The 144,179-nt window shown below is 44.0% G+C and overlaps 5 protein-coding genes across 6 annotated transcripts; all 5 read left to right on the top strand.

Moving 5' to 3' along the window:
* The first annotated feature begins 38,225 nt into the window (after nucleotides 1–38,225).
* LOC143487661 (sialoadhesin-like) lies at nucleotides 38,226–41,177 on the top strand. The gene is made up of 8 exons (XM_076986715.1): nucleotides 38,226–38,400; nucleotides 38,544–38,900; nucleotides 38,990–39,208; nucleotides 39,352–39,705; nucleotides 39,791–40,006; nucleotides 40,318–40,587; nucleotides 40,671–40,910; nucleotides 41,068–41,177. Exons 1-8 carry the CDS (start codon nucleotides 38,226–38,228, stop codon nucleotides 41,151–41,153), a joined length of 1,917 nt encoding a protein of 638 aa, XP_076842830.1. The 3' UTR covers nucleotides 41,154–41,177.
* A 41,985-nt stretch (nucleotides 41,178–83,162) lies between these two features.
* Nucleotides 83,163–96,882, top strand: LOC143487660 (sialoadhesin-like). The gene is made up of 13 exons (XM_076986714.1): nucleotides 83,163–83,702; nucleotides 83,788–84,006; nucleotides 84,150–84,506; nucleotides 84,591–84,806; nucleotides 85,257–85,526; nucleotides 88,930–89,217; nucleotides 89,283–89,522; nucleotides 89,700–89,781; nucleotides 89,905–89,963; nucleotides 90,554–90,662; nucleotides 95,106–95,213; nucleotides 95,640–95,730; nucleotides 96,862–96,882. Exons 1-13 carry the CDS (start codon nucleotides 83,165–83,167, stop codon nucleotides 96,880–96,882), a joined length of 2,598 nt encoding a protein of 865 aa, XP_076842829.1. The 5' UTR covers nucleotides 83,163–83,164.
* A 6,631-nt stretch (nucleotides 96,883–103,513) lies between these two features.
* LOC143487659 (uncharacterized) lies at nucleotides 103,514–106,217 on the top strand. The gene is made up of 7 exons (XM_076986713.1): nucleotides 103,514–103,532; nucleotides 103,929–104,273; nucleotides 104,358–104,576; nucleotides 104,726–105,082; nucleotides 105,168–105,383; nucleotides 105,564–105,833; nucleotides 105,917–106,217. Exons 1-7 carry the CDS (start codon nucleotides 103,514–103,516, stop codon nucleotides 106,192–106,194), a joined length of 1,704 nt encoding a protein of 567 aa, XP_076842828.1. The 3' UTR covers nucleotides 106,195–106,217.
* A 12,617-nt stretch (nucleotides 106,218–118,834) lies between these two features.
* LOC143487658 (B-cell receptor CD22-like) lies at nucleotides 118,835–138,761 on the top strand. The gene is given in 10 exon segments (XM_076986712.1): nucleotides 118,835–118,990; nucleotides 130,447–130,710; nucleotides 135,377–135,457; nucleotides 135,543–135,761; nucleotides 135,905–136,261; nucleotides 136,346–136,561; nucleotides 137,070–137,339; nucleotides 137,423–137,662; nucleotides 138,289–138,405; nucleotides 138,601–138,761. Coding segments are annotated over 10 exon segments (1,983 nt in total). The 5' UTR covers nucleotides 118,835–118,932.
* Nucleotides 130,780–133,538, top strand: LOC143487644 (uncharacterized). Of its 2 annotated transcripts, none has more exons than XM_076986702.1 (2): nucleotides 130,780–131,376; nucleotides 131,467–133,538. In XM_076986702.1, exons 1-2 carry the CDS (start codon nucleotides 131,019–131,021, stop codon nucleotides 131,877–131,879), a joined length of 771 nt encoding a protein of 256 aa, XP_076842817.1. In that variant the 5' UTR covers nucleotides 130,780–131,018; the 3' UTR covers nucleotides 131,880–133,538. The 2 variants fall into 2 exon arrangements, with proteins under 2 accessions (XP_076842817.1, XP_076842816.1); XM_076986701.1 differs by having other exon boundaries at nucleotides 130,780–131,632; nucleotides 131,717–133,538.
* Nucleotides 138,762–144,179: the final 5,418 nt, after the last annotated feature.

The following is a 144,179-nucleotide window of genomic DNA, read 5'->3' as shown; positions in this document are numbered from 1 at the left end:
TCAAGTAGGTGTCCACAAAGTATCTGCTGACAAAACTCAGCGCAAGTTGCCCAGTTGTTATCGCTGCAAAGGCCAGCACATGGCCGCTGACTGCAAGTTTGCTACTGAGCTGTGTCATAACTGTGGCAAGCGAGGGCACATTAAGAAAGCTTGTAGATCGAAGGCGGGAAATTCACATGTGCAGAAGGCAAGGTTCAAAGGGCAGAAAGGTGAAAGCAGAGGCCCAGGAAAGGAACAGCGAGCGAAGCAACTTAGAGGGGAGGGAGGAAGTGATACAGAGGACATGAGTTTTCATACAATTTATAGCATGTCAGAAGAACTGACCAAGGTAGCGCCCATCACACGCATCTTGGATGTCAATGGAATGAAAGTAACATTCGAAGTTGATACTGGTTGTGGAGTAACCATATTAAGCAAACAGCAATACACACAACTGTGGAAGAAAACAGACACCGCAGAATAAAAACCCTGCTCACTAAAATTAAAAACCTACACAGGAGAGAAGTTAGGAGTGTTGGGAATGGCACAAGTGAAGGTGCAGCATGAAAATAAAGAAAATAACTTACCTGTAGTAGTAGTTGAAGGTGGAGGACCAAACCTTCTAGGGCGAAGTTGGCTAAAAGAGCTGGCCATGATGGATCAGTTAGTGAACAAGGTGAAATCGCAGCCCAAGTTGCAGCTGGAGGGGATCCCCGAAAGACACGCTGAGGTGTTCAAAGAAGGGTTAGGACAGCTCAAGAGTGTCACGGCGAAGATTAATGTGGACCGGGAGGCCCAACCACGATTCTGTAAACCCCGACCGGTACCCTATGCGGTCAAGCCACTGGTTGAAAGCGAGCTACAGAGGCTCCTGGATGACAAGATAATCGAGCCAGTGCAGGTTGCAGAGTGGGCGGCGCCCATAGTTCCAGTGCGAAAACCGGATGGCTCCATTAGAATATGTGGAGATTACAAACTCACTGTCAATAGAGCATCGCGAGTTGATCAGTATCCAATTCCCAAAGTGGAGGACCTTTTCGCACAGCTAAACGGGGGGCAGCATTTCATGAAATTAGACTTGAGTCATGCATACCAACAGGTAGTCTTAGAAGAAGAATCCAGGAAGTATGTAACCATCAATACACACAAAGGCTTGTTTACATATACACGCTTACCATTTGGAGTAACTTCCAGTCCTGCTATATTCCAGAGAACAATGGAGGGCATCTTGGGTGGAATTCCGGATGTTGCCATTTATTTGGATGACATACTTTGTACAGGACCGAATGAACAGGTACACCTGAAAACACTGGAGGAAGTACTTCAACGGTTGGAGAAAAGTGGCCTGAGGTTGAAAAGAAGCAAGTGTGAGTTCATGGGAAAAGAGGTGAAGTTCCTAGGCCACAAGATCAATGCCAGTGGTCTACACCCTCTGACAGAGAAAGTGGAAGCCATAGCAGAAGCACCTGAACCACAAAATGTTAGCAAGTTAAAAGCTTACTTGGGCTTGTTGAACTACTACCATAGGTTCCTTCCGAAGCTCTCCACACTGCTAGCACCACTGCATACCCTGCTAAAGAAAAAAGAGAAATGGTCATGGGGGGTCCAGCAGCAGAAAGCATTTGAAGAGTCCAAAGTGCTACTTCAGTCCTGTAGTGTGTTAGTACACTACGACTCAAACAAACCACTCATCTTAGCGTGTGACGCATCACCCTATGGTGTGGGAGCCGTGCTCTCCCATCGTATAGCGGATGGCTCAGAGAGACCTATAGGATTCGTCTCAAGGACTCTCGGTGCGGCTGAGAAGAACTACTCCCAGTTGGACAAGGAAGGCCTTGCAGTAGTTTTCGGAGTAAAAAAGTTCCATAAATACCTGTATGGGCGACAGTTCACAATAGTGACTGATCACAAGCCACTGATTTCACTGTTCAGTGAAATGAGAGCCATACCTCAGATGACATCTCCTAGAATTCAGAGATGGGCAGTCACGTTAGCAGCTTATGAGTACACCATCATCTACAAAGCTGGCCGGGACCATACGAATGCAGACGCGTTGAGTAGGCTACCCTTGGATGGAGAAAGAGAGAGCACGCCTGAGGGGGAGGAGAGAGTGCTGCTGTTTGAGAATGTTGGCGTGTCACTGGTGAACGCACAGCAAATTAAGAAATGGACGGACAAAGACCCTTTGCTAGCAAGAGTGCGTGAATACATCTTGCGAGGCTGGCCAAAGGTGAACAGTCCTGAGTTCATTCCATATGCCCGACGCCAGGATGAGCTCAGTACCCATGAAGGTTGTATTCTGTGGGGAGGACGTGTTGTTGTTCCACCACCGGGACGCAATGCCTTACTGAAACAACTACACCAGGCACACCCCGGCATCACCCGAATGAAAGGGTTGGCGAGAAGTTACATGTGGTGGCCAAACATCGATGCAGAGGTGGAGGCGCTTGTGAAGGCGTGTGCGACATGCCAGGAAAATAGGAACAGTCCTCCAGTGGCCCCATTACATCCCTGGGAAGTTCCTAATAAACCATGAAAGAGAATCCATATCGATTATGCTGGTCCATGGATGGGAAGAAATGTTCCTGATCATAGTGGATGCGTACTCAAAGTGGATCGATGCATATTCTGTGAGTAGCCCTACATCTGTAGTTACCATTGAATGTCTTAGAAAGAGTTTCAGTCAACATGGCATACCTGAAATCATAGTGTCAGATAACGGTACCTGTTTTACAAGTGAACAGTTCCAAGAGTTTGCTGGAAATAATGGCATACGTCATACGATGACTGCGCCATACCATCCTGCTTCTAATGGCTTAGCCGGGCTGTGCAGACGTTCAAGTCACTCATGAAGAAGATGGCAGGAGACTCCATTGAAACTAAAATGTCCCGAGCCCTGTTCAGCTATCGCATAACACCCCAATCTACAACTGGCAAGTCACCAGCTGAGTTGTTGTGTGGTAGGAAGTTGAGGTCAACTCTTGACTTAATACATCCAGACTTTACAAACAGAGTACACGACAAACAGAAGAAACAAAAATGTTATCATGACATGCATGCGCGAGTGAGGACACTTGGAGAGGGAGACTTAGTCTACACACGCAACTTTGGCTCAGGACCAACCTGGGTACCAGGAGTGGTAACAGAGAAGACAGGCCCTGTGTCATTCCAAGTGACCTTAGGTAATGGACAAGTTGTGAGACGACACATCGACCAAGTACGTGGTAGAAGCTCCACCCCACCGGCGGACACCAGAGGTGTTACCTGACTCCTCGCTTGAGGATGACGTAGTTGAACCACCATTCCAGGTAGTTCCTGTGATAGCCATCTCCACAGATTCTACGGACAGCGCCGCAACAGAAGCAACTGGGGAGCAGCCTGAGTCTTCACCCACAGTTGACTCACCAGCTGTGAGAAGATCTCAGCGAACCAGAAAAGCTCCAGATTACTTGAAGGATTATACTTAGTAGTGAGTTCCCCAGCCACAGGACAAGAATGCATCCTGGAACCCCACTGGGATGCGGTAGTCAACCCAAATCCCTAGTTAGAAATGTTAGGTGTGTTATACATATAGATGTGAAAAAAAAAATGTATGGCACATAAGTTGGCAGAAGTTATATAAAAAAAATTAAAATAAACTGTCATATTAAGGGGTTAATGGGGAGTTCCAGGATGTCTAGTGTAAATGGTGTTAAAAGAGTAATTTAAGGTTGTTAAATCTAGAGGGGAGGGATGTGGTAGACTGAATAACTATTTAGAATAATTATAATAATTGCCTCTAGAGGGAGCTACTTTCTCAGTCTAGCGATACGCTTATTGGAGATGCAGACAGAACAAGAGAGTTTTAGCGCGGTCGAACATGTCAACAGTTGTGAAGTATTGGCGAATAAAAGGCTTGAAGACCAGAAAAACCATCTCCAGTGTGATTGTTGCTACACGCCACCGTAGGATATTACAAACAGATTAACACACATGTATATCCTATAAGAGTCAAACAGGAGCTGTTCAGCTAACTGGTACTAACAGAGGAACCCAGTGGAGTTTCTCACACCATCAGTGAGTCGTGTGGTTTCAGATATTTTCAGCATGTCCATCACACATCAGTCAAACACACAGACGTTTAACTCACCAAATAGCCTGCAGAACTGTCCATTAATGTTTCATTTACACAACAGGACAATATTTATATATAGTTATATATAGTATATATAGTTGTTGTCATGGTGAGTTGTTGTCATGGTGACCGGTGTCGGCCAGAGGAAGATGGGTTCCCCCCCTGAGTCTTGGTTCCTCTCAAGGTTTCTTCCTCATGGGAGTTTTTCCTTGCCACTGTCGCCCTTGGCTTGCTCACTGGGGGCTAGGACTCGGCACTTGTATAGCTGCTTTGTGACAACAACTGTTGTAAAAAGCGCTATATAAATAAAATTTGATTTATTGATTGATTGATATTTAACATGCAGATGTCACAGCGATAAGAATCTCACACCAGCGTGTTAGTCTGTTATAGGCCGTACGTTTGTGTTAGTCTGTTATAGACTGTGCGTGTGTGTTAGTCTGTTATAGATTGTACGTGTGTGTTAGTCTGTTATAGGCCGTACGTTTGTGTCAGTCTGTTATAGGCCGTACGTTTGTGTCAGTCTGTTAAAGACTGTACGTGTGTTAGTCTGTTTATCTAACTGCTAACTGCTCAGACTAGTTTATCTAGTTTGAGTCGTGTGGTTTCAAATGTTTTCAACATGTCTATCACACTTCTTGTCTTGTTACAGTCAGGCCATTTAACTTGAAGTTGCAAAACTCTTTATTAGTGATTAATTTGGACATCAGGCCAATATTAACATGCAAATGTGACTCTTTTATGATTTAAATTCACGGTAAATAAATAGAACCCCCAGAACCCTAAACACAGACCAAAGGAACTGTCACCCAGTTACTGCACACTGACACGTTTCTCATCAACGGATTATTGGTGACATCTGTTGCTCATTTCCTCTATCTGTTTAAACCTGCCTTATTGTCACTGAGATGTGTTTCTACTGTTCACTGTGTACTGAACACTTTGTTGTTTGTTATTCTGACTTTTCTGAATCACTGACCATGTGTACCAAGAACACTATCACCTGAGTATGAAGAGTTCACACCTGCTGCTACCTAGAACCTACATACAGAGATCCTCCTGTTCTCACTCACACTGTACTCACATTTACTGGGATGTCTTCAGTGGGAATATTGTTTATTGGGCTTTCTTCAGTGGGAGTATTGTTTACTGGGCTTTCCTCAGTTGGATTACATCATTTGGACTAGAGTGGAGGTGTGTGGGTGGTGGTGTGTGGGTGGAGGTTTGTGGGTGGAGGTGTGGGCGGAGGAGTGTGAATGGAGGTGTGTGAGTGGAGGTGTGTGGGTGGTGGTGTGAGCAGAGGAGTGTGAATGGAGGTGTGTGAGTGCTGTTGTGGGGATGATGGTGTGTGAGTGGAGGTGTGTAGGTGGAGGTGTGTGAGTGGGTGGTGGTGTGTGGGTGGTGGTCTGTGGGTGGAGGTGTGTGGGTGATGGTGTGATGAGTTGGGCTTGTTTTGCAATCACAGGATGTTTGAAACTTGCAGTCATTGAGACAACAATGAACTCCAGAAAATTAGTGAGAGAAATAAAACTTGTCCAGCAGGACAATCATAAAAAAATCTAGAGGTGTCAATTCCAGGTTCAGAGATTAAAAGTCCTCACCAGGATTTTGCTCAGGCTTCCTGGATTGTGTTGATTCCAATAATTTTACCTGGATTGCTAATTAGAAAATCTAGCAAGCTTGAGCAAAATCCTGGTGAGGACTTTTAATCTATAAACCTGGAATTGACACCTCTAAAAAAATCATAAATGTAATTTAGTCGTGTCAGTATGTGATATTTGCATGTTAAATATTGGTCTGTTGTGTAAATTAAACATTATTGAAGAGTTCTACAGCGTCAGGCTAATTAGTGAGTTAAACGTCTGTGTGTTTGACTGATATGTGATAGACATGCTGAAAATATCTGAAACCACACGACTCATTGATGGTGTGAGAAACTCCACTGGGTTCCTCTGTTAGTAGCAGTTAGCTGAACAGCTCCTGTTTGACTCTTATAGGATGTACAACATGTGTGTTAGTCTGTTATAGGCTGTACATGTGTGTTAGTCTGTTATAGGCTGTACGTGTTACTCTGTTATAGGATGTACATGTGTGTTAGTCTGTTATAGTTGTGGCTCAATCTTTGATATTTTACATGAAACTAAGTGAGTGAGTGTTGAGGTTGTTCAGGTATCAGCTGTGTGTGTGAGGGGGGGGGTCACAATGTCTCCCAGAACATCAGGAAGTATTTCAGTCCTGCTGTTACTGACAGGTAAGTTTTTACATTACATTTTCTACAAACACAGTAGATACTGTTGTGAATGACCCCTGACAGGAGCCATTTGACCAAGAGAAACAAGAAAATAGAAGATATTGACATCAGAATCATATTAGGGTTCATTGGCCAAATATGCTGACACACACACATGGAATTGTGTTCTGTGAGGAACTCTAGTAGAGGAGTGAAGTGAGTGTGTATTATACAGTGAGTGACTGCAGATGTTTGATGAGGGTCTGAGGGGAGAAACTGCTCCTGTATCTGGTAGTTTTGGTCTACAGTGTTCAGTGATACAGGAGGAGAGGAGTTAAACACAGTCGTGTCCAGGGGGTGAGGGGTCTGTAATTATTTTACCTGCCTGCTTCTTGGAGGGAGGGCAGAGGAGCACTGATGATCTTCTGTGCTGTTCTGACTGTTCACTGATGAATTTCTTGCTCTATAGTCAATAGCTGCATTCTAAATTGGATATTTAAGTTCTCTGTGTCCTGTCCTGTGTCCTTATGTTTGTTTCCTGATATTTGTATTTATTTTAATAATAAATACCTAACACGGGGCGTGTGCCCCCTCTCTCCCGGGGAGCTAGAGGACCGGGACGCGTCTGAGTTTAGAAAGACGGAGGTGGTACTAAGCTCGAAGAAATTGAATGAGTTCCTGGTTGGCATGTTCGGCCTGACCGTTTGCTTGTGAGTGATACCCTAATGTAAGGCTTACTGTCATGTTGAGCTTGCTTAAGAATTCCCTCAACCCCCTCATAGATGTGGATGAGGTTGTAGGCACCGCGTAGATCAAGTTTGGTGAAGTACCGGGCCTCCCTCAGCTGCTCTAGTGCGGCTGGCATGAATGACAGTGGGTAGGTGTGTTTCACCAAGAGGGAACTGAGCCCTTGGTAATCTACTCAAGGCCTTTAACAAAGAAGACACTAGCAGATCTGGCGAGATGGAAGGAGAATGTAACCTTGAGCTAGAAACTCCATGATGTCCTGCTCCATTACCTGATCCTCCTCTTGTGACAACGGGAAGTCAAGTCAAGAGGTTTTATTGTCATTTCAACTACATACGGAGTACACAGTGAAACGAAACAACGTTCCTCTATATTGCAACGTTCCTCTGTATTGCAACCTGCCTACCGGGACAATTATAATCTTCTCTGGTGTCTATAGTGTTCAGTACAGTCTGTTCTTGTTCCTGGTTAATGGCTCTGATCCAGAATGTGATAGATGTTTACAGGACAGGTTCAATGACTGAGAACTGACATGAAATATTAAAATAAATACAATATTAAAACAGTAAATAAGAATGTACTAATGTAATGTGAATATAATATACAGAATAATCATGTACTGAACATGGAAATCAGTACTGATGAAAGGAGAGAGTGGGTCACCCTGTACTGTATTCTGGTGTACAGGATGTATATGTAAATAACTCACAACTTTGTGTTTGGTTCTGGTGATGTATTTTGTAACCAATCAAGTTATGTATTCTTGTGTAATCTGATGTTATCTAGACCAATCATATTACATGAGAGTGTCAGGTGAAAAGAGGGAACACAAACCATATTTGGTCAGGAGATGCAAATCTTAGAGAGGCACAACCAGAAAATTGTATAAAGAATCTTCATTTTCACCTGTAGATTCACAGAGAACGTGTTGCACACATGAGAAGAGTTGTTTCTTCACCAGACACATAATTGTAATTTTGTGCCTCACATTTGTGTGTGTGTTCCAGGTGTGCTGGGTGAAGACATGTGGGATGTAACTTACACTCATGAACGTGTGTGTGCTCTCAAAGGATCATCTGTTCAGCTCTCCTGCTCCTACAAATATCCTGCAGGACGCAAAGTGACAAAGTCATTCTGGCACATTAACTGGCTTGATACTTACCCTGTGGATGTGAGACAGGAAGAGGGGTATTATGGGAGAGTGCAGTATGAACAGAACACCTGTAGTATGACACTCACTCACCTGAGAGAGAGTGACGCTCGCGCATATATGTTCAGATTCTACACTGATCCTAATGGTAAATTCTCTGGTGTACCTGGAGTCATTCTGTCTGTCACAGGTAATTATAACATAAACCATTTTAGTTCATCATCAAAATGTTTTATGAAATAATGCTAAACATTGTTAATGAAATCACTCACAGGTCTAACAGTTACAGTGTCAGACGGACGTGGTGTAAAGAACCTGACCTGTAGCTCCACCTGTGATCTGTCCAACAACCCCACCTACATCTGGTTTAGGAACAAACAGCGAATGTCTGACTGCACATCCGTCTCCTGCTCTGTACCTGCAGACAGATGTGCAGACGGATACAGCTGTGGTGTTGAAGGACATGAGAACATCACCTCTCCTGCACTGTGTGAGTGCAGTTTACAACACACACAACCCACACGCAACCCACACACAAACCACACAACCAACACGCAATCCTCACACAACCCTCACGCAACCCACTCATAATTATCAACCACTAGTGTTATTTGTGTGCTGTAACTAAAGCACCTCATTAATAACAATAACATGGAAAACTGTATTAATCTCCCAAACAGATTCCCCTAGAGGTTTGGATTCGTGTTTATTTTTAAAGTTAACACAGTGTTTGTGTTCAGATCCCCCTAGAAACACCAGCACAGTGGTGGTTCCCTCTGGAGAGAGAGTGGAGGGAGGTTCAGTGACTCTGACCTGCAGCAGTGATGCAAACCCTCCTGTTCTCAACTACTCCTGGTTTAAGCAGAGAGCAGCTGCAGACACACTGCTGGGAACAGGCCAGAACTACAGCATCATCAACATCAGCTCCCAGCACAGTGGACTCTACTACTGCACCGCTCACAACCAGCTAGGACAGCACACCTCCACCGCCGCCCTGCTGGACGTGTTATGTAGGTGCAGTTTGCTGTGTGAGATCCTCTTGTGTTGGGAGTGTAATATGTTCAGTGACATGTTGAGTTTCTCTGCTCTTCAGACCCTCCCAGAGTCCCGTCTGTTACTGACCGTGTGTCTGGGGACTTGATCACCCTGCTGTGCTACAGTGACTCCAATCCCAACAGCACTTACACCTGGTACAGGAAGACAGGAAGTGATGTCATACCTATTGGAAATGGCACCAGTTTAAGTTTAAATGCAAGTACAGTTGGACCTTTCTACTGTGAGGCGAAGAATCGCTTTGGATCAACCAATTTAACAGAATGGACCTTCACATCAGGTACGGTGTGGGCTGGGCGGAGTTCCTACGCTGATTAAAGACACTCAGCATGCAGACTGAGGTGGTCTTGATCTCTCTTCTCTGGTTCTGTTGCATTTGAGTTCCCTGAGTTCTGTGACTGATCGCGTGTGTGTGTAAAGTCTTACACGTTTGGGTAAAGTCTTCTCACTGTTGCAGATAACACAGTTTTGATGTATACAGCTGCTGGAGTCACTGTGGGTTTGTTTCTGGTACTTGTTGCTGCCCTCCTGTGGATGAGGTGAGAAGTGCAAGACACATTTACCCCTCTCAAGTTTCTTCATAAGATTTATCATTTTTATTTTGGTCCACTACGTGGGTCTGATGTTTCTGCTGATGTTTCTGTGTTGTTCTTGTAGAAGTCAAGCTGCAGCTCCCAGGAGCAGACGTGAGGAGAACAGTGTGAACGTGAGTTTTAGTGAGAAACTCAGGACAGACGTGAGGCTTCATAATGACCCAAATGGTTTATTTACTGGGTCTGAGGTTCTACTGGGCTGTACAGGCAGTGACAGACTTTACAGTGGTAGGTTTTACAGTGGTATGTTTTACAGTGGTAGGTTTCTCTTTCTCTCTCATCATGACTCTACTCCTGTGTATGGAAACATCTCTGCACTGGCCATGACCTCTGACCCCACACACTCACAATTCTCAACTGACCAGGATGATGTTCAGTATGGCACTGTATATTTCACACGAAACCACACACAGGCAGTGTCTCCATCGGCAACCACAAGACATATACCTGGCCCACCAGAGGAAGAGGATGTTCAATATGCTTCTGTGAACTTCAAGAGACACTCTGCTGCCACCCTGTGAGTATATCATGCCATTACACCTACTAGAATTTTAAAATGTTTACTCTGTGGCTGATTCTGATAAATGGTGCATAAATTCATTCCACAGGTCTGAAGGAGCTGATGACCCATCTCAGATCTACAGTCAGGTCCATAAACCCAAACCCCAAACATAAGCAGCGTAACACCCTCACCGTGAGCTCAGAGCTCTGGTCTCTAACAGCAGAACATGCAGCAGCTCTGGATCCTGGAGAAACGCTGACAGGTTGAATTTCAGTTTTCCAACAATCACCGTTCAGCCAGACAGGAGGGAGTCTGGTGACGTTGGACCACTTAACTACCGTAAAAGGGATTTGGTTGTTCCTCTCTGAACACAGGAGGCTGATACCAGTGTTAGTACTGGACTAGTGTTCATGCACTGAACATGCTTGAATTGTGCTTAGTTGTTAGATGTTACATATGTATCCTCAATGTTAGTTATGTCTGGACATTCTGTTAGTTTGTTTTAACCGTAATGTGTAATCAGTACACAGTATAATGACTTTCGTCTGGTGTTGTAGTAAACTCTGATCTTAGTTGGTTTGGGCTATTGTAAAGAACATTGTCATAGTACCGATTGCTAAGATAGTACAAGTATGAAAATATAGTGTGCATATTGAATCTTAATTTTTTGTGCTAAGTAGTAATTCAGTAGTTAGTGTTTTGTCTACATATAAAGTATAAGAAGCATTTCTATATCTTATTTTATATTTTACTTGCAGTGTGACTTGTGATTTCTATAATTTGAACTTTCAAAAATGAAAGTAACATTGTCACTTTTCAACATTACTGATTATTTCTTATAGTAATTTTGACTCTGGCTGGTTTTGCTTGATTGTATTTTTGTGGTTTGACCTGGACTGTTTTTTTGATCACACTGAATTCCACTATTGGCTGGTGGTAGACGCCATGCAGAGGGTTATTGTCCTATCATGGTTCCTGATTCTCCTCGTTACCATCCTCGGGTGTGAGGTTCTCACTTCAGTGTGTTTGGATCTTGGTTGATTCATCCTGGATATTCATCCATATTCCCCCTTCACTAGTGCACAGTCTGCATGGTGGATTTGGGATGAAACCACCTGTCACTCACATCAGTGTTTTATTCTTTATTCTGTTTTTGTTTCCCATGTGTTTCTCCTGCCACTCCCATGACATTTGTAACTCCGCCCCCTGATTATCATTCCCACCTGCTTCTAGTTGTTTCTCTTGTTAGTCCAGTGTGTGTAAACCCTCTTCTTTGTCTTGTTTGGTGCTGGTTATTGAATGTATTTGTTTTTTTTTTTGGTATCTGACTGCTAGTAAGTATTGAGATCTTTCTGATTATTGTTTGTCTGTATTGTAATCTGTGTGTTATTTCCAGTTTATGTTGTAAAGTGCACACTAGTGATCACTAGGGGGGTGTGGTACCCTGGCCCAGTGTCAGTGTAGCAGTTGGGTTTAAGTGCCTTGCTCAAGGGCACTTAAGTCATGGCCTTGGGAATCGAACCCACAACCCTCTGGTCATAAGACCAGTTCCCTAACCACCAGACTGCCCCATTTTTATTCATTTATCTGTTCTTGATGATCTCTGTTGCCATGTTTGTCCATCTGTTTCCTTCTTTTAATTAAAACACCTTCACTCATGATTCACTCACACTTCTGACTCGACCCCAGTGTGTTAGACGCACTTTTTAACACACAATATATACTTAACACACAACAAGCACCACGTGTAACATATTAGACTAACGAGATGGGTGAACACATGCACAAACAGCCACGCCCACAGGAAGTACCACACATGTGAACAAGTCACTAAGTTGCAAGTAACAAGTAAGGCTGTGTTCGAAATAGACTACTACATACTGGATACTGCATACTGGACTCAGTATATACTGGATACTGCATACTGGTCCTCGTAGTAGTATGCAGTACAGTTTCCAGTATGCGACAAAAGCAAAGCATACTACAGGGTCACGTGAACGTAGCGTTGCATGATAGCTCTGTTCGCGTACTGGAATATTTTGCGGAAGTAGTAGGTCATCCGGGTATGTTTCACGTACTGGAAATTTTCATTTTGGTCACATACTGCATATGGCATACTGATTTGGGGCTCGATCAGTACGCCAGTAGTATGTAGTAGACTATTTCGAACACAAGTCTTCACAACCAAGTCTCGAGTCAAGTCCCAAGTCAATACAACCAAGTCTCGAGTCAAGTCCCAAGTCAATACAATCAAGTCTCGAGTCAAGTCCCAAGTCTTAAACTTCCAGTCCTAGTCAAGTCACCAGATGTAATTTCAATATTTAACACAATTGATGCAGTTGATTAGTAGTATATTAAGTTAGTCAGACTAACTAACGTTAGGCGTTTGAGTGTTTCGTTTCGCTTGAGTGAGATGTCGTCGTCACCTACCACCCCCTCGCCTCAATGACTTTCTTCCGTCCGTCCTTCCCCCCCGATCCCCGCTTTCGAATTATCGTTGGTGCGGACAGCTGACACAAGTCAAGTTGCTCATGTGGACCCTTGTAAAAGTTAATTTTTGACCCCTGAGTTATCACATCCCAGCTAGCTAGCTAACCGTTATATCATTATGTTAAATATACAGAGACTTGCTTTAGTTTGTGCAGCCTCAAATGTCGAACAAAGTTTGAAGTGGTTGTATCTCCATCTCTTATCCTGACTCCACATGTCTTGCATGTCGCAGTTTTTATTTTATTCACAACAGCATAATCTTTATAATTGAACAGGATAATTTTTGGGAGCATGTTGCTTGTCATCTCCGCACAAATTCAACGCTGCTGCCCCCCCCCCCCTCCCCCTCCCCCGATCGGCTGCAGAACTTCACCTGTAGGTTACAGATAAACTGAGCTGAGCAGTTCACATTTTACAGCACCATTTAATACACAATGATCCAGTTATGTGATTCTATATTACTTATTTATTATGTTAAAATAAGGATTTCAAGTCTTTTCAAGTTTTAAAGCTCAAGTCCGATTCCAAGTCCAAGTCAGTAAAGGAAAAGTCTAAGTCAAGTCGCAAGTCTTCAGTGATGTTGTCGAGTCAAGTCACAAGTCATCAGATTAGTGACTCGAGTCGGACTCGAGTCCAAGTCATGTGACTCGAGTCCTCACGTCTGGGAAGTACATAAATAGACACTACACATACATATACCGACAGCCACTCCCACAGGAAGTACATATATAGACACAGACTACATCTACACATGCCTGAAGGGGTCTGGGCCAGCAACATGACAGGTTTAAATCTGCACTAAGTACTAAGAGCAATCGAAGGATGAGTTTTAGATTATATATTATATGGATTATATAAACAGATGCTAGAGATTAATGCTGTGGAGATTTGGGTGGGGATCTCTACACCTTAATGTATAAATGATACATGTGGTGAAACAAATATGATTAAATCATTATACTTTCTTAGAACAGCCATTCATACATAGAAAAAAAAACATTTCTACAATACATATAATTATACCAACAACAGACATACTGTACAATGCACTCATGTTTTGAATATACAGTCTTCTGAACTCCCAGCACTCTGCAGTGTTCAAAACCAGACAAAACCAGTTTACTCCAGACACTTCAAATGAGTCACTACAACACACATTACAACTAAAATACTACCAACATAATGTCCAGTCATGGATCACACAAGTCTGGCTACATGCTTGCATAATGAATATTACTGACACATTTCTTTTTTTTGTGATTAACAGTTTTTATTTTTCATTTTTATTATACAACAGTAATGAAAACCCACCCCGCCAACCCCCACCCCCAAACAAACACCACCTTCTGTGCTGATCCTTTTCTGGTTATCAACATTACCCCCATGCTCCATCATGTTCAACTATTACAAACAAAATAAAATACATACAAAGATAAGATGAAGCACAGTATATATTTATACACAATTAACTGAAGAACTTGCGTCTCTCCACTATAAACACACTTTCAGAGGCCTCTTATAAAGGTTAAGTATTTGCCCCACTTTGCTTCATATAAATCCAGTCTACCCATGCGTTTGAATGAGATTTTTTCAAATGCTGCAACTCGTGCCATCTCCACAGTCCATTCCTGCAGAGAGGGCATCCCCTCCGTCTTCCATCCCCTAAGAAGTATTTGCCTGCCTATCATAATACTGGTTTGGACGAAACTTATAATATGTTTATCCTGTCCTGTCATAACTGAATGATCACTCAAAACAAACAATCTAGGACTAAATGGAATTTGCATCTCTGTAATTTCACTAATATGATCATAAATTTTGGTCCAGAATTGTTGGACTTTGTGACATGACCACAAAACATGAATTAAAGTTCCTTCCTCCGACTTGCATCGCCAACAATTTGACGTGGATAATAATCCTAATCTAAATAATCTGGACGGAGTCCAGTAAAAACGATGTATAATTTTGAATTGAATAAGTCGTACTTTTGCATCCCGTGAAACTACTTTAATATTTTTACAAATTCTGTTCCAAACCTCATCACTAAATGTTAAGTTCAGATCCCTTTCCCATGTCTTCTGCAGAGCTGCAATGGGTCCATTGCCAAGAGTCTGAATCAACATAGAATAATAGACAGCTGCCTCGTGTCCTTTTCCATATCTCTCTAAAATTTTATCTAGGAACTCTGCGTTGTGGGGAACCGATGCAGCGGACCTATAAACTTCTCCCAACATATGTCGAAGTTGCAGGTATCTAAAAAAATGGGATGTAGGAATGCTGAACTGTCGCATCAATTCCCCAAAAGATTTTAAAGAACCATCACAATACAAATCCCCCAATGTGAGCACTCCATTCTCATGCCAACTCTTCCAATAAATGGGGAATTTACCAATTCTTAATTTAGGATTTAACCAAATACTTGAAGACATATTAAGATAGGGATCAAATCTGAATATTCGAGCAACCCTTGTCCAGATCAATTTAAGGTGAGCGATTATTGGATGTGTTTTTGCTTCCTTACTTAATTTAATAGACAAGGCCTGCCTGGGTGACAGAGGGGTCGTTACAGCCTTTTCCATGCAGTACCACGGCGGGGCTCTTTCAGGAGGGAGAAACCAGTGGGCCAGGTGCCTTAAATTAAAAGCATAATAGTAAAATAACATATTTGGTAGCCCTAGGCCTCCTTTATCAGCTGGTCTTTGTAACTTGCTGTGGCTCAGGCGGGGACGTTTACCATTCCAAATGAATCTCTTGGATATTCTGTCAAACCTTTTAAAATAACAGTGGGGAATTTCTAAAGGGAGGGATTGGATAAGATAATTAAGTTTGGGAACACAGTTCATCTTCAGAACGTTAACTTTACCTGCCATGGACAGATTAAGAGTTGCCCATCTTTCAACATCACAAGAAATTTTCTGTAATAATGGGTCAACATTTACTTTGACCAAATCTTTTAGGTCTCTAGGAAAACGGATACCCAAATACACGATGCCTTGTTGAGGCCATTGAAATGTGCTTGTATGGAAGTCAGTGGAGGGGCAATAAGCTGTTAAGGGGAGCGCCTCAGACTTGGACCAGTTCACCCTGTAGCCGGAGAATTTTGAAAATAAGTCTATAATTCCGAGAAGACATGGTACAGATCTACCAGGGTCGGATACCAGTAATAAGATGTCATCAGCGTAAAGCATCAGTTTATGTACCCTCCCACCCGCCGTGACCCCTGGAAAATCAGTCGCCCCACGTATAGCTGCTGCCAAAGGCTCAATGGCTAGGCAAAATAGCAAAGGGGATAGAGGTGATCCCTGCCTAGTACCTCTCCCCAACATAAAATAATCTGAAACAAGCCCATTGGTCTGCACTGCTGCTTCTGGGAACTTATATAATACATGAATCCATCTTATAAAGGTATTGCCAAATCCAAACTCCTCTAAAATTTTAAATAAATATCTCCATTCGACCATATCAAACGCCTTTTCGGCGTCTAAAGAGATTGCAGCAACCGGGGATTGGGCATCAGCCACCGACCACATGACATCAATAAGACGTCTAATATTATCTGAGGAACTACGACCGCGAATGAATCCCACTTGGTCAGTGTGAATCAGTGATGTAATAACACTGTCTAATCGGTTCGCTAAAATTTTTGAAATGATCTTAACATCTATTTGCATTAATGAAATAGGACGATAATTCTTACATTCCTCCAAATCTTTACCTCTCTTAGGAACTAGACTAATAAGGGCCTGTCTCAGAGTTGGTGGCAACACCCCCCCCTCTAGCGCCTCCTTATACACCTCTAGCAAAGGTGGGGCCAGCTCCGTTACGAAGCTCCTAAAGAATTCCCCAGTAAAACCATCAGGCCCAGGTGCTTTACTTGATGGTAAAGCCTGTATCACCTCTTTAATCTCTTCTATAGTAATATCGCGGTCCAGAAAATCCCTCTGTTCATCTGTCAATTTTGGGAGTCCAAGTGGTTCTATAAACTTATAATTTTCTTCTTCAGTCGAGGTAGATGTCGAACTATAGAGATTACTATAAAATTCTTTAAAGGCCTGATTAATATCTACGGTCGCAGTAAGCAGGTCTCCAGCTGGTGACCTCACAGCAGGAATAGTGGAGGCCATCTCCCTCTGCTTTATATAACTGGCAAGCAACTTCCCTGCTTTGTCTCCTGACTCAAAATATGTTTGTCTAGCCCTAAATAGAACAAATTCAACCTTCTGTGATAATATATTATTATACTGATATTTTAACTTTACCAATTTTCTCATACCGTCCTGTGTCATTTGATGCTTTAACTCTGTTTCAGCCTGTTTAATTACCCTTTCCAATTCTAGCAGCTCCTGTGTTTTAATTTTCTTATGGTATGAGGTACGTTGGATGATACGTCCTCTGATCACAGCCTTTAGGGCCTCCCACGCGACACCCGCCGTTGCTACAGATTGCCAATTAATCTCCAAGTAATTCTTTAGTTCTGTCCTTAGCCACTCAACATTTACTGGGTCCTGCAGAAGGGATGAGTTTAACCGCCATCTGTAAGATTTTCTTCTTTCGCTCTGGGGTAATAGGTCCAAGCTTACCCAAGCATGGTCAGAAATAAGAATATTCCCTATTTCGCAACCCCTAACAGAAGAAGTGAGTGTTTTGGATATTAGAAAATAATGTATTCGGCTATAGATCTTGTGTACTGGTGAAAGAAACGTGTAATCCCTACCAGAGGGGTTCATGATCCTCCAAATATCTATTAATCCTAAAGATTTGCAAATTCTCTGTAATGTTATAGCAGCTCTCGGCACTTTACGCAGCACTTTCCCACTGTGGTCGAGAGCTGGATCCATTAAAGAATTAAAATCCCCTCCCAAAACAACAGCGTGATTCCCAGCCGCTCGCAATTTCCTTTCAAGATCAGTGAAAAACATTGGATCATCCAGGTTAGGTGCATATATGTTAGCCAAGATCAGCTTTTGAGACTGTATTTCAGCCAGTACAATAATCATCCTACCCGAATTATCCTTAATTTGCTTGAGACATTTAAACTGCAAATGTTTGTTTACCAGAATTATAACACCCTTACTCTTGCTCGAGCCTATACTGTAAAAAACATGTCCAACCCATCCTGCACAAAGCTTCTCACACTCCTCTTTTGACATGTGTGTTTCTTGAAGAAACACCACATCATAGTTTTTGTTCTTGAGCATCGTCATAACTTTTTTCTTCTTAACAGGGTTCCCCAACCCATTTACATTCCAGGTGGAGAGACGCATTAAACCTATATGTGAGGACATAACTGCCCACATATTAATAACATGCAACCATTCATCAATAGCAATACCATTACACAGTGGTGGAAACTACCCCCAGTCCCCTTGAAATTAAAAAGAAAAAAAAAATGTGCAACTGAAGCTGAACTTTGCACATTTCAACCCCCAAAAAAAAGCCCCTCTATCGAAGGACTGACGGTCCGTGCCTGATCCGCGAAACTCCACTCGCCGTGATCCCTCACACATCGCTGCCATGATCATGGGTCCACACCAGTCTCTTTAATTGAACATTTGGGTGCGTAGAATGAGAACAGAAACAAATCCGTCATCAGTACTTACTGCATAGCGTCTATGAAAGCTCTAGCTTTCCGGGGACAGTCAAACGCCCTGTCACCGTTACAGGTCTCGATTATAAGCTTGGCCGGGAACAGCATCCTAAAGCGCACCTCACGTTCATGCAGCTTCTTCTTACATTCCTTGAACTTGTCGCGCTTCATCTGGGTGGCTCTGGAGTAGTCGGGGAAAAGCATAATAGTGGTGTTTTCCCAGCTCAGCTTGCCTTTGTTCCTAGCTGCCCGCAACACCGCATCCCGGTCCGACGATCTCAAAAACCTGGCCAGTATTGGTCTGGGTCTGTCGCCTGGTGTGTATCGCTGGCTAGCAATCCGATGAGCCCGTTCAATCTCTCGTTTCCCTTCTATGTTTAGCAAGTTTGGCAACAGCTCCTCCAAAAATTTCACCACGTCACCCCTCTCTTTGCCCTCCGGAAAGCCGACGAAGCGAACATTATTGCGTCGCTGGCGGTTCTCCATGTCTTCCACTTTGTCCCATATCTGCCCGATATCTGTCTTACTAGCTGGCGGGTTAGCTTGCCACTCCTGCTCGGTCATTTCCAAGGACTCCACTCGCTTCTCCATGTCATCCATTCTCGTGATTAGGGATGAGAGTTTAGCCTCGACCGACGCGGTGGTGCGGCGTATTTCTGCCAGTCCCCCCAGATCTCCAGATATTTTTGTCAATGCTGAATAAATGTTGCTGATATCGTGAGCTATATCGTTAGCTTGTTGCCAGTCAGGCTCGTTAGCTCCATCTTGGCCTTGCATCATGGCGTCCGTCCCGTGCGATTGTAAATGTCTTTTAATATCTCCACAAACCGAAGTTTTAGCAGGTTTCGACATTTTCTGCACCCCCTTCAATTAATAGCAATTATACTAGATGTAACTATGTCTGGTGTAAATGTTTTAAAGGATAAAGGCAGCGATGCCGTGCGGAGCTCCCTACTCCGTGGCGTCTTCTCGCATCGCGTCACGTGACTCCCTACTGACACATTTCTAACATACACACTGTTGTTAGAGAGAAACAACCAAAGCCCTTTTACGGTAGTAAAGTGGTCCAACGTCACCAGACTCCCTCCTGTCTGGCTGAACGGTGATTGTTGGAAAACTGAAATTCAACTTCTCAGCGTTTCTCCAGGATCCAGAGCTGCTGCATGTTCTGCTGTTAGAGACCAGAGCTCTAAGCTCACGGTGAGGGTGTTACGCTGCTTATGTGTGGGGTTTGGGTTTATGGACCTGGCTGTAGGTCTAAGACAGGTCATCAGCTCCTTCGGACCTGTGGAACACACAGAGAGGATTGTGTCACTAGCAGAGTGGAAAAGATTTATGTGTAATTTCTTTGGGAAATGTAATCAGCTGCAGCATTGTAAACATTTAAAATTATAGTAGGTGTAATGACATGATATGCTCACTGGGTGGCAGCAGTGTGACTGCCAAAGTTAATCTAACCACATACTGAAGCGCTAATACGTCTGGAGGACAGAGACACTTCCTGTGTAGGGGTGCAGGTGAAATAAACGATGGTGTAAATGTCATCCTGGTCGTCTATGAAAGCCACCTGCATGAGGTCAGAGGTCATGGTCAGAGCTGAGATGTCAGATATGTGTCATGCAGAGACAGAAATACTCAGGACAGAATGGGACATGAGATTTCAGATGTTGTCTATGTGTAGTGATGTAAAGCCTACCACTGTAAAACCTGCCACTGTAAAACCTACCACTGTAAAATCTGCCACTGTAAAGTCTGCCAGTGTTTCTCACTGTAACTCCTCACGTTCACACTGTTCTCACATCTGTCCTGAGTTTCTCACTAAAACTCACGTTCACACTGTTCTCCTCACGTCTGCTCCTGGGAGCTGCAGCTCGACTTCTGTAAGAACAACACAGAAACATCAGCAGAAACATCTGACCCACATAGTGGACCAGAGTTTATGAATATGATAAATCTTATGAAGAAACCCCAGAGGGATAAATGTGTCTTGCACCTCTCACCTCATCCACAGGAGGGCAGCAACGAGTACCAGAAACAAACCCACAGTGACTCCAGCAGCTGTATACATAGCTGTGTTATCTGCAACAGTGAGAAGTCTTTACACACGTGTGAACAGTCACAGAACTCAGTGAACTCAAATGCAACAGAACCAGAGAAGAGAGATCAAGACCACCTCAGTCTACATGCTGAGTGTCTCTAACCAGCGTAGGAACTCCGCCCAGCCCACACCGTACCTGATGTGAAGGTCCATTCTGTTGAATTGGTTGATCCAAAGCGATTCTTCACCTCACAGTAGAAAGGTCCAACTGTACTTGCATTTAAAGTTAAACTGGTGCCATTTCCAAATGGTATGACATCACTTCCTGTCTTCCTGTACCAGGTGTAAGTGCTGTTGGGGTTGGAGTCACTGTAGCACAGCAGGCTGATCAAGTCCCCAGACACACGGTCAGTAACAGACGGGACTCTGGGAGGGTCTGAAGAGCAGAGAAACTCAACATGTCACTGAACATATTACACTCCCAACACAAGAGGATCTCACACAGCAAACTGCACCTACATAACACGTCCAGCAGGGCGGCGGTGGAGTTGTGCTGTCCTAGCTGGTTGTGAGCGGTGCAGTAGTAGAGTCCACTGTGCTGGGAGCTGATGGTGGTGATGCTGTAGTTCTGGCCTGTTCCCAGCAGTGTGTCTGCAGCTGCTCTCTGCTTAAACCAGGAGTATTTGAGAACAGGAGGGTTTGCATCACTGCTGCAGGTCAGAGTCACTGAACCTCCCTCCACTCTCTCTCCAGAGGGAACCACCACTGCACTGGTGTTTCTAGGGGAATCTGTTTTGGAGATTAATATAGTTTTCCATGTTATTGTTGTTAATTTGGTGCTTTAGTTAAAGCTAACAAATAACACTAGTGTTGATAATTATGAGTGGGTTGCGTGTGGGTTGCGTGTGGGTTGTGTGTGGGTTGCGTGTGGGTTGAGTGTTGTGTGTGAGTTGCGTGTTGGTTGCGTGTAGGTTGTGTTGGTTGCGTGTTGGTTGCGTGTAGGTTGTGTTGGTTGCGTGTGGGTTGTGTGTGGATTGTGTTGGTTGCGTGTTGGTTGCGTGTAGGTTGTGTGTGGGTTGTGTGTGGGTTGTGTGTGGGTTGTGTGTGGATTGTGTTGGTTGTGTGTGGGTTGTGTGTGGGTTGTGTGTTGCGTGTGGGTTGTGTTGGTTGCGTGTGGGTTGTGTGTGGGCTGTGTGTGTGTAAACTGCACTCACACACTGCAGGAGAGGTGATGTTCTCATGTCCTTCAACACCACAGCTGTATCTGTCTGCACATCTGTCTGCAGATACAGAGCAGGAGACGGATGTGCAGTCAGACATTCGCTGTCCGTTCCTGAACCAGATGTAGGTGGGGTTGTTGGACAGAGCGCAGGTGGAGTTACACATCAGGTTCTTTACACCATGTCTGTCTGACACTGTAACCGTTAGACCTGTGAGTGATTTTATTAACAATGTTTAGTATTATTTCATAAAACATTTTGATGATGAACTAAAATGTTTTATGGTATAATTACCTGTGACAGACAGAATGACTCCAGGTTCACCAGTGTATTTACCTGTAGGATTATCAGTGTAGAATCTGAACTTATATGTGTGAGCGTCACTCTCTCTCAGGTGAGTGAGTGTCATACTACAGGTGTTCTGGGAGTTCTGTCTATACTGCACTCTCCCAGAATACCCCTCTTCCTGTCTCACATTCACAGGGTCAGTACCAGACCAGTTAATGTGCCAGAATGACTTTGTCACTTTGCGTCCTGCAGGATATTTGTAGGAGCAGGAGAGCTGAACAGATGATCCTTTGAGAACACACACACGTTCATGAGTGTAAGTTACACCCCACATGTCTTCACCCAGCACACCTGGAACATACACAAAAATGTCAGGCACAAAATTACAATTATGTGTCTGGTGAAGAAACAACTCTTCTCATGTGTGTAACACGTTCTCTGTGAATCTACAGGTGAAAATGAAGATTCTTTATACAATTTTCTGGTTGTGCCTCTCTAAGATTTGCATCTCCTGACCAAATATGGTTTGTGTTCCCTCTTTTCACCTGACACTTTCATGTAATATGATTGGTCTAGATAACATCAGATTACACAAGAATACATAACTTGATTGGTTACAAAATACATCACCAGAACCAAACACAAAGTTGTGAGTTACATACATATACATCCTGTACACCAGAATACAGTACAGGGTGACCCACTCTCTCCTTTCATCAGTACTGATTTCCATGTTCAGTACATGATTATTCTGTATATTATATTCACATTACTATACTGCATTCTTATTTACTGTTTTAATATTGTATTTATTTTAATATACTGCTCAAAAAAATAAAGGGAACACTAAAATAACACATCCTAGATCTCAATTAATAAAAATCTTTGAAATCAGTTGAAAATCTCTCATTTCTACCCGTTGTCTGTTTCATTTGCACAAAAGCAGTTGAAATTGATTCACAATCAGTGTTGCTTCCAATCTGAACACGAAGTGTGAGTTACATTGTGTTGTTTAAGTGTTCCCTTTATTTTTTTATTCTTTCCTTTTTGCAGCGAAAAATAAGCTGAGTCACAATTCTTGTTCATCCCCCACTGCCCCGCCCACCGCCACACCGCCACACCGCCCCGCCCACTTCCCCGTACAAGTGCACAAATCTGTTTTGCAACACGTACACTGAGATATGTGTTGCAAAAGTCGAGCAGAGCAGATTTGAAGTTGTGCGGTGTAATTTTTTAACATTCACGCTCAGATTTTTATTCTACAAGTTCTCACATCCAAACTACAAGTGCAACATTTGGTTTACAGGTTGTCAAATTAAAAATACAAGTGCAACTTTTAGTTTACAGGTTCTCAAATTAAAAATACACATACAACTTTTAGTTTACAGGTTCTCGCATCAAAAATACAAGTGCAAATTTTAATTTACAAGTTTTACAAGTGCTCAAATCAGGTCATTCACGCTCTCAAGTTTTGCTACAGATTTATCTCCATAACAGTGTTCTTTCCGGACAGCCACACTGCAATCAATATAGCTCTGTAATCCAGGAATGGAAGCTGAATGAGGGAAATTTAACCTGCATTACCACGGACAACGCTGCGAATATAAAGTCAGCCGTGAGAGACGAACTTGGATGGCAATGGTTAAATTGCTTTTGACAGTGCACGGAACGAGCGGGTATCTGCCGATCAATCGTTAGTACCTTTAAAATGCTTTACACGTTTTTTCCAAGTTCGTAATTTGACGTTCATAATTCATTGTTATAAATAAAATAAAATATTAGCAACATGCCTGATGTCTGTAGTTCCTGTAGTCGTGAGTGCAAAAATGCTATAACGGCTGAAAGTTAAATGAGAACAAATGAGAATATTTGTGTATGAATTGATCTGTACTGTTAAAATACATGAATTCTTTTTACTAGAGTAATATACATGTAACAGGAAAAGATGTTACTAATAATATTTCTTCTTCTTTAACACAACTATTCCAGAATTAAGTTTCGCTGTTCTCATTCTCCCTAACTGTTCCACTGAGATGCAGAAGATCACTAACACAGGCGGAAATAATATGATAATGTAACTGATGCATGAAAGGCCCTCTAATGCTCACGTGGGGTGCTGCGTCAATTCATTTTTGACGCGATAATATCGTTTATCGGGATAATTCTGGAGACGATAATCGTTTGTCTAAATATGCATTATCGCCCAAGTCTACTTTGTGGCGTTTGACAGCTAGCCAGCTACTTCCCCTGGTGTCCTTTATTTCTCTTTGGTTTTTTGTTTCTTCTTCACGCGTTGAGTATTTCCACGATTGTTTTCTGTTCTCCCCCGTTATACGCGTTGAGTACTTCCGCGATTACTTTTAGTTCTCCCTCGGCGTCGGCACTGAAATACAGCACGACGTGGCTTTGTTTTCTCGCCCGTGTATGATTGTTCAGTGCACGGACAAGGCGCTTGGGTCTGCCACCTTACGAAATCCATGGGGGATTCCGTCTCCTACATCTCCCGCTCTGACACTTTATACAATTTTCAGGTTGTGCCTCTTTTTTTTGGTGTTGAGTCTTTTCACCCGACACCCTCATGTAATATGATTGGTCTAGATAACATGAGTCTACACAATAATACATAACCTGATTGGTTACAAAATACATCATCAGACCCAAACACAAAGTTGTGAGTTATTTATTAACTCATTCATATATCTTGTTGTAATGCCTGTAGCATCAAGGAGCGATAGAACGGAGACGTACTTGAACACAAAGAACAAACAAGCACAAACCATAATACAACACTGAAGCGCAAACACGATTGTACACATGGCTGAACGAACAAACACCTCAAACATTAGCAACAACAATGACCAGCACAGACAAGACAAAACAAGAGGTTTAAATACACAAGACCAAAGGAGCAACACATGATTACACTAACGAGGGGGCCGGGCTACAAAATACGAGGAGGGACAAAGAATGACTGAACATGCACATGGCTACATGAACAAAACATACATGATTGACAGCTGGGGGAGGAGCTAACCATGACACTTCATCACCAGACTACAGGACAGGGTGACCCACCCTGACAGAACTGACTTTCCATGTTCAGTACATGATTATTCTGTATATTATATTCACATTACATTATTACTGCATTCTTATTTACTGTTTTAATATTGAATTTATTTTAATATTTTATGTCAGTTCTCAGTAATTGAAGCTGTCCTGTGCACATCTATCACATTCTGGATCAGAACAGACTGCACTGAACACTAAAAACACTGGAATAATAATAATAATAATAATAATAATAATAATAATAATAATAATAATAATGACTCATCTGTATTTCTGCAATACTTTTCATACATGCATGAAATTCAAAGTGCTTAACAGATTATAGACAATGTATTTAACGGTAGGAAGACAACTCAACACAGAGGGATCCGGGTGCAGAGAGATGTATTTATTGACACTAGTCAGAGCAGGACAGTTGGAGTTAGCTGATAATGGGAAAGAACAGTACAGGGTGCTGGAGTGTTAACCGAGAGATGAAGGCAGGCAGAAGTTAATCCTGGAGGGCTCAGGATCCATGAGGGGGACAGACTGGACGTGTAGTGTAGGGGTGAAGAACAGGTCCATACACACGTAGACCACACAGAGGAAGAAACACTCGGTACACAACATGGTTGTCAATACATCGCAAAGAGAAGTTCAGGCTTAGGACTTAAATATGGGAGGGGTGACGGTAATGAGGAACAGGTGTGTCTAGTATTCCGGCGACAGGGACCCCTCACCCCCTGGACACGACTGTGTTTAACTCCTCTCCTCCTGTATCACTGAACACTGTGGACCAAAACTACCAGATACAGGAGCAGTTTCTCCCCTCAGACCCTCATCAAACTACTACAGTCACTCACTGTATAATACACACTCACTTCACTCCTCGACTAGAGTTCCTCACAGAACAAAATTCCATGTGTATATTTGGCCAATGAACCCTAATATGATTCTGTGTATTCTACTGTGTTTGTAGAAAATGTAATGTAAAAACTTACCTGTCAGTAACAGCAGGACTGTAATATTTCCTGATGTTCTGGGAGACATTGTGACCCCCCCTCACACACACAGCTGATACCTGAAGCTGATACCTCAATACTCACTCACTTAGTTTCATGTAAACTGGCTCAAAGAATGAGCCACAACTATAACAGACTAACACACGTCGCACAGCCTATAACAGACTAACACACACGTCGCACAGCCTATAACAGACTAACACACAGGTTGTACAGCCTATAACAGACTAACACACACGTTGTCCATCCTATAAGAGTCAAACCCAGTGGAGTTTCACACCATCAGTGAGTCATGTGGTTTCAGATATTTTCAGCATGTCTATCACATATCAAACGCACAGACGTTTAACTCACGAATTAGCCTGATTAACTCATCTAACTAAGCCTGACCAATTATGTGTGACAGGGGACCCTGTCACACATACTAGCAGGGTGTCAAAGAGCTCTGGCCCAGGGGAGATACGGGTGGAGGCATGACCAGGTGCTCCGTGTGATCGCTGACATCCTGGAGCAGGCCAGGAGAAGACCACAACCACCCAAACCACAGGTACCAACTGTACAGTTCATCAGGGCAGGAGAGCAGACGACCTCTGTGAAGAGAGCGAGGACCAACATCCTCCAGGGGGCACAAGGATGGGAGATGTCAGCTGACCTGGGTAGGAAGCTCACTTTCCCCCTTGTTGTCCAGACCACCTTGAGGCCTGACATAGTTATCTGGTCTGAGCAGGCTAAGGAGATCATCCTGGTGGAATTAACAGTGCCATGGGAGGAAGGCTGTGATGAGGCCCATGAGAGGAAGAGCCTGAAGTATCAAGTCCTCATCATGGAGTGCAGAGAAAAAGGCTGGCAAGCGTGGTTATTTCCAGTGGAGGTGGGGTGTTTCCGGCACAGTCTGTATGGTCGGTGCTCACGACACTCTGCATTGCAGGCAGAGATCACAAGGCAGCTGTGCGCAGGACTGGGGAGGCAGCAGAACGGGCCTCTTGTTGGCTGTGGTTTAAAAGGGAGGAGGAGGGGTGGAGGCCTGGAGCTGATGGGCAGTGACCTGGCCACCACTGCTAACCCGCCAACTGGAGGGTGTAGCGGTTAAGGGTCAAAACACCCAGAGAAGGTTGGGCACCGTCTGATGACACTGGCTCCTGGCCAAAAGCCACAGTCATTTAAAGAGCGGCTGTATGTACGGCATCATCTGATGTATGGAACAAGACGCTGTAGAACTCATTAATGTTTAATTTACACAACAGACCAATATTTAACATGCAGATATCACATACTGACACGACTAAATGACCTTTATGATTTTTTATGATTGTCCTCCTGGACAAGGTTTATTTATCTCAGTAATATTCTGGAGTTCATTGTTGTCTCAGTGACAGCAAGTTTCAAACATCTTGTGATTGCAATACAAGCCCAACATAACACACCTCCACCTCCAAACCACCACTCACACACCACCACTCACACACCACCACCCACACACCTTGTAACGATTTGACCAGGCAGACAAGGATCCAAATGCGGAAAGTAGTCGCTTTTATTAATAACGTAAATACAGAGCACTTGAACTGACGAATTGACGTTGAGCGTGTGAGGTGTGTGGGTGCTGTAGTCGAGGTCAGGACGGTCCAGGGTCACGCCGGTCAGACAGAAGAAAGAAAGTACAGTGGGACTAGACAAAGAACGAGGTCTAGAAGGAGAACAGAGGTCAGAACACAGGGAAAGCAATCGCTAGGAAAGAACGCTTGGTATGTGGCATAGCAACAATACTTCACAACCCGGAAATGAGAGGGGGAAGCTTAAGTTGTGAAAGGGGTGGAGTAACGAGCAGCAGGTTAACAGAATCTTTCAGGAATGATCATGTGCTGTTCCTAACACACCTCCACCACTCACACACCTGCACTCACACACCTCCACTCACACACCTACCAGTAAACAATCCTCCCACTGAAAAAAATAACCCAGTAAATGTGAGTAGCCTACAGCGTGAGTGAGAACAGGATGATCTCTGTATGTTGGTTCTAGGTAGGAGCAGGTGTGAACTCTTCATATTCAGGTGATGTTGTTTTTGTTACACATGGTCGGTGATTCAGAGAAGTCAGAATAACAAACAGACAACAAAGTGTTCAGGACACAGTGAACAGTAGAAACACATCTCAGTGACAATAAGGTTTAAACAGATAGAGGGAATGAGCAACAGATGTCACCAATAATCCAGAGATGAGAAACGTGTCAGTGTGCAGTAACTGGGTGACAGTTCCTTTGGTCTGTGTTTGGGGTTCTGGTCAAGGTGATTATTGGGAATAGTTTATTTACCGTGAATTGAAATCATAAGAGTCACATTTGCATGTTAAATATTGGCCTGATGTCCAAATTAATCACTAATAAAGAGTTTTGCAGCTTCAAGTTAAATGGCATGACTGTAACAAGACAAGATGTGTGATAGATGTGTTGAAAACATTTGAAACCACACGACTCACTGGTGTGAGATTCTCATTGGTGTGAGATAAACTAGTCTGAGTTCCTCTTTTAGGAGCAGTTAGCAGTTAGATGAACAGACACACACAGTCTATAACAGACTAACACACACGTACATCTTATAACAGACTAACACACACGTACAGTCTATAACAGACTAACACACACATACGCCCTATAACAGACTAACACACACGTACATCCTATAACAGACTAACACACACGTACATCCTATAACAGACTGACACACACGTACATCCTATAACAGACTAACACACTGGTGTGAGATTCTCACCGCTGTGACATCTGCAAGTTAAAAATTGTCCTGTTGTGTAAATTAAACATTAATGAAGAGTTCTGTAGTGTCAGGCTAATTAGTGAGTTAAACGTCTGTGTGTTTGATATGTGATAGACATGTTGAAAATATCTGAAACCACACAACTCACTGATGGTGTGAGAAGCTCCACTGGGTTCCTCTATTAGTAGCAGTTAGCTGTACAGCTCCTGTTTGACTCTTATAGGATGTACAACATGTGTGTTAGTCTGTTATAGGCTGTACGTGTGTGTTAGTCTGTTATAGCTGTGGCTCATTCTTTGATATTTTACATGAAACTAAGTGAGTGAGTGTTGAGGCTGTTCAGGTATCAGCTGTGTGTGTGTTTGGGGGGGTCACAATGTCTCCCAGAACATCAGGAAATATTTCAGTCTTGCTGTTACTGACAGGTACGTTTTTACATTACATTTTCTACAAACAGAACATAGAAGATATTGACATCAGAATCATATTTGGGTTCATTGGCCAAATATGCTGCATACACATTGTAACGTGGCTTGCGCCACGGAGCGAGGAGACGGACACAATCACTGAGATGAGCGAGATTTAATACGGGGAATACCAAAAGCAGAGTTGATAACACAGGCAGGGGTCATAACAGGCAGGCTATCCGAACAGGAACAAAAAACAGGCATGACAAACAGAAACCAGGAGGACTCACGAACTAGGGATCAAACAGGCAGACAAAACGACGTACGAACCGACAAGGCACAGAGTAGACGACCAAACAGCATGAACAAAGCAAACCGACAGAGTAGACAAAATCACGGATGACACGACTGGGCAAATACTAGGACTTTATACATAGAGACTAACTAGGGACAGGTGATGGCAATGACACTGGGCGTGGCAACAAACAAGGAATAAACGCAACAAACGAGCAGGGCGGGACAAACAGGCAGGGAACACGGACATGAGGGAACCCAGAGTGACAGCTACGAGAGGGGGGCATGGTCATACGTGACACACATGGAATATTGTTCTGTCAGGAACGGGAGTGAAGTGAGTGTTCATTATACAGTGACTGACTGTAGTTGTTTGATGAGGGTCTGAGGGGAGAAACTGCTCCTGTATCTGGTAGTTTTGGTCTACAGTATTCAGTGATACAGGAGGAGAGGAGTTAAACACAGTCGTGTCCAGGGGGTGAGGGGTCTGTAATTATTTTCAATCAATCAATCAAAGTTTATTTGTATAGCGCTTTTAACAACTCAAGTTGTCGCAAAGCGCTTTACAGGGTTTACAAGGTTAACAATACTATGGGTCCAGAACCCTAATGAGCAAGCCAAAGGCGACAGTGGCGAGGAAATCTCCCTATGATGGTGGGGAATAGGAAGAAACCTCGGGAGAACCAAGACTCAAAAGGGAACCCATCCTCCATTGGGCGGCCCGTTAACACACAAATACACAAGTCACACATAATTCACACAATCAGACTAGGTAAAAGGTAGAATTGAAAGTTCTGGGTTTTGATATTGTCACTGTAAATGTCTGTTGATGAATGCCAGGCTTTCATTCCGTGTCGGAGCAGTGATGCTGGTATTGTAGGCTCCGACTGCAGTGTTACTCCCCAGGTGAACCCCGGTATCAGCACATCCACCGGCAGCCAGACCATCCCCCAGGTGCCTGTATCCAATCGTCTTGGGTAGAGCCATGCAAGAAGATAGATAATACAGACTGAGTGGACATGAATTTAAACCACCGTTGATTTAAATGTACGTAGCTCACGTGCCAGTGATCAGCATGTGGCTCCGGCAGACTAATCTATAGCAGCATAACTAAAGGGAGAGGTTCAGAGGTGACCACAGGCATGAGGGCTCACTGAGACATTGCTTTCCAGTCAAGTCATAGTCACAAAATAGAGTGATGCCAAGACACAGCTGGATGACAGCATCAACATCTCAGATCACCAGAAATCTCAACGTCTGGGGGCCCCCAAGCCCCTACACCTTACAAGGGGAATTTTAGCTGAAGGCTTGACTAAACAGGTGAGTCTTAAGTCTAGATTTAAAGATTGGAACTGTGTCAGAGTCTCGGATTGGAGCTGGAAGGCTATTCCATAATTGAGGGAATAATTTTACCTGCCTGCTTCCTGGAGGGAGGGCAGAGGACCACTGATGATCTTCTGTGCTGTTCTGACTGTTCACTGATGAATTTCTTGCTCTATAGTCAATGGTATTCCAAATTGGGTATTTAAGTTATCTGTGTCCTGTCCTGTGTCCTTATGTTTGTTTCCTGATATTTGTATTTATTTTAATAATAAATACCTAACACGGGGCGTGTGACCCCTCTCTCTCCCGGGGAGGACCGGGACGCGTCTGAGTTTAGAAAGACGGAGGTGGTACTAAGCCTGAAGGAATTGGATGAGTTCCTGGTTGGCATGTTCAGCCTGACCGTTGGCTTGTGGGTGATACCCTGATGTAAGGCTTACTGTCATGTTGTATGGAGTGATTTTTGTTTCAATAGTTCCACAAAAGCAAAAGTAAATCCAAGAGCAGAAAGTATATGTTATGAATGCAAAACAGAAAAAAATATATCAAAAGTATATATTTTTTATATAATTGGTTATTTGAAACTTATTTTCGTTTGCATTTTGACAAGTTTTTGGTTCCATTGTTTTTGTTTTTTTGGATTTTCCCAGTAAGGTCTTTTGCTTCTGGAATCTCTCTTTGCTTCTGCTTCGTTTTTTGCTTCTGACTTTTGGAACACATTTCACGTGTGGGAGGGTCTTAGATGAAGGCGTTCCTCTGCAATCTCCATTGGTCACTGATTCCGGACTGACACAGCGCTCTGAGACCGCCTCTGGGACCAAGCCACGCCCACCCCACCAGCTTCCCAGCGTTTTCAAACATGGCGGAACGCGGTGGTTCTGTTTCACAGTAGCATGTAAACTAAGTTTTACCATAAAAGTTTATACAAAGGTTATAATTAATTGCTAAATGGTCTGTAGATATTGCAAATGTACACTGTATAATAACTACATTAAGCATGGCAGTTAATATTTAGCACACTTCACCAGCGCGAACTTTTTAAAATTTTAGTGAACTGGATGCAGGCATGAAAATCTGTCACCTTGCGGCGAAATTCGCCGTTTTGAAGTTTTCATATTTTGCGGTAAAACAAACTCTTATGAAAAATAGGTAGATAGTAAAATAAGAAACAAGATTTTTTTGTAGTTCTAAATGATGAACCCTGGTATTTTTTACACTCATTTTTGCCGCTGATGTTATTTATTGGTTCATTAAGATGTAATGGTTTTGACTGAGCCATCTGGAATGGCGAAAGCGGATTCTCGCGTTTACAGATCTGGCTCCATATATTGACAAGACAGGTCAATATTTTTCAGCGCGACATTACCGTGAGAGAAGTCAACAGGGAAGAGCGTGTTTAAAGCTAGCCTTTAAATTATTTTTTATTTAATCGCTGCTGTAGCTTCTGTCACCGTTTTGCCACATTCACAATAGTAGCGACTAGTTACTCGCTCCTCCAGTAACGTTCGCTAGCGTCCCCGCGGGTCTAAAGTGAGAAGGAAACTAATCCGCACTCTGCGTTTCAATGGACTACTCTTCTTACTCGCACCCCTCCAAGTTAAAATCTTTTTGTTTTTATTTCTGAGTCGGACAGTGTCTGAATGTCATGTCTGACATGTATTATGTTTAGTATCTCTATGTTCAATGGTTCAATGAATATTGTTCACTTCTTAATAAAATATGGAGAGCACAAGATGCATGTGATGTGTGTTTGTGTGTGGTACCTGCAGAACACTGAAAAACAGTGTGAGTGAACAAAGCTGGTTGTATATAGGGTGGCCACTTTCCAGTATTGCTTTAATTTTGGTATTTTTTACTATTATGTATTTTACTATATTTGGCATCACCTCTCGTACACCAGCTGCCCCCCACCCCCCGTCCGTCGCCGTATCCCCGTGCCGTCACCTGTCGCCATACCAGATATTGCAAATACTCATATTTCTTCCACACATCAATGTTCTCTCCATCCAGTTCACTAAAATTTTAAAAAGCTCGTGCTGGTGAGCATGCTTAATGTAGTTATTATACAGTGTACATTTGCAATATCTACAGACCATTTAGCAATTAATTATAACCTTTGTATAAACTTTTATGGTAAAACTCAGTTTACATGCTACTGTGAAACAGAACCACCGCGTTCCGCCATGTTTGAAAACGCTGGGAAGCTGGTGGGGTGGGCGTGGCTTGGTCCCAGAGGCGGTCTCAGAGCGCTGTGTCAGTCCGGAATCAGTGACCAATGGAGATTGCAGAGGAACGCCTTCATCTAAGACCCTCCCACACGTGAAATGTGTTCCAAAAGTCAGAAGCAAAAAACGAAGCAGTGTAACGTCAGGAAGAGACAGAGAGGGATCCTTATGCAAAAGCACAGTGCTCTTTATTTGGCAGATAGATACAACCAGAGAATGCGAGATGTTAATGCATAAACGGAGTTGATCTAATGCCGTTTGTTGAGAGTGGTCTATCCGGTCCGGGGTCGTAACGGGAAGGCAGAGTCCGTACGGTACCTGAGGGCTAGGCAGAAGACGGGGTCGAGGGAACAGGCAGAGGTCGGTACACAGGAGAAACAGCAGGGTATGATAACGCTCGGTATGCAACATGGTTGGCAATACTTCGCGACGAGGTGTTGTGATGACGGTGTATATGAATGCCTGGAATGTGGGCGTGGTGATGAGGAACAGCTGAGTCCTTAATGGCTATCAGGTGACATTCCTGACATTACCCCCCCTCAACGGAGCGTCTCCTGACGCTCCACGACGCAAAGGCGGACGGCCACGGCCCCGGGGGGCAGGAAAATGTGGATGGGCAGCGTGGAAGTCGGCGATGAGCGAGGGACAGAGTACGTCCCGCGCGGCCACCCAGGTCCTCTCCTCAGAACCGAAGCCCCTAATGAAACGACGGCAGAAGTTCGCGAATCCCAGGAACCGTTGCAGTTCTTTCGTCGAACGAGGTACCGGCCAGTTAGTCACTGCATCCACCTTATCCGCATCCATGTGCATTTGGCCCGGCGAGAGGGTACATCCTAGGAACGAGACGGTAGAAACGTGGAACTCGCACTTCTCAGCTTTCACATACAGTTTATTCTCTCGGAGACGTTGCAGGACAGCGGAGACATGTCGGACGTGTTCGGTGATTGAAGGAGAATAAATTAGGATGTCGTCAATGTAAACAAAGACAAAACGATCTATCATCTCACGGAAGATATCGTCCATAAAGGCTTGGAATACTGACGGACTGTTTGACAGCCCATAGGGCATCACCAGGTATTCATAGTGACCTCGAGCAGTAACGAAGGCAGTTTTCCACTCATCCCCCTCCCGTATGCGTATCAGATTGTAAGCGCTCCTCAGGTCCAGTTTCGTGAATACAGTCGCTCCCATCAAACGCTCTTGCGAAGCAGAGATAAAAGGAAGGGGGTAAGCGAACTTCGAGGTGACAGCATTAAGCGCACGATAATCAATACAGGGACGTAGTCCACCCCCCTTCTTCTCCACGAAGAAGAACCCGGCTGCTACTGGGGACGTCGATGGGCGGATGAACCCCTTCTGCAGTGCTTCACTGATGTAAGATTCCATCGCGGCATCTTCGGGACGGGAGAGAGGGTATGGCTTGGATCTCTTGGGCAAAGACGACCCGGGGAGAAAGTCGATGGCGCAATCGCTAGGTCTGTGAGGGGGTAATAGACTGGCCTGAGTCTTGTTAAAGACGTCCTTATACTCCTGGTACTGTTCAGGTACGACTCCAGAGAGGGGCGTGTCGGGACTCTCCACCGTAGTGGAACGGAGAGGTAGGTGTATACAGGATTCTAAACACTGTGGTCGCCACTTGGTGAGTTCTCCAGTCCTCCATGAAATTTCTGGATCATGTGTCTTTAGCCAAGGAAAACCGAGTATAACTGGATCTCGGGGAGAGGACACCAGGTAGAACTGTCTCAGCTCTGTGTGGAACATACCAACTCGGAGAACGACAGGCTTGGTACGTACGGTCACCATGCCGTCACCGATAGGTTGACCATTGACAGCATTTATGTGTAGCGGGGGTTTCACTGGTTCGGTGGGAATGTTTAGCGATTTGGCTAAGTCCGTGTCTAGGAAATCACCTCCGGCACCAGAGTCCACTAAAGCCGAATAGTGATTGGTGATACCACCGCAGGTGAGTAGTATGGGAAGGCTAAGCTGGGACCTACCACTAATGAAAAACAACGGTGTTTTTATTCTTTCTTGCGAGGGCGATCTGTCTCTGGAGTGGATTGGACGTGTAGGACAGCCAACCCGGAAGTGACCTTCCTCACCGCAGTAAACACACAGGCCCTCGCGGACACGACGAGCCCGTTCCTTCGGCGTGAGGGGAGATCTGCTCAATCGTACGGGGTCTGGGAAGGCATGGGGTGTCTCGCCGAGGGGTTTGGGAAACTGAACACGGGGAGTTAACACAGGAGATCTCTCACGGTTGGGACGGTGAGAGGCTAATATTTTATCCACGTTTACAGCAGCTTGCATGTACTCTGTAAGGGACAGGTCGTCACTCTGACAGGCTAATTCCACCTGGAGGTCGATGCTAAGGCCGCGTCGGAACACGGTCTTCAGTTCTGAGTCCCCCCAGCCACTCCCTGCAGCCACCGTGCGGAACTCCCGGGCGTAATCGGCTGCGCTGCGTCCTCCTTGTTGCATTTCACACAGCCGTGTGCCGATGTCCAGCCCTGCTGCGGGATGATCGAAGACCAACCGAATGAGGGCTGTGAACTGATCTTCCGACTCCAGAACAGGATCTTCACAGTTCCACAGGGCTGTTCCCCAGGCACCTGCCTCTCCAGTAAGGAAGGAGACGATGAAATGAACCTTTTGGCGTTCGGTCTGGAACTGGGTAGGATGGTACATGAAGTACAACGCACATTGCATCAGGAAGTGTCTACAGCGTTCAGGGGATCCATCGTATCGCTCCGGAACAGCGACAGGAATACCGGAGGGTAACACGGAGGCTATTACGGGACTAGGAGTACCAAGGTTCTGAGCGGTGGTGGCTTGATGGAGGGTCTCCGAGAGAGCCAGGATGGTAATCCCTTGGTTACGAGTCGTCTCGGTAAGTAGTGTGATTTCCTCCTTCAACGCCGCGATGCTGGCTGCTATGCACTCCGGATAGGTTTGAGCTTCTGCAGGATCCATGTTAGTGGCGAAGTATTTTGTAACGTCAGGAAGAGACAGAGAGGGATCCTTATGCAAAAGCACAGTGCTCTTTATTTGGCAGATAGATACAACCAGAGAATGTGAGATGTTAATGCATAAACGGAGTTGATCTAATGCCGTTTGTTGAGAGTGGTCTATCCGGTCCGGGGTCGTAACGGGAAGGCAGAGTCCGTACGGTACCTGAGGGCTAGGCAAAAGACGGGGTCGAGGGAACAGGCAGAGGTCGGTACACAGGAGAAACAGCAGGGTATGATAACGCTCGGTATGCAACATGGTTGGCAATACTTCGCGACGAGGTGTTGTGATGACGGTGTATATGAATGCCTGGAATGTGGGCGTGGTGATGAGGAACAGCTGAGTCCTTAATGGCTATCAGGTGACATTCCTGACAGAGAGATTCCAGAAGCAAAAGACCTTACTGGGAAAATCCAAAAAAACAAAAACAATGGAACCAAAAACTTGTCAAAATGCAAACGAAAATAAGTTTCAAATAACCAATTATATAAAAAATATATACTTTTGATATATTTTTTTCTGTTTTGCATTCATAACATATACTTTCTGCTCTTGGATTTACTTTTGCTTTTGTGGAACTATTGAAACAAAAATGACACCATAATGTTGAGCTTGCTTAAGAATTCCCTCAACCCCCTCATAGACGTGGATGAGGTTGTAGGCACCGCGTAGATCAAGTTTGGTGAAGTACTGGGCCTCTCTCAGCTGCTCTAGTACGGCTGGCATTAATGACAGTGGGTAGGGGTGTTTCACCAAGAGGGAATTGAGCCATTGGGAATCTATACAAGGTCTTTAACAAAGAAAACACTGGTAGATCTGGTGAGGTGGAAGGAGGATGTAACCCTGAGCTAGAACCTCCATGATGTCCTGCTCCATTTCCTGCTCCTCCTCTTGTGACAACGGGAAGTCAAGTCAAGAGGTTTTAATGTCATTTCAACTACATACGGAGTACACAGTGAAACGAAACAACGTTCCACTATATTGCAACGTTCCCCTGTATTGCAACCTGCCTACCGGGACAATTATAATCTTTTCTGCTGTCTTTAGTGTTCAGTGCAGTCTGTTCTTGTTCCTGGTTAATGGCTGCTCTGATCCAGAATGTGATAGATGTTTACAGGACAGGTTCAATGACTGAGAACTGACATGAAATATTAAAATAAATACAATATTAAAACAGTAAATAAAAATGCACTAATGTAATGTGAATATAATATACAGAATAATCATGTACTGAACATGGAAGTCAGTACTGATGAAAGGAGAGAGTGGGTCACCCTGTACTGTAGTCTGGTGTACCGCATGTATATGTATGTAACTCACAACTTTGTGTTTGGTTCTGGTGATGTATTTTGTAACCAATCAAGTTATGTATTCTTGTGTAATCTGATGTTATCTAGACCAATCATATTACATGAGAGTGTCAGGTGAAAAGAGGGAACACCAATGTTATTTGGTCAGGAGATGCATATTTTAGAGAGCCATACCGTGTATCAAGATTCTTCATTTTCACCTGTAGATTCACAGAGAACGTGTTACACACATGAGAAGAGTCTCTGGTTTCTTCACCAATTAGACACCAATTTTTTTCAGTCATGTTTCAATGTTGCCATCATAATTGTAATTTTGTGCTGACTGAGACTGTGTGTGTTCCAGGTGTGCTGGGTGAAGACATGTGGGGTGTGACTTACACTCATGAACGTGTGTGTGCTCTCAAAGGATCGTCTGTTCAGCTCTCCTGCTCCTACAAATACCCTGCAGGACTCACAGTGAGAAAGTCATTCTGGTTCATTAACTGGTCTGGTGGTAAACCTGTTAATGTGAAACAGGAAGAGGGGTATTATGGGAGAGTGCAGTATAGACAGAACTCCCAGAACAACTGTAGTATGACACTCACTCACCTGAGAGAGAGTGACGCTCACACATTTAAGTTCAGATTCTACACTGATAATTCTACGGGTAAATACTCTGGTGAACCTGGAGTCACTCTGTCTGTCACAGGTAATTGTTCATAACATAAAACATTTTAGTTCATCATCAAAATGTTTTATGAAATAATACTAAACATTGTTAATAAAATCACTCACAGGTCTAACGGTTACAGTGTCAGACGGACGTGGTGTAAAGAACCTGATGTGTAACTCCACCTGTCCTCTGTCCAACAACCCCACCTACATCTGGTTCAGGAACGGACAGCCTGTATTCAACCACAACACACGTGACCTGCGTGTGTATGACAGTAGTGATGGTGCAGGCAGCTACTCCTGTGCTATAAGAGGACATGAGAAACTCCGTTCTCCTTCTGTCTGTGAGACGCCCACTTTAAACTGATTCTGGTTCTTTATAGTAAACATGTTCAGAGACACTTTGCTGAGTGGTGCTGATGTCAGAGTTGTGGTTTAATATTCTTGGTGTTTGTGGTTTTGTTTTCATTTACTTTCTCTGTTTCAGGTGTTTCTAAAGATTCAGATCAGAACTGCTGGAGTGTGACTTATTCTGTCTCAACTATCTGTGCTCTGATTGGCTCATCACTGGATTTACAGAGTTACTTCACTTTCCCTAATAATAAGAAGGTGACAAAGTCATTCTGGCACATTAACTGGTCTCCTGGTTCTGAACCTGTGGATGTGAGACAGGAAGAGGGGTATTATGGGAGAGTGCAGTATAGAAATTACTCCCAGAACACCAGTAGTATGACACTCACTCACCTGAGAGAGAGTGACACTCACACATATAAGTTCAGATTCCTTACTGATGATCCTACAGGTAAATACACTGGTGAACCTGGAGTCACTCTGTCTGTCACAGGTAATTGTTCATAACATAAAACATTTTAGTTCATCATCAAAATGTTTTATGAAATAATACCTAAACATTGTTAATAAAATCACTCACAGGTCTAACGGTTACAGTGTCTGACGGACGTGTTGTGAAGAACCTGATGTGTAGCTCTACCTGTGATCTGTCCAACAACCCCACCTACATCTGGTTCAGGAACGGACAGCCTGTATCCAACCACAACACACGTGACCTGCGTGTGTATGACAGTAGTGATGATGCAGGCAGCTACTCCTGTGCTATAAGAGGACATGAGGAGCTCCGTTCTCCTGCTGTCTGTGAGACGCCCACTTTAAACTGATTCTGGTTATTTATAGTAAACGTGTTCAGAGACACTTTGCTGAGTGGTGCTGATGTCAGAGTTGTGGTTTAATATTCTTGATGTTTCTGGTTTTATTTCAATTTACTTTCTCTGTTTCAGGTGTTTCTAAAGATTCAGATCAGAACTGCTGGAGTGTGACTTATTCTGTCTCAACTATCTGTGGTCTGATTGGCTCATCACTGAATTTACACAGTTACTTCACTTTCCCTAATAATATCACAGTGACAAACTCATCCTGGTTCATTAACTGTTCTGGTACTGACCCTGTGGATGTGAGACAGGAAGAGGGGTATTCTGGGAGAGTGCAGTATAGACAGAACTCCCAGAACACCTGTAGTATGACACTCACTCACCTGAGAGAGAGTGACACTCACACATATAAGTTCAGATTCCTTACTGATGATCCTACAGGTAAATACACTGGTGAACCTGGAGTCACTCTGACTGTCACAGGTAATTATAACATAAAACATTTTTGTTCATCATCAAAATGTTTTATAAAGTAATACCTAAACATTGTTAATAAAATCACTCACAGGTCTAACAGTTACAGTGTTAGATGGACATGGTGTAAAGAACCTGATGTGTAGCTCCACCTGTCCTCTGTCCAACAACCCCACCTACATCTGGTTCAGGAATGGACAGAGAATGTCTGACTGCACATCCGTCTCCTGCTCTGTACCTGCAGACAGATGTGCAGACAGATACAGCTGTGCTGTTGAAGGACATGAGAACATCACCTCAACTGCAGTGTGTGAGTGCAGTTTACAACACAACCCACACACAACCTACACACAACCCATACACAACCCACACACAACCCACATGCAACCCACACACAACCCACATGCAACCCTCACGCAACCCACACAACCCACACACAACCCACATGCAACCAACACGCAACCCACACGCAACCCACACGCAACCCTCATGCAACCCACACAACAACCCACACACAACCCAGTGTTTATTTTTAAAGTTAACACCGTGTTTGTGTTCAGATTCCCCTAGAGGTTTAGAGGTTGTGTTTATTTTTAAAGTTAACACCGTGTTTGTGTTCAGATTCCCCTAGAAACACCAGCTCAGTGGTGGTTCCCTCTGGAGAGAGAGTGGAGGGAGGTTCAGTGACTCTGACCTGCAGCAGTGATGCAAACCCTCCTGTTCTCAACTACTCCTGGTTTAAGCAGAGAGCAGCTGCAGACACACTGCTGGGAACAGGCCAGAACTACAGCATCACCAACATCAGCTCCCAGCACAGTGGACTCTACTACTGCACCGCTCACAACCAGCTAGGACAGCACAACTCCACCGCCGCCCTGCTGGACGTGTTATGTAGGTGCAGTTTGCTGTGTGAGATCCTCTTGTGTTGGGAGTGTAATATGTTCAGTGACGTGTTGAGTTTCTCTGCTCTTCAGACTCTCCCAGAGTCCCATCTGTTACTGACCGTGTGTCTGGGGACTTGATCAGCCTGCTGTGCTACAGTGACTCCAACCCCATCAGCACTTACACCTGGTACAGGAAGACAGGAAGTGATGTCATACCTATTGGAAATGGCACCAGTTTAACTTTAAATGCAAGTACAGTTGGACCTTTCTACTGTGAGGTGAAGAATCGCTTTGGATCAACCAATTCAACAGAATGGCCCTTCACATCAGGTACGGTGTGGGCTGGGCGGAGTTCCTACACTGGTTAGAGACACTCAGCATGCAGACTGAGGTGGTCTTGATCTCTCTTCTCTGGTTCTGTTGCATTTGAGTTCACTGAGTTCTATGACTGTTCACACGTGTGTGTAAAGACTTCTCACTGTTGCAGATAACACAGCTATGATGTATACAGCTGCTGGAGTCACTGTGGGTTTGTTTCTGGTACTTGTTGCTGCCCTCCTGTGGATGAGGTGAGAAATGCAAGACACATTTATCCCTCTGGGGTTTCTTCATAAGATTTATCATATTCATAAACTCTGGTCCACTATGTGGGTCAGATGTTTCTTCTGATGTTTCTGTGTTGTTCTTGTAGAAGTCGAGCTGCAGCTCCCAGGAGCAGACGTGAGGAGAACAGTGTGAACGTGAGTTTTAGTGAGAAACTCAGGACAGACGTGAGGCTTCATAATGACCCAAATGGTTTCTTTACTGGGTCTGAGGTTTTACTGGGCTGTACAGGCAGTGACAGACTTTACAGTGGCAAGTTTTACTGTGGTATGTTTTACAGTGGCAGGTTTTACAGTGGTAGGTTTCTCTTTCTCTCTCAGCATGACTCTACTCCTGTGTATGGAAACATCTCTGCCCTGGCCATGACCTCTGACCCCACACACTCACAATACTCAACTAACCAGGATGATGTTCAGTATGGCACTGTATATTTCACACGAAACCAGACACAGGAAGTGTCTCCATCGGCAACCACAAGACATATACCTGGCCCACCAGAGGAAGAGGATGTTCAATATGCTTCTGTGAACTTCAAGAGACACTCTGCTGCCACCCTGTGAGCATATCATGCCATTACACCTACTAGTATTATAAAATGTTTACTCTCTGGCTGATTCTGATAAATGGTGCTTAAATTCATTCCACAGGTCTGCAGGAGCTGATGACCCGTCTCAGATCTACAGCCAGGTCCATAAACCCAAACCCCACACATAAGCAGCGCAACACCCTCACCGTGAGCTCAGAGCTCTGGTCTCTAACAGCAGAACATGCAGCAGCTCTGGATCCTGGAGAAACGCTGAGAAGTTGAATTTCAGTTTTCCAACAATCACCGTTCAGCCAGACAGGAGGGAGTCTGGTGACGTTGGACCACTTTACTACCGTAAAAGGGCTTTGGTTGTTTCTCTCTGAACACAGGAGGCTGATACCAGTGTTAGTACTGGACTAGTGTTCATGCACTGAACATGCTTGAATTGTGCTTAGTTGTTAGATGTTACATATGTATCCGCAATGTTAGTTATGTCTGGACATTCTGTTAGTTTGTTTTAACTGTAATGTGTAATCAGTACACAGTATAATGACTTTCGTCTGGTGTTGTAGTAAACTCTGATCTTAGTTGGTTTGGGCTATTGTAAAGAACATTGTCATATTACTGATTGCTAAGATAATACAAGTATGAAAATATAGTGTGCATATTGAATCTTAATTTTTTGTGCTAAGTAGTAATTCAGTAGTTAGTGTTTTGTCTACATATAAAGTATAAGAAGCATTTCTATATCTTATTTTATATTTTACTTGCAGTGTGACTTGTGATTTCTATAATTTGAACTTTCAAAATGAAAGTAACATTGTCACTTTTCAACATCACTGATTATTTCTTATAGTAATTCTGATTCTGGCTGGTTTTGCTTGGATTGTATTTTTGTGGTTTGACCTGGACTGTTTTTTTGACCACACTGAATTCCACTATTGGCTGGTGGTAGACGCCATGCAGAGGGTTATTGTCCCATCATGGTTCCTGATCCTCCTCGTTACCATCCTCGGGTGTGAAGTTCTCACTTCAGTGTGTTTGGATCTTGGTTGATTCATCCTGGATAGTCACCCATATTCCCCCTTCACTAGTGCACAGTCTGCATGCTGGATTTGGGATGAAACCACCTGTCACTCACATCAGTGTTTTATTCTTTATTCTGTTTTGTTTCCCATGTGTTTCTCCTGCCACGCCCATGTCATTTGTAACTCCGCCCCCTGATTATCATTCCCACCTGCTTCTAGTTGTTTCTCTTGTTAGTCCAGTGTATTTAAACCCTCTTCTTTGTCTTGCTTGGTGCTGGTTATTGAATGTATTTGTTGTTTTTTTGGTATCTGACTGCTAGTAAGTATTGAGGTCTTTCTGATTATTGTTTGTCTGTATTGTAATCTGTGTGTTATTTCCAGTTTATGTTGGAAAGTGCACACTAGTGATGGGCAAATGAAGCCTCTTGATAGTGATGGGCAAATGAAGCCTCTTGAAGCAATGAAGCTTTCCAACCCTTTGCTTTGCAAAAAGGTTCATTACTCGAGGCTTCATTCATCACTCACTAGTGACATCTGCTGGTGAAACTGTAACAGCCTCGTCATTCAGTTGGATCATACTTTCAAAAATGTGTAAATGCAATATTGTCACAAAGTTTCCATCAAACTCTTGTTTAGTAACAGGAGAATCATTTAAATCATACTTAATTGTCATGTTTTAATTATTAAAATGATTTGTAGCCAATCTAATCCTTGACCATTAGTGGTTGTGTTGGGTTTTCTTGTATGTCATGAACGTATGTTGGGAATTGAGTGATTGTTGAGTGACTGAATATTTGGAGTTAGAAACTGATTTTTTTTCAAAACAGAATGTGTTTAAAATAATGGCTTCTTGGGGCTTCTAGATCTGCTTTGGCAGTCATGACTTGGTGGTTAGGGAAGGGAAGTGGTTAGGGAACTGAGCTTGTAATCGGAGGGTGGTTAGGGAAGGGAAGTGGTTAGGGAACTGAGCTTGTAATCGGAGGGTCGTGGGTTCGATCCCCAGGCCTGAGGCCATGACTGAGGTGCCCCTTAACCCTCAATTGTTCACTTATATAAAAATGAGATAAAATGTAAGTCGCTCTGGATAAGGGCGTCTGCCAAATGTAAAATGTTTTTAACATTACAAATAAGGTTTGCCTCTTCCAATGGTTTTAGTCTGTTTTTGATGTGTGAATCTGATGTACATCCTGATCAAACAAAAAGAATTTAGAACGTTCCAGATTTTAAATTTAACCACCTACTACAACACGAAGCAACAGGGTTCATAGCGCTTTTATTTAGAAAAACGATACGCAAAATGAAGCAATGACGTGGCCGATGTAATGCGAGGCCTCGTTTGTTGCTGGTCACGTGATTTTGCTCAATATGACACAAGCTCCGAAGCGGGGCTTCATCGGACACGCCCCTTTTTACTCGGTACACGCTTCGAAGCCTAGCTTCAGATGTCCCATCACTAGTGCACACTAGTGATCACTAGGAGGGTGTGGTACCCAGGCCCAGTGCCAGTGTAGCAGTTGGGGTTAACTGCCTTGTTCAAGGACACTTCAGTCATGGCCTTGGGAATCGAACCCACTACCCTCCGGTCATAAGACCAGACTAATTTTGATTCATTTATCTGTTCTTGCTGTATCTTGCTTCTCTTGTTTGTCCATCTGTTTCCTTCTTTTAATTAAAACACCTTCACTTGTGATTCACTCACACTTCTGACTCGACCCCAGTGTGTTAGACGCACTTTTTAATTTAATTTTACCAGTTCTTGCTAAGGCACTTTGGTTTTACAGTTTCATGTCCCTAACCATCTGGTGTATGTAGTCTACTGCTACTACTGATCACTCATCTCCTCTCCCTCGAACTCTAAAGCTCTGAGGTTCTTAATCTATCTGCCCCTTTTGTCCGTTTTCTGCTTATCTAAAACTGCAGGGCTTTCAAAACTGATTTAGCTTCTCTTCCTTGACGTCACTTACCTCACCAACAAGTCAGCGTTTCTGTCTCTGCTGTGAAACCCAGATCTGTGTTATCCACTGTGCTCTCTGGTTCATTAGAAGAACTGGCAGATGTCTGGAGCATTCCTCACATTCTCCCAACACTGAACTGGAAACAAGGCTGCTGTGATCTCTGTACATCATACTTTTCTGAAATATTAAATTGTGTAGATCATAAATCTGATCAGCTTTTTATCTACTGTTAAAAGGGCTGATGTCTCTAACCTGTCACATCAGTCTGTAACTTACAAACCATTATGTTCCACCTACTCTGAGATTAGGACCTGTTACCCCATTATTAAGAAATAATGGCTTTCTTAAAAACAGTGTTATAGGCTGACATACATATGACACTAAAACAAATATACGGCTTTTACATTTTGGTGTGAAGTGTAGGGTTGGGGTCATAACTACAATCATCTGACTTCACACTTGCATTCAACACACCTGATCCAGGTAACAGACTTTTATACAGAGTTGTATAGTAACGAAGTAGAACTACTTCACTACTGTACTTAAGTACTAAAATGCTGTATCTGTACTTTACTGGAGTATTATTTTTTTTCTCCTACTTCCACTTTTACTTCACTACATATTTTCCATCAGTTTAATACTTTTACTCCGATACATTTTTTACGTGCTGTATAGTTACTTGTTGGTGTAAGGTGGAGATGGTAGTTGGAGCCACCAGGTGGCGCACACACGGTGCAGGTTCATTTTTTTGACGTTGCTTACGCGGAGTCATTTTCTGTTTTACTCCGTTAAGGTAAGCCATGCTTATTGTGCTGTTCTAGCTAATCTTTGTAAAACCTGAACGCATTCAAAAAATGTCTTATAGAGTAGAAGTATAATCACCCCAGTGTCATTGGTATACTGGAAATCTGCAATTTTCTGCAAATCTGTTATTTTATGCCTTTTGGCGTTGAGGGAAAGTCGGGATGTTTTAGCGATGGCAGTTTCGTTTGTAGATTTTTAATGTGGAATTCTGGAATGTGTAGGGATTGTGTTTGATTGTGTGTGATCAATATGTTTTGTACATCGTGTACGTGATTTCATATTGTCACATGTCATCATTGGTCGATAATTTTCTGTTTTACTCCGTTAAGCCACTGCCCGCTACGGAGAGTGAATTCTGGAAATAAAGCAGCGCGACCACCTGACGCACCACAGCACGTGTTCCCTGGTTTCTTTCATAACATCTAACACAACGCAGAGCTTCGCTAGGGAACCGCGGAGAGAGACAGGGTTACATCTTTGGTGCCGTGACCCGGATGTGGTGCGAAGATCGGCGTGGGTGCTACTACCGCAGGCAGCGTGGTTTCCCTTGTACAGAATATCCTTAGTAAAAAAAAAAAATAATAATAATTCTAACTTTGTTTACAATTTAATCGTCATTAGAGGTACTGGTTTTCTGGTGCAGATGTGTTTTCTTTTACGTGTTTTGACGAGGCTGAAAAAAAAAGTGTTCACAGTGTTTTAGTTACTTTTTTTTGTTTTGTTAGTAACTTCTTGCTCCCTAGAAAATCTACCAGGAGTTCACCTTTATTTCTTTTTTTTTTTACAGTTTTTTTTCTTTTCTTCTAGATTCTCTCAGGCCAATCCAGTGTAGCATATTGCTGTGCCAGAGATCGGTAGTGTTTAGTTACAAATATATATATATATATATATAGATACATTTATATAGCAATAAATAGGATTAATGGAGGGCGCTGACAAAATAAGCCCCCATCAGCTAGCTCCCACAAGTGAATCTTACTCCAATGCTACCTGGTTTCCTAGTGCACCAGCCAGCCTTCCTCAAAGAGAACATAGACAGAGTACTGGACATCTGGTGGAAGAAAATGCAGCAGTGGCCCTACCTAGATCTGTGAGACCCAAAGTGACCTATGGACCGCCAACAAACAATGCCAGTCCTCATACTACTGCTGGAAGTCACCCCCAGTGGGGCAGCCCTCAGCCCCACCCTTCTTGGGGCATGCCAGCTCAGCCACACTCTCTCCCCGTTCCAGGCACTATGAGTTCGCCAGCACTTGTGCACTACGTTCCTCAGTATGGCTTTACACAGACACACCAGGTAAAGAATGTGCAGGTGTTTAGTGGCAATACAGACAGAGTCCTCATAGATGACTGGATCAGGGATATGCAATATCTCTTGGATGCTGGAAGCCTCCCCCCCCACCTGGCCTTTGCCACCGTGGTCCGGCACCTGGGCGGTGAGGCTAGGAAGCTAGTGCTGAACTTACCCCACAGTGAGCAGACGGCCGCTAGGGCATTTGACGAGCTGAGAGCTGAATATAGCGATGTGCAGACATCTGTGGACCCTCTCGCAGACTTCTATGAGCGGACCCAGAAGCCTGGTGAGTCACCCTGCTCATATGCAATTGCACTGGAGGCTACTTTGCAGGCAGCTGAGGGGTCCCAGAATGAAGGATATCCCTTCCCGGATCGTGATGTTAAGCTCATTCGTCAGTTCTTCCGAGGGTTAAATGATGAGGATGTTTACTTAAGGATGGCTCCTATGAAGTCAAGATTTTTCTCATTTCGAGAGCTCCAGGCAGAGCTGCGTGGCCTAGCACGCGAATCCAGGAGGTTTCAGGCCAAGCCCAGGAAACCTGTCAGCGAGATGCAGACGCACAGAGCATATCAGGGTCCAAAATCAAAACCCGAGCATGCTAGTAAACAAAACCTGGAGTTGTCAGAGCTTACTGAGCTTGTGAAGAAGCTGGCCTTGAGCCAGGAAGAGCAGTTGAGTAGGCTGGCTCAATTGGAAGCTAAGTTAGCTAGATCATGTAGTCCTGTAGCAGAACGCAAGCAGCAGCCCCCATTGATTAAAAACAAACCGGATTTCATCTGTCACCGGTGTGGAAAACCAGGCCATGTGGCACGCTATTGCAGGGCTACTGTGACAGGAGAGGAACAAGAACAAGCAGGGAGTGCTAATGAGCCCCGCCAGTCTTTAAACGCCTAGAGCCTGTGGTCGCCGGGGCAACCATGGGTTGTCAGCAAAGTCCCCCTGGTGTGTATACAGTCAACACTCAAAACTGCAATGATACACCACTTGTAGGTCCCAGTAATGAGGGTGATGTGGAGGTGAATGGTGCTGTGTGTAGGGCCCTCATTGATTCTGGGTCTCAGGTCACTACAATCACTGAAGCGATTTGGAAGAAGCACGATCACCTTCGTTCAATAAGTCTCAAACCCACAGATGTGCCCATAGAAGGAGCAGCAGGCCAGCAGGTGCCACACTATGGTGTGTTGAACATCGACCTCCATTTCCTCGACACCACCTTTAACAATGTCCCAGCATTTGTTGTGCCAGAAACGGAATACAGGACCGGTGTCCCCATACTCATAGGCACTAATGTCATACGGGCTTACAAAGAACATCTACAGATGTCCTATGGGAAGCAGTTCCTATCTAGAGTGAAGCACAGTCACCCTGAGTGGTACTCAGCATTGATAGCTGTAGTGAGAACGGATAAGAAAGAAACAGAGGGTAAAATTGGCACTGTGCGTTTTGCGGGGCGCTGTGAACAGGTGATCCCTCCTGGAAGCGAGGTAAATTTGAGGGGTAAAACATACAGAGGACCAAAAGGTGTGCCATATACAGCAGTAGTTGAAAGCCTGCCCTCCCCAAGGCTTCCAGATGGGCTGATGGTCGCTCGTGTCCTAGCTGATGTAAAGAAAGGATTTGTCCCTGTAAGGGTAATGAACCTCTCTGCAAAGCCTGTCATAGTTAAGCCGCATGCCTCAATTGCAGCTGCATTCCTAGTGGAAGGTGTCTCAGCGACTGGGGGTGAGGCAGGTACGACAAGTGATTCCAGGTATGGAGACAATGTTAGGGCTTCAGTGAGGCAGAGAGGGGATGTGCAAAGAGATTTGAGGCAGGCAATGGAGGGAGAGTCTGCTCAGGACCTTTTTTCTAGGCTTGACCTCAGTAGCTGCATCGTTGAGAATAGCAACCAGCTTTCCTGGCTTAAGGAGTTGATAGCCACCAATGCAGATGTTTTCTCTCGGCATGCTCTTGACTACGGACACACGAGGACTGTGCAGCATGACATACCACTGGTTGACTCCAAGCCCTTTCGATTACCCTACCGAAAGATACCACCAACCCAGTACCAACAGGTTAGACGTGCCATAGAGGAGATGGAGGAGGCTGGGGTAATCCGTCCCAGTAAAAGCCCATACGCATCCCCTATTGTTGTAGTCACCAAAAAAGATGGATCACTCAGGATTGGCATAGATTACCGGAAACTGAACTCCTGCAGCACTAGAGATGCCTTCCCGCTCCCTAGAATAGAGGATGCACTAGAGGCATTAGGGCAGGCCAAATTTTTCTCCACTGTTGACCTCACCTGTGGTTATTGGCAAGTTGAAGTTGCAGAACATGACAAGCATAAGACTGCTTTCAGCACTCCAATGGGGTTATTTGAGGCAAACCGTATGCCTTTTGGGTTGCAGAATGCACCCTCGACTTTTCAAAGGTTGATGACATGCTGTTTTGGTGATCTGAATTTTGTTAGCCTGCTCATTTATTTGGACGACATCATTATTTTCTCCAAAACGTTCGAGGAGCATTTGGAACGGCTTCAGGTTGTGTTCAACAGGCTGCGGGAACATGGTTTGAAGCTGAAGCCGCAAAAATGTCAGCTGCTGAGGAAGGAGGTACAGTATCTCGGCCATGTGGTGTCTGCTGATGGCATCAGCACAGACCCTGAAAAGATCAGCAGGGTGAAAGATCAATCAATCAAATCAATCAAATTTTATTTATATAGCGCTTTTTACAACAGTTGTTGTCACAAAGCAGCTTTACAAGTGCCGAGTCCTAGCCCCCAGTGAGCAAGCCAAAGGCGACAGTGGCAAGGAAAAACTCCCTAGTTTTTTGCATGAGGAAGAAACCTTGAGAGGAACCAAGACTCAGGGGGGGAACCCATCCTCCTCTGGCCGACACCGGTCACCATGACAACAACAACAATATAGACAGAATGTAGACAGAATGTAAAAGATGCAATAATGTCAATTTAGACCGAAAAATATGTAATAATGTCCATCATGGTGTAGGCATCCGGTTAGGCAGGAGGTGGCCGGCCAGGATGGATCGCTTGTCTCTCCTCATCTCATTATTCCTCAAGCAGGCGGGCAGCCATGTGGAGAAATGAAACAGGGAAAATTAGCTCTGTATGAGGACATATACAGGACAGGTAAAATTATAAACATTTCTGGAGTGTGGCAGCAACTCCGGCACTAAGTTAAATTATTACAGCCTAGCTAAAAAAAGGCAGAACCAGAAGGTAACATAGGCTTGGGGGCATTCTGAGACAATGGCATCCGTCCACTGCACTGTCAACAAACTTGAGTGACCACGAGCAGTGACAGGATGACAGCACCAGTACCCCAGTCTACCATAAAACCCTTCATCTATGAACCCCTGGATCTGTACCTTTATCTAAGGGGGATATTAATTATCAAATGCTAGACTAAATAAGTGGGTTTTCAACCTAGATTTAAAGATTGTGACTGTGTCAGAGTCCCGGACACATTTAGGAAGATTATTCCAAAGCTGGGGGGCCTTATAAGAAAAGGCTCTTCCCCCTGCTGTTACCTTGTTAATTTGTGGAACTAATAACAGACCAGCACCCTGTGATCTTAGTTGACGTGGGGGTTCATAGTAGGAAATAAGTTCCTGGAGGTATTCAGGAGCAAGCCCGTGTAGTGCTTTATATGCTAATAATAGAATTTTAAAATCAATACGAAATTTAACTGGGAGCCAATGCAGGGCTGATAGGACTGGTCTAATATGCTGAAATTTTCTAGTTCTGGTCAGAACTCTAGCTGCGGCATTTTGAACTACTTGAAGTTTATTTAGATTCCTATTTGAACATCCTGACAGTAGTGAATTGCAGTAGTCTAGTCTAGAGCTAACAAATGCGTGCACCAATTTTTCTGCATCATCCTGTGATAATGCATTTCTTAATTTGGCAATGTTGCGGAGATGTAGAAAAGCTATCCTAGTAGTATTATCTATATATTTATCAAATGATAGGTCGGAGTCGAGTATGACGCCTAGATTTTTGGCTACTGTGCCAGGTGTAATGGGATAGTCTGCAAGATTAAGCATTAAATTTGGAATTTTCTGTCTTGCAGCCTTAGGGCCCACAAGGAGAACTTCTGTTTTGTCCTCATTTAATTGTAGGAAGTTTAGAGACATCCAGCATTTAATATCTCTTACACAGGCCTCAATTTTTCCTAAACTGAGTTTGTCATCGGGTTTGGCTGATATGTAAAGTTGAGTGTCATCCGCATAGCAGTGAAAATTGACACCATGTTTGTTTATAACTGTGCCCAATGGTAGCATATATAATGTAAATAATAGTGGTCCTAAGATGGAGCCTTGCGGGACCCCATATTTAACCATTGTACGTTTGGATGAAATATTATTGAGCTCTACAAACTGATAGCGATTTGTTAAGTAAGACTGAAACCATGAAAGGGCTGTGCCTGAGACTCCAACCCAGCGTTCTAACCTTTCTAGCAAGATCCTATGATCAATTGTGTCGAAAGCTGCACTAAGATCAAGAAGCACTAACAGTGATACATAGCCTTGATCTGATGCAAGGAGGAGATCATTTGTTACTTTAACTAATGCTGTTTCAGTACTGTGATGGGGCCTAAAACCAGATTGGAACTTTTCAAATGTGTTATTCCTATGCAGATATAGGCATAATTGCTGGGCAACAGCTTTTTCTATGATCTTAGATATAAATGATGTGTTTGAAATGGGTCTATAATTAGATAGCACAGTCGGATCAAGATTTGGTTTCTTGATCAGAGGTTTGATAATTGCTAATTTACATGATTTGGGCATGTGACCTATTGTAATGGATGAGTTAACTATAGTTAGAAGAGGTTCAGTTACAGCTGGTAATACCTCTTTTAATAACTTTGAGGGAACTGAGTCTAATGTGCAGGTAGTACAATTTAAGGAAGAAATTATTTTCTCTAATTCTGATTTTGGGAGTGGATGAAAAGCATCAAGTTTTTCTCCCGGTATGTAATTTAAATCAATATCAACCAAACCAGATGACATACCAGTTGTATTGCTAATAAAGGGTTTTATATTTTGTCTAATATTCTCTATTTTATTATCAAAGAAATCTATAAATACATTACTAGTGAGGTTTACTGGAATCTGAGGTTCTGTGCCTGCTTGATTTTTTGTAAGTTTAGAAATAGTATTAAAAAGAAATCTAGGATTGTTTTTATTTTTCTCTATCAGTGAGGCTAAGTATGCTGAGCGTGCTTTAGTGAGTGCCCGTTTGTAGTCAATAATGCTATCCTTCCAGGCACAGTGGAATACTTCCAATTTAGTAGATCGCCATTTCCGCTCTAATTTACGTGCTATTTGTTTTAAGTTTCTAGTTTGGTCGGTGTACCATGGGGCGAGCTTTTTGGATCTAGCTTTTTTATATTTTAGTGGAGCTACTATATCTAGAGCTGATCTGCAGGTATTCCCTAAGTAGTCGGTTAGACTATCTAACTCTCCTGGATCGGATGGCGAGTGGGCTAAAGCAGTTAAGTCAGGGAGGGTTTCAATAAACCGTGCTGCTGTTGATGAATTTATTGAGCGCTTTATACAATGCCGAGGAGACGGGCGGGTATTTATGTTAAGGTGAAAATCGAATTTTACTAAATAATGATCGGAGATTGCTACGGTTTGCGGGAGTATGTTTATATTATCTACGTCGATACCCAGCGTTAATATTAGATCTAGGGTATGATTTCGATAATGTGTAGGTCCTACTACGTTTTGTTTAATGCCGACAGAGTTCAATATAGAAGTAAAAGCCCTTGTCAGTGGATCCTCCGCATTATCAAAGTGTATGTTAAAGTCTCCCACCATTATTATTTTGTCACTACATACTGCTAAATTTGCTGCAAAATCGGTGAAATAGTTTAAGAAATCTGAGTAAGGCCCTGGTGGTCTGTATACATTAGTTAGGGAGAATGTACTTTTATTTTCAGATGGACTAATAACATTAATAGACTGCATCTCAAATGAGTTTGAGATATCTAAGTATTTCTGATGAATTTCTAAACAATCACGATAGATTATACATATTCCACCTCCTCTGCCTGACAGTCTAGGTCTATGTATATAACTATATCCCACAGGAGTGGCCTCGTTTAGAGTTAAATCATCACCAGATTGAACCCACGTTTCAGTTAGACAAAGAATATCAATTTTCTGGTCTGTTATAAGTTCATTTACAAAAACTGCTTTTGAGTTGAGCGATCGAATATTGATTAATCCAATTTTCAGATCGGTCATATAGGTTGTAATAATTTGATGTGAAGTCTGAATATTAGTTAAAAACTTCGGGCGGACTATTTTCTTATGATTTAGTTTAACCCGGGGCACAGACACAGTCTCAATCCTAAGGGATCCTAAGGGAAAGACTGGCCGCAGCCAACAAACCGCAAAGACCTGTTGAGGTTCCTGGGTTTCACTGGGTATTACCGTCGCTTTATAGATGGATATGCCTCAATCGCAGCTCCCCTTTACCATCTCACCTCTGGAAATCCAAGAAAGAGGAAAAGAGGCAAATCACCTGGCGAGGTCATAGTCCCTTTTAGATGGACCAGTGAATGCCAAACTGCCTTCCACACCCTGAAGGAGAGGCTCATCACTGCCCCTGTTTTAGGATATCCAGAGTACAACCTACCCTTCGTGCTGCAGGTTGATGCCTCAGGAGAAGGCCTAGGAGCAGTTTTGGCCCAAGTTCAAGGAGGCGCTGAACGAGTCATAGCGTATGCGAGTAGGACCCTCACCCCGGCGGAAACGCGCTACCCGGCTCACAAATTAGAGTTTTTGTCATTAAAATGGGCGGTCACTGATAAATTCTACGACCACCTTTATGGTAATAGATTTACAGTGTGGACCGACAATAACCCCTTGAAATATGTGATGTCCACAGCCAAGCTTGATGCCACTGGCCAACGCTGGGTGTCACAACTGGCCATGTTTGATTTTGAAATTCACTATCGACCGGGGAAAGTTAATTCAAATGCTGATGCTTTGTCCAGAATGTCGCATGGGGAGGTACAGACTGCACTGAGTATGTGCACACAGTGCGTGAGGCCTCAGTGTGAAACACAAGCAGGAGGGGAAAGGGTCACTGGGGCAACCCCCAATCATGTCGAAAGCACTGGAAGTCCCGAGGCACCTGACCAGGATTTGGCAGTCTGTGATGTTTTTGATGGTGTGGGCACTGATGTTTTGCCATCTATGACCAAGCAGGAAATCAGGACGAGCCAGAAAGCTGATCCAGTGATTGGTCCTGTCTTGCACAGTAAAGAGCGTGATACCAGGCCTGCAGGCGGTGAGCTACGTGGTGGGGGACTGCACAAGCGTCTTCTCCTAAAGGAGTGGAAGAGGTTAGTGGTTAAGGATGGCATTCTGTATCGGCAAACAAGAGCTTGCCAAGATAAAGTTTTAGACCAGCTGGTCTTGCCAGAAACCCTGAGGGTACAGGTGAAGACTGCACTCCATGATGACTCTGGCCACTTTGGTGTTGATCGAACATTCGCATTAATTAGGGAACGTTTTTACTGGCCACGTATGCTTCAAGATATTAAAGTGTGGTGTGAGCAGTGCAAAAGGTGTTGCCTCAGGAAGACACCCTCCACAGGACTGAGGGCTCCACTGACTAGCATTCACACCAGTGCACCCCTTGAGTTAGTCTGTATAGATTTCCTCACGCTGGAGAAATCCAAAGGAGGGGTTGAGAATGTACTGGTGGTCACTGACCATTTCTCACGGTTTGCTCAAGCCTACTCCACTAGGAACCAAAAGGCAAACACAGTAGCGAAAGTGTTGTGGAGAAACTTCTTTTGTAGATTTGGGTTTCCGGCCAAATTATTGTCAGATCAAGGGAGGAATTTTGAAAGTGCTGTGGTGAAGGAACTATGTCACATAGGTGGGGTACAAAAAGTCCACACAACTCCTTATCACCCACAAGGGAACGGCACCACTGAAAGGTTCAACCGAACACTGATGAACATGTTGGGTACACTGCCACCCCACTTGAAGTCCCGATGGCATGAATATGTTGATTCAATGACACACGCATACAATTGCTCTGTCCATGACTCTACAGGTTACTGTCCCTTCTTTCTAATGTTCGGGAGAAATCCTGAGCTGCCAGTCGATCTGATGTTTGGCTTTTCACCTACTAAAGGTACTTGTGAGTACACCGAGTATGCCAGAGACCTCCGGGAGTGTCTGGCTCATGCATATGACCAGGCCAACCGAATGTCCAGACAGGCAAAGACACTACAAAAAAAATACTATGATCAGAAGGCAAGGGTGAGACACTTTCAGCCTGGGGACAGGGTGCTTGTTAAGGTGTGTCACACTGAGAGTAGGCAAAAGCTTGGTGACCGCTGGGAACCCCATCCATACCTGGTAATAAAAAAACAAGCTAGTATGCCAGTGTACATTGTCCGCTCTGAGGAGGATGGAAGAGAAAGGGTGCTCCACGAGAACCTCCTAACACAATGCATGTTCCTTCCAGCAGGAGACAACTTGAAACCAGACACCGATGAGTCTCATAATAATGACACGTTAGCAGATGAAAGCAGCCTGAGCATTGCTTTAGGTGACAGGAGGGGCCGGGATGAGGTTGACCTTGAGGTGGTGGAGGTGGAGCAGGTCAAACAGCCGTTGGATACTACAGACTCCTTGCTTGATGCCGATTCCAGGGAAGGGAACTCGGAGTATGCGGAGTCTGATGTCCAAGTGGAGGATGCTGTGGCCCAGACAGATGATTCTGGAGGCGGTCCAGTCAAAGAGGGTGCGTCTGATCCTCCGAAGGTGTCCCAACGACGCTATCCAGTCAGAGAGAGGCGTGCCCCGAATAAACTGTCCCTCGAGCTGCATGTCACTGAAGCTGAAATGATTCGGCGAAAGATCGAAAGGGGGCGCATGGTCTGGAAGCGTGCTAGAATGCAAAGAAACCTAATGGAAAACACACCCACATAAACACATTTGTAAATGTTCTTGTTTAGCTGTTTGGTATATGGCTAGAAGGCGAGGACGCCTTCACCCAAAGTGGGGGAGGGTGTAAGGTGGAGATGGTAGTTGGAGCCACCAGGTGGCGCACACACGGTGCAGGTTCATTTTTTTGACGTTGCTTACGCGGAGTCATTTTCTGTTTTACTCCGTTAAGGTAAGCCATGCTTATTGTGCTGTTCTAGCTAATCTTTGTAAAACCTGAACGCATTCAAAAAATGTCTTATAGAGTAGAAGTATAATCACCCCAGTGTCATTGGTATACTGGAAATCTGCAATTTTCTGCAAATCTGTTATTTTATGCCTTTTGGCGTTGAGGGAAAGTCGGGATGTTTTAGCGATGGCAGTTTCGTTTGTAGATTTTTAATGTGGAATTCTGGAATGTGTAGGGATTGTGTTTGATTGTGTGTGATCAATATGTTTTGTACATCGTGTACGTGATTTCATATTGTCACATGTCATCATTGGTCGATAATTTTCTGTTTTACTCCGTTAAGCCACTGCCCGCTACGGAGAGTGAATTCTGGAAATAAAGCAGCGCGACCACCTGACGCACCACAGCACGTGTTCCCTGGTTTCTTTCATAACATCTAACACAACGCAGAGCTTCGCTAGGGAACCGCGGAGAGAGACAGGGTTACATTACAATTATAAACATGTTAGCTGGCGCTGTCACCGGGTCAAGCGATCAGGCTGTCTTATGAGAAAACTGCGCATGCTCCGGTCGCGTCTCGTTTACTCTGCTGCTGCCTTCACTCAACACTTGAGCTTCGTAATCTAGGTTCACTTGACACGTCGTGACTACCTCAAGGGTCTGCGCAGCAAAAATGATCGCACACGGTCGCGTCGCGAGGTCGTGCACCACTCGATTTTTATGCGTGCGAAGTTACAAGGTGGAATTCATGCACGTGTACGGCACTTTGAAGGTCCATTTTCAGTATTTTCCAGCAAAATGTGCCCATTTTTATAGTGTAGTGTTTTTATAGGGTAAGGGCATATATTGAGGGTAAACGCAGGGCAGTACGCTCACCCTTAGAATCCGATGGATGGATTTTACATACGAAATACACCTCGTTTTCTCAGCTAAATTAAGGCAAACTTGTACTTGTGCCTCAAACCTACGACGTAGCGGGACATAGGTTATCTATTTTTTGCGTACGAAGTGTTAAGCCCAGTTTTTTAAGTTGCTACTTATTTGTACATAAAGAACACTTTGGAGCAAACCAAACTGCACTCACACACTGCAGGAGAGGTGATGTTCTCATAAAGAACTATTTGTGGTCTTTGACATCTTTGATTTGTAAGTGATATATAAAAACAATTGATCAAACTTTGACGGCTTTCTTTAATTAATTCAAAACACAATACTTGTACTTTTTACTTTCAGTACTTGAGTAATAAATTTTAGAATAACCTACTTGCAATACTTTAGTACAAAAAATGTTTTTAAAGAACACTTCAACTTCTCAAGTCAATTTTTTGATGGAGTACTTGTACTTTTACTCAAGTATGGGTCTCGAATACTTTATACAACACTGCCTACCTGCTTGTGTGTAGGGGTTTTTAGTTATGATACTTGACTAACCTACCTGCTTGTGTGTGTAGGGGTTATAGTTATGAGATATAACTAACCTACCTGCTTGCGTACAACCAAGGTCGGAAATAGGTGCAGAAGAAGGATTGTTGTGCACAAAACTTAATATAATATCTGACTCCAAATTATAGTTGATAAGAATCTAAAAGAACTCACTTCTCAAATAGATCAGATACTGAGCGGTGCAGGCTGAGGATGTGGAAGAAGAAAGAGGAAGCCAAGAAGAAGAGGAAAAGAAGAACCCTGCACCCACAAACCTCCAGTATCTCAAAGGGACAGCAGTCACAAAAACCAGGTTAACCAATGGTAATCTGGTTGTTTGTAAAGACAACCGAGGACATTTGAATACAGAGTGCATTTCCACACAGGACTGCCACCTTTGGGGTGAAGTCTACAAACCTTATCAGGGAGTGATGGAACTCTTATCCTGTTAGCATAACTTTACCCAGTACACAATAAGCTGCAAAATGAGACTAAACATGCCACACAAACACACTGATATAATTAAAATACAAATGGTCAGTTTTATCACATTGCTATGGGAACCTCTTGAGGTAACCCACCATTTGTTGCCCCCCATGGTGTTATGGAGGAACACCAGATCCTGTATCACACACAGGAACACATCTCACCATTCCTACACACTTTCATTCCATATATGTACAAATAATCTGTGATGCAAAAATGTGCCTTACTAATGTAGTGGCACGGTGGCCTGGATCAACCCATGATTGACATTTCCAACTTAGAATAATTCATTTTAAACATGGGTAATTGGTAAATTACTTAGGAGACTGTGGCTATGTGCTCAAGACATAGCTGATGACCCTTTGTAATTCACAGACTGACCGGGAGCGGAGATACAATTCTCTCCATTCTCCACCCGGTCAGTCGTGGAAAGGGCGATTGGGCAGCTGAAAAGCCGGTGGCGCTGGCTGGAGGAAACTCTTTTGGTGCAGGGCAAATTTAAATGAATTTGCATATTTATACGGGGGCGTGCCACAGGAGGAGTCAGCCACTCTCTCGTGTGCGCTCTATTCCATGTTCTGCCAATGTGCGTGGATTCCAGCGTAAGCACAGTTTGATACATCCGGATTTTTTTTGCTTACGCCATTTTTTTACTTACGCCATCTGAATGTGTCCATACGCCAGGTTTCAGCAAGAAATCCATGCAAGTCTTTGTACATGAGGCCCCAGAGCTCTGAACTCATGGTGAGGGTGTTGCGCCGCTTATGTGTGGGGTTTGCGTTTATAAGATAAAATAAGATAATCCTTTATTGATCCCGCAATGGGGAAATTTGCAATATTACAGCAGCAGAGAGGAAGGGACAGAGAAAGAAAGTATAAACAATATATAAGATAAATAATTAAAAACAAAACAAATGTATGTACACTGGTTTACAAAATATATGATATTGAAAAATATAATAATCTTATGCACGGTGAATATTGCACATAGAAGTACTGAATATTTCACATTTGCCGTATTGATTGCACATTGTTCTTCATGTGGTATCAATGTTAAACATTAACTACAGTCTATTGAGAGCAGTGCGTGTTGAACAGTCTGACGGCGTGTGGAAGGAAGGACCTGCGGTATCTCTCCTTCACGCACCGCGGGTGCAGCAGCCGGGCACTGAAGGAGCTGCTCAGTGCGGTCAGAGAGTGGTGCATGGGGTGGGACAGGTTCTTTAGCATGTGTTTTAGCTTAGACCTCATTCTCCTGTCTCCCACCACCTCCACTGGGTCAAGACCTGGTCTTAGTCCTCATTCTCCTGTCTCCCACCACCTCCACTGGGTCAAGAGGACACCCGAGGACAGAGCTGGACTTCCTTATGATCCTGTTCAGTCTCTTCCTGTCAGCGGTGGAGATGCTGCTACCCCAGCAGACCACTCCGTAGAATATGGCTGATGCTATATATGCCACAGCATCAAAGAAGGACCTCAGGAGTGACCCCTACACACCAAATGATCTGAGTCTCCTTAGGAGATACAGTCTGCTCTGGCCCTTCCTGTAGAGAGCAGCTGTGTTGTCAGTCCAGTCCAGCTTGTTGTTAAGGTGGACACCAAGGGATTTGTAGGACCTCACAATCTCAATGTCTGTGCCCTGGATGTTTACAGGCACAGGATTAGAGTGTTTAGTCCTGCGGAAATCCACCACCAGTTCTTTAGTTTAGCCTGCATTGATCTGCAGGCAGTTCTTCTGGCACCATGTCACAAAGTCCTGCGTCAGTCCTCTGTACTCCCCGTCATCTCCATCACTGATGAGGCCAACGATAGCAGAGTCATCAGAGAACTTCTGCAGGTGGCAGCTGGCAGAACTGTACTGTAAATCTGCAGTGTAGAGGGTGAACAAGAAGGGAGCAAGAACTGTTCCCTGTGGAACCCCGTGCTGCAGACAACAGTGTCAGACTGACAGCCCTGTGTCCTCACATACTGCGGTCGGTTGGTGAGGTAGGGGAGACCAGGGACATCACACTTTTTGTGATTTTTCCAATAAATCAAAAACCATTTACACTGGAATAGTCAATTTGCTCTATTATGAACTTCAATGTGTCAACTACTGAAACAATGTATTTAAGTGGGTTTATGAAATATGTACAGGTTGCGAAATTGATTTAAATACAGTCACTCCACTGTTACAACTGTCCCTGGGTACAGGGACGGTTGTAACACATGCCAGGGACGGTTGTAACGTATAAAATTTACTTAATTAATCAAATACTCAAAATGAAAAAGATTATTTATCATTCATGTTATTGTGACTATTCATTTCTTTTTTTTTATTAGGCCTAATTACTTTCACACCACATGACAAAAAAACAGGGGAAGGTTCAGACACCACACATGGTGTGATGGGAGGATGAAGGTTCAGACACCACACATGGTGTGATGGGAGGATGAAGGTTCAGACACCACACATGGTGTGATGGGAGGATGAAGGTTCAGACACCACACATGGTGTGATGGGAGGATGAAGACACCACACATGGTGTGATGGGCGGATGAAGGTTCAGGCACCACACATGGTGTGATGGGAGGATGAAGACACCACACATGGTGTGATGGGCGGATGAAGGTTCAGGCACCACACATGGTGTGATGGGAGGATGAAGACACCACACATGGTGTGATGGGAGGATGAAGACACCACACATGGTGTGATGGGAGGATGAAGACACCACACATGGTGTGATGGGAGGATGAAGACACCACACATGGTGTGATGGGAGGATGAAGACACCACACATGGTGTGATGGGGGGATGAAGACACCACACATGGTGTGATGGGAGGATGAAGACACCACACATGGTGTGATGGGGGGATGAAGACACCACACATGGTGTGATGGGGAGGATGAAGGTTCAGACACCACACATGGTGTGATGGGGAGGATGAAGGTTCAGACACCACACATGGTGTGATGGGAGGATGAAGGTTCAGACACCACACATGGTGTGATGGGGAGGATGAAGACACCACACATGGTGTGATGGGAGGATGAAGGTTCAGACACCACACATGGTGTGATGGGGGGATGAAGACACCACACATGGTGTGATGGGAGGATGAAGGTTCAGACACCACACATGGTGTGATGGGAGGATGAAGGTTCAGACACCACACATGGTGTGATGGGGGGATGAAGACACCACACATGGTGTGATGGGGAGGATGAAGGTTCAGGCACCACACATGGTGTGATGGGAGGATGAAGGTTCAGACACCACACATGGTGTGATGGGGACGATGCTGCAGGTGGTGTGTAGGATGCCACCGTGTCCACAGTGGGTGTTGGAGCTGTAATACATGAAACTGCATTCACTGCAGCTGCAGTGGAAGATGGAGCCTGTGGTGTCACTGCTGGCGGTGGGCGATCTGTGACCAGGGATGGTGCAAAGTCGCTGTCATTAAAAATATCTCTTTAAAAAGGCCAAATTCCAGTGCATACAAACCCTGCCTGATTATTTGATGGTGTAGCCAGGGGAAGGGCACTCTTCATAGTGCTTGGCAGATCATAAATGGTCATTGTCACTGACTACTTGGTTCAGGGACGGTTGTAACAAGGCGTTACAATCGTCCCAGTATCACCAGTTATGTGTTCACCTCATGTGAACAAGCCTGTCTGCTAGTTGGACACATGTTAATCAATTCAATTTTTAGCTTACACAACAGTGATTCCATTAATACTTGTTTGGATTCATAGATATTTGATCTCAGGACAGTATCCAAAAAATACCTCTGATAGAAAAGTAAAATTTTTACATCAAAAAAACACTTTTGGTGATTACTTTCTCTGGGAGTTTCAAATGTGGCTCCTTTTTTGTTAGCATGTGCACAGTGAGTGTAATCGCTCTAGCTCAGGGGTACTCAACTAAATTTGTCCGCGGTCCAATTTTGGCAGATACCTGTGACCCGGAGCGGCGGGGGTGGCGATCGTAAGTTGTTGAGCGGGGGGGGCAAACGTAACACTCGTGATGGAGTGTTTTTTCAATAGCCCTGAAATAAATGCTCCGGGGTTTTTTTTGGTCCGTATCCAGTTAATCAGGAATGAGATTGGGTCCGGACAGGACTGCGTTCAGGTCCAGATCCGGACCGCGGTCCGCCAGTTGAGTACCCCTGCTCTAGCTTGTTTCTGTTTGGAGGAATTCAAGGTGTTACAGCCGTCCCATGTTACAACTGTTCCTGGTCTCCCCTACTAATAGAGGAACCCAGTGGAGTTTCTCACACCATCAGTGAGTCGTGTGGTTTCAGATATTTTCAGCATGTCCATCACATATCAGTCAAACACACAGACGTTTAACTCACCAATTAGCCTGCAGAACTGTCCATTAATGTTTCATTTACACAACAGGCCAATATTTAACACAGCGATGAAAATCTCACACCAGTGTGTTAGTCAGTTATAGGCTGTATGTGTGTGTTAGTCTGTAATAGGCTCTACGTGTGTTAGTCTGTTATAGGATGTACGTGTGTGTTAGTCTGTTATAGGATATGCGTGTGTGTTAGTCTGTTATAGGATATGCGTGTGTGTTAGTCTGTTATAGGATATGCGTGTGTGTTAGTCTGTTATAGGATATGCGTGTGTGTTAGTCTGTTATAGGATATGCGTGTGTGTTAGTCTGTTATAGACTGTGCGTGTGTGTTAGTCTGTTATAGACTGTGCGTGTGTGTTAGTCTGTTATAGACTGTGCGTGTGTGTTCATCTAACTGCTAACTGCTCCTAAAAGAGGAACTCAGACTAGTTTATCTCACACCAATGAGAATCTCACACCAGTGAGTCGTGTGGTTTCAAATGTTTTCAACATGTCTATCACACATCTTGTCTTGTTACAGTCATGCCATTTAACTTGAAGTTGCAAAACTCTTTATTAGTGATTAATTTGGACATCAGGCCAATATTAACATGCAAATGTGACTCTTTTATTATTTAAATTCACGGTAAATAAATAAAACCCCCAGAACCCCAAACACAGACCAAAGGAACTGTCACCCAGTTACTGCACACTGACACGTTTCTCATCTCTGGATTATTGGTGACATCTGTTGCCCATTCCCTCTATCTGTTTAAACCTTATTGTCACTGAGATGTGTTTCTACTGTTCACTGTGTACTGAACACTTTGTTGTTTGTTATTCTGACTTCTCTGAATCACTGACCATGTGTACCAAGAACACCATCACCTGAGTACGAAGAGTTCACACCTGCTGCTACCTAGAACCTACATACAGAGATCCTCCTGTTCTCACTCACGCTGTACTCACATTTACTGGGATGTCTTCAGTGGGAGTATTGTTTACTGGGCTTTCCTCAGTTGGATTAAATCATTTGGACTACATTGGAGGTGTGTTAGTGGAGGTGTGTTAGTGGAGGTGTATAAGTGGAGGTGTGTGGGTGGAGGTGTGGGGATGATGGTGTGATGAGTTGGGCTTGTTTTGCAGTCACATGATGTTTGATACTTGCAGTCAACAATGAACTCCAGAATATTACTGAGAGAAATAAAACTTGTCCAGCAGGACAATTATAAAAAATTATAAATGTCATTTAGTCGTGTCAGTATGTGACATCTGCATGTTAAATATTGGTCTGTTGTGTAAATTAAACATTAATGGAGAGTTCTGCAGCGTCAGGCTAATTGTTGAGTTAAACGTCTGTGTGTTTGACTGATATGTGATGGACATGTCGAAAATATCTAAAACCACGCGACTCACTGATGGTGTGAGAAACTCCACTGGGTTCCTCTATTAGTAGCAGTTAGCTGAACAGCTCCTGTTTGACTCTTATAGGATGTACGTGTGTGTTAGTCTGTTATAGGCTGTACGTGTGTGACAGTCTGTTATAGCTGTGGCCCATTCTTTGATATTTTACATGAAACTAAGTGAGTGAGTATTGAGGCTGTTCAGGTATCAGCTGTGTGTGTGAGGGGTGGTCACAATGTCTTCCAGAACATCAGGAAATATTACAGTCCTGCTGTTACTGACAGGTAAGTTTTTACATTACATTTTCTACAAACACAGTAGATACTGTTGTGATGACCCCTGACGAGTGCCAGTTGACCAAGAGAAACAAGAAAATAGAAGATATTGACATCAGAATCATATTAGGACAGTGTTGTATAAAGTATTAGAGACCCATACTTGAGTAAAAGTAAAAAATTTTACTTGAGTAGAAGTTGAAGTGTTCTTTAAAAACTTTACTTAAGTAGAAGTACAGAAGTATTCAGCATTTTTTGTACTTAAGTATTGCAAGTAGTATTGCAAATTTATTACTCAAGTACTGAAAGTAAAAAGTACAAGTAGGCCTATTGTGTTTTGAATTAAAGAAAGCCGTCAAAGTTTGATTATCAATTGTTTTTATACATCACTTACAAATCAAAGATGTCAAAGACTACAAATACAAGTGGTCTGTATGTACAAACAAGTAGCAACTTAAAAAACTGGGCTTAACACTTCGTACACAAAAAACAGGTAACCTATGTCCCGCTACATCGTAGGTTTGACACAGAAGTACAAGTTCGACTTAATTGGGCAGAGAAAACGAGGTGTATTTTGGACATAAAATCCGTCCGTCGTAATCTAAGGGTTAGCCTACTGCGTTTACCCTCAATAAATGCCCTTACCCTATAAAAACACTACACTATAAAAATGGGCACATGATTAGTCAGCATGAAAAGAGACACGGATTACTGTTGCTAAAAACACAACTCAGCATGACATTGCCAGCTAATGTTAAGTGAATACTGCAGCGCGTCATGAACATAATTAGTTAGCTAAGATATCTAACCTAACGCTTACTGACAGTTAAAGCTGGTGTGTCTTCTGTGCGTTATATTTATAACTTACATTGATGTGGGGTGGTCTCCTTCCTCACCCTCAACGTCACGATCACTCGATGTTGAAGGTGCCAATATATGTACATTAAAACGCCAACAAGCTTATTATGCAGCACTTATGCTGCTCTTCTGCTGTTACCAAACACGGTACCATCTCTTTTAATGAGAGACCATCCTGAGCGAATTATTTGGAATAATATCGAGTATATGTGTATTTGTATAAATATGTAAATTAAGCTGAAGGTGCTGGAAAATACTGCAAATGGACCTTCAAAGTGCCGTACAAGTGCGTGAATTCCACCTTGTAACTTCGCACGCACAAAAATCGAGAGGTGCATGTCATGATCTCGCGACGCGACCGCCCGTGTGGCCAACGCTCATTTTTGTCTCGCGGACCCTTGAGGCAGTCACGACGTGTCAAGTGAACCTAGATTACGAAGCTCAAGTGTTCAATGAAGGCAGCAGCAGAGTAAACGAGACGCGACCGGAGCATGCGCAGTTATCTCATAAGACAGCCTGATCGCTTGACCCGGTGACAGCGCCAGCTAACGTTTATAATTGTAACGAGTAACTATACAGCACGTTAAAAATGTATCGGAGTAAAAGTATTAAACTGATGGAAAATATGTAGTGAAGTAAAAGTAGGAGAAAAAAATTGTACTCCAATAAAGTACAGATACAGCATTTTAGTACTTATGTACAGTAGTGAAGTAGTTCTACTTCGTTACTATACATCTCTGTATTAGGGTTCATTGGCCAAGTATGCTGACACACACAAGGAATTTTGTTCTGTGAGGAACTCTAGTACAGGAGTGAAGTGAGTGCATTATACAGTGAGTGACTGTAGTAGTTTGATGAGGGTCTGAGGGGAGAAACTGCTCCTGTATCTGGTGGTTTTGGTCTACAGTGTTCAGTGATACAGGAGGAGAGGAGTTAAACACAGTCGTGTCCATGGGGTGAGGGGTCTGTAATTATTTTACCTGTCTGCTTCCTGGAAGGAGGGCAGAGGACCACTGATGATCTTCTCTGGCAACACGGTGGCTTGGTGGTTTGCACGTTTGCCTCTCAGCACTGGGGTCTTGGGTTCAAGTCCCTATCTGAGTGGAGTTTCCATGTTCTCCCCGTGTTTGTGTGGGTTTCCTCCGGGATCTCAGGTTTCCTCCCACAGTCCAAAAACATGGAGGTTAGGTAAATTGGCATTCCCTGACAAATTCTCCCCGTGTGTCTGTGTCTCTATGTTCAATAAAAAAAAAGTAGTGAAAGTAGTGTCTGTGTCTGAGAGAGTGTGTGTTTGTACGCCCAGTGGTGGATGGTGCTCTGTCACTAGGGTCTGTCCTCTCTCACCTTCCTGCACCCCATTCAGTCCCCCAGGGGGCTGTGGATCCCGGTAGAGAGTACGCTGTGCGCAGTTGGCTGCCGCTTCTCGCCGGTGTGTGATTGGTTGTCTGTGACTTGTACCTGTGTTAAATTGTAAAGCGCCTTGGGTATTCATTCATTCATTCATTCTGCTGTTCTGACTGTTCACTGATGAATTTCTTGCTCTGTCAATAGCTGCATTCTTAATTGGATATTTAAGTTGTCGAGAGAGTGCCTCCGCCCCCGTATTCTTCTCACCTGGTCTATAAGTTTTAAAAGAAGAGTGATCACCGAGCCTGCCTGGAGTTCAGCCTCTTGGTGTTATGCAGGTTCTTATGGTCAGTTCTTACAGCAGCTCCCCGTCACCTACCCCATAATTTCTCTCCGCTGGTGTGAGCTACTGGCCGTTGGCCTCCTCTCCTCTTCGTCCGTTGGGACAGTACAGCTCCTACTCCAACATCCGAGGCGTCGAAAGAAAGAATGAGTATACCTCGATGTTACAACTACTAGCTTCAGGACACGACCCAATGCTCAAAATAATAAACAAAACGTCCATAACCAAAACAATATCGACTACGTTACCTAAAGCCTGTTCAAACAAAAGTAAATAAAATACAATAACCTACCCTAACTTCCTTTAACAAAACAAAGAGAACTGGATAAAAAAAAAAAAGAACGTCGTAGTCCTTTCTTCCTTTCGGGCCGTATTAACAGTCATAAACTATTTACACGAATATTTATACATATGCACTCACACTATATATATATATATATATATATATATATATATATATATATATATAAAATCAGTGATTTTTGAGATAAGGGACAAAACACGTCTGCCAGATAAAACTCAAATAAATACAAATAACCAAAAGACTAACCAGGTCTCATAATATTACAATAAGTGAAACATAATTAAAAATAATATAAAATTAAAAATCATAACTACCATCATACAATTACGTCAATAATTTAATGAAGTATACCGTTTAATAAAAAACATACCTTAATATGCTTTTAAGTTGACATCGTCAGGCATTTTTTTTTTTTTTTTATAAAAAAAAAAAAAAAAAAAACGGGAGTTATTGTGGTCAGCTCACACACTATGGACCCCTTTACCACTACCTGTTTCTTCCACATGCCACAAGACCACTGTATCTCTGGTAAGTTTTCAGTATTCTTTTCACTTCATACTTATTTGATAATAGCTGGTGTGTCACAACCATAGTGTATCAACAACAAAATCAATTAAATGCAAGATCAGTTTGAATTTATTTTAAATAAAGGCTGAATTTCAGTAGTTTATAAATGCCAAAAGCAACTGATGATAAACAAGATGGCTCCTGCCAGAAATACATGTGTTAAAAGAGGTAGTAGGGTATTTTGTCAACTCCGTCAGCTGTCAACACCATCAGGATTTGTGTCTGACGGTGTTGATCCTTTCTCTGATTGTGTTGACAAATGACACTAAAGTGTGTTATTTAACTATGTTATGTAGATGATATTAACATTTCATTAATATTACTTCCTATGTATTTTACTGCTATTTCTATTGTACAGATTTATGCAGATTGTCAAGCTAGAATGGCAAAAGGGAAGCTGTCAGTAGAGGAGCGTAAGAGAACGAACAGGGAGTATCAAAAAAGGAGAGAAAAAATTAATAGCCAGCATGAGCTGAAGGAGAAAATAGAGGCAAAGGTGGAGAAATAGGGTGAAGGAGGGGAAAATAAAAAATATCAGGGATTTGGAAGAAAGAGCAAAGATGCAAAAGAGAAGGTTTTGGAAACAAGCACAGAGAGAATCAAGAGAACGCAGAAAAAGAGCACAGGAAGGACAGCAGAATCTAGACACCCCTCCAGAGAGTCCTTTAGATGTTTGAGGAGCCAATGAGTAGTAGGCAGCTAGTTGCTGGTGAAAAGGTAAGATCCAGATCTAGACAAAGACATTCTAGAGAGATTGAAGCCCTGAAAGACAAACTTGATAAGTTACAAAAAGAGAAAGATAAGCTGAGAAAGAAACTTGAACGCAGAAAACAAGATCAATATGAGATGACACAAGACTCACCTCGGACCCAAACACAGATGATGCTTCAAGGGAGCAAACTCAGAAACCCTTTAATTAAAAGAACGCTGCTCTTCCACCATGTGTTGACTTCAGAGCTGAAAAGAACTGCTCCTAATGCTCACAGAAGAGTATCGCAGCTCTCTATGTCTGGGCGAATACTCAAAAAATATCGTCTCATGCATCGGGTTCGTGAGTTTGGCTTGAGTTACAAAATGCTGGGAGAAAAGATGCCAAAGCAAAGAAAGCCTGGTTTCCTCCAGACCATCTCCTCAAGTGTTCACCATTTTTTGGAAAATAATGCAAGAATAACAACTGATAAGCAAGACACCATCACTAGGAATAAAGTAAAGCGTCAAAGGATGATTCTGGAAGACAATATGCAAAACCTTCACCATGCATTTATCCAACAAAACCCAAACATTAAACTTAGTTATTCATCCTTCTGTGCATTATGTCCCTTTTATATAACATCACCAAGAGCCTCAGATCGAAAGACATGTCAATGTCAGTACCACGAATATGCAAAATTGATGCTTGAGGTTCTGAAGTCATTCAAAGCTGTCATCCAGCAAACTTGAAGAGACATTCCAAGTTGTGTGTTGTTCTCCAGCTAGTGAATCTTGCCTTTTACGTTGTGTTAACAAATACTCAAGTCTTTCTCCAGAGCAAGAGAAAACCCAAGTGGAGTGGAAGCAGTGGAAACGTGTTGGGGCGTACTCACACTAGGCACGGTTTGCTTGTTCCGTGCTGGGGCCCGGTTATCCCCCCTCCCCACTCCCCCGCTGGCCTGCACTCACACTCGCTTCAGCAACCCGGCCCGAGCACGCTTACGTCATCACAACGCCGCTTTATTTGGAAAAAAGCGCGCTCGCACAACACTATAGAGTTCACGATTCTCTTTTTATTGTATTTTTGGAGTCGTTTTGGGAGTGCAGAAACACGGTGCAAGCACAGATTTATCGATAATTTAACACAACGGTTGTCTGCTAATCGCTTTGCCGCTATGACTGTTTAACGTGAGCGTCGCATCACTGATGTCATGTTTGAGTTCCAGCGAAATGAACCAATCAGACGAGGCACCAAGCGGGCCCGGGCACGGATAGCACTCACACTAGAAGCGAACCGTGCCCGAGTCCACATGAATCGTGCCCTGGCCCACCTCTTCAAAGCGGGCCCGAGCACGGTTAACTGATCCGGGCCCGGGCACGGTTGGAGCGCTCACACTAGCCAAACGAACCGTGCTTCGGCAGGCAACCGTGCCCGGGCCCGGATCACAGAGCCTAGTGTGAGTACGCCCTTAAAGAGTGAACAGATGATGGAGCTCACACTAAACTTGAGAAGAACACCGGCACACTGCTAGAGCTTTTCATTCTCTACCAACAGAATTTAAGAAATGAAACAATTACGCATGTCCACTTAGTTCAAAATCAAACCAAGGAGTACAGGAACTTGATAAGAGATTGTAATGAAACCACAGTTATTGTGCATGTTGACTTCTCTGAGGCCTGGAAATGTAAATACAGCTCAGAAGTACAGGCTTGTCACTATGAACAAAGCCTCCCACAGGTCACACTTCATACAGGCATGTTTCACACCAAGCATGAAAAAGTAGGATTCTGTGCAATCTCTGAGTCCAAGCGACAGGATGCAGCAGCTATCTGGGCCTATATGGATCAAGTCCTGAAAGATATTCTCACCAGATTACCAAACATTAACACAGTCCACTTCTGGTCTGATGGTCCAAGCAAACAATACAAAAACAAAAAGAACTTTCTCCTCCTCTCTCTTGTCCCTCCATGACTGGGATTCAAGAATGCCACATGGAATTATTTCCCTACATCCCATGGCAAGGGTGCCCCAGATGGCATCGGGGCAACAGTGAAGAGATGTGCTGACAGTATTGTGCTGAGAGGTCAGGACATTGTGGATGCCAGAGCATTTTATGAGATGGTGTCCAGAAGCCTAAGTGGTGTCAAACTACAGTACGTCACCAATGATGACCTCCAGTCTTATGACCGTCTACTCTTACAACCCCTGAAACCCATCACAGGAACAAGGAAGATGCATCAAGTAGTAACTCAAGGGAATATCATTGAATCAGAATCGCCTTTATTGTCACTATAATTTACATTACAATGAAATTTGATTCTACTCCAAAGGTGCTTGCCAGTACAGTAGATAAACACACGACATAAAACATACTCTATAAATTGAGGTAGTGCTGCATATACATGTTTCGTGGATTACTTGCGTGATATTTTGAATATTGCACAAGCTATATTACAATGTATGTTACAAATATTGCACATATTACAGATATTGCCCGTTATTTACTATGCATAAGGAAAACAAAAACGCTAAACATGTGAAGACAAAACCAGCGAAGGCTAAGAATGAAGCAGGGAGGGAGAACTAGAACCATAACATGAACAGACTATGAAGCAGGGCAAAGGAGAAACGAGGGACTACACACAAGAACAATAGCATAAACAATCTATAGGCAACACAGAGGAACAGCAAGGACTCACGTACAGGGAATGACCGACAACGGAGAACAACACTAGGGGGTTTTTATACACAGAGACAAGACGGTGAAACTAGACTCAGGTGTGCGAGACTAACGACGAGGGCGTGACAGACAGACGGAGGGACGAATGGGAGCGGGAGCTAGGCGGGACCAGGGAGGAGGGAGGGGCTGGACGTGACAAATATCTTAATCCCTCAAGTTCTATATCTTAATCCCTCAAGGATTCCTAATAAAATTGTTGCATTTCCAAAATAAATGAGTAATTTTCATGCTTCTAAATATCACTGTTTCTTATGGAGATTAAATACAAACTTTTCAAATATATGTGACCTTAACTGTAATAATTCCCACTGAATAATCTACCTTTTAAAAAGAGATATAAAGTGATATAATTAATTTGTTCATAAAACAGAGAACAAAGAAACTGCAAAGAGTCAAAATATCTGAAATAGGTTAATTCAAAATGTATTTCTTTACATCTCTATGTGTCTGATGGTGTTGACAAAAATCTAGTACTGATTCCACAAACATGTAAATTATAAAATAATGTTACACTTGGGAGGTTGTTCCAAAACATGGTAAGATAGCCAAAGCCTCATTCAACATGAAGATTAAAAAAATAATCAAGAAATATTTTTAGAAAGTTAATACCTGTTTTGTGATCAAGAATCACTAAAAGGAGTGAAGCTAGAGTACTGTACAGTCGCAAGGGAGAGAAGGAGAAAGAGAAAAAAAAAAAACAAACTTCCCGCTCAAATATAGCATGCGACACACGAAGGAAAAAAAATTATAAAAATCCAAATCAAACATAAAACTTTCGTCGGACCAACGACCATCAATATAACATATACCGGGACATATACATTCAAAAATAACGGATAATCACTCGCTTGCGATATCAGCAACAAACCGCGCGATCGCTAACTTTGAGAAAAGAAAAGAGAAAGAAAAATAAAACCTGATGAATGCAACACTGTCCAAAGGCACGTCTAGCAGCAGCTAGAGCAGCAGGGAAGATCCAGAAGTGCGGCCCGCGATGACAGGTGGGGTGCAGCAGTCCGCGCCAACTGATGAACGCAGGTCTGCGAAGTGGAGGGTCGAACGGCACCAAGTGTGACCGGTGTGTTTCTGCGTTGTGTAAAAATTATCCGCCACACGCAATCTTTGTAGGCGATCTTCTTTTTATTCGATCAGCCACTCCTGTTAATACACAACAAGTGCATAGAACAATGCTGACAAACTCACTCCAGCACTCTCTCCCACGATATTAAAATGAAAAGGCCGCGCGCGCAACGCGCATGCCTTGCTGCACATACCTGTTAATACACAACAAGTGCATAGAACAATGCTGACAAACTCACTCCAGCACTCTAAAAACATAATAGAAGAAAAGTGAGCGAAGCACAAATAACAGATTTGTACAACATTTCCCCATCACCACCATAACTGAAATAAAAAGGGTGGATAACAAATAGTGACATACCTCTCCCACGATATTAAAATGAAAAGGGGGGAGTTAAGATGGGTGGTCGCTATTTATACTTGGGGGGAAACACCACAAAAGAAGAAGACAGAAAGGGGAGGAGTCTGGATCCCACATATTCACAACTAGATAAACAGATAAACAAATACAGTACATTTTGTGTAATTATACAAGTGACAGATCAACCTGGTTACATTCACCCCCCAGAATTACACAAAATCACAAGACGCACAAAAACACTCAGCAATATTACATGAACCAGTAAGAAAACGGTGACATATGTCAGCAAAACGCTACCCAAATGAAGGGCTAGGAGACCTGAGGACCGCCTGGCGCCCGGCAAGGCCCCAGATACCCCATAGACACCAAGAGGTGCCATTTACACCTCAAAATGCATGTCACATACAATTACTGGGAAATCCTAGGAGGAGCTGTCCTCCAATAAAGTGGAAGTAAAAACACATGAGAAAAAAAAACAAGCAAACAACTATCCATCAAACAGCAGGTGGAGAAAAGAGTATATATAATAATAATAATAATAATATATATAAAAATTCACACATTCATTAAAGGTGAGCGAACATTCTCAGTGTCAAATAGCGACTCTCTTTGAGTCATAGACTCTATCAAACGGCAAACAGGTCTGAGCACCCTACCAAAACGTGAGGTGAACCTACTACTCAAGTCGGTGCTGTGCTCGTCAGAAGGACGAATGAAGTGGAGAACAGGCAGGTGATCTACAGTAGCATCTGAATCAACTGGCCCTTCAGGGACAGAGGACCAGGACTCAGGACAGGAATCTGATTCCACAGTATAGCTCGACACAGCAGAAGGTTGCTGTTGAACCCATGATGCTGTGCGGTCATCATTACTGCACCAAGAGGGAGAAGCGGCTAGAGAAGATGCAGCAGTGGCTGCTCCAGTGTCCACAACAGTCACTTCAGTCTCACGTGCATCAGAGCCAGTTACATCACTAGCAAAATCACCAGCAGGGTGAAAGTCACAACCGTCTGTGTCTGTAGTGACAGGCAAGAAGCTCACATCAAGAAGTAGGTTGCGGTGCACCACACGTTCATTTCCCTCTCGGTCCCTGATCTTGTAAACGTGCAGATTAGGCTTTGAGGCTACCACCGTGTAAAGAACTGGCTCCCACTTATCAGAAAGCTTCCGTTTCCCCTTAACCCCTTTGTTAGCTACCAGTACTTGATCCCCAAGAGAGAGAGGAAGACCCTTGGTCTTTTTGTTATACTGGTCAAACTGCTGTTTCTGTTCTTTCATGCTGTTACGCTGCGCTAAAAGCATAGCAGAACGCAAATTATCCACCAGAGATGTAACATAGGCGTTATAATCACAGACGTCACTATCATGAAGGACATTTTTAAACAGGAGGTCAACCGGTAACCTGGGAACCCTACCGAACATTAAATAGAATGGTGCAAATCCGGTGGTCTCATGGGCAGTGCAGTTGTATGCAAACGTCATCGACTGAATCATCTGCGGCCATTTCTGTTTAGATCCTGGAGGTAAAGACCGCAACATGTTACCGAGAGAACGGTTAAACCTCTCCGTTTGTCCATTGCCCATAGGGTGGTAAGGAGTCGTGTGAGATTTCTGAACACCACACAAATTAAGGAGCTCCGCGATTAGCTCGCTCTCAAAGTTTGCTCCCTGGTCGGAGTGAATGCGCTGAGGGAAACCGTAAACACAAAAAAATTCATCCCAAAGCTTCTTTGCAACGGTCCGTGCAGTTTGGTCTTGACATCGAAACGCATGTGCCAATTTAGTGAAATGATCAGAGATCACCAAAATATCTACAGATTTGTAGTTGCTGTCCTCAGCTGACCAAAAATCAATGCATACAAGTTCCAATGGAGCGCAGGTCTTAATACTCTCCAAAGGGGCTCTTGCTGCAGGCTCTAAAGTTTTACTGAGAACACATCTGTGACAGTTTCTTACATGGTCACGAATATCCCTCTCCATATCATACCAGAAGAAGCGCTGGCGAGCTAATGAGAGTGTGCGTGGTTGACCTTGGTGACCCGCGTTGTCATGAACACCAGACAGGACCAGCGATTTCAGGGAGTTAGGTACAACAAACTGGAACCTCTTGTGTTTAGTCATAGGGTTTCTCGTGACTCGGTAGAGTATGCCATCCAAAAATGTGAGTTTATCCCACTGTTTCAGAATCCTAAGGGTCTGCACACATTCACCACAACGCTCACGCCTTGAAGGTCGGCGTCGCCTCCCAACATAGAAGGCTACCCTGGAAACAACAGGATCTGACTCCTGATGGGAAAGGAGATCAGTCAAAGGCAACTCAGAGAAAACGTCCTGACTAGGTGGAGCCACTGATGACAGGTGATCAACCAGAGACGCAGCACGCTGTGAGGGACCTGCATCCCAGTCTCTAACAGAAGACATTAAGGCAGAGGTTTCACCTTCTGACATGGTGACTTCACCAGCATTCGAGTCAGGTGGATTTTTCAGGGATTGAAGTTGACAGGTTAAATGAAACGCACTCTGCACATTCTCATCTCCCACATCACAGACCTGATCAAGCAATGCAGAGTACGGTTCTGACAGGAGACGTTGGGACAGAGGCTTGACAAAAGGAACTCTACTCAGTGCGTCCGCAACCACATTGTGTCTGCCAGGGACGTATTTGATGTCAAAACAGTACGGGGCGAGTTTGGAAACCCACCGTTGCTCACAGGCGTCCAGTTTTGGCTTGGTCAAAATATAAGTTAAGGGGTTATTATCGGTCCACACAGTAAATTTGTGGCCCTTAAGCCAGTGGCTGAATTTTTCGCACACAGCCCATTTCAAGGCCAAAAATTCGAGCCTATGTGCTGGGTATTTTGTTTGGCTGCGACTGAGAGACTTGCTGGCGAAGGCAACAGGCCTGGCCTTGTCTCCACCAGGTGGAACCTGTGACAAAACAGCACCCAACCCCTGCAGCGAAGCATCGGTTGAAAGAATGAAAGGCCTCCCAAAATCAGGGTGAGCCAGGACCACACAGTTCAAAAGCGCAGACTTAAGCTCCTCAAATGCTCTTTCGCACTCCGGAGTCCAGTCATGAGGACACAACACCCGATATGTACCAGCCTTACCGCCTCCATATCCTTTAATTCTCCTCTTCTGACCCGCTGTCAGTGCATACAGTGGTTTGGCAATCTGAGAACACCCCGGGATGAAGTGCTGGTAAAATAACACCATGCCAAGGAAGGAGCGCACTTTCCGCTGTGACGGGGTGCAGCCATCTGAATCCATGAGATCTTCCTTCCGGAAGTTGGAAATGACCTCAATTTTCCCTTGATCAACAGAGATTCCACTCGCATCCACCACATGACCCAAAAACTGCACCGACCGTCTGAGGAAGTGACATTTTTTTTGCGCCAATTTTAAATTATTGGCTCTCAAACGGCGGAAAACTATTTCTAGCCTTTCCAGGGCCTCCCCTTCGGAGGGTGCAAACACCAACAAGTCATCAAGGTAGCATAGCAGACTGGAAAAATTTAGATCACCAAAGATGCTGAGCATCATTCTCATAAACGACGCCGGGCTGTTACACAAACCTTGTGGGAGACGGTTATATTCGTACAGACCCAAAGGCGTGGTGAAAGCTGTGTAATGCCTGTCAGATCTATGAAGGGGGATGTTGTAAAACCCCGACGTTAAATCCATAGAGCAAAAGAATGCATTACCACCAAGTGATGCCAAGCAGTCAGCTTGATGTGGCAGAGGGTGGGCATCCTTAACTGTTTTTGCATTAAGCCGGCGGAAGTCTGTGCATATCCTCATGTCACCAGACTTCTTCCACACCATGACTAGAGGCGAAGCATATTCACTGATGGACTTACTGATAATGCCCTTCATCTCCATGTCACTCAACACTTCCCTCAAGTGTTCATAATGTGCTGGGGGCACACGGCGGTACGGTAGCCGGAAGGGTTGTTCATCAGTGAGATGAATGCGGTGCACAAAGTCCTTCGCTTCACCACAGTCCAGCTTGCCTCTGGAGAATATGTCCTGATAAGACAGTACTAGGTCAGCTAGTCTCTTCCGCCACTCATCTGATACCTCACAACCCCTGATGTCAATATCAGATAGCCCACAGTTCTCAAGTTGTCGCACATAATCAGACAAAGAGCGCGATGGTTCAAGTGGCGTCTCTGACTGAACACAACGAGTTTCACATAGGCCCTGAAAAAGAGGCAAGTCCTCCAATGCAGTACATGCAAAGACGTCAGCAATTTTTGTATTGCGTTTCAACAACACAGGCACATGCGTGGGATTTAAGATTTTCACCGGGATCCACCGGTCTCCCCACATAGGTGTCACAACCCGCCCAACCAATATGTTCCTCGGAGAGGAATGGGTGGACGAGGGTTCAACGATAACTGTGCTGCCCGGGGACATAGGGGACGAGGGTGGCAGCTTGCCCCACACTATGTGTTCATGACGAGGCAGCAGGGTGACTGCTTGCCTCAATTTTACTGTGCCAATCTTGTCTGGGTCATCTGAACCCTGCCATTTGGAAACACAGCTCAGGAGCTGGAGGAACTGTTCACACTCTGGGTCCGTACTCTTAGAGGACACTAACTGCCAGTATTTCGGATCAGATTTCATCATTTGGATAATAGGGCGGAGTACATTACTGCCCACAATCAACTCATCCCGCTGCCCTGATACTAGAAATGTTGGCACTGTAAATTTACCACCACAGACTTCAATATCCAACTCATAGATACAATCCGGTTGCGTAAGGAGGCCACCACAGCCAACAAACACTACTCTCTCTGGGACAGGCTGAGGATTCAACACTATACCAGCGGCCCTTATTTTGTTCAGCGCTTCAGTACTCATAGTGCACGACATGCTCCCAGAATCAAGCATCCCACTCAGATTTACCTGACCATTTACTAAAACCGGAGTATAGAACAATTCACTAGCTCCCCCAAGCTTCTGCGAGCCCTCAAAAATGACTTTATCATTAGGAAAGCTTTCACAACAGTTCATATATATAGAAAATGGGTCCAGCACTTCAGTGAGGGTGTCCCTAATGCCGTCCATGTTTACCCTCTCATCACATGGGCTAGCTAGTTTAAATCAGCATCAGATGGGAGAGGCACGGGTCTGGGTGACTGCTGAATTGGAAGAGGCACGGGTCTGGGTGACTGCTGAGCCACTAACGGGCAATCGCGTTTCATGTGGCCAGATTTGAAACAGGTAAGACACAACCTAAACAACTTGCAGTGTGCGTGTGTTGTGTGCTCTGCTGATTTACAGACTCTGCATGCAGCTTGCTGCCAGTCTCGCCGGCCCTGAGATCGGTCAAACCGCTCACGAGCACGCGGGTTGCTGCCAACAGATGAAGTGCACAAAGACAAAACTCTGTCAAATACACCCACCAATTGCTGAGTAGCATGCTCGGCCGCAGACGGTGCTGGAGTAGTACATGACGTTTGCATAACGGGAGTGCCGGGCGAAAGATGGCTCTGCTGACCTACTACAGGCTGAACCTGACCCTGATCACTAACAGGACCGGATGGGGAATTGAAATGATTCACTGGCCCACCAACCGCTACAGGGGAGTCACGTGTGTATTGGCAAGTGGGGTTAATTTGAGTCTGGGCAGGGCAGACCATGCTCATAGTTTGCTGGGACTGAACCATCAAACCTCTAGTCTGTCCAACATGGTTGTCCAGACGTCTCTGTACCTCGGCCGCAGTCCATTCCTCTGGTGGCTTTAGTTGAAATGTTAGAAAGAGGTTGGGATCAGGACAGTGAGTGACGAACATCATGGCAACCTCAGCGCCAGCATCCTCAACTAGTTTACCCCTCCTGCGGAGACACTCGTTAGCTGCATCAATAGATTTGTTCAAGCGGATCCAGTAATCCATAGCACATTCACCGGGCTGTGGCAAAGTGTTATAAAAATCCTTCATGGGTAGACTAGAGTAGGCCAGTTTGCTAAAGTTGCGCCTGAGGATATCAAACACTGCAGCCGGTAGGTCAGCATCACCTAGCTCCGGTCGGCAACGAAGAGATACTTTCACTACGTCTCTAGCCTTGCCTGACAATCTGGACATAGTCAGATCAAACCTCTCTGCATGTGTCTCACAATTGGACCTAGATAAGTAGCACTTCATCATATCCTCCCATTCTTGGATACAGAATGCATCTGTACCATCTCCCCTAAAGTATGGCGGTGCTTTAGTTTCTGATTGGACCACAATCTTCAACTGGGATGGATCAGAAGGGCCTGATTGGCTGCTCGCAGTCCTCTGTGTGGGAGGGCTAGGGAGGCCAATGGCGGCAAGACTCGCAGCCACATTCTCGCCAATTTCTTTAGCTAGATCTGCGATCATACTGCTAAACGCCTCAGTCGAAATAACCTGGGTGGGCCGAGTCCGTGTATTAACAATAGGGGTGGAACTAGCCACTGGGTCCGACGTCGGTATATCCGGATGGTGAATATCGTGTTCATATTCGCTATCGGCTATTGGTCTGCCCCTACCAAAAGAAAATAATTTCCTACCCCTTCCCAAACCAAGTGCATCCGAAGGCTCCTTAAAATTCTGTTCAGCCATAGTAACGGCAGTCGTTTTTTTTTTTTTTTTTTAAACAGCAAGCGAAACGGGCTAACTCAAAATGGCGCTAAAAGGAGTGAAGCTAGAGTACTGTACAGTCGCGAGGGAGAGAAGGAGAAAGAGAAAAAAAAAAAACAAACTTCCCGCTCAAATATAGCATGCGACACACGAAGGAAAAAAAATTATAAAAATCCAAATCAAACATAAAACTTTCGTCGGACCAACGACCATCAATATAACATATACCGGGACATATACATTCAAAAATAACGGATAATCACTCGCTTGCGATATCAGCAACAAACCGCGCGATCGCTAACTTTGAGAAAAGAAAAGAGAAAGAAAAATAAAACCTGATGAATGCAACACTGTCCAAAGGCACGTCTAGCAGCAGCTAGAGCAGCAGGGAAGATCCAGAAGTGCGGCCCGCGATGACAGGTGGGGTGCAGCAGTCCGCGCCAACTGATGAACGCAGGTCTGCGAAGTGGAGGGTCGAACGGCACCAAGTGTGACCGGTGTGTTTCTGCGTTGTGTAAAAATTATCCGCCACACGCAATCTTTGTAGGCGATCTTCTTTTTATTCGATCAGCCACTCCTGTTAATACACAACAAGTGCATAGAACAATGCTGACAAACTCACTCCAGCACTCTCTCCCACGATATTAAAATGAAAAGGCCGCGCGCGCAACGCGCATGCCTTGCTGCACATACCTGTTAATACACAACAAGTGCATAGAACAATGCTGACAAACTCACTCCAGCACTCTAAAAACATAATAGAAGAAAAGTGAGCGAAGCACAAATAACAGATTTGTACAACATTTCCCCATCACCACCATAACTGAAATAAAAAGGGTGGATAACAAATAGTGACATACCTCTCCCACGATATTAAAATGAAAAGGGGGGAGTTAAGATGGGTGGTCGCTATTTATACTTGGGGGGAAACACCACAAAAGAAGAAGACAGAAAGGGGAGGAGTCTGGATCCCACATATTCACAACTAGATAAACAGATAAACAAATACAGTACATTTTGTGTAATTATACAAGTGACAGATCAACCTGGTTACATATATATATATATATATATATATACTGTATATATATACATACAATATATACTAGGGGTGTATTCAACTAAGGATTTTCATAGTCTAATCTGATTCGTCAACTTTTCCCTTTAGTCGACTAATAGTCGAATCAGGTTTATTTTTTTATTTTTTTTATTTAGAGCACCTTAAACGGGATCCCGTTCTCATTCAGGACTTTTTTCCTCTTCAAAGTAAAAACCTAAAACACTCAGATAAATGAATAAACACGGTAAGTTGGCTTTATTCAGCTTTTATTTATTTACTTATTTATTTTTTAATGAAACGTTAGAGAACATTAACCGTCAGAGCACAATGCGCATATCGAACTGTCAAATAAAATATGCCTGTCTGAAAATATTTTTTTAAAATGCCACACAACAGCAAAAAAATATAAGGAAAGGTTCAAGTAACGTGGTTTTAAAAGCAAACAACAAAAAATGTTTATAGGCTACTTGCCGAGATGCACCGTGACGAGACGCGACGACACGACCGAAACGACAAATGGCTGAACTGTTTTTTTCGCCTTACGCGTTTTAAATGGTATGCCATGTTGGTTGTTGTCGCGCGAAATGAAAGACGTTGATGACATAACTTGCACTTTGATTCATCTTTATCTTTTTCAAAATACTTTTAGTAGCCATTATAATCTCGGCAGATGCTGCGCGTATTCTGTAGCGTGTTCAGCGCCGCTCGTTTGGATTGTGGAACAGTAGGGTGTGATTTATTAATGTGTAGTAAGGAAGACGCCTATTGTTAATGTGCAAACATAATTTTAAATATTTATTAACAGAAATTAGGATGATTTTATTTAACAAAAGGCTATATATAACGAAAACAAAGACATTTCATGTAACAACTAATGCTTAGCTGCATCCTTGGGCATCCCCATGCAGTTAGAATGGTACATTCGACGATGACGTTCATAGTCGACTAGGGGGTATAGTCGAATCAGCGACTATTGCAGGTCACCCCTAATATATACATCAGCTACCAAACCAAAAGGGGCAATTTCAGACTCGAGATCGGGGTACAATATTACTCAAACAAACCGGGAGGTCAGATCACAGATATTAGCAACTACACACGCAACTACACCAAACTACACCAGACACCAAAGTGGAGAAAGATTCTCCTTGTCTCACTGCATTGTGGGTCTTTTAAAGGCGGAACTGTGGGTCTTGGGCAGAAAACAGCCAATCTGGATTAACCAGGAAGAGAGAGAGAGACATGGTGGGAGGAGAGACACATCTGGACCTGGAGCGTCAGACACGAACAACGCAATGACCAACATTGGTCGTAACACTCGACAAAGAAAGGGTAGTTAGGGTTAGGCTGCTGCAAAATAGGGGCAGAAGTAAACACTGCATTCAGGTCCTGAAAGGCTTTTTCGGCTTCTTCGCCCCACCTGAGGTGTTGAGCTCCACCATGGAGCAGGTCTGTGAGGGGCCTAACCAGGGTGCTAAGTGACTGGAAGAAATGCTGATAGAAATTGGGGAACACCAGGAACCACTGGAGCTCACGGCAAGTTTGGGGTCTTTTCCAACCAATCACTGCCTCCATCTTGCATTGTTGCATGCGTACGGAGCCCAGCCTAATAATGTACCTCAGTGAGGTGAAACTCACACTTCTCAAGCTTGTAATACAACTGATTGCACAAGAAAAACTCCCTCAAAACCTCACTGATGAACGCCTTTAACACTGAGGGAGCTGTGGCGAGGCCATACGGCAGCACTCTGGCCCATGGTGGTACTAAAGGCCGACTTCCACTCAACCCCCTCGCGGATGTGGATGAGGTTGTAGGCACCACGTAGATCAAGTTTGGTGAAGTAATCCGCCTCCCTCAGCTGCTCTAGTGCGGCTGGCACCAATGGCGGTGGGTAGGGGTGTTTCACCAAGAGGGAACTGAGCCCTTGGTAATATATACAAGGTCTTTAACAAAGAAGACACTGGCAGATCTGGTGATGTGGAAGGAGGATGTAACCCTGAGCTAGAACCTCCATGATGTCCTGCTTCATTACCTGCTCCTCCTCTTGTGACAACGGGAAGATTCTACACCTGGGCAGCACTTCCCCCTCATGGAGGTTAATAGCACAGTCCCAGGCCCTGTGAGGTGGCAACTGTTTGGCTTTAACCGGGCTGAACACATCACTGAGGTCGCTGTACTCTGGTGGGATCTCCTGTTTTTTCCCAGCCTCAGGGCTCTCTCTGCACTTACGTGGCCCCTCCCCCTCTCCTTCTGCGGGGGAGATGATTGAACAGGCGGACAGGCACCGTTGAGCTGCACTGGATCGCTGCCGCTCGTTTCGTTTTCTTCACCTAGCGGAGTGGTCTCAGTACGCAGCGTAGGAAGTGGGCGTGGCAGAGCACCACGTTTGTGTCCTGCTTACACGACAGTTCAGCTGAAAGTTCAGCTTTGAGTCCATAATAAATAAATGCGTTGATAAGGGTCGGGTCATTCTACCATGTACCCGCCGCAATAGTGTGAAAGTCCATGGTGCACTCTGTGGTGCTACGCGACCCTTGTTTAAGCAGCAGCAACGACTGGCCACATACTCACCCCTGACGAGGGTGGTTGAATACCTCCTTAAACTCTGCAACAAACCCAGTGTAGTTCTGTAGGAGAGACGAGGGGGCTGAATACAAGGTGGTCCACCAGGCTCTTCTGGTCAGCAGTGAGATCATAAACGCCACCTGAGTCGGATCTGGCAACGCTGGCTGGTAAGCGAAGTATATTTCACACTGCACCATGAACCCCTCACACTGCTCCAGATCCCCCGAGTAATGATCTGAACAGGTGATGTGACTTCTGTACGGCGAGGGGCTCGTGGTGCTACCAGAACCTGCTCGGGTGGTGAGCTACTGTACGCAACTGTCAAGGTTGCCCATAACGGCTGGCCTGGCCTATTATTATTATAATTAACAATTATTATAATCTTCTCTGGTGTCTTTAGTGTTCAGTACAGTCTGTTCTTGTTCCTGGTTAGTGGCTCTGATCCAGAATGTGATAGATGTTTACAGGACAGGTTCAATGACTGAGAACTGACATGAAATATTAAAATAAATACAATATTAAAACAGTAAATAAAAATGCACTAATGTAATGTGAATATAATATACAGAATAATCATGTAGTAAACAGGGAAGTCAGTACTGATGAAAGGAGAGGGTGGATCACCCTGTACTGTAGTCTGGTGTACAGGATGTATATAACTCACAACCAATCAAGTTATGTATTCTTGTGTAATCTGATGTTATCTGGACCAATCATATTACATGAGAGTGTCAGGTGAAAAGAGGGAACACCAATGTTATTTGGTCAGGAGATGCATATTTTAGAGAGGCATACCCTGTATCAAGAATCTTCATTTTCACCTGTAGATTCACAGAGAACATGTTACACACATGAGAAGAGTCTCTTGTTTCTTCACCAATTAGACACCAATTTTTTTCAGTCATGTTTCAATGTTGCCATCGTAATTGTAATTTTGTGCCTGACTGAGACTGTGTGTGTTCCAGGTGTGCTGGGTGAAGACATGTGGAGTGTAACTTACACTCATGAACGTGTGTGTGTTCTCAAAGGATCGTCTGTTCAGCTCTCCTGCTCCTACAAATATCCTGCAGGACTCACAGTGACAAAGTCATTCTGGTTCATTAACTGGTCTGGTACTGAACCTGTGGATGTGAGACAGGAAGAGGGGTATTATGGGAGAGTGCAGTATGGACAGAACTCCCAGAACACCTGTAGTATGACACTCACTCACCTGAGAGAGAGTGACGCTCACACATATAAGTTCAGATTCTACACTGATAATTCTACAGGTAAATACACTGATGAACCTGGAGTCACTCTGTCTGTCACAGGTAATTATAACATAAAACATTTTAGTTCATCATCAAAATGTTTTATGAAATATTACATAAACATTGTTAATAAAATCACTCACAGGTCTAACGGTTACAGTGTCAGACGGACGTGGTGTAAAGAATCTGATGTGTAGCTCCACCTGTGATCTGTCCAACAACCCCACCTACGTCTGGTTCAGGAACGGACGGCCTGTATCCAACCACAACACACCTGACCTGCGTGTGTATGACAGTAGTGATGGTGCAGGCAGCTACTCCTGTGCTGTAATAGGACATGAGGAGCTCCGTTCTCCTGCTGTCTGTGAGACGCCCACTTTAAACTGATTCTGGTTATTTATAGTAAACATGTTCAGAGACACTTTGCTGGGTGGTGCTGATGTCAGAGTTGTGGTTTAATATTCTTGGTGTTTCTGGTTTTGTTTTCATTTACTTTCTCTGTTTCAGGTGTTTCTAAAGATTCAGATCAGAACTGCTGGAGTGTGACTTATTCTGTCTCAACTATCTGTGCTCTGATTGGCTCATCACTGGATTTACACAGTTACTTCACTTTCCCTAATAATAAGAAGGTGACAAAGTCCTTCTGGCACATTAACTGGTCTCCTGGTTCTGAGCCTGTGGATGTGAGACAGGAAGAGGGGTATTATGGGAGAGTGCAGTATAGACAGAACTCCCAGAACACCTGTAGTATGACACTCACTCACCTGAGCAAGAGTGACGCTCACACATATAAGTTCAGATTCTACACTGATGATCCTACAGGTAAACTCACTGGTGAACCTGGAGTCATTCTGTCTGTCACAGGTAATTATAACATAAAACATTTTAGTTCAACATCAAAATGTTTTATGAAATAATACTAAACATTGTTAATAAAATCACTCACAGGTCTAACGGTTACAGTGTCAGATGGACGTGGTGTAAAGAACCTGATGTGTAGCTCCACCTGTCCTCTGTCCAACAACCCCACCTACATCTGGTTCAGGAACGGACAGAGAATGTCTAACTGCACATCCGTCTCCTGCTCTGTACCTGCAGACAGATGTGCAGACAGATACAGCTGTGGTGTTGAAGGACATGAGAACATCACCTCTCCTGCAGTGTGTGAGTGCAGTTTACAACAAACACAACCTACACGCAACCCACACACAACCTCCACCCAACCCACTCGCAACCCACACACAATCAACACGCAACCCACAAGCATTCCACACAACAACCCACACAGCAACCCACAAGCAAACCACACGCAAACCACACACAAACAACACGCAACCCACACACGCAACCCACACATAACCTCACACGCAACCTCACACGCAACCCTCACACAACAACCCACACAGCAACCCACACAGCAACCCACACAGCAACCCACACACAATCCACACACAACCCACTCATAATTATCAACCACTAGTGTTATTTGTGTGCTGTAACTAAAGTACCTCATTAATAACAATAACATGGAAAACTATATTAATCTCCCAAGCAGATTCCCCTAGAGGTTTAGAGGTTGTGTTTATTTTTAAAGTTAAATCTGTTTGTGTTCAGATTCCCCTAGAAACACCAGCGCAGTGGTGGTTCCCTCTGGAGAGAGAGTGGAGGGAGGTTCAGTGACTCTGACCTGCAGCAGTGATGCAAACCCTCCTGTTCTCAACTACTCCTGGTTTAAGCAGAGAGCAGCTGCAGACACACTGCTGGGAACAGGCCAGAACTACAGCATCACCAACATCAGCTCCCAGCACAGTGGACTCTACTACTGCACCGCTCACAACCAGCTAGGACAGCACAACTCCACCGCCGCCTTGCTGGACGTGTTATGTAGGTGCAGTTTTCGCCTTGAAACAGTGAATTCAGTATGTTTAAAATATAACTAGTGTTGTCAATTCCAGGTTCCGAGATTAAAAGTCCTCACCAGGATTTTGCTCAAGCTTGCTAGATTTTCTTATTAGCAATCCAGGTAAAATTAGTGCAATCAACACAATCCACGAAGCCTGAGCAAAATCCTGGTGAGGACTTTTAATCTCGGAACCTGGAATTGACAGCACTAATATAACATAGTGACGTGCATGAAAAAGGCAACATCTTTTTGACCAATGACACTTCTTTATTGGCAAACAGCTTTCTCACAAATACAAACAGACTGAGAGCTTCACTGTATAATGACAGAAGTGATTAATTTCTCTAACAACCTCCATCATGGTACTTTACGCTAAACCCTACTTACGGCTCTAAGAGTCCAGTGGCATTAACCACGGTTAATAACAACACACATTATAGTGCCAGAACAACAATATCCATCAATTATGTTGGTGAACAAGAACTCGCGGTGCATGATGGGAGGTGGACGCAAGCCCCGCCTCTCCTGTTACCTCTCACACACAAGCCCCGCCTCTCCTGTTACCTCTCACACACACTGTGATTGCAGACCACCACCACCATCAGCAACCCTGCTCAGACCTGGTACAAGCACCTTCTAGCAGCCGCTCCACAGTGGTAGTGACGCTCTGATCAGTTACTGCATACACTTCTGGCCATTTGAGGAAAAAGTCCATACCCACGAGCACATAGTGGTTTACAACGTCAGTGCAGGAGAACGGAGTAGTTGCGTTTGGTCCTGTGAAGTGCCCGGCTGTAGTATATAATTACTCTCTTGTGTCAGGGTTGGACCCAGGCACATGCCTCCTGCCGCCACTAGGCGGAGCACGCGAGCTAGACCTGGGGGCAATCAGGCACAAAAGGCTGCAGGTGTTTGCAGCCTACTTAAGGCGAGCAACTTCAGCAGTCCTTTGCTGAAGTTGTTAGTTGTTGTTGCACTCGCAGCCTAAGCCAGTTACTCTTGCAGTGACTTATTTCTCTCAGTCTTCCGTTTCTCCCCTGAGTGTTCTCAGGTTTTGTCTCTCGTACGTTCTGTTTGTTTCTTCCCACTCTGTTCTATGTCGGTTTGTCTACCAGTGTTCTGGTGGACAGGCTGACAGGTAATCTGGTAGAAGCTTAGGTCTTGCCTACCTAAGCTTCATCTATTTTATTTCTCCTTTTGACATGTTGAGTTTCTCTGTGTAGTTCTTCTGTTGTTCCCTCTGGGTTTTTTGTTTTCGTTTTCCCGCTGTCGCGGAGGTTTCAGTTTGGCTGTTTTTTGCCGTTTTGCTTTTAGTGGGTTTGCACTTGAGTCCTACACTCCTCGAAACCATCGCGACACCACCGTGTTCAGGGGTGCCGCGTTACGTCTTGCACTTGTGACAACACTGCCCCAATCCCCAATGTGTCCATGTCTACAATGAACTGTCCACTCACCTGGGGAAGGCCCAGCACAGGAGTGGTGTACATCACCAGAACGCCCCATCATCCTCATCAGACCACCAAAAGACCAGAACAACAATACGCCTTTAGCAGTCAGCTGGTGCAGGGGAGTACCACCCCCTCCTTGACACCCCGAACGAACCGGCGGTAATAGGAGGACAATCCCAGGAATCTCCTGAGTTCCTCTGTGCTGGATGGTGTGGGCCATTTTTGTACTGCCTTAACCTTTTCTGAGTCAGTAGCCACACCTTCACCATTGACCACGTGCCCCAGGAACTGGACTTCCTGCTGGAGGAGATGGCATTTTTTGGGATGGAGTTGCAGGTTAGGAGCTCTGATGGCCAGAAACACTTGTTCCAGGTAGGCCACGGCTCCATCAAAACTTGGAGCGTGCATGAGCAGATCGTCCAGATAGACTATGTATCGCTCCCGCGGCGGCCAGCTAGAACTCGTTCCTTTAAGTGCTTGAAGGTGGCTGGGGCATTGCACTACCCAAACGGCATCACGCTAAACTGCCACAACCTCGTCCCCAAGGTGAACGCCATCTTCTCCCTAGCGTCTGGTGTGAGCGCTACCTGCCAGTTTCCACTACGGAGGTCCAGTGAGCTGAACCATGACAACCCAGCGACCTTATCCAGTGTGTCATCGATGCAGGGCAGGGGGTAGGCATCTGTCTTGGTTGCTGCATTGAGACGGCGGTAGTCCACCCAGAACCGTCAGCTATCATCCTTCTTTGTCACTGGTACCACCAGTGCCCACGGGCTGTTGGATGGCTCAATAACCACAGCCTCTTCCGTCTCTCTGGGCTTCTGTTTCACTGCCTGATGTTTAGCGGGGGGAGGTGGTACGGGTGCAGCCGGATGGGTGCGGTTGTTCTGGTGTTGATGGGGTGTTGCAGCAGGTCCGTCTGGGTTCAGTCTTCCTCCAGGGCTGTGAACACGTCCACATGCACCTCCAGCAGCTCCCACAGTCTCTGGTTCTCACTGTGCCTGAGACCCTCCCTGGTCCACAACTGTCACACGGCCTCCCAGTTGGTACTGGCCCTCACGGCTACGTGGGCTGGGGTTCCACACAGGTGTCCTTGATATGGTGCCCCTGGTCTTCTCCGGTTGTGGCCTCTCTTACCACTTGAGTGGGCTGCATCTATGGGGCCACTGCACCTGCAGCCTGGTTCCCATCACCGCGATTGCAGAGTTCGGTCTTCACAATATAAATACAGTTATGATGGCATTTTATCAAACTGAGTTCAGTACCATTTATCAACTACAACTGAACCAAACTGAGTTCAGTTCCACTAATCAGCACATCCCCATTGTAAAACATCTTTCTATAAACACTACATTATATTGTCAACAAAATAGTTAATTGTGAACAACCTGCATCTGTGAAAAGATCACTGATAGAGACAGATATACATTTTTCAGAAGAGTTAATAAATGCAAAAATTTGGGTGTAAAATGGAACACGCAATTGGCCTGTGAGCTGAACATACAGATTTGGCATTTACTGCAAAACCAGCATAAACATTTGTTTTTATTCATTTATTTTCTAAATGCACTTAAAGCAACATCTATACATTTTTAATACATGTTAAGGTAGATGTTCAAGGCTGTTGCTAGAGTTACACATTAAAGCTTGGATTAAATGTTTAGAGGTTTATCAATATCCGCAATATTACTTCACTGGACACTTTTAAATCACAACTAAAAACTCATCTGTTTAGGTCTGCTTACAGCTCCTAATTTGTGTTTTATCTTGTATTTTTTGTTTTATATCACTGAATGTTTTATGTTTTAATTGCTGCTATATGTACGGTGTCCTTGAGAGCCCTGAAAGGCGCCTATAAATAAAATGCATTATTATTATTATTATTAGAGGTTGGGATTTGTGTTATTTTTAAAGTTAACACCGTGTTTGTGTTCAGATTCCCCTAGAAACACCAGCGCAGTGGTGGTTCCCTCTGGAGAGAGAATGGAGGGAGGTTCAGTGACTCTGACCTGCAGCAGTGATGCAAACCCTCCTGTTCTCAACTACTCCTGGTTTAAGCAGAGAGCAGCTGCAGACACACTGCTGGGAACAGGCCAGAACTACAGCATCACCAAAATCAGCTCCCAGCACAGTGGACTCTACTACTGCACCGCTCACAACCAGCTAGGACAGCACAACTCCATCGCCGCCCTGCTGGACGTGTTATGTAGGTGCAGTTTGCTGTGTGAGATCCTCTTGTGTTGGGAGTGTAATATGTTCAGTGACGTGTTGAGTTTCTCTGCTCTTCAGACCCTCCCAGAGTCCCGTCTGTTACTGACCGTGTGTCTGGGGACTTGATCACCCTGCTGTGCTACAGTGACTCCAACCCCAACAGCACTTACACCTGGTACAGGAAGACAGGAAGTGATGTCATACCTATTGGAAATGGCACCAGTTTAACTTTAAATGCAAGTACAGTTGGACCTTTCTACTGTGGGGTGAAGAATCGCTTTGGATCATCCAATTCAACAGAATGGCCCTTCACATCAGGTACGGTGTGGGCTGGGCGGAGTTCCTACGCTGGTTAGAGACACTCAGCATGCAGACTGAGGTGGTCTTGATCTCTCTTCTCTGGTTCTGTTGCATTTGAGTTCACTGAGTTCTGTGACTGTTCACACGTGTGTGTAAAGTCTTACACGTTTGGGTAAAGTCTTCTCACTGTTGCAGATAACACAGCTATGATGTATACAGCTGCTGGAGTCACTGTGGGTTTGTTTCTGGTACTTGTTGCTGCCCTCCTGTGGATGAGGTGAGAAGTGCAAGACACATTTATTCCTCTGGGGTTTCTTCATAAGATTTATCATGTTCATAATCTCTGGTCCACTACGTGGGTCTGATGTTTCTGCTGATGTTTGTGTTGTGGTTCTTACAGAAGTCGAGCTGCAGCTCCCAGGAGCAGACGTGAGGAGAACAGTGTGAACGTGAGTTTTAGTGAGAAACTCAGGACAGACGTGAGGCTTCATAATGACCCAAATGGTTTATTTACTGGGTCTGAGGTTTTACTGGGCTGTACAGGCAGTGACAGACTTTACAGTGGCAGGTTTTACAGTGGTATGTTTTACAGTGGCATGTTTTACAGTGGTAGGCTTTACAGTGGCAGGTTTTACAGTGGTAGGCTTTACATCACTGCACACAGAGAACATCTGAAATCTCATGTTCCATTCTGTCCTGAGTATTTCTGTCTCTGCATGACACATAACTGACATCTCAGCTCTGACCATGACCTCTGACCTCATGCAGGTAGCTTTCCCAGACGACCAGGATGACATTTACACCATTGTTTATTTACCTGCACCCCCACACAGGAAGTGTCTCTGTTCTCCAGACGTATTGGTGCTTCAGTATGTGGTTAGATGAACTTTGGCAGTTACACTGCTGCCACCCAGTGAGCATATTATGTCATTACACCTACTATAATTTTAAATGTTTACAATGCTGCAGCTGATTACATTTCCCAAAGAAATTACACATAAATCTGTTCCACTCTGCTAGTGGCACAATCCTCTCTGTGTGTTCCACAGGTCTGAAGGAGCTAATGACCCGTCTCAGATCTACAGCCAGGTCCATAAACCCAAACCCCACACATAAGTGTAACACCCTCACCGTGAGCTCAGAGTTCTGGGGCCTCATGTAGAAAGACTTGCGTGGATTTCTTACTGAAAATTGGCATACGGACAAATGCAGAAAATGGTGTAAGCAAAAAAAAAATAAAATCTGGATGTATCAAACCGTGTGTACGCCGGAATCAACTCGCATTTCCTTTGTACATCCCAATCAAGAGAGTGGCTGACTCCTTCTGTGACACGCCCGCATATAATTATGCAAATTAATTTAAATTTGCCCTGCACCAGAGGAGTTTCCTCTCTGATCTATCACAAACCATGTCTAAACGGGGAAAAAAGAGGAACTTCACCGAATGTGAAGTGGAGACGCTCCTGAATGAGGTAGAGGTGCTGAATAAATGTTTGTTGTGGCACGTTGTGGCACTACGGCAAAGCGCAAAAGGTCTGAGTGGGACAGCGTGTGTGAAGCTTTAAATGTTGTGTGGTCAGAACAATGCACACTGGCAGAATAATATAATGCACCTAAAAAATATCAGTGATGCGCTTACTAGAATCAGCAACTCAATAAAAGAATTGGTTAATAAATGAATACTGTCTCCTACCTTTTTATATTGTAGCTATGATCTGTTGCCTTGCTTGTATAGCACCTGGGTTAGGCTGCACATTAATTTGTCCTGGCTCTGGGTTCGCTGGGTGCTCCACCACCTCTAACAATGGCACGGCCTACCTGTGTGCAACATTGTGCAGGACCCCACATGCCCTCACAATACCACACACCTTCTCTGGCCGTAACACGAGCATCCCCCGGTCCTGTCCAGCCAGCGCCACCGGCTTTTCAGCTGCCCAATCACCCTCTCCACGACTGAACGGGTGTGAGAATGGAGAGAATTGTGTCTCCGCTCCCGGTCAGTCTGCATTACAAAGGGTCGTCAGCCACGTCTTGAGCGCGTAGCTGCTGTTTCCTAAGTAATTTAACAATTACCCATGTCGTGCATAGACTGCCACTGAGCGCCTGCTTTGTCTCAGTTTGGGAAGTAGTTCCCTGTAATATATTCCCCCATGTGGGTTAAAGAACACCGCCTTAAACTGAGTGAGTTTTTAATGTGTGAAAGGGAAATCCAAAGAGAGGTGGAGGGCAGTCCAGGTTGGTACACAACAGCAATCCAACCGAGCAGAGGAACCAGAGGGCAAATCCAAGAGAGAGAAACGCTAAACAGGTCAAACCAGAGAATCATATATATATAACGCTTGGTATGCTTTCAATAGAATGTCGGCAATACTTCACAATGATGCATTCGCATGATAGGTCTTTTATAGAACCAGATAATTGGTGGCAGGTGTCTAATACTCCGGGGAGGCGGATCTCCGCCTTCGTGGTGGGGCATGCTGGGAAGTGGAGTTCCCAGGGTTGGAGGTCGTGACACCCACATAGTGAACCAGAGATTATGAATATGATAAATCTTATGAAGAAACCCCAGAGGGATAAATGTGTCTTGCACTTCTCACCTCATCCACAGGAGGGCAGAATACCAGAAACGAACCCACAGTGACTCCAGCAGCTGTATACATCACAGCTGTGTTATCTGCAACAGTTAAAAAACTTTACACACGTGTAAGACATTACACACACGTGTAAGACATTACACACAGGTGAACAGTCACAGAATTCGGTGAACTCAAATGCAACAGAACCAGAGAAGAGAGATCAAGACCACCTCTAGCCACAGTAGGGCTCAGTCAGTAGTTTCTTATTTGGGGTTAAAAATTTTTTGTTTTTGTTTTTCAGTGGGTCACCCAGGGGGCCACCCACTGAAATGGTTCATTTTGGTGAGAAAATAAATGTCTAAAAATTTCAAGGGGAAAAAAACATTTTTACTGGGCGCTACCAGTAATTGAAATTTAAGGCATATTTTACTATGCGCTCTTAGTCATTAACATAGGAAAAAATCATAAAACTGATGGAGACTGGTGATAATGACTCATTTACTTGGTACACATTTATTTACTTATTACATGCATTAAAAACATCCATTTTCAGTCATTGCATTTCTACTTATTTATTAAAAGACAGCAATAAACATGCTTTTTTACTTTGATTGTAGGTTTATTTAAGACAATAGTTACTGTATGTACTAAGATTAATCGCTCATGAGAGTTGTCTTTTTTCTGTCAGGATATTTCTGTCTATATTTTTGAACTACCAACAACAGGAACTGCTTTTGCTCTTCGTTATTTGTATGTAGTCTATTATATTCATCCATTAGTGCTACGCCACGTTCTGCAATGTCGTTGACAACCTTCATGCTTCGAACAGTGGACTTTACAGTCTTGAACTCGTCATCATGTTCCCATTCGCTCACACTGTTTTGAAGAAAGTGTGATGGAAGTCCTGTGATGCTGAAAAATCTTCGTGTATTAAACGTGACAAAGTCCTCCAGTTTCTTTTCTTGGATAACTGAGCAGTCCACAGTAGCCTGTTTCATAGGTATCTGATCTGAAACATTGTTCAATGCTTGGACCATCTTGACCTTCGTCTCAGGGCGAATCTCATCATCAAAAAAAGCTAAAGCAACAAGTTCCTCTGATAGGTACCAGAGATGCAACTTCTTCACAGCAATTTTCGAGATCTCAGGATGCTGGGTCTTGTAGGCATCCAAGTCTTTCAAGAGCTGCAGATCAAGTCTAGGAGCTGAGGTTGCTTCAGGAGATCTTTACCAGGCTGTAATGGTAATTTTGCAGTAAACTCCAAAACTGTATGTTTGGTTCACAAGTCAATTGCGTGTTAATTTTTACATCCTAATTTTTGCATTTATTAACACCTCTGAAAAATTTATATCTGTCTCTATCAGTGATCTTTTCACAGATGCAGGTTGTCTCTGTTTAATTAACTCCATAATTTTTATAACATCTATTTGGCCAGTTTAGAACTCTGGTTGATAATGAAGGAATTTTCAGTTTTGTTGACATTGTAGTGTTGGCTGAAATATTTTTTACAATGGATATGTGCTGCTAAGTGGAACTGAACTCAGATGAAATGCCATCACAAATGTGTCAGGGCTGGCTCCAGGGTTGTGCCATCTTCCACCACCGGGGGAGCTCACGAACCAGCTCTCGTCAGCGCAATCAGCAGTGATGACCTGCACCTGTCTTTCTCTCTACTTAAGGAAGACAGATACAGTGTCTGAGTTGTTTGTATATCTACGCTATGTGCTTGCAGCCGGCCCTCTGTCTCAGTATTGTGTTGCGTTTTCTTGGTGTCTCGTCTCGTCTAGTCTCTCTCTCCCTCCTGTTTGTGTTTTCTCTCCTGCGCTGCTCTCTGGCCCATCTCAAGCCCATCAAAGTTTTCCTTCGCTGTTTGTTCCTCTGTCCAGTTTTGTTGATTATTTTGGGAAGGTTTTTTTGTTTTAGATTCTCCCGTTATACTGTAGAGAAACAGCTACTTCCCACAGCATCCTGAGTTTGCTTTCTAGGTTTTGTTTATTTTTGAGGTTTCCGCATCTTTTCTGTTATTTCTCTGTTTTTGCCTGGACTGTGAACAGTGGTTTTCCTTTCCTCTCATTTCTTGCATCGTTTTAGCAGGTTTCAGTTCTTCATTTTTTTGTGGTTTGGTGCTTGGATTTGCTCGTTTCTGTTATAAACCTTGCAGTGTTTTTGCTACTGTACACTGTGTTACAAAATGTATTTATATGTTATATTTAAATATACCGATTTCACTGTTTCATTAGGACAAAACTGCACCTACATAACACGTCCAGCAGGGCGACGGTGGAGTTGTGCTGTCCTAGCTGGTTGTGAGTGGTGCAGTAGTAGAGTCCACTGTGCTGGGAGCTGATGTTGGTGATGCTGTAGTTCTGGCCTGTTCCCAGCAGTGTGTCTGCAGCTGCTCTCTGCTTAAACCAGGAGTAGTTGAGAACAGGAGGGTTTGCATCACTGCTGCAGGTCAGAGTCACTGAACCTCCCTCCACTCTCTCTCCAGAGGAAACCACCACTGTGCTGGTGTTTCTAGGGGAATCTGTTTGGGAGATTAATATAGTTTTCCATGTTATTGTTGTTAATGAGGTGCTTTAGTTACAGCAAACAAATAACACTATAACACAAATAACACTGTCTGCTTGTACATCAGCACCTCAAGGCCATGACTCATGCCCTCCAGGACCCCTTGCAGTTTGCATATAGAGCCAATTGGTCTGTAGATGATGCCATCAACTTGACTCTCTCCTATATCCTGAAACACCCCAATAGTCAAAACACTTACGCCCATGTGCTGTTGTAGACTTCAGCTCTGTTTTCAACACGATCATCCCGGACCTCTTACTGGACAAACTATGGCAGATGAGTATCCCCCCATCTATAGGCTACTGGATTCATAACTTCCTTTCCAACAGGAAACAGTATGTCAAGATGGGTGACCACACGTCTGACCCTCTCTACCTCAGCACAGGCGCTCCTCAAGGCTGTGTGCTTTCCCCCTACTCTACTCTCTCTACACCAACGACTGTGTCTCCAACAGTGACTCTGTTAAACTGGTCAAGTTTGCAGACGACACTACCCTGATTGGCCTAGTCTCTAATAACAATGAGTCTATGTTCAGAGAGGAAGTGTCACGGCTCGTGTCATGGTGTGGCGACAACAACTTAGAGCTAAACACACAAAAAACTGTGGAGATGATCTTCGACTTTAGGAAAAACCCACCCCCCTACCTCCAATGTAAATTCATGGCTGCACTGTTAAGCGAGTCGAGTACCACAAATTCCTGGACACCACCATCCAGCAGGACCTCAGATGGGACAGACACACCACTACAGTCGCAAAGAAGGCCCAACAACGCCTGTATTTCCTGAGACAGCTCAAGAAATTTGGGCTGCCACAATCTGTACTGGTCCAATTTTTCACGGCTATAATAGTCCATCATCACATCCTCCATCTCCATCTGGTTCGGCTCTGCGTCTCTGCACATAAAACGTAAGCTACAGCGATTAGTGCGTTGTGCAGAGAAAGTCATCGTCTGTCAGCTCCCTTCCCTCGTGGATCTTTACTCATCCAGGATCAAGAAGAGGGCAGGGAAGATCATGGCTGACCCCTCACACCCCAGCCACCTTCTATTCCAGCGGTTTCCATCTCTGCGGAGACCGAAGGTGAGGGCCTTAATAACCCGAACCAACCGACACCTCCACAGTTTCTGTCCTCAGGCTATCATCCTCCTAAACAAGGACCCATCACACATCCCTCCTATACCACATCAATCCCATATGATAGCACGTGCACCTTAGTATTTATTATTTTTCTTTAATATATTGCTCTTTAATATATTTGTGTTCTTATTTAGTTCTTCTGTTGCTGCTGTTTATGTTGACACCTGCAACAAAAATATTCCTCATACTCCTGCTACTTGGTGAATAAAAATTTCTGATTTCTGATTCTAGTGGTTGATAATTATGAGTGGGTTGTGTGTGGGTTGCATGTGGGTTGCGTGTGAGTTGCGTGTGGGTTGTGTGTGTTGTAAACTGCACTCACACACTGCAGGAGAGTTGATGTTCTCATGTCCTTCAACAGCACAGCTGTATTTGTCTGCACATCTGTCTGCAGGTACAGAGCAGGAGACGGATGTGCAGTCAGATATTCACTGTCCGTTCCTGAACCAGATGTAGGTGGGGTTGTTGGACAGAGCACAGGTGGAGCTACACATCAGGTTCTTTACACCACGTCCGTCTGACACTGTAACTGTTAGACCTGTGAGTGAGTTTATTAACAATGTTTATGTATTATTTCATGAAACATTTTGATGATGAACTAAAGTGTTTTATGTTATGGACAATTACCTGTGACAGACAGAGTGACTCCAGGTTCACCAGTGAATTTACCCGTAGGTGTCACGGTACGGCGGGCCCCCTACCGGTCGCATCTGTCTACAGCAGCAGTTGTCGTTGTTGTTGTGCTGTGTTCGTCCCTCAGGTGGGCGGAGCCCGCGATCCGTCTCACCCGAGGGTCATTTGTTTGTCTATATATGTCTTGTCTTTGTACCAGTTGACTGCTGGTCATTGTACCTTTAATTCGGAGCATATCACGGGTCATATCACGGCATGATCGCTTCCATTTTATTTCACACTCCCTGCCCGACACAGTAGAATCATCAGTGTAGAATCTGAACTTAAATGTGTGAGCATCACTCTCTCTCAGGTGAGTGAGTGTCATACTACAGGTGTTCTGGGAGTTCTGTCTATACTGCACTCTCCCATAATACCCCTCTTCCTGTCTCACATCCACAGGTTCAGTACCAGACCAGTTAATGAACCAGAATGACTTTGTCACTGTGAGTCCTGCAGGATATTTGTAGGAGCAGGAGAGCTGAACAGACGATCCTTTGAGAACACACATGAGTGTAAGTTACACCCCACATGTCTTCACCCAGCACACCTGGAACACACACAGTCTCAGTCAGCACAAAATTACAATTATGATTGCAACACTGAAATATTTATGACTGAAATAAAATTGGTGTCTGGTGAAGAAACAACTCTTCTCATGTGTGTAACACGTTCTCTGTGAATCTACAGGTGAAAATGAAGATTCTTTATACAATTTTCAGGGTGTGCCTCTCTAAAATATTAAACTCCTGACCTAATATCCTGACCTAATACCACAGCCTATAACTATCACACACATACAGTCTATAACAGATTAACAGACTTGTTGTACATATGAGTCAAACAGGAGCTGTTCAGCTAACTGATACTAACAGAGGAACCCAGAGGAGTTTCTCACACCATCAGTGAGTCGTGTGGTTTCAGATATTTTCAGCATGTCCATCACACATCAGTCAAACACACAGACATTTAACTCACCAATTAGCCTGCAGAACTGTCCATTAATGTTTCATTTACACAACAGGACAATATTTAATATGCAGATGTCACAGCGATGAGAATCTCACACAAGTGTGTTAGTCTGTTATAGGCCGTACGTTTGTGTTAGTCTGTGCAAGACTGTGCGTGTCTGTTCATCTAACTGTAACTGCTCCTAAAAGAGGAACTCAGACTAGTTTATCTCACACCAATGAGAATCTCACACCAGGAAGTTGTGTGGTTTCAAATGTTTTCAACACATCTATCACACATCTTGTCTTGTTACAGTCATGCCATTTAACTTGAAGTTGCAAAACTCCTCATTAGTGATTAATTTGGACATCAGGCCAATATTAACATTCAAATATGACTCTTTTATGATTTAAATTCACGGTAAATAAATAAAACCCCCAGAACCCCAAACACAGACCAAAGGAACTGTCACCCAGTTACTGCACACTGACACGTTTCTCATCACTGGATTATTGGTGACATCTGTTGTTCATTCCCTCTATCTGTTTAAACCTTATTGTCACTGAGATGTGTTTCTACTGTTCACTGTGTACTGAACACTTTGTTGTTTGTTATTCTGACTTCTCTGAATCACTGACCATGTGTATCAAGAACACCATCACCTGAGTACGAAGAGTTCACACCTGCTGCTACCTAGAACCTACATACAGAGATCCTCCTGTTCTCACTCACACTGTACTCACATTTACTGGGATGTCTTCAGTGAGAGTATTGTTTACTGGGCTTTCCTCATTGGGAGTATTGTTAACTGGGCTTTCTTCAGTTGGATTAAATCCTTTGGACTGGAGTGGTGGTGTGTGGGGTGGAGGTGTGTGGGGTGGAGGTGTGTGGGTGGAGGTGTGTGGGGTGGAGGTGTGTGGGGTGGAGGTGTGTGGGGTGGAGGTGTGTGGGTGGAGGTGTGTGGGTGGAGGTGTGTGGGGTGGAGGTGTGTGGGGTGGAGGTGTGTGGAGTGGAGGTGTGTGGGGTGGAGGTGTGTGGGGTGGAGGTGTGTGGGTGGAGGTGTGTGAGTGGAGGAGTGTGAGTGGAGGTGTGTGGGGTGGAGGTGTGTGGGTGGAGGTGTGTGGGGTGGAGGTGTGTGGGGTGGAGGTGTGTGGGTGGAGGTGTGTGGGTGGAGGTGTGTGGGGTGGAGGTGTGTGAGTGGAGGTGTGTGAGTGGAGGTGTGTGGGGTGGAGGTGTGTGGGGTGGAGGTGTGTGAGTGGAGGTGTGTGGGTGGAGGTGTGTGGGTGGAGGTGTGTGGGTGGAGGTGTGTGAGTGGAGGTGTGTGGGGTGGAGGTGTGTGGGGTGGAGGTGTGTGGGTGGAGGTGTGTGGGGTGGAGGTGTGTGGGGTGGAGGTGTGTGGGGTGGAGGTGTGGGGTGGAGGTGTGTGGGTGGAGGTGTGTGGGTGGAGGTGTGTGAGTGGAGGTGTGTGAGTGGAGGTGTGTGGGTGGAGGTGTGTGGGGTGGAGGTGTGTGGGGTGGAGGTGTGTGGGTGGTGGTGTGTGGGGTGGAGGTGTGTGGGGTGGAGGTGTGTGAGTGGAGGTGTGTGGGGTGGAGGTGTGTGGGGTGGAGGTGTGTGGGTGGTGGTGTGTGAGTGGAGGAGTGTGGGTGGTGGAGTGTGGGTGGTGTTGTGGGGATGATGGTGTGTGAGTGGAGGTGTGTCGAGTGGAGGTGTGTGAGTGGGTGGTGGTGTGTGGGTGGTGGTCTGTGGGTGGAGGTGTGTGTGTGGGTGATGGTGTGATGAGTTGGGCTTGTTTTGCAATCACAGGATGTTTGAAACTTGCAGTCATTGAGACAACAATGAACTCCAGAAAATTAGTGAGAGAAATAAAACTTGTCCAGCAGGACAATCATAAAAATCATAAATGTAATTTAGTCGTGTCAGTATGTGATATCTGCATGTTAAATATTGATCTGTTGTGTAAATTAAACATTAATGAATTAATGAGTTCTGCAGCGTCAGGCTAATTGGTGAGTTAAACATCTGTGTTTGACTGATGTGTGATGGACATGCTGAAAATATCTGAAACAGGATGTACGTGTGTTAGTCTGTTATAGGATGTACGTGTGTGTTAGTCTGTTATAGGCTGTACCTGTGTTAGTCTTTCATAGCTGTGGCTCATTCTTTGATAATTTACATGAAACTAAGTGAGTGAGTGTTGAGGTTGTTCAGGTATCAGCTGTGTGTGTGTGTGGGGGGGGGGGGGGGGTCACAATGTCTCCCAGAACATCAGGAAATATTACAGTCCTGCTGTTACTGACAGGTAAGTTTTTACATTTTCTACATACACAGTAGATACTATTATGAATGACCCCTGACAGGAGCCACTTGACCAAGAGAAACAAGAAAATAGAAGATATTGACATCAGAATCATTTTAGGGTTCATTGGTATTCAAATATGCTGACACTCACACATGGAATTGTGTTCTGTGAGGAACTCTAGTACAGGAGTGAAGTGAGTGTGCATTATACAGTGAGTGACTGTAGTTGTTTGATGAGGGTCTGAGGGGAGAAACTGCTCCTGTATCTGGTAGTTTTTGGTCTACAGTGTTCAGTGATACAGGAGGAGAGGAGTTAAACACAGTCGTGTCCAGGGGGTGAGGGGTCTGTAATTATTTTACCTGCCTGCTTCCTAGAGGGAGGGCAGAGGAGCACTGATGATCTTCTGTGCTGTTCTGATTGTTCACTGATGAATTTCTTGCTCTATAGTCAATAGCTGCATTCTAAATTGGATATTTAAGTTCCCTGTGTCCTGTCCTGTGTCCTTATGTTTGTTTCCTGATGTTTGTTTCTTGATATTTGTTTATTTTAATAATAATTTATTTAGCTTATTTATAAATTGTCTATAGTTTGTAAAGCACTTTGAATTTCATGTATAAATAAAGATTATGCACAAATAAAGATTAGTTGTAATGTTGTTGAGGGAGGCAGGAACGATGAGGCAAGTGTGTTGGGACACACGTTTATTCACACACGTTAATTTAACATGGAGAGCGCACAGTAACTCATACATGACAAAGACGAGCACGGGACACTGCGCGAACGCACATTAAATAGACAAACTACATAAACCCCACGTGATAACGAGACGAGCCACAGGTGAGACGGATGAACACAAGACGTAACCACACCCACGGAGATCCACAGACGCAGACGACTAGACGTAGACAACCTAAACACATGCCCAAAAGTGAGGGGTCAGGGGCCGTAACGTGACAGGTGAGATTAGTACCAGCATAGACGAAGGAGGTCTGGGCATATGCAGCCCACGCCAGATACGATGACCAGGTGCTGGGATGCTCGTGGTAATAAGTCAGAAGGAATCGCATGAATTACTGATTGGAACGTTCGGCCTGACCGTTTGCTTGTGGGTGATACCCTGATGTAAGGCTTACCGTCATGTTGACCTTGCTTAAGAATTCCCTCCAGACTCTGGATCAGCTCACTGTGCTGCTTCAGCGGCACATATAGCGTGTTCTCTGGACAGACATATCGCGTGGTTCAGACTCCAGTCCACTGCTCCGCGGAAGGAGTGAGTAGTGAGAAGATCGTATTGTTCCGCCGTCCGCCCTTGTGTTCTTCTCTCCCGTTCTATAAGTTATCGTGAAGAAGAGTGGCCACCGAGCCACAAGTTCAGCCTCTTGGTGTTACGCATGTTCTTATGGTCAGTGATCACCACGAAGGGGAGCCAGTGTCTCCACTCCTTAATAACCAACAATTCCCCGTCACCTACCCCATAATTTAACTCCGCTGGTGTGAGCCACCGGCCGTAGGCCTCCTCTCCTCTTCGTCCACTGGGACAGTACACTTCCTACTCCAACATCCGAGGCGTCAAAACAAAGATTATACCTCAACAAAGAAAGGGTATTTAGGGTTAGGCTGCTGCAAAATAGGGGCAGAAGAAAATGCTGCATTCAGGTCCTGAAAGGCTTTCTTGGCTTCTTCACCCCACCTGAGGCGTTGACCTCCACCATGGAGCAGGTCTGTGAGGGGCCTAACCAGGGTGCTAAGTGACCGGATGAGGCCATGACTGAGGTGCACTTGAGCAAGGCACCTAACCCCAACTGCTCCCCAGGCACCGGGCTAGGGCTGCCCACCACTCTGGGCATGTGTGCACCACAGCCCCCTAGTAATCACTAGTGTGTGTTTGTGTGTGTTCTAATTGCACAGATGGTAAATGCGGAGGACTAATTTCGATTGCGGTGAAAAAAAAATCACAATTGACAAAATATGGTACATTTCACATTTCATTTCACATTTGAAACTCACACACTTGTCAAGCTTGCAATGCAACTGATTGGTATTGGGTAGGGGTGTTTCACCAAGAGGGAACTGAGCCCTTGGTAATATATACAAGGTCTTTAACAAAGAAGACACTAGCTGATCTGGCGAGGTGGAAGGAGGATGTAACCCTGAGCTAGAACCTCCATGATGTCTGCTTCATTACCTGCTCCTCCTCTTGTGACAACAGGAAGATTCTACACCTGGGCAGCACTGCCCCCTCGTGGAGGTTAATGGCACAGTCCCATTAGTCCCTGTGAGGTGGCAACTGTGTGGCTTTAACCGGGCTGAACACATCGCTGAGGTCGCTGTACTCTGGTGGGATCTCCTGTTTTTTCCCAGGCTCAGGGCTCTCCACAGAGGTGGACTGGAGAGGCACGGCCTGTGGGATGTGCACCTTGGAGCACAGGGGAGACCAGCCCACTATACAGTTCCTGTCCCATGACGTGTGTGGGTTGTGTGTTTTGAGTCAGGGAAGGTCCAGGGTGATGGTGTAACACGTTAGGTAGAATGTTGAATGCTATGAGCTCAGATGCTTCAGAACAGTGAAGGTTGTGTGGGGGCAGCGGTGTGTGATCAGTCCAGAGCCCACAGGTCCACCGTCTAGTACTGAGATCCGTCTCAATGGACTCAGGAGAATGAGTCGCATGCCCAGCTCCTCCACCTGCTCCTCCACCAGCTCCTCCACCTGCTCCTCCACCAGCTCCTCCACCCACACCTCCACCCGCTCCTCCACCCGCTCCTCCACCCGCTCCTCCACCAGCTCCTCCATCTGCTCCTCCACCCGCTCCTCCACCAGCTCCTCCATCTGCTCCTCCACCTGCTCCTCCACCCGCTCCTCCATCTGCTCCTCCACCTGCTCCTCCACCCGCTCTTCCACACACTCCTTCACCAGCTCCTCCACCCACTCCTCCATCTGCTCCTCCACCCGCTCCTCCACCAGCTCCTCCACCAGCTCCTCCATCTGCTCCTCCACCCGCTCCTCCACCTGCTCCTCCACCAGCTCCTCCACCCACACCTCCACCCGCTCCTCCACCCGCTCCTCCACCAGCTCCTCCACCCACACCTCCACCCGCTCCTCCACCCGCTCCTCCACCCGCTCCTCCACCAGCTCCTCCATCTGCTCCTCCACCAGCTCCTCCACCCACACCTCCACCTGCTCCTCCACCCGCTCCTCCATCTGCTCCTCCACCCGCTCCTCCACCAGCTCCTCCACCAGCTCCTCCATCTGCTCCTCCACCCGCTCCTCCACCTGCTCCTCCACCAGCTCCTCCACCCACACCTCCACCCGCTCCTCCACCCGCTCCTCCATCTGCTCCTCCACCCACACCTCCACCCGCTCTTCCACACACTCCTTCACCAGCTCCTCCACCCGCTCCTCCATCTGCTCCTCCACCCGCTCCTCCACCCACTCCTCACTCATCATGTTGCCGGGGGCGCCTGAGTCTACTAGAGCAGAGACAGAGAGGGAGCGGCCACCATGTGAAACATGTTGATGGTGTTGTGAACAGATGCTGTGCTGGTTCAGCACCTACATGGCCCCTCCCACTCTCCTTCTGCAGGGGAGATGATGGAACAGGCGGACGGGCACCAGCGATCTGCACTGGATCACTCGTGGCATTTTCTTCACCTAGCGGAGTGGTGTCACTGGGCGCATTCGTGTCCTGCTTACACGACAGTTCAGCTTAAAATTCGGCTCTGAGTCCATAATAACTAAATGCGTTGATAAGGGCCGGGTTGTTCTACCATGTACTCGCCACCATGGTGTGAAAGTCCATAGAACTGATGGAAGAGGCAGACGGTGGTAAAGACGCTGGCTGGTAAGCGAAGAATATCTCGTACTGCACCATGAACCCCTCACACTGGTCCAGATCCCTTGAGTAATGATCTGAACAGGTGATGTGACTTCTGGACGGCGAGGGGCTCGTGGTGCTACCAGAACCTGCTCGGGTGGCGAGCTGCTGTACAATTAACAATAATTTTAGGTCAGGAGATGAATATCTTAGAGAGGAACATGCTGAAAATTGTATAAATAATCTTTGCTTTTACCTGTAGATTCATAGAGAACGTGTAACACACATGAGAAGAGTCTCTTGTTTCTTCACCAGACACAAGACATTTTTTAAATTTCAGTCATAAATGTTTCAATGTTGCCATCATAATTGTAATTTTGTGCTGACTGAGACTGTGTGTGTTCCAGGTGTGCTGGGTGAAGACATGTGGGGTGTGACTTACACTCATGAACGTGTGTGTGTTCTCAAAGGATCATCTGTTCAGCTCTCCTGTTCCTACAAATACCCTGCAGGACGCACAGTGAGAAAGTCATTCTGGTACGTTAAGTGGCCTGGTGCTGACCCTGTGGATGTGAGACAGGAAAAGGGGTATTATGGGAGAGTGCAGTATAGAAATAACTCCCAGAACACCTGTAGTATGACACTCACTCACCTGAGCAAGAGTGACGCTCACACATATAAGTTCAGATTCTACACTGATGATTCTACAGGTAAATTCACTGGTGAACCTGGAGTCACTCTGTCTGTCACAGGTAATTATAACATAAAACATTTTAGTTCATCATCAAAATGTTTTATGAAATAATACTAAACATTGTTAATAAAATCACTCACAGGTCTAACGGTTACAGTGTCAGACGGACGTGATGTAAAGAACCTGATGTGTAGCTCCACCTGTGTTCTGTCCAACAACCCCACCTACATCTGGTTCAGGAACGGACAACCTGTATCCAACCACAACACACGTGACCTGCGTGTGTCTGACAGTAGTGATGATGCAGGCAGCTACTCCTGTGCTATAAGAGGACATGAGGAGCTCCGTTCTCCTGCTGTCTGTGAGACGCCCACTTTAAACTGATTCTGGTTATTTATAGTAAACATGTTTAGAGACACTTTGCTGGGTGGTGCTGATGTCAGAGTTGTGGTATAACATTAATATTCTTGGTATTTCTGGTTTTGTTTTCATTTACATTCTGTGTTTCAGGTGTTTCTAAAGACTCAGGTCAGATGAGCTGCTGGAGTGTGACTTATTCTGTCTCAACTATCTGTGCTCTGAATGGCTCATCACTGGATTTACACAGTTACTTCACTTTCCCTAATAATAAGAAGGTGACAAAGTCATTCTGGTACATTAACTGGTCTGGTGCTGAGCCTGTGGATGTGAGACAGGAAGAGGGGTATTATGGGAGAGTGCAGTATAGAAATAACTCCCAGAACACCTGTAGTATGACATTCACTCACCTGAGAGAGAGTGACGCTCACACATATAAGTTCAGATTCTACACTGATGATTCTACAGGTAAATTCACTGGTGAACCTGGAGTCACTCTGTCTGTCACAGGTAATTATAACATAAAACATTTTAGTTCTTCATCTAAATGTTTTATGAAATAATACTTAAACATTGTTAATAAAATCACTCACAGGTCTAACGGTTACAGTGTCAGATGGACGTGGTGTAAAGAACCTGATGTGTAGCTCCACCTGTGCTCTGTCCAACAACTCCACCTACATCTGGTTCAGGAACGAACAGCGAATGTCTGACTGCACATCCGTCTCCTGCTCTGTACCTGCAGACAGATGTGCAGACAGATACAGCTGTGGTGTTGAAGGACATGAGAACATCACCTCTCCTGCAGTGTGTAAGTGCAGTTTACACACACACAACCCACACACAACCCACACGCAACCCACACGCAACCAACACACAACCCACACACAACCCACTCATAATTATCAATCACTAGTGTTATTTGTGTGCTATAAGTACAGCATCTCATTAACAACAATAACATGGAAAACTACATTAATCTCCCAATCAGATCCCCCTAGAAACACCAGCACAGTGGTGGTTCCCTCTGGAGAGAGAGTGGAGGGAGGTTCAGTGACTCTGACCTGCAGCAGTGATGCAAACCCTCCTGTTCTCAACTACTCCTGGTTTAAGCAGAGAGCAGCTGCAGACACACTGCTGGGAACAGGCCAGAACTACAGCATCACCAACATCAGCTCCCAGCACAGTGGACTCTACTACTGCACCGCTCACAACCAGCTAGGACAGCACAACTCCACCACCGCCCTGCTGGACGTGTTATGTAGGTGCAGTTTGCTGTGTGAGATCCTCTTGTGTTGGGAGTGTAATATGTTCAGTGACGTGTTGAGTTTCTCTGCTCTTCAGACCCTCCCAGAGTCCCGTCTGTTACTGACCGTGTGTCTGGGGACTTGATCACCCTGCTGTGCTACAGTGACTCCAACCCCATCAGCACTTACACCTGGTACAGGAAGACAGGAAGTGATGTCATACCTATTGGAAATGGCACCAGTTTAACTTTAAATGCAAGTACAGTTGGACCTTTCTACTGTGAGGTGAAGAATCGCTTTGGATCATCCAATTCAACAGAATGGCCCTTCACATCAGGTACGGTGTGGGCTGGGCGGAGTTCCTACACTGGTTAGAGACACTCAGCATGTAGACTGAGGTGGTCTTGATCTCTCTTCTCTGGTTCTGTTGCATTTGAGTTCACTGAGTTCTGTGACTGTTTGCACATGTGTGTAAAGTCTTACACGTGTGTGTAAAGTCTTCTCACTGTTGCAGATAACACAACTGTGATGTATACAGCTGCTGGAGTCACTGTGGGTTTGTTTCTGGTACTTGTTGCTGCCCTCCTGTGGATGAGGTGAGAAATGCAAGACACATTTATCCCTCTGGGGTTTCTTCATAAGATTTATCATATTTATAAACTCTGGTCCATTACGTGGGTAAGATGTTTCTGCTGATGTTTCTGTGTTGTTCTTACAGAAGTCGAGCTGCAGCTCCCAGAAGCAGATGTGAGGAGAACAGTGTGAACGTGAGTTTTAGTGAGAAACTCAGGACAGACGTGAGGCTTCATAATGACCCAAATGGTTTCTTTACTGGGTCTGAGGTTTTACTGGGCTGTACAGGCAGTGACAGACTTTACAGTGGCAGACTTTACAGTGGTAGGTTTTACAGTGGTAGGTTTCTCTTTCTCTCTCATCATGACTCTACTCCTGTGTATGGAAACATCTCTGCACTGGCCATGACCTCTGACCCCACACTCTCACAATTCTCAACTGACCAGGATGATGTTCAGTATGGCACTGTATATTTCACACGAAACCACACACAGGAAGTGTCTCCATCGGCAACCACAAGACATATACCTGGCCCACCAGAGGATGTTCAATATGCTTCTGTGAAATTCAAGAGACACTCTGCTGCCACCCTGTGAGCATATCATGCCATTACACCTACTAGAATTATAAAATGTTTACTCTGTGGCTGATTCTGATAAATGGTTCATAAATTAATTCCACAGGTCTGAAGGAGCTGATGACCCGTGTCAGATCTACAGTCAGGTCCATAAACCCAAACCCCACACATAAGCAGCGCAACACCCTCACCGTGAGCTCAGAGCTCTGGTCTCTAACAGCAGAACATGCAGCAGCTCTGGATCCTGGAGAAACGCTGAGAAGTTGAATTTCAGTTTTCCAACAATCACCAGCCAGACAGGAGGGAGTCTGGTGACGTTGGACCACTTTACTACCGTAAAAGGGCTTTGGTTGTTTCTCTCTGAACACAGGAGGCTGATACCAGTGTTAGTACTGGATTAGTGTTCATGCACTGAACATGCTTGAACTGTGCTTATTTGTTAGATGTTACATATGTATCCACAATGTTAGTTATGTCTGGACATTCTGTTAGTTTATTTTAACTGTAATGTGTAATCAGTACACAGTGTAATGACTTTCGTCTGGTGTTGTAGTAAACTTTGATCTTGGTTGGTTTGGGCTATTGTAAAGAACATTGTCATATTACTGATTGCTAAGATAATACAAGTATGAAAATATAGTGTGCATATTGAATCTTAATTTTTTGTGCTAAGTATTAATTCAGTAGTTAGTGTTTTGTCTACATATAAAGTATAAGAAGCATTTCTATATCTTATTTTATATTTTACTTGCAGTGTGACTTGTGATTTCTATAATTTGTGATTTCTATAATTTGAACTTTCAAAATGAAAGTAACATTGTCACAAAAAAATCAACATCACTGATTATTTCTTACAGTAATTTTGACTCTAGCTGGTTTTGCTTGGATTGTATTTTTGTGGTTTGACCTGGACTGTTTTTTTGACCACACTATTGGCTGGTGGTAGACGCCATGCAGAGGGTTATTGTCCCATCATGGTTCCTGATCCTCCTCGTGAAACCACCTGTCACTCACATCAGTGTTTTATTCTTTATTCTGTTTTGTTTCCCATGTGTTTCTCCTGCCACGCCCATGTCATTTGTAACTCCGCCCCCTGATTATCATTCCCACCTGCTTCTAGTTGTTTCTCTTGTTAGTCCAGTGTATTTAAACCCTCTTCTTTGTCTTGCTTGGTGCTGGTTATTGAATGTATTTGTTGTTTTTTTGGTATCTGACTGCTAGTAAGTATTGAGATCTTTCTGATTATTGTTTGTCTGTATTGTAATCTGTGTGTTATTTCCAGTTTATGTTGGAAAGTGCACACTAGTGATCACTAGGAGGGTGTGGTACCCAGGCCCAGTGCCAGTGTAGCAGTTGGGGTTAAGTGCCTTGTTCAAAGACACTTCAGTCATGGCCTTGGGAATCGAACCCACTACCCTCCGGTCATAAGACCAGACTAATTTTGATTCATTTATCTGTTCTTGCTGTATCTTGCTTCTCTTGTTTGTCCATCTGTTTCCTTCTTTTAATTAAAACACCTTCACTTGTGATTCACTCACACTTCTGACTCGACCCCAGTGTGTTAGACGCACTTTTTAATTTAATTTTACCAGTTCTTGGTAAAGCACTTTGGTTTTACAGTTTCATGTCCCTAACCATCTGGTGTATGTAGTCTACTGCTACTACTGATCACTCATCTCCTCTCCCTCTAACTCCAAAGCTCTGAGGTTCTTAATCTATCTGCCCCTTTTGTCCGTTTTCTGCTTATCTAAAACTGCAGGGCTTTCAAAACTGATTTAGCTTCTCTTCCTTGACGTCACTTACCTCACCAACAAGTCAGCGTTTCTGTCTCTGCTGTGAAACCCAGATCTGTGTTATCCACTGTGCTCTCTGGTTCATTAGAATAACTGGCAGATGTCTGGAGCATTCCTCACATTCTCCCAACACTGAACTGGAAACAAGGCTGCTGTGATCTCTGTACATCATACTTTTCTAAAATATTAAATTGTGTAGATCATAAATCTGATCAGCTTTTTATCTACTGTTAAAAGGGCTGATGTCTCTAACCTGTCACATCAGTCTGTAACTTACAAACCATTATGTTCCACCTGCTCTGAGATTAGGACCTGTTACCCCATTATTAAGAAATAATGGCTTTCTTAAAAACAGTGTTATAGGCTGACATACATATGACACTAAAACAAATATACGGCTTTTACATTGTGGTGTGAAGTGTAGGGTTGGGGTTATAACTACAATCATCTGACTTCACACTTGCACTCAACACACCTGATCCAGGTAACAGGCTTTTATACAGAGTTGTATAGTAACGAAGTAGAACTACTTCACTACTGTACTTAAGTACTAAAATGCAGTATCTGTACTTTACTGGAGTATTATTTTTTTCTCCTACTTCCACTTTTACTTCACTACATATTTTCCATCAGTTTAATACTTTTACTCCGATACATTTTTTACGTGCTGTATAGTTACTTGTTACAATTATAAACATGTTAGCTGGCGCTGTCACCGGGTCAAGCGATCAGGCTGTTTTATGAGAAAACTGTGCATGCTCCGGTCGCGTCTCGTTTACTCTGCTGCTGCCTTCACTCAACACTTGAGCTTCGTAATCTAGGTTCACTTGACACGTCGTGACTACCGCAAGGGTCTGCGCAGCAAAAATGATCGCACACGGTCGCGTCGCGAGGTCGTGCACCTCTCGATTTTTGTGCGAGCGAAGTTACAAGGTGGAATTCATGCACTTGTACGGCACTTTGAAGGTCCATTTTCAGTATTTTCCAGCACCTTCAGCTTTATTTACATATAATTTACTTTACTTTAATAATTTATAATTTACTTTACTTAATTTACATATAATTTACACATACTTGAAACAGTGGCGGATGCAGCCGGCAGTTTTTGGACCACCCAGGCCCGCCCGTAGATCCGCCCCTGACTCGATATTATTCCAAATAATTCGCTTTTTATCTCATTAAGAGATGGTACCGTGTTTGGTAACAGCAGAAGAATAAGTGTATTACATAAGCTTGTTAGCTGTAACGTTCTGCGCGGGGCAGAAAAGGGAGGCGGACACAAACGCTGAGGAGAGCGAGATTTATTCAGGGAAATTCCAAAAGCAGTGTTAAATGGACAGGCATGGGTCAAACCGGGAGGGCAGCCAGAACAAGAAAGGACAACGGGCATCAGACAAGAAACTAACGACGAGGGGGAAAACACGGAACAGGCAGATGTAAACGGATAACAAAACGCAAAGCTCAAACTTACGAACAGGTGTGACGGGTTTTAAACAAAAAGACCGATACGGACATGGGAGACACAGGGACATTTATACACAGAACTAAACTAGGGACAGGTGATGACAATGACACAGGGGCGTGATAACAAACGAGGAATCATCAAATAAACGAGCAGGGCGGGACAAACAGGCAGGGAACACGGACATGAGGGAACCCAGTGACAGCTACGAGAGGGGGCGTTGCCCTACGTGACATTAGCATTTTAATGTACATATTTTGGCACCTTCAACATCGAGTGATCGTGGCGGTGAGGAAGGAGACCACCCTGGCCCTACCTAGACAGTGTTTGCGTTTGCTGGAGTGAAGGTAAATTCCTAAAGGATGAAGTGCCATCTCTGCCTCCCTAAAGAGGGTGAAATATTGGCCTTGAAAAATTCACCTTCGAACTTGAAGAAACACATCAATGTAAGTTATAAATATAACGCACAGAAGACACACCAGCTTGAGCTGTCGGTAAGCGCTAGTTAGGTTAGATATCTTAGCTAACTAACCTAATTATGTTCCTGACGTGCTGCAGTATTCACTTATTAGCTGGCAGTCATAAAGGCGATGTCATGCTGAGTTGTGTTTTTAGCAACAGTAAGCAGTGTCTCTCTTCATACTGACTAATCATGTGCCCATTTTTATAGTGTAGTGTTTTTATAGGGTAAGGGCATATATTGAGGGTAAACGCAGGGCAGTACGCTCACCCTTAGAATCCGATGGATGGATTTTACATACGAAATACACCTCGTTTTCTCAGCTAAATTAAGGCAAACTTGTACTTGTGCCTCAAACCTACGACGTAGCGGGACATAGGTTATCTATTTTTTGCGTACGAAGTGTTAAGCCCAGTTTTTTAAGTTGCTACTTATTTGTACATAAAGAACACTTTGGAGCAAACCAAACTGCACTCACACACTGCAGGAGAGGTGATGTTCTCATAAAGAACTATTTGTGGTCTTTGACATCTTTGATTTGTAAGTGATATATAAAAACAATTGATCAAACTTTGACGGATTTCTTTAATTAATTCAAAACACAATACTTGTACTTTTTACTTTCAGTACTTGAGTAATAAATTTTAGAATAACCTACTTGCAATACTTAAGTACAAAAAATGTTTTTAAAGAACACTTCAACTTCTCAAGTCAATTTTTTGATAGAGTACTTTTACTCAAGTATGGGTCTCGAATACTTTATACAACACTGCCTACCTGCTTGTGTGTAGGGGTTTTTAGTTATGATACTTGACTAACCTACCTGCTTGCGTGTGTAGGGGTTTTAGTTATGAGATATAACTAACCTACCTGCTTGAGTACAGGACGGAAAGAGGTGCAGAAGAAGGATTGTTGTGCACAAAACTTAATATAATATCTGACTCCAAATTATAGTTGATAAGAATCTAAAAGAACTCACTTCTCAAATAGATCAGATACTGAGCGGTGCAGGCTGAGGATGTGGAAGAAGAAAGAGGAAGCCAAGAAGAAGAGGAAAAGAAGAACCCTGCACCCACAAACCTCCAGTATCTCAAAGGGACAGCAGTCACAAAAACCAGGTTAACCAATGGTAATCTGGTTGTTTGTAAAGACAACCGAGGACATTTGAATACAGAGTGCATTTCCACACAGGACTGCCACCTTTGGGGTGAAGTCTACAAACCTTATCAGGGAGTGATGGAACTCTTATCCTGTTAGCATAACTTTACCCAGTACACAACAAGCTGCAAAATGAGACTAAACATGCCACAAACACACTGATATAATTAAAATACAAATGGTCAGTTTTATCACATTGCTATGGGAACCTCTTGAGGTAACCCACCATTTGTTGCCCCCCATGGTGTTATGGAGGAACACCAGATCCTGTATCACACACAGGAACACATCTCACCACTCCTACACACTTTCATTCCATATATGTACAAATAATCTGTGATGCAAAAATGTGCCTTACTAATGTAGTGGCACGGTGGCCTGGATCAACCCATGATTGACATTTCCAACTTAGAATAATTCATTTTAAACATGGGTAATTGGTAAATTACTTAGGAGACTGTGGCTATGTGCTCAAGACATAGCTGATGACCCTTTGTAATTCACAGACTGACCGGGAGCGGAGATACAATTCTCTCCATTCTCGCACCCGGTCAGTCGTGGAGAGGGCGATTGGGCAGCTGAAAAGCCGGTGGCCCTGGCTGGAGGAAGCTCCTTTGGTGCAGGGCAAATTTTAATGAATTTGCATATTTATACGGGGGCGTGCCACAGGAGGAGTCAGCCACTCTCTCGTGTGCGCTCTATTCCATGTTCTGCCAATGTGCGTGGATTCCAGCGTAAGCACAGTTTGATACATCCGGATTTTTTTTGCTTACGCCATTTTCTGAATGTGTCCGTACGCCAGGTTTCAGCAAGAAATCCAGGCAAGTCTTTGTACATGAGGCCCCAGAGCTCTGAGCTCATGGTGAGGGTGTTGCGCTGCTTATGTGTGGGGTTTGCGTTTATAAGATAAAATAAGATAATCCTTTATTGATCCCACAACGGGGAAATTTGCAATATTACAGCAGCAGAGAGGGACAGAGAAAGAAAGTATAAACAATATATAAGATAAATAATTAAAAACAAATGTATGTACACTCGTTTACAAAATATATGATATTGAAAAATATAATTTTTATGCATGGTTAATATTGCACATAGAAGTACTGAATATTTCATATTTGCTGTATTGATTGCACATTGTTCTTCATGTGGTATCAATGTTAAACATTAGCTACAGATTATTGAGTGCAGTGCGTGTTGAACAGTCTGACGGTGTGTGGAAGGAAGGACCTGCGGTATCTCTCCTTCACGCACCGCGGGTGCAGCAGCCGGACACTGAAGGAGCTGCTCAGTGCGGTCAGAGAGTGGTGCATGGGGTGGGACAGGTTCTTTAGCATGTGTTTTAGCTTAGACCTCATTCTCCTGTCTCCCACCACCTCTACTTGGTCAAGAGGACACAGCTGGACTTCCTTATGATCCTGTCCAGTCTCTTCCTGTCAGCGGTGGAGATGCTGCTACCCCAGCAGACCACTCCATAGAATATGGCTGATGCTATATATGCCACAGCATCAAAGAAGGACCTCAGGAGTGACCCCTGCACACCAAATGATCTGAGTCTCCTTAGGGGATACAGTCTGCTCTGGCCCTTCCTGTAGAGAGCAGCTGTGTTGTCAGTCCAGTCCAGCTTGTTGTTAAGGTGGACACCAAGGTATTTGTAGGACCTCACAATCTCTATGTCTGTGCCCTGGATGTTTACAGGCACAGGATTAGAGTGTTTAGTCCTGCGGAAATCCACCACCAGTTCTTTAGTTTTACCTGCATTGATCTACAGGCAGTTCTTCTGGCACCATGTGACAGTCCTGCGTCAATCCTCTGTACTCCCCGTCATCTCCATCACTGATGAGGCCAACGATAGCAGAGTCATCAGAGAACTTCTGCAGGTGGCAGCTGGTAGAACTGTACTGTAAATCTGCAGTGTAGAGGGTGAACAAGAAGGGAGCAAGAACTGTTCCCTGTGGAGCCCCGTGCTGCAGACAACAGTGTCACACTGACAGCCCTGTGTCCTCACGTACTGCGGTCGGTTGGTGAGGTAGGGGAGACCAGGGACATCACACTTTTTGTGATTTTTCCAATAAATCAAAAACCATTTACACTGGAATAGTCAATTTGCTCTATTATGAACTTCAATGTGTCAACTACTGAAACAATGTATTTAAGTGGGTTTATGAAATATGTACAGGTTGCGAAATTGATTTAAATACAGTCACTCCACTGTTACAACTGTCCCTGGGTACAGGGACGGTTGTAACACATGCCAGGGACGGTTGTAACGTCCAAAATTTACTTAATTAATCAATCAAATACTCAAAATGAAAAAGATTATTTATCATTCATATTATTGTGACTATTCATTTTTTTTAATTAGGCCTAATTACTTTCACACCACATGACAAAAAAAGAGGGGAAGTGTAACGTCTCATGAAAAGGGGGCGGACACAAATGCGATAGAGTGTGTTTTATTTTGAACTGAGAGCGAGACTAGTTGAATCGCGGTGACGCCGATTCGTATTGTACGAGATCGACGCGGCATGTTGGTCTTCTACACAATGCATGAAAGACTGGGTTATACACAGCAGTAAAACTAACACAGCAACGAAGGCTGAAGTACTCTGATACATAGATATACACAACACAGTGCATGAAAGACTGGGTTATACAAAACAGTAGAACTAACAGCAACGAAGGCTGAAATAAACTTAGATGCATAAATGCACACATACAACATACACGAGCAACACAGAAATGACAGTGACCAGGTTAACCTAATTCTTCCACTAACCTAACCATTTTACTACAAATGCAAACAAGAAAGAACACACAAATATTCACTACAGAGACATTACTTTAAATGCAATGACCACAGCAGCAATCACTCATTCAGGATCAAACTACACATACAAAAACGGACGTTTGATTAACATACACAACCATGTAGAAAACCAGAATACAAGCTGATAGACCATCCAAAGTACGATTCACAAACACGACCCACAAAACTGACACTCGCTATAAACCAAGAAGCACAGGAATGCGAACATCGCGGAGAAATGCTAAACATGGAAACACAACCAAACTGCAGAACCACCATGAAACATGAACACTTAATGACTCACAACGAAGAACTAAACCCAAGAGAATTATAAGCCTAACTAATCAAGAAAACCCCTAGGAACAGCTAAACATTAATAAATAGGGGCGGAGCTAAGAACAGAAGACATAACCACCAAAATAAACAAGGAAATCAAAAAGGGGCCGACCCTAGCAACCACGGAGGTGTGGCTCGTCAAGGAGGGGGAGATAGAACGTAACAGGAAGGTTCAGACACCACACATGGTGTGATGGGGGAATGAAGACACCACACATGGTGTGATGGGAGGATGAAGGTTCAGACACCACACATGGTGTGATGGGAGGATGAAGACACCACACATGGTGTGATGGGAGGATGAAGGTTCAGACACCACACATGGTGTGATGGGGGGATGAAGACACCACACATGGTGTGATGGGGAGGATGAAGGTTCAGACACCACACATGGTGTGATGGGGAGAATGAAGACACCACACATGGTGTGATGGGAGGATGAAGATACCACACATGGTGTGATGGGAGGATGAAGGCACCACACATGGTGTGATGGGAGGATGAAGGTTCAGACACCACACATGGTGTGATGGGAGGATGAAGGCACCACACATGGTGTGATGGGGAGGATGAAGGTTCAGACACCACACATGGTGTGATGGGAGGATGAAGGTTCAGACACCACACATGGTGTGATGGGGGGATGAAGACACCACACATGGTGTGATGGGAGGATGAAGGTTCAGACACCACACATGGTGTGATGGGGAGAATGAAGACACCACACATGGTGTGATGGGAGGATGAAGGTTCAGACACCACACATGGTGTGATGGGAGGATGAAGGTTCAGACACCACACATGGTGTGATGGGAGGATGAAGACACCACACATGGTGTGATGGGGGGATGAAGGTTCAGACACCACACATGGTGTGATGGGAGGATGAAGGTTCAGACACCACACATGGTGTGATGGGGACGATGCTGCAGGTGGTGTGTAGGATGCCACCGTTGCCACAGTGGGTGTTGGAGCTGTAATACATGCATCTGCATTCACTGCAGCTGCAGTGGAAGATGGAACCTGTGGTGTCACTGCTGGCGGTGGACGATCTGTGACCAGGGATGGTTTAAAGTCACTGTCATTAAAAATATCTCTTTTAAATGGCCAAATTCCAGTGCATGCAAACCCTGCCTGAATATTTGATGTTGTTGCAGCCAGAGGAAGGACACTCTTCACAATGGTTGGCAGATCATAAATGGTCATTGTCACTGACTACTTGGTTCAGGGACGGTTGTAACAAGGCGTTACAATCGTCCCAGTATCACCAGTTGTGTTCACCTCATGTGAACAAGCCTGTCTGCTAGTTGGACACATGTTAATCAATTCTATTTTTAGCTTACACAACAGTGATTCCAATAATACTTGTTTGGATTCATAGATATTTGATCACAGGACAGTATCCAAAAAATACTTCTGATAGAACACTTTTGGTGATTACTTTCTCTGGGAGTTTCAAATGTGGCTCCTTTTTTGTTAGCATGTGCACAGTGAGTGTAATCGCTCTAGCTTGTTTCTGTTTGGAGGAATTCAAGGTGTTACAGCCGTCCTATGTTACAACTGTTCCTGGTCTCCCCTACTAATAGAGGAACCCAGAGGAGTTACTCACACCATCAGTGAGTCGTGTGGTTTCAGATATTTTCAGCATGTCCATCACATATCAGTCAAACACACAGACGTTTAACTCACCAATTAGCCTGCAGAACTGTCCATTAATATTTCATTTACACAACAGGCCAATATTTAACATGCAGATATCACAGCGATGAAAATCTCACACCAGTGTGTTAGTCTGTTATAGGCTGTATGTGTGTTAGTCTGTTATAGACTGTGCGTGTCTGTTATAGACTGTACGTGTGTGTTAGTCTGTTATAGGCTGTGTGTGTGTGTTAGTCTGTTATAGGCTCTACGTGTGTGTTAGTCTGTTATAGGCTCTACGTGTGTTAGTCTGTTATAGGATGTACGTGTGTGTTAGTCTGTTATAGGATATACGTGTGTGTTAGTCTGTTATAGACTGTGTGTGTCTGTTCATCTAAAGGCTAAAACATACTTGCTGTTTGCCCATGCGTTCGCGTACACAACCGGCTGCGTTGTGAACGTTACTGAGAACATACTAGCCTATGTGCAACGTGTGAAACTGGAGGCATCCACTAGAGGGCAGAACGTAGAAAGGGCTTCGGTATTTTAACGATGCAAACATGGCAACACTCGAGGAGATTAGCCTTTGGGTAATTTTACGGTCACGGCAGAAAAAACGATGACAGCGATCCCTTCGTAGGTGGTATGTAAGGCCGTTAAATCAAAGACGTGGTGAGAATGGCGAATTTGTGTCGTTGGATATCGTTGTGTCCATTTTGATGCTGGTTAGCGGCTACACTGCCCCTAGCGGTTTTGTGTGTATTGCACCTCGCGTACGCGTCGCGTTAACTTTTGGAGGACGTGCAAGACCTACGCGCCAAACCGACGCAGGATACGCGAAGCAGCCATGATGCGTACGCGTACGCGTAGTTAACAGCAAGTATGTTTTAGCCTTAACTGCTAACTGCTCCTAAAAGAGGAACTCAGACTAGTTTATCTCACACCAGTCAGAATCTCACACCAGTGAGTCGTGTGGTTTCAAATGTTTTCAACACATCTATCACACATCTTGTCTTGTTACAGTCATGCCATTTAACTTGAAGTTGCAAAACTCTTTATTAGTGATTAATTTGGACATCAGGCCAATATTAACATGCAAATGTGACTCTTTTATGATTTAAATTCACGGTAAATAAATAAAACCCCCAGAACCCCAAACACAGACCAAAGGAACTGTCACCCAGTTACTGCACACTGACACGTTTCTCATCACTGGATTATTGGTGACATCTGTTGCTCATTCCCTCTATCTGTTTAAACCTTATTGTCACTGAGATGTGTTTCTACTGTTCACTGTGTACTGAACACTTTGTTGTCTGTTTGTTATTCTGACTTCTCTGAATCACTGACCATGTGTACCAAGAACACCATCACCTGAGTACGAAGAGTTCACACCTGCTCCTACCTAGAACCTACATACAGAGATCCTCCTGTTCTCACTCACGCTGTACTCACATTTACTGGGATGTCTTCAGTGGGAGTATTGTTTACTGGGCTTTCCTCAGTTGGATTAAATCATTTGGACTAGATTGGAGGTGTGTTAGTGGAGGTGTGTGAGTGGTGGTGTATAAGTGGTGGTGTGTGGGTGATGGTGTGATCAGTGGAGGTGTAGGAGTGGAGGTGTGGGGGTTGTGTGTGTGGAGGTGTGTGAGTGGTGGTGTGTGGGTGATGGTGTGATTGGTGGAGGTGTGTGGGTGGAGGTGTGGGGATGATGGTGTGATGAGTTGGGCTTGTTTTGCAGTCACATGATGTTTGATACTTGCAGTCAACAATGAACTCCAGAATATTACTGAGAGAAATAAAACTTGTCCAGCAGGACAATCATAAAAAATCATAAATGTCATTTAGTCGTGTCAGTATGTGACATCTGCATGTTAAATATTGGTCTGTTGTGTAAATTAAACATTAATGGAGAGTTCTGCAGCGTCAGGCTAATTGTTGAGTTAAACGTCTGTGTGTTTGACTGATGTGTGATGGACATGTTGAAAATATCTAAAACCACACGACTCACTGATGGTGTGAGAAACTCCACTGGGTTCCTCTATTAGTAGCAGTTAGCTGAACAGCTCCTGTTTGACTCTTATAGGATGTACAACATGTGTGTTAGTCTGTTATAGGATGTACGTGTGTGTTAGTCTGTTATAGGCTGTACGTGTGTGACAGTCTGTTATAGGCTGTACGTGTGTTAGTCTGTTATAGGATGTACGTGTGTGTTAGTCTTGTTATAGTTGTGGCTCATTCTTTGATATTTTACATGAAACTAAGTGAGTATTGAGGCTGTTCAGGTATCAGCTGTGTGTGTGGGGGATGGTCACAATGTCTTCCAGAACATCAGGAAATATTACAGTCCTGCTGTTACTGACAGGTAAGTTTTTACATTACATTTTCTACAAACACAGTAGATACTATTATGAATGACCCCTGACGAGTGCCAGTTGACCAAGAGAAACAAGAAAATAGAAGATATTGACATCAGAATCATATTAGGGTTCATTGGCCAAATATGCTGACACACACACACAAGGAATTTTGTTCTGTGAGGAACTCTAGTAGAGGAGTGAAGTGAGTGTGTATTATACAGTGAGTGACTGTAGTTGTTTGATGAGGGTCTGAGGGGAGAAACTGCTCCTGTATCTGGTAGTTTTGGTCTACAGTGTTCAGTGATACAGGAGGAGAGGAGTTAAACACAGTCGTGTCCAGGGGGTGAGGGGTCTGTAATTATTTTACCTGCCTGCTTCCTGGAGGGAGGGCAGAGGACCACTGATGATCTTCTCTGGCAACACGGTGGCTTGGTGGTTAGCACGTTTGCCTCTCAGCACTGGGGTCTTGGGTTCAAGTCCCTATCTGAGCGGAGTTTCCATGTTCTCCCTGTGTCTGCGTGGGTTTCCTCCGGGATCTCCGGTTTCCTCCCACAGTCCAAAAACTTGGAGGTTAGGCATTCCCTGACAAATTCTCCCTGAGTGTATGTCTGTGTCTCTATGTTCAATAAAAAGCAGTAGTGTGTGTGTGTGCTTGTATGCCCAGTGGTGGATGGTGCTCTGCCACTAGGGTCTGTCCTCTCTCCCTTCCTGCACCCCATTCAGTCCCCCAGGGGGCTGTGGATCCCGGTAGAGAGTACGCTGTGCGCAGTTGGCTGCCGCTTCTCGCCGGTGTGTGATTGGTTGTCTGTGACTTGTACCTGTGTTAAAATTGTAAAGCGCCTTGGGTATTCAGAAAGGCGCTATATAAATTGAACATTCATTCATTCTGCTGTTCTGACTGTTCACTGATGAATTTCTTGCTCTGTCAATAGCTGCATTCTTAATTGGATATTTAAGTTGTCGAGAGAGTGCCTCCGCCCCCGTATTCTTCTCACCTGGTCTATAAGTTATAAGAGAAGAGTGATCACCGAGCCTGCCTGGAGTTCAGCTTCTTGGTGTTATGCAGGTTCTTATGGTCAGTTCTTACAGCAGCTCCCCGTCACCTACCCCATCATTTCTCTCCGCTGGTGTGAGCTACTGGCCGTTGACCTCCTCTACTCTTCGTCCGTTGGGACAGTACAGCTCCTACTCCAACATCCGAGGCGTCGAAAGAAAGAATGAGTATACCTCGATGTTACAACTACTAGCTTCAGGACACGACCCAATGCTCAAAATAATAAACAAAACGTCCATAACCAAAACAATATCGACTACGTTACCTAAAGCCTGTTCAAACAAAAGTAAATAAAATACAATAACCTACCCTAACTTCCTTTAACAAAACAAAGAGAACTGGATAAAAAAAAAGAGCGTCGTAGTCCTTTCTTCCCGTTTGGGCCGTATTAACAGTCATAAACTATTTACACAAATATTTATACATATGCACTCACACTATATATATATAATCAGTGATTTTTGAGATAAGGGACAAAACACGTCTGCCAGATAAAACTCAAATAAATACAAATAACCAAAAGACTAACCAGGTCTCATTGTAATATTATAAGTGAAACATAATTAAAAATATTATAAAATTAAATATCATAACTACCATCATCATACAATTAAGTCAATAATTTAATGAATATAAAAATATACCGTTTAATAAAAAACATACTTTAATATGCTTTTAAGTTGACATCGTCAGACATTTTTTTTTTTTATAAAAAAAAAAAAAAAACAGGAGTTATTGTGGTCAGCTCACACACTATGGACCCCTTTACCACTTCCTGTTTCTTCCACATGCCACAAGACCACTGTATCTCTGGTAAGTTTTCAGTTTTCTTTTCACTTCATACTTATTTGATAATAGCTGGTGTGTCACAACCATAATGTATCAACAACAAAATCAATTAAATGCAAGATCAGTTTGAATTTATTTTAAATAAAAGCTGAATTTCAGTAGTTTATAGATGCCAAAAGCAACTGATGATAAACAAGATGGCTCCTGCCAGAAATACATGTGTTAAGAGGTGGTAGGGTATTTTGTCAACTCCGTCAGCTGTCAACACCATCAGGATTTGTGTCTGACAGTGTTGATCCTTTCTCTGATGGTGTTGACAAATGCCACTAAAGTGTGTTATTTAACTATGTTATGTAATATTACTTCCTATGTATTTTACTGCTATTTCTATTGTACAGATTTATGCAGATTGTCAAGCTAGAATGGCAAAAGGGAAGCTGTCAGTAGAGGAGCGTAAGAGAACGAACAGGGAGTATCAAAAAAGGAGAGAAAAAATTAATAGCCAGCATGAGCTGAAGGAGAAAATAGAGGCAAAGGTGGAGAAATAGGGTGAAGGAGGGGAAAATAAAATATATCAGGGATTTGGAAGAAAGAGCAAAGAGGCAAAAGAGAAGGTTTTGGAAACAAGCACAGAGAGAATCAAGAGAACGCAGAAAAAGAGCACAGGAAGGACAGCAGAATCTAGACACCCCTCCAGAGAGTCCTTTAGATGTTTGAGGAGCCAATGAGTAGTAGGCAGCTAGTTGCTGGTGAAAAGGTAAGATCCAGATCTAGACAAAGACATTCTAGAGAGATTGAAGCCCTGAAAGACAAACTTGATAAGTTACAAAGAGAGAAAGATAAGCTGAGAAAGAAACTTGAACGCAGAAAACAAGATCAATATGAGATGACACAAGACTCACCTCGGACCCAAACACAGATGATGCTTCAAGGGAGCAAACTCAGAAACCCTTTAATTAAAAGAACGCTGCTCTTCCACCATGTGTTGACTTCAGAGCTGAAAAGAACTGCTCCTAATGCTCACAGAAGAGTATCGCAGCTCTCTATGTCTGGGCGAATACTCAAAAAATATTGTCTCATGCATCGGGTTCGTGAGTTTGGCTTGAGTTACAATATGCTGGGAGAAAAGATGCCAAAACAAAGAAAGCCTGGTTTCCTCCAGACCATCTCCTCAAGTGTTCACCATTTTTTGGAAAATAATGCAAGAATAACAACTTATAAGCAAGACACCATCACTAGGAATAAAGTAAAGCGTCAAAGGATGATTCTGGAAGACAATATGCAAAACCTTCACCATGCATTTATCCAACAAAACCCAAACATTAAACTTAGTTATTCATCCTTCTGTGCATTACGCCCGTTTTATATAACATCACCAAGAGCCTCAGATCAAAAGACATGTCAATGTCAGTACCACGAAAATGCAAAATTGATGCTTGAGGTTCTGAAGTCATTCAAAGCTGTCATCCAGCAAACTTGAAGAGACATTCCAAGTTGTGTATTGTTCTCCAGCTAGTGAATCTTGCCTTTTACGTTGTGTTAACAACAGGGCCGTGCAGAGACCTTTGGAGGGGCAGGTGCTCAAAGTGAAAAGGGGGCACATGGAGCACAAATTTGAAACACCATACAGAAACATACCTTGAAATATAACAGTTTGATTTGTAGCAACCCTTATTCATAAATAATATAACATGGAATCACAACATACCCTATTATTGTCCACATCTCATATCTTTGATAGAGGGCAAAAGTAGTCTATATCTATAGTCTATATTTACCTGATTGAGTACATTGAACAGCTACTGTTGAGGGGGTTGGTGGAGACGCTGTATTGTTCTGATATTGAAGTGACTAAAAAGAGCATGGGAGAGATAGTGGCTGATTAAAATAAGTGTTATGTGATCATGATAAGATGCAAAGATAACTAAGATTAAACATGGCGCACTGTGACCTGCCATACGGCTGATTGTTTGTAGGAGATTCTGTGCTGAGAAAGGATACAGCAGGCTGACTGAACTAAACAGATCAAGTTGCACATTCGTAAAAAGAAAGGGGAACATTAATGGGAGGACAAGAATAAAAGAGGGGTGGAGGTACAGCCTATATCCACTAAGCTATAATTCAAGCTCTGCATTAATTTAGGACACAGAAAGATAATGTATTAAGTTGAATTCAGATCCCCATTAGACACTGGACTGTTTAACTGTGGCTTCTCTTCCTGGAGTCCTTGGACAAAAATGGAACAATTCTTACACCTCTTTATTTTAATTTCACAGCTGTAGTTTTGGTTTCTAAAAAACAAATGCAACCATTTGTTTTGACACAAACATGACTTCAACATGTAATGTTCCATCCTGTTTTTATTAATTGATACTCATAAACTCATGTATAAACTTAACATTTTTAATGGGAGAAAGAGAATAGAGGGTGTGTGTGTGTGTGTCTCTCTCTCTCTCTCTCTCTCTCTCTCTCTCTCTCAGCAGACAACAGACACTTTTTTTGTTTTTTGGCGGTCGTGGTAATTTTTAAAGTAGTCCGGTAATAAAACGCACCCCGCCATTCCTGAATTTTCACCCGCGACTGACTTTTCAAACAAGCCCAATTTGGCGGTAAAACCGCGAACCTGGCAACATACATATACACACACAGTGACAGGCACACTGTAACTCGTGAGAGTGTGTGTAGAGTCTCACACACACAGAATGCTGCTAACTTCACTAACTTTGTCAGTTATCTTGCAAGAAAACAATGTGGCGTGCACAAACAAATACCACGGCAAAACCTACCTACCGGACCGTTAGCTGTTCTCTCTCCGTATCTAGAGTTAGCAGCTTAGTAGCGCCTAGGTCACGTGCTGACGTCACGTAAAGTCAGGAGGGCACGTAAGGGTCAATGTGAATCAACGTGATTCACATGTGAATGGTGATTATTATTATTATTATTATTATTATTATTATTATGCCACACAGACAGACTTTCACACATACAAAAATTGACAAAAGGGCACTTTGGGCAGAAAGGGCCAAAGGGGCAGGTGCTCCAGCACCCTCCGCCCCCCCCTCTGCACGTGCCTGGTTAACAAATACTCAAGTCTTTCTCCAGAGCAAGAGAAAACCCAAGTGGAGTGGAAGCAGTGGAAACGTGTAAAAGAGTGAACAGATGATGGAGCTCACACTAAACTTGAGAAGAACACCGGCACACTGCTAGAGCTTTTCATTCTCTACCAACAGAATTTAAGAAATGAAACAATTACGCATGTCCACTTAGTTCAAAATCAAACCAAGGAGTACAGGAACTTGATAAGAGATTGTAATGAAACCAGTTATTGTGCATGTTGACTTCTCTGAGGCCTGGAAATGTAAATACAGCTCAGAAGTACTATGTCACTATGAACAAAGCCTCCCACAGGTCACACTCCATACAGGCATGTTTCACACCAAGCATGAAAAAGTAGGATTCTGTGCAATCTCTGAGTCCAAGCGCCAGGATGCAGCAGCTATCTGGGCCTATATGGATCAAGTCCTGAAAGATATTCTCACCAGATTTCCAAACATTAACACAGTCCACTTCTGGTCTGATGGTCCAAGCAAACAATACAAAAACAAAAAGAACTTTCTTCTCCTCTCTCTTGTCCCTCCATGACTGGGATTCAAGAATGCCACATGGAATTATTTCCCTACATCCCATGGCAAGGGTGCCCCAGATGGCATCGGGGCAACAGTGAAGAGATGTGCTGACAGTATTGTGCTGAGAGGTCAGGACATTGTGGATGCCAGAGCATTTTATGAGATGGTGTCCAGAAGCCTAAGTAGTGTCAAGCTACAGTACGTCACCAATGATGACCTCCAGTCTTATGACAGTCTACTCTTACAACCCCTGAAACCCATCACAGGAACAAGGAAGATGCATCAAGTGGTAGCTCAAGGGAATATCATTGAATCAGCATCAGAATCGCCTTTATTGTCACTATAATTTACATTACAATGAAATTTGATTCTACTCCAAAGGTGCTTGCCAGTACAGTAGATACACACAACATAAAACATACTCTATAAATTGAGGTAGTGCCGCATATACATGTTTCGTGGATTACTTGCATGATATTTTGAATATTGCACAAGCTATATTACAATGTATGTTACAAATATTGCACATATTACAGATATTGCACATATTGCCCGTGGGAGTTATTTACATGGGTTATATTTCACATGGCTTGGGAATTTACATTTAGTGCAGTGATGGCTCTAGGATAAAAGCTGTCCCTGAGCCTAGGGACATCATTGCAGGCACCTTTCATGTTTTTGTAGTGAGCTACAGATCTGCCAGTGTTTCAGTCCTGCTATTCATTCTTTTGATGGCATCTCACAGGACCTAGATGAGCATGAGGGTTCAATGGCTGTAGAAATACGTCCTCTGGAGATGTTGATGGAGGCCATGGAGAGAGAGCCCAGCAGTGGACCTATGGGCACAACAACTACGATAGAGCCTGGTGATGTTCAGACTGGAGATTGGCTTGTTGTCATATTTGAGGATCAGTGGTGGCTGTCTAAAGCCTTAACAATTGACCAAGAGCACTAAGATATCCAGGTTGATTTTTTTCACCCACATGGGCCACATGTTGGGTTTCAACAAAAACAAGGATGTTGGGATGTCTGCTTTGTGCCATTACCAAATGTTCTAGTCAAGCTCAATGACCCATCATCACCAGTTTGTACAAGCAGAACCAGGAAATATACCAAATATCTGCAGAAGTCATGGACTTCATAGATGAGGAACTCGTTAATAAACAAGTCCATTGACTGCCCTGAGCAGTGAAAATCTGTGACGTTTCTAAACTTTTATACCACAATTATACAAAAGTATTTTGTCCAAGGATGTTTTAAAATGATGAATGGTATGAATTGATGTTCTATCTCTTAATATCTTAATCCCTCAAGTTCTATATCTTAATCCCTCAAGGATTCCTAATAAAATTGTTGCATTTCCAAAATAAATGTGTAATTTTCATGCTTCTAAATGTCACTGTTTCTTATGGAGATTAAATACAAACTTTTCAAATATATGTGACCTTAACTGTAAGAATTCCCACTGAATAATCTACCTTTTGAAAAGAGATATAAAGTGATATAATTAATTTGTTCATAAAACAGAGAACAAAGAAACTGCAAAGAGTCAAAATATCTGGAATAGGTTAATTCAAAATGTATTTCTTTACATCTCTATGTGTCTGATGGTGTTGACAAAAATCTAGTAGATTCCACAAACATGTAAATTATAAAATAATGTTACACTTGGGAGGTTGTTCCAAAACATGGTAAGATAGCCAAAGCCTCATTCAACATGAAAAGATTAAAAAAATAATCAAGAAATATTTTTAGAAAGTTAAAACCTGTTTTGTGATCAAGAATCACTGATATATATATACTGTATATATATACATACCAGAGATGCTCACAAGTCATTTTTTGCAAGTCCAAAAAGCAAACAACAAAAAATGTTTATAGGCCTACTTGCCGAGATGCACCGTGACGAGACGCGACGACACGACCGAAACGACAAATGGCTGAACTGTTTTTTTCGCCTTACGCGTTTTAAATGGTATGCCATGTTGGTTGTTGTCGCGCGAAATGAAAGACGTTGATGACATAACTTGCACTTTACTTTGTTTGATTCATCTTTATCAGGCCCGTAGCCAGCATTGTGATGGGGGGGATCTATTTCCCCCAAAAGTGGAGTGAGGGGGGGGGGGTTATGTCTTATATGTTTCCTCTATGCTGCGCCTATAGCGATCGATCGCCAGTGGTTGGCGCCAGAGCGAACTAGTAACTCAGTGGGTTTTCCATCCACCGAGTTTTTGCGCATTTTTAAAATGCGCATGAAAAAAGCTGGATGGAAAAAGACCAAATATCGCAAAAAGATGTTTACGCTAGGAGGAGGTGGAAAAGTTAGACTATCGCATCGCCAAAATTCGGAAAAACTGGATGGAAAAGGGTTTTTCGCATAAACGATGACGTATCATGCATCAAGTCAAGTGGTTCTGTACATGATCGCGATGTAAAGATGGCAAATGCATGCAAAAACTGTTCTGGAGAGAGCAAAAATTGAATTTAACTTCTCCATGTAAAGAAAAGAAAAAGAAAAAAATGTTTCACAACCTCAACGTGCAAAAATGCGTAACTGCCAGATGGACGTAAAACCACTATTGTTTGGCGTCCTCTCACGTGATCTAAAGTTTATTCGCATAACTGTAATGAATGGAAACAAGGCTTAATTCACATTTTTTTCTGCCGAAACTTAGAAATTGCGCATTATTTTTTCGAAAGGTTTGGATGGAAACCCGAATCATAGATGTAGATCGAAGATAAATAAACTAGATTTTTTTCAGCGTGAGAAATCGGATGTATGGCGTGTGAGCGTGTGAAAACGGTCAAATGTGCATGTCTCACGCTCATTGCGTGAGAGTTGGCAACACTGTTATAAGTTTGTTGTGAGTCTGTTGTTGCTGTCCTTATTTGTTTGTCTGTATATTCACCGGAGATTAACAATTCATTCATTGAATAGCCTACCTATCTTGAGGGGCATGTGTGTACGGAGGGAGGGTGCGGGTGTGGGTGCGGGGGCGGGGGGGGGGGGGGGGGGGATCGAACGAACCCTTCGATCCCCCCTGGCTACGGGCCTGTTTATGTTTTTCAAAATACTTTTGAAGTTTTTTAGTAGCCATTATAATCTCGGCAGATGCTGCGCGTATTCTGTAGCGTGTTCAGCTCCGCTCGTTTGGATTGTGCAACTGCAGGGTGTGATTTATTAATGTGTAGTAAGGAAGATGCCTATTGTTAATGCGCACACATCATTTTTAAATATTTATTAACAGAAATTAGGATGATTTTATTTGACAAAAGGATATATATCACGAAAACAAAGACATTTCATGTAACAACTAATGCTTAGCTGCATCCTTGGGCATCCCCATGCAGTTAGAATGGTACATTCGACTATGACGTTCATAGTCGACTAGGGGGTATAGTCGAATCAGCGACTATTGCAGGTCACCCCTAATATATACATCAGCTACCAAACCAAAAGGGGCAATTTCAGACTCGAGATCGGGGTACAATATTACTCAAACAAACCGGGAGGTCAGATCACAGATATTAGCAACTACACACGTAACTACACCAAACTACACCAGACACCAAAGTGGAGAAAGATTCTCCTTGTCTCACTGCATTGTGGGTCTTTTAAAGGCGGAACTGTGGGTCTTGGGCAGAAAACAGCCAATCTGGATTAACCAGGAAGAGAGAGAGAGACATGGTGGGAGGAGAGACACATCTGGACCTGGAGCGTCAGACACGAACAACGCAACGACCAACATTGGTCATAACACTCGACAAAGAAAGGGTAGTTAAGGTTAGGCTGCTGCAAAATAGGGGCAGAAGTAAACACTGCCTTCAGGTCCTGAAAGGCTTTTTCGGCTTCTTCGCCCTACCTGAGGTGTTGAGCTCCTCCACGGAGCAGGTCTGTGAGGGGCCTAACCAGGGTGCTAAGTGACTGGAAGAAATGACGATAGAAATTGGGGAACACCAGGAACTGCTGGAGCTCACTGCAAGTTTGGGGTCTTTTCCACCCAATCACTGCCTCCATCTTGCATTGTTGCATGCGTACGGAGCCCAGCCTAATAATGTACCTCAGTGAGGTGAAACTCACACATCTCAAGCTTGTAATACAACTGATTGCACAAGAAAAACTCCCTCAAGACCTCATTGATGAACGCCTCTAACACTGAGGGAGCTGTGGCGAGGCCATACGGCAGCACTCTGGCCCATGGTGGTACTAAAGGCCGACTTCCACTCAACCCCCTCGCGGATGTGGATGAGGTTGTAGGCACCGCGTAGATCAAGTTTGGTGAAGTAACACACCTCCCTCAGCTGCTCTAGTGCGGCTGGCACCAATGGCGGTGGGTAGGGGTGTTTCACCAAGAGGGAACTGAGCCCTTGGTAATCTACGCAAGGCCTTTAACAAAGAAGACACTAGCTGATCTGGCGATGTGGAAGGAGGATGTAACCCTGAACTAGAACCTCCATGATGTCCTGCTCCATCACCTGCTCCTCTTCTTGTGACAACGGGAATATTCTACACCTGGGCAGCACTGCCCCCTCATGGAGGTTAATGGCACAGTCCCATTAGTCCCTGTGAAGTGGCAACTGTTTGGCTTTAACCAGGCTGAACACATCGCTGAGGTCGCTGTACTCTGGTGGGATCTCCTGCTTTTTCCCAGCCTCAGGGCTCTCTCTGCACTTACGTGGCCCCTCCCCCTCTCCTTCTGCGGGGGAGATGATTGAACAGGCGGACAGGCACCGTTGATCTGCACTGGATCGCTGCCGCTCGTTTCGTTTTCTTCACCTAGCGGAGTGGTCTCAGTACGCAGCGTAGGAAGTGGGCATGGCAGGGCACCGCGTTTGTGTCCTGCTTACACGACAGTTCAGCTGAAAGTTCAGCTTTGAGTGCATAATAAATAAATGCGTTGATATGGGTCGGGTCATTCTACCATGTACCCGCCGCAATAGTGTGAAAGTCCATGGTGCACTCTGTGGTGCTACATGACCCTTGTTTAAGCAGCAGCAACGACTGGCCACATACTCACCCCTGACGAGGGTGGTTGAATACCTCCTTAAACTCTGCAACAAACCCAGTGTAGTTCTGTAGGAGAGACGAGGGGGCTGAATACAAGGTGGTCCACCAGGCTCTTATGGTCCACAGCGAGATCATAAACGCCACCTGAGTCGGATCTGGTAACGCTGGCTGGTAAGCGAAGTATATTTCACACTGCACCACAAACCCCTCACACTGCTCCAGATCCCCCGAGTAATGATCTGAACAGGTGATGTGACTTCTGTACGGCGAGGGGCTCGTGGTGCTACCAGAACCTGCTCGGGTGGTGAGCTACTGTACGCAACTGTCAAGGTTGCCCATAACGGCTGGCCTGGCCTATTATTATTATAATTAACAATTATTATAATCTTCTCTGGTGTCTTTAGTGTTCAGTACAGTCTGTTCTTGTTCCTGGTTAATGGCTGCTCTGATCCAGAATGTGATAGATGTTTACAGGACAGGTTCAATGACTGAGAACTGACATAAAATATTAAAATAAATACAATATTAAAACAGTAAATAAAAATGCACTAATGTAATGTGAATATAATATACAGAATAATCATGTACTAAACATGGAAATCAGTACTGATGAAAGGAGAGAGTGGATCACCCTGTACTGTAGTCTGGTGTACCGCATGTATATGTATGAATTAGTAACTCACAACCAATCAAGTTATGTATTTTTGTGTAATCTGATGTTATCTGGACCAATCATATTACATGAGAGTGTCAGGTGAAAAGAGGGAACACCAATGTTATTTGGTCAGGAGATGCATATTTTAGAGAGGCATACCCTGTATCAAGAATCTTCATTTTCACCTGTAGATTCACAGAGAACATGTTACACACATGAGAAGAGTCTCTTGTTTCTTCACCAATTAGACACCAATTTTTTTCAGTCATGTTTCAATGTTGCCATCGTAATTGTAATTTTGTGCCTGACTGAGACTGTGTGTGTTCCAGGTGTGCTGGGTGAAGACATGTGGAGTGTAACTTACACTCATGAACGTGTGTGTGTTCTCAAAGGATCATCTGTTCAGCTCTCCTGCTCCTACAAATATCCTGCAGGACTCACAGTGACAAAGTCATTCTGGTTCATTAACTGGTCTGGTACTGAACCTGTGGATGTGAGACAGGAAGAGGGGTATTATGGGAGAGTGCAGTATGGACAGAACTCCCAGAACACCTGTAGTATGACACTCACTCACCTGAGAGAGAGTGACGCTCAGTACAGATCAGTACAGTACAAGTACAGTACGAGGCAAACCAGACACTGACTCGAGGCTGACTTCCTGCTTCCTGTTTCACGACGCACGGCAGCACGCTCGCACGCAAACGCCGATTCACTATCAAATTAGCATAGCTTAGCTATAGCCTAATACACTTACATTAAACACTACGATTCTAAATCAGTGTAATACATTTACCGACATCTAATTATTTTATCTAATTTCTGTTCCCTCCTTCTGTTCTCTCCCTCTGTTCTCTCCCTCTGTTTCTCTCTTTCTCCCTCTGTTTGGTCTCCCCTGTTTTTCATGGCTACCATGGAGGAACGGGCTCTCGTCAAGCTCGGCTCGGAGCTGGAGAAGTTGGGTCGACAGATCGAGCGTCTTCTGGAGAAGCAAGCGGAGCTCACCCAGGAGAAGACCAGGCTCGAGGCCGCCCGCGACGCTGCCTACTCGGCCGTCTCCACTCCCTCGTCACGGCGGCTCAGCGCGACCGCCATCTTGACCCGTGCTCCAGGCTGGGAGCGCCAGCGAGGACGCGGAAGGCAGCCGGCGTCGTCACCCCTACCTCAGCCGGACTTCTCCTCTGCGAACCCGTTCGAGGTGCTCAGCTCCGGGTCCTCCACCTCGCCCTCACCAGCGCCGGCACCAAAGAAGAATAAAGGCGGTATCCTCGTTATCGGCGACTCGATTACACGACACTTGAAGGTCGATCTGCCAGGCGCAAAGAGAAACCCCACTGTGTCCTGTTTTCCAGGCGCTCGTGTCCTGGACGTGGCCAGGCGGCTTCCCTCGGCGCTGAAGCAGCGAGATGACTTCGGCACCGTCGTCCTTCACGTGGGGGCTGTCGACACCTTCGCCCGGCGCAGCGAGATCCTGAAGGACCACTACCGCTCGCTTCTGGACACCGCACGGAAGAAGACGTCGGCCAGGCTTGTTGTCTCCGGTCCGCTTCCAACATTCCGGCGAGGGTGCGAGTTGTTTAGCCGTCTTTTCTGTCTCCACAGCTGGCTCCGGGACACCTGTGGCAGCGTCGGCGTGGACTACGTCGACAACTGGGAGAGTTTCCGTGAGCGTCCGTCACTCTACCGCCGAGATGGACTTCACCCCAGTCGCATAGGCTCGGCAGTCCTCTCCCGGAACATCGAGGACGTGCTACGCCGAGCCTGACCAGCCACAACAAACCACGCAAATCAGCTAAGTAGAACTTACTTCCCTAACTACCAAACCATTGAGACTGTGTCTGTTAGCCGTGGCAGGTATAAGAATAACAGGGCGATATGTTTTAAAAATCTAATTAAAATTAAATTAAATAATCAACGCGAAGTAAGCAGCAATATTAAGCTAAGGCTAGGACTTTTAAACATTAGATCGCTTGCATCAAAAGCTGTGATAGTAAACGAAATAATCACAGATAACAGACTAAATGCACTCTGTTTAACAGAGACATGGGCTAGAGTGGACGAATATGTAAGTTTTAATGAAGCAGCTCCTCCTGGATACAGTTATGTTCATCAGCCCCGTATCACAGGGCGTGGAGGTGGAGTAGCCACAATATATGACATAGATATAGGTTTTACTGTAAAACCAACCACCTCTATTAACTCATTCGAGGCTCTGATAGGTGAAATAGGCAATAATCTTATAGGCAATAAAACAAAGCTTAAACTAGTGACCATCTATCGACCGCCGGGTCCTTACTCAGAATTTCTTAAGGAATTTGCTGAGTTTCTTTCGGAAATAGTCTTAACCATCGAGAGATTTGTAATTGTGGGTGATTTCAACATTCATTATGAAAATGAATCAGACCCACTGAAAATCGCGTTCGACTCCATACTAGATTCAGTAGGTATAGCCCAAAATGTGACAGGGCCTACCCACCGCTGTAAACACACCTTAGACTTAATACTTACTTACGGATTAAACATAGAACATTTGGCAGTCATCCCCCAAAATGACGCCATTTCAGATCATTCCCTACTAATATATGAAATGGCTTTATACGATGTACATCAGATGCGCCATACAAAAACCACGCGCACTATCACATCCGACACTGCAGCAACATTTATAAACTTACTACCAGAGCTACCGAACACTATGCCACTGCAGCCCAATGAATTAGAACAGGCAACACAACAGTTTTATTACACACTCAGCAATACCTTAGACAGTGTAGCTCCAGTTAAAACAAAATTAATTAGGGAGAAAAAGCTTGCACCATGGTATGACGACCACACCCGTCTTCTAAAACAGGCAGCTCGAGCAGCGGAGCGAAAATGGAGATCCACCTCACTAGAAGTGTTTAGAATCACATGGAAAGACGCCATAGTCAAATACAAACATGCCTTAATAAAAGCTAGAGCCGCATACTATTCGACACTAATAGAAAACAACAAAAATAACCCTAGATTTCTCTTCGCGACTGTATCAAAACTAACAAGAAATATCAACGACACTAGTTCTAATACAACACTTACACACACTAGCGATGAATTTTTAAACTTTTTTAATAATAAAATAGATAATATCCGACTACAGAGTCATAATACATTGCAGCCTAACCTCCAATCCAACCCCAGTAGTTTAGTTATTAGTAACTATGCATCCAAAAATATTACCGAGCTAAATGTCTTCGATCCTATATCGCAAAAAGAGCTCACAACACTGATTAATTCATCTAAGCCTACATCATGTATATTCGACCCAGTTCCAACCCGTCTATTTAAAGACCTACTCCCAGCCATTGCAGGGCCCTTACTTAATATGATTAACTGTTCCCTTAACCTAGGGTACGTGCCCAAACAATTAAAATGCGCCGTAATTAGACCCTTGATTAAAAAACAGAATCTAGATCCGCAGATTCTAGCCAACTATAGACCCATTTCTAATCTCCCATTTATCTCTAAAATTTTAGAAAAAGCAGTTTCCAATCAGTTAAACCACCATCTCCAATCAAATAGTATCCATGAAAAGTTCCAATCAGGATTTAGACCAAACCACAGCACTGAAACAGCTTTACTCAGGGTAGTGAATGATTTACTAATATCGGCCGATAATGGGCTAGTCTCGTTCCTTGTACTGTTAGATCTTAGTGCAGCTTTTGATACTGTAGACCACAACATTTTGCTGGATAGACTAGAAAACACGGTAGGTATTAAAGGAGTCGCACTCTCCTGGTTTAGATCATATTTGACTGACCGCTTCCAATGTGTAAGTGTTAATAATAAAACCTCTAAATCTGTGCAGGTTAAATACGGTGTCCCACAAGGGACAGTCCTAGGACCACTTCTATTCACACTGTACATGTTACCCCTAGGCGAGATTATGCATAAGCACGACATCAGTTTCCATTCCTACGCAGACGACACTCAGCTATATTTATCGGCAAAACCCGATGATTTAGGCGCAAACAGTAAAACAGAGAAATGTGTAGAAGAGATTAAACATTGGATGGCGTGTAACTTTCTAGCACTAAATCCCGATAAAACAGAATTAATAATAGTTGGGTCTAGGGCTGCGAGAGACAAGATACATAATGTAGCATTGAATCTACATTCTTTTACTATAACCCCCAGCGCAGAGGTAAAGAACTTGGGCGTCACAATAGACCCAGATCTCTCGTTCGATACACATATTAATAATATAACTAGGGTAGCGTTCTTTCACTTGCGCAACATTGCCAAAATTAGAAACATATTAAATACTAGTGATGCAGAAAAACTAATCCATGCATTCATATCCTCTCGTTTAGACTATTGCAACAGTCTCTTAGCTGGATGTTCTGGTAAATCGATAAACAAACTCCAGCTGGTTCAGAACGCAGCAGCACGAGTTTTAACAAAAACTAAAAAGTTTGATCACATTAGTCCCGTACTATCGTCATTACACTGGCTGCCAATTAGATTCCGTATTGACTATAAAATACTTTTATTAACATATAAAACGCTGCATGGCTTAGCTCCAGACTATCTTAGTGAACTTATTGAACAATATAACCCAGCGCGTTCACTTCGCTCACAGGACGCAGGGTTATTAACTGTTCCTAGGATCAAAAAGATCACAGCAGGTGGAAGAGCCTTTTCTTTTAAAGCTCCACAATTGTGGAATAATCTTCCTGCCTCTATTCGGGACTCAGACACAGTCTCAATGTTTAAAACTCGATTAAAGACTCATCTGTTTAGTTTGGCCTTTGATTAATTTGTTACATATTTACTACATCTCGTATCTTTTCTCCAAGGTTCACCTGGAGAGTAACACTGCAGTCGGAGCCTACAATACCAGCATCGCTGCTCCGACATGGAATGAAAGCCTGGCGTTCATCAACAGACATTTACAGTGACAATATCAAAACCCAGAACTTTCATTTTTACCTTTACTTAGTCTGATTGTGTGATTTGTGTGTGACTTGTGTATTTGTCTGTATTTTGCGTAATTTGTGTGTTAACGGGCCGCCCAATGGAGGATGGGTTCCCTTTTGAGTCTTGGTTCTCCCGAGGTTTCTTCCTATTCCCCACCATCTAGGGAGTTTTTCCTCGCCACTGTCGCCTTGGCTTGCTCATTAGGGATCTGGACCCATAGTATTGTTAAACCTTTTAAATCCTGTAAAGCGCTTTGTGACAACATGTGTTGTGAAAAGCGCGATACAAATAAACTTTGAAACTTTGAAACATATAAGTTCAGATTCTACACTGATAATTCTACAGGTAAATACACTGATGAACCTGGAGTCACTCTGTCTGTCACAGGTAATTATAACATAAAACATTTTAGTTCATCATCAAAATGTTTTATGAAATATTACATAAACATTGTTAATAAAATCACTCACAGGTCTAACGGTTACAGTGTCAGACGGACGTGGTGTAAAGAATCTGATGTGTAGCTCCACCTGTGATCTGTACAACAACCCCACCTACGTCTGGTTCAGGAACGGACGGCCTGTATCCAACCACAACACACGTGACCTGCGTGTGTCTGACAGTAGTGATGGTGCAGGCAGCTACTCCTGTGCTGTAATAGGACATGAGGAGCTCCGTTCTCCTGCTGTCTGTGAGACGCCCACTTTAAACTGATTCTGGTTATTTATAGTAAACATGTTCACAGACACTTTGCTGGGTGGTGCTGATGTCAGAGTTGTGGTTTAATATTCTTGGTGTTTCTGGTTTTGTTTTCATTTACTTTCTCTGTTTCAGGTGTTTCTAAAGATTCAGATCAGAACTGCTGGAGTGTGACTTATTCTGTCTCAACTATCTGTGCTCTGATTGGCTCATGACTGGATTTACACAGTAACTTCACTTTCCCTAATAATAAGAAGGTGACAAAGTCATTCTGGCACATTAACTGGTCTCCTGGTTCTGAGCCTGTGGATGTGAGACAGGAAGAGGGGTATTATGGGAGAGTGCAGTATAGAAATAACTCCCAGAACACCTGTAGTATGACACTCACTCACCTGAGCAAGAGTGACGCTCAAACATATAAGTTCAGATTCTACACTGATGATCCTACAGGTAAATTCACTGGTGAACCTGGAGTCATTCTGTCTGTCACAGGTAATTATAACATAAAACATTTTAGTTCAACATCAAAATGTTTTATGAAATAATACTAAACATTGTTAATAAAATCACTCACAGGTCTAACGGTTACAGTGTCAGATGGGCGTGGTGTAAAGAACCTGATGTGTAGCTCCACCTGTCCTCTGTCCAACAACCCCACCTACATCTGGTTCAGGAACGGACAGAGAATGTCTAACTGCACATCCGTCTCCTGCTCTGTACCTGCAGACAGATGTGCAGACAGATACAGCTGTGGTGTTGAAGGACATGAGAACATCACCTCTCCTGCAGTGTGTGAGTGCAGTTTACAACAAACACAACCTACACGCAACCCACACACAACCTCACACACAACCCACACACAACCTACACCTAACCCACTCGCAACCCACACACAATCAACACGCAACCCTCACGCAACCCACAAGCATTCCACACAACAACCCACACAGCAACCCACAAGCAAACCACACGCAAACCACACACAAACAACACGCAACCCACACACGCAACCCACACATAACCTCACACGCAACCTCACACGCAACCCTCACACGCAACCCTCACACAGCAACCCACACAGCAACCCACACAGCAACCCACACAGCAACCCACACGCAACCCACACACAATCCACACACAACCCACTCATAATTATCAACCACTAGTGTTATTTGTGTGCTGTAACTAAAGTACCTCATTAATAACAATAACATGGAAAACTATATTAATCTCCCAAGCAGATTCCCCTAGAGGTTTAGAGGTTGTGTTTATTTTTAAAGTTAAATCTGTTTGTGTTCAGATTCCCCTAGAAACACCAGCGCAGTGGTGGTTCCCTCTGGAGAGAGAGTGGAGGGAGGTTCAGTGACTCTGACCTGCAGCAGTGATGCAAACCCTCCTGTTCTCAACTACTCCTGGTTTAAGCAGAGAGCAGCTGCAGACACACTGCTGGGAACAGGCCAGAACTACAGCATCACCAACATCAGCTCCCAGCACAGTGGACTCTACTACTGCACCGCTCACAACCAGCTAGGACAGCACAACTCCATCGCCGCCCTGCTGGACGTGTTATGTAGGTGCAGTTTGCTGTGTGAGATCCTCTTGTGTTGGGAGTGTAATATGTTCAGTGACGTGTTGAGTTTCTCTGCTCTTCAGACCCTCCCAGAGTCCCGTCTGTTACTGACCGTGTGTCTGGGGACTTGATCACCCTGCTGTGCTACAGTGACTCCAACCCCAACAGCACTTACACCTGGTACAGGAAGACACGAAGTGATGTCAAACCTATTGAAAATGGCACCAGTTTAACTTTAAATGCAAGTACAGTTGGACCTTTCTACTGTGAGGTGAAGAATCGCTTTGGATCATCCAATTCAACAGAATGGCCCTTCACATCAGGTACGGTGTGGGCTGGGCGGAGTTCCTACGCTGGTTAGAGACACTCAGCATGCAGACTGAGGTGGTCTTGATCTCTCTTCTCTGGTTCTGTTGCATTTGAGTTCACAGGGTTCTGTAACTGTTCACACGTGTGTGTAAAGTCTTACATGTGTGTGTAAAGTCTTCTCACTATTGCAGATAACACAACTGTGATGTATACAGCCGCTGGAGTCACTGTGGGTTTGTTTCTGGTACTTGTTGCTGCCCTCCTGTGAATGAGGTGAGAAGTGCAAGACACATTTATCTCTCTGGGGTTTCTTCATAAGATTGATCATGTTCATAAACTCTGGTCCACTATGTGGGTCAGACATTTCTGCTGATGTTTCTGTGTTGTTCTTACAGAAGTCGAGCTGCAGCTCCCAGGAGCAGACGTGAGGAGAACAGTGTGAACGTGAGTTTTAGTGAGAAACTCAGGACAGACGTGAGGCTTCATAATGACCCAAATGGTTTCTTTACTGGGTCTGAGGTTCTACTGGGCTGTACAGGCAGTGACAGACTTTACAGTGGCAGACTTTACAGTGGCAGGATTTATATCACTACACACAGAGAACATCTGAGTATTTCTGTCTCTGCATGACACATCTCAGCTCTGACCATGACCTCTGACCTCATGCAGGTGGCTTTCCTAGATGACCAGGATGACATTTACACCATTGTTTATTTCACCTGCACCCCCACACAGGAAGTGTCTCTGTCCTCCAGACGTATTGGCGCTTCAGTATGTGGTTAGATGAAATTTGGCAGTCACACTGCTGCCACCAAGTGAGCATATCATGTCATTACACCTACTATAATTTAAAATGTTTACAATGCTGCAGCTGATTACATTTTCCAAAGAAATGACACATAAATCTGTTCCACTCTGCTAGTGACACCAATCCTCTCTGTGTGTTCCACAGGTCTGAAGGAGCTGATGACCCGTCTCAGATCTACAGCCAGGTCCATAAACCCAAACCCCACACATAAGCAGCGTAACACCCTCACCGTGAGCTCAGAGCTCTGGTCTCTAACAGCAGAACATGCAGCAGCTCTGGATCCTGGAGAAACGCTGAGAAGTTGAATTTCAGTTTTCCAACAATCACCGTTCAGCCAGACAGGAGGGAGTCTGGTGACGTTGGACCACTTTACTACCGTAAAAGGGCTTTGGTTGTTCCTCTCTGAACACAGGAGGCTGATACCAGTGTTAGTACTGGACTAGTGTTCATGCACTGAACATGCTTGAATTGTGCTTAGTTGTTAGATGTTACATATGTATCCACAATATGTTAGTTATGTCTGGACATTCTGTTAGTTTGTTTTAACCGTAATGTGTAATCAGTACACAGTGTAATGGCATTCGTCTGGTGTTGTAGTAAACTCTGAACTTGGTTGGTTGGGCTATTGTAAAGAACATTGTCATATTACTGATTGCTAAGATAATACAAGTATGAAAATATAGTGTGCATATTGAATCTTAATTTTTAGTGCTAAGTAGTAATTCAGTAGTTAGTGTTTTGTCTACATATAAAGTATAAGAAGCATTTCTATATCTTATTTTATATTTTATTTGCAGTGTGACTTGTGATTTCTATAATTTGAACTTTCAAAAATGAAAGTAACATTGTCACTGTTCAACATTACTGATTATTTCTTATAGTAATTTTGACTCTGGCTGGTTTTGCTTGGATTGTATTTTGTGGTTTGACCTGGACTGTTTTTTTGACCACACTGAATTCCACTATTGGCTGGTGGTAGACGCCATGCAGAGGGTTATTGTCCCATCATGGTTCCTGATCCTCCTCATTACCATCCTCGGGTGTGAAGTTCTCACTTCAGTGTGTTTGGATCTCGGTTGATTCATCCTGGATATTCACCCATATTCCCCCTTCACTAGTGCACAGTCTGCATGTTGGATTTGGGATGAAACCACCTGTCACTCACATCAGTGCTTTATTCTTTATTCTGTTTTTGTTCCCCATGTGTTTCTCCTGCCACGCCCATGACATTTGTAACCCCGCCCCCTGATTATCATTCCCACCTGCTTCTAGTTGTTTCTCTTGTTAGTCCAGTGTATTTAAGCCCTCTTCTTTGTCTTGTTTGGTGCTGGTTATTGAATGTATTTGTTGTTTTTTTGGTATCTGACTGCTAGTAAGTATTGAGATCTTTCTGATTATTGTTTGTCTGTATTGTAATCTGTGTGTTATTTCCAGTTTATGTTGTAAAGTGCACACTAGTGATCACTAGGGGGCTGTGGTACCCTGGCCCAGTGCCAAGGGAGCTGTCATGGCCTTGGTCCTGGGAATCGAACCCACAACCCTCCGGTCATAAGACCAGTTCCCTAACCACCAGACTGTCCCATTTTGATTCATTTATCTGTTCTTGCTGTATCGGTTCCCGTGTTTGTCCATCGGTTTCTGTTTCCTTCTTTTAATTAAAACACCTTCACTCGTGATTCACTCACACTTCTGACTCGACCCCAGTGTGTTAGACGCACCTTTTAACTTCATTGAATCGGCTAAGAAACAAAACTGAAACCATTTACCTCCACATCACGTAGTTTTAAATTTAATACCTAACAATACCCCAGAAAGTAACTAAATTTGAAAAATCCTATAACCAAGTGTGACCATTTAAAAGATCAACAAATCAGTATTCCCTGTCCCCTTGTTTCTGTCTCATGTACACATTCACACCTGTGTAACAGGGTAAAATAATAGGCGATATGAAATTCCTGCTAAAAGGGAGTTTTGGCACCCCCTACTTGACATCAGCGCTGTACAGTCCCGCTAAAACTAAGGTTTCTGGAATATTCGCGGCAGAATAGACCATACATTGCTGCGAGTAAGTACTGTTCTGCTCCGCCAAAGCACATAACAAAATGACAAGCTGATTATAATGACGAATTTACGCTAATAAGTTTATAGCAGTATTTTTATTAAACATATAATCATAAACAGAGAACTATGGTCACGGATGGGCATTTCACAGCGGTTTATAACCAGAATGTCCAGATGCTGGTATAGTTCTCTAATGCTTAATTTCCCCATGCGGGCAGGAAAGGCTATAACTATATGCTGCACGCTATGAGACGTTACTGGGTGTGGTCATACTCCGTGTTCGTTTACAGGTGAGCAAATATTCTGGGTTTAACTTTGTCGTGTTCATTTTATTTTGTTTCATGATGAGGGAATTGACCGATGTTAGCAATTTTTTCAGAATAAAACATGCGGTCGTGGTGCATTGAGGTGATGCATTGAAATTACTATTAAGATATCATTTATGCACAAATTGTAGTAAGCCCTTATTGTGTCAAATAAAGTAAATTAAACAGTAAATTAATCAGGCAATTTCATTGCCTTACTGAAATAATCATTCAACGTGTTTCCACTTAGCCTAGATTATATAAACATGCATTAAATGTTGTGCTGGAGTTCTTGGGAGACGGCAGCGTTGGAAGATATTGATAATGGCCGAATTCGCCGAGAGCGCGTTTTCCATGACCATTATGATTTTTTGGCCCATGATGATGGCTTATAAGCTGTTTCAGATTTTCAAGAGCTGTCCTCTTGTGTTGAGTTGGGTGCAGTTTTGGAGAGAGAAACGCGAGGAGTTGCGCATTGCCAGTTCCTTTACAGGTGCTGACAACGCTCGGCTTCCTGGCGACTGGTTCGTTTCAAAGAGAACTGGCAGACTCCCAGTCATCTTTGAGCCGGGCCATGCCAGCTATTTTGCAAGGGATCATCTGCATGTCAGCTAGGTATATAAAGTTCCCATATGAAGCGGTTGACCAGGCAAACATTAAAGTGCAATTTGCAGCGATAGCCGGTTTCCCTAATGTAATCGGAGCGATCGACTGCACACACATTTCTATGAAGGCACCATCTGAGGAGGAATTTGCTTATGTGAATAGAAAGCACTTTAATTCCATAAATGTGCAAATAATCTGTGATGCAAAAATGTGCTTTACTAATGTAGTGGCACGTTGGCCTGGATCAACCCAATGATTAGTACATCCTTACAAACTGCATGGTTGGGATAAGATTACAAGCCAGCAGAGTGCGTGACGGGTGGCTTCTTGGTAAGCAACAAATCTTAGGCATTTAAAAAAAAAGCATTTGACATTTCCAGCTTAATTAATTTTAAACATGGGTAATTGTTAAATTATCAATCAATCAATCAAAGTTTATTTGTATAGCGCTTTTAACAACTCAAGTTGTCGCAAAGCAGCTTTACAGGATTTACAAGGTTAACAATACTATGGGTCCAGAACCCTAATGAGCAAGCCAAAGGCGACAGTGGCGAGGAAAAACTCCCTATGATGGTGGGGAATAGGAAGAAACCTCGGGAGAACCAAGACTCAAAAGGGAACCCATCCTCCATTGGGCGGCCCGTTAACACACAAATACACAAGTCACACACAATTCACACAATCAGACTAGGTAAAAGGTAGAATTGAAAGTTCTGAGTTTTGATATTGTCACTGTAAATGTCTGTTGATGAATGCCAGGCTTTCATTCCGTGTCGGAGCAGTGATGCTGGTATTGTAGGCTCCGACTGCAGTGTTATTCCCCAGGTGAACCCCGGTATCAGCACATCCACCGGCAGCCAGACCATCCCCCAGATGCCTGCAGGTGCCTGTATCCAATCGTCTTGGGTAGAGCCATGCAAGAAGATAGACAATACAGACTGAGTGGACATGAATTTAAACCACCATTGATTTAAATGTACGTAGCTCACGTGCCAGTGATCAGCATGTGGCTCCGGCAGACTAATCTATAGCAGCATAACTAAAGGGAGGGGTTCAGAGGTGACCACAGGCATGAGGGCTCACTGAGACATTGCTTTCCAGTCAAGTCATAGTCACAAATAGAGTGATGCCAAGACACAGCTGGATGACAGCATCAACATCTCAGATCACCAGAAATCTCAACGTCTGGGGGCCCCCAAGCCCCTACACCTTACAAGGGGAATTTTAGCTGAAGGCTTGACTAAACAGGTGAGTCTTAAGTCTAGATTTAAAGATTGGAACTGTGTCAGAATCTTGGATTTGAGCTGGAAGGCTATTCCATAATTGAGGGGCTTTAAAAGAGAAAGCTCTGTCTCCAGCTGTAGTTTTACTAATTTTTGGAACTAGGAGAAATCCAGCATTTTGGGAGCGCAAAGGGCGAGATGGGTTGTAGTAATCAATGAGTTCACTCAGATATTGTGGGGCAAGACCATTTAACGCCTTATAGGTTAACAGGAGAACTTTAAATTCAATGCGATATTTAATCGGCAGCCAGTGTAGTGCGGCGAGAGTGGGACTAATATGATCGAATTTCCTAGCCTTGGTTAGGACTGTAGCTGCGGCATTTTGTACAAGTTGTAGCTTCTTTATGGACTGTTTAGAGCATCCAATTAGAAGACTATTACAGTAGTCCAATCTCGACGAGACAATAGCATGAACTAGCTTCTCTGCATCAGCTAACGAAAGTAAGTGTCTCAGCTTGGCGATATTATGTAAATGGAAAAAGGCAGCCTTAGTGACATTGCATACATGTCCGTCAAATGAAAGATCAGAATCAATAGTGACACCTAAACTTTTTGCAGTAGATTTTGGTGTTACTGAAAAACCATCTAGGGTAAGGGGAATATCAGCCCAATTGCTTCTAACAGCTTTAGGCCCAAGAATCAGTACCTCAGTCTTGTCAGAATTTAGTTTAAGAAAATTAGACGCCATCCAGTTTTTAATATCCTGGACGCAGTTCTCAATCTTGAGAGTTGTGGTGATATCATCTGGATTAGAAGATATATACAACTGAGTATCATCTGCGTAGCAATGGAAACTAATACCATGCCTACGAATGATAGTGCCCAGTGGTAGCATATATAATGAGAATAATATGGGGCCAAGTACAGATCCTTGTGGGACACCATACTTTACTTTAGAATGCTCAGAGCATTCGTTATTTACTAGCACAAATTGGTAACGATCTTTTTAATTAGCGGCTTGATGACTGCAAGTTTAAATGAACTGGGAACGTAGCCCAGGCTCAGAGAATAATTTATTATAGTAAGCAGCGGTTCTACATTGCTGTGCAATAATTCTTTAAGTAGATGGGTTGGTACAGCATCTAGTATGCATGTGGAGGGTTTAGCAGATTTCACCAGTGAAATAAGCTCCTCACGACCAATTGGGGAGAAGGACTCTAACAGGGCATCAGAGCTGACCAGACAGCTGTCAAGGTGCATTGGCATGTTGACAGGCTCTGAGATAGCACTACTAATGTTTTCCCTAATTTTATCAATGTTATCATTAAAGAATTTCATAAAATTGTTACTGCTACACTCTAGTGGAATAAGAGAATTGTTTTGTTCATGACTCCTCGTAAGGCTGGAAACAGTTTTAAAAAGGAGTCCTGAATTGTTTTTGTTTTTCTATTAAGAAATTATGTTTTTCTATTAAATTAGGAGACAGCGGCTACGCGCTCAGACGTGGCTGATGACCCTTTTTAATCCA

This window comes from Brachyhypopomus gauderio, unplaced genomic scaffold, assembly GCF_052324685.1.
Source record: "Brachyhypopomus gauderio isolate BG-103 unplaced genomic scaffold, BGAUD_0.2 sc49, whole genome shotgun sequence".
NCBI lineage: Eukaryota > Metazoa > Chordata > Actinopteri > Gymnotiformes > Hypopomidae > Brachyhypopomus > Brachyhypopomus gauderio.
The sequence above is the reverse complement of the archived record's forward strand: the minus strand, read 5'-3'. Positions and strand labels throughout refer to the sequence as shown.

Bases quoted from the DNA above. Each gene is read 5' to 3' on its own strand.
- LOC143487644 (XM_076986701.1), top strand. From the start codon at position 131,019: ATGGCTACCATGGAGGAACGGGCTCTCGTCAAGCTCGGCTCGGAGCTG. The intron at 131,633-131,716 runs GTCGGCCAGGCT...CTGTCTCCACAG, and splicing joins GACACCGCACGGAAGAAGAC to CTGGCTCCGGGACACCTGTG.
- LOC143487659 (XM_076986713.1), top strand. The intron at 105,384-105,563 runs GTAAGTGCAGTT...TCTCCCAATCAG, and splicing joins CATCACCTCTCCTGCAGTGT to ATCCCCCTAGAAACACCAGC. The intron at 105,834-105,916 runs GTAGGTGCAGTT...TCTGCTCTTCAG, and splicing joins CGCCCTGCTGGACGTGTTAT to ACCCTCCCAGAGTCCCGTCT.
- LOC143487660 (XM_076986714.1), top strand. From the start codon at position 83,165: ATGCATATTTTAGAGAGGCATACCCTGTATCAAGAATCTTCATTTTCA. The intron at 84,007-84,149 runs GTGAGACGCCCA...TCTCTGTTTCAG, and splicing joins GCTCCGTTCTCCTGCTGTCT to GTGTTTCTAAAGATTCAGAT. The intron at 89,782-89,904 runs GTGAGAAGTGCA...TGGTTCTTACAG, and splicing joins GCTGCCCTCCTGTGGATGAG to AAGTCGAGCTGCAGCTCCCA.
- LOC143487661 (XM_076986715.1), top strand. From the start codon at position 38,226: ATGTGTAACTCCACCTGTCCTCTGTCCAACAACCCCACCTACATCTGG. The intron at 38,901-38,989 runs GTAATTGTTCAT...AATCACTCACAG, and splicing joins AGTCACTCTGTCTGTCACAG to GTCTAACGGTTACAGTGTCT. The intron at 39,209-39,351 runs GTGAGACGCCCA...TCTCTGTTTCAG, and splicing joins GCTCCGTTCTCCTGCTGTCT to GTGTTTCTAAAGATTCAGAT.